General features: G+C 36.8%; 1 protein-coding gene and 1 pseudogene across 2 annotated transcripts; both read left to right on the top strand.

Annotated features, from left to right (window-relative positions):
• The first annotated feature begins 34,518 nt into the window (after positions 1–34,518).
• Positions 34,519–36,988, top strand: LOC123783233 (acyl-CoA-binding protein pseudogene; annotated as a pseudogene).
• Positions 36,989–82,950: 45,962 nt separating this feature from the next.
• Positions 82,951–143,607, top strand: SLC38A11 (solute carrier family 38 member 11). 2 transcript variants are annotated; one of them, XM_045783453.2, is made up of 12 exons: positions 82,951–83,145; positions 83,624–83,741; positions 85,960–86,034; positions 92,027–92,161; positions 93,101–93,166; positions 96,833–96,939; positions 98,944–99,023; positions 117,012–117,082; positions 118,168–118,329; positions 121,322–121,434; positions 124,001–124,132; positions 141,454–143,607. In XM_045783453.2, exons 1-12 carry the CDS (start codon positions 83,107–83,109, stop codon positions 141,745–141,747), a joined length of 1,392 nt encoding a protein of 463 aa, XP_045639409.1. In that variant the 5' UTR covers positions 82,951–83,106; the 3' UTR covers positions 141,748–143,607. The 2 variants fall into 2 exon arrangements, with proteins under 2 accessions (XP_045639409.1, XP_045639418.1); XM_045783462.2 differs by lacking the exons at positions 82,951–83,145; positions 83,624–83,741; positions 93,101–93,166 and having other exon boundaries at positions 85,974–86,034.
• Positions 143,608–144,179: the final 572 nt, after the last annotated feature.

Raw genomic sequence — 144,179 nt, 5'->3', positions numbered from 1 at the left:
CAAAGACTTCACAAATTATATTTATACCCAGAAACATACAGTATTATGCCATGGAGTTGTTATCAGATGTTAACATAGAAATTTTATCTTTCATCGTACCCTATTGTCACTAAGCAAGAAAACTAGATAATAAACCACTGCTTCACATTTATAGCAATGTCATTCTTGGCTTGACAGCATGTCTCCTGAAAAATGTCACTGTTAGTTCCTGTCTGGAGAGTGGATTTACTATTCCCTAGGTTCAGACACTTAATGCTCCATAACAACATCCTTATGACATTTTTGCAATCTTATTATTACGTGAATGGCAAGAGTAAGACCACCAGTAATAGGATGTATGGGAGAAAAATTAAGTAATTCGAGAAAGAGATCAGAAAAGGTGCAATTCTGTGTGATGCTTGGATTCTTCTTTAGAAAAATTTCAAACACAAATTTTCATCTGAGGCTTTTCTGGAGCAGAGCCCTTGGTGAGAATGCTGTTGGTAACTCTGCAATTTATTTTTAGTCTGAATTATAGATAACCCCTTTGTTCTGTTTACAACCCACACACTCATGAAACATTCCCTCTTTTCCTTACACAAGAATCAGTTGCTGCAGTGCTCTGGGAAGAGAGTCATATTGTCACTACCAGAAGCATGACTCATTTTGATAAGGAGACTGCAGCATTTCATCAAGATAGTGTTGCCATGGCAAATAGATAGTGTATCTAGTTCCATGTGAATCAGGGAGAATAGAATTAACACTTTAAGTGTATATGCAGTTATATTGATATAAATGCATGCATGCTAAGTCAAATACTACTGGAGTTATGTCTTCCTTCTCTAAGGGCCTTACAGGAAATGCTATCAAAACATTTTTTTTCTGGTTGTATGAGGAGTGTCAACTGTTTTCCAAAATGATAAAATAATAGTATTTTAAACATACATTTTCTTACTCCTTCTGCCAAGTAAAGAATATTTCTTACTAATGGTACTTTCACAGAAATGGGAAATGACATACCTTTAAATATTTTATGCTCCTTAAAAATTCCCCTGACTACATCACCTACTCTGTCTCAAATGTGTACTTACTGAAAGACCCTGAGGCTTTAGGCTAAACATTGTACTAATTTAAAAAGAGTTTTCCACTTTTTTCATGAATAAAAAAATGTTTATGAGAAAGCACTGATTAGATTTGTGCTCAAAAAGAACTGTATATTAATTATGAAAAGCTGGTATTGTATATAAGCTTAATGTTTCTTTGAGCTCATTGTAAGTATTAGCCCCTTCTCCCTTCATATCTACTTTCCCACAGGTACATCCACAGACACTGGGAATTGAATTTGGTTCCCTGGGAATGTTAAATAGATCTAACAATGACATAGTTCAGATTATCTACGGAAGTAACATGTGAAATAACAAAAGTAACTTTCTCCATTAAAAATATTGCTTTTAATGTAAATAAAATTGCTACATTTTGAAATTAAAGTTTGTCTCAAAAAAACAGTAATGTAGTCAGTTCTTGATTCATTGGGGTAATGGCTATAAGGGAGAGGTGGAATAAGAAGGTAGGTATAAAACCAAATCAGAGTTAAAATAAGAATAGATTTAACGTAAATATATTTGGTTAAAATGACATATATCATTTCAAAATGCATTTACAGCTCTATAAACATTACACCAAAAAGTAAAAATAACTTGGAAGTTTAAGTACACTCATTATCACAGAAATTATTTCCAAGATGGCCAAAAGCTTACTATCTTGTCACAAGTATTCTGTCATCATTTTTCACTTTTTAGCTATTTTTTCCCTTATGGGTCCCACTTTGGTCCCAGGTAAATTATCTTTCCTTAGCCCTTTCTCCAGAGCTTAATTCCCTCATCCTGACTCTGCAGTGTTTGTATCCCCAACAACACAAGCTCTCCTTTGCCTTCAACATGCATTCAGTTCCAGGGTCTCTCAAACACAGTATCAGCAGAGAGCAGGAGCTACTCAGCTGCTACTAATTTGGCCAGAGAATGACAAGTTTGTGCTGCAGTAGGCATAACATGGCATCTGTTGATCACTCTGTAGTCCCAAGTAACAGATATATCTTCAGTTGTTGATGATTTGGGGTCTTAATTTTTAATGATGCATCCCCAGATCATTGGACTTGAACCCTAAATAGTACATTCTATTAATTCATTCGTATGTTCGTTCAGCACTTACTGAAGTCCTATTACATGCCAATCACTGACTCCAATGAATTCATAGCTAAATAAGAGACCCACACATGAATATCAATCATTTTAGGTAATGTAGTTTGAATGTCACATTTAAGGGTTTTTTGGTTTTGGTTTTGGTTGCAGAATAATGGCAATCAATTTCAGAAGCAAAACAAGGTGGGGGAGAAATTGATTGGAAGCATAATGAAGTGGCTCATAAAATTTAAAAAATGTTGAACAAGCAAGCTTCAGAAAGTAAAGAAACCAGAATATCCCAGTAAGCAGCAGAAGTGTGTACATGTCCCTTTGCGTTGGCAGCCTCTGCCTCTCATAGTTCAAAATATCCCCATTTCCAGGAGAGAGATGCTAATTATCTTACTTGAGTGGACAAGGTCAGCTTGTACAAGCACAGCTGTTGAAAACTCATCTGGAGGACCTAGTTGTATCTGGGCATGATCCCTAAATGCAAATTAGCCACTTTAAGATCAGAGCTAGCCCTGGACAAAAATTAATACACACAGAAGAGCCACAAACAACTCAGCCTGGGAGTGGGGGCTGGGTACAGAGGAATTGGTTAATAAAACGACTGAGTTTAGAAACAACACTGGTTGAGTAGTAGTTTGCTAGATGGTTCATGACATAAAATTAAAAAAAAAAAAGCATTGAGAAAATGAAAAATATAGCACTTCTGAGAAAATTTGGTACATTTTATCTACATGGAAGAGTACTTGTTGGATAAGTTGGGAGATCCTTAGGATGAATCATCATTAGGATGGAAGGATTCTGAACACTATGAAGAAAGTGTAAATTATATTTGCACATCCTAGTGCATTTGCCCAGAATATACTTGAAAGAATCCTCAGATCCATCCTCTTGGCAAACTTCAGCTAATCTTTGAAAATCAGCTGGAAATCCTCACACTGTGTACTGGCTTCACAAATAAGCCATGTGCTATCTATATATATTATTCATTCTTACCTTTTACTGCACTTATCATGTTTTATTGTTATAATTTTGTTTATATGTTTATCAGAGTAAACTATAGATGTGTGAGAGGCCCAGCATCTAACTTAATTTCTTGTATACAGAGGTACTCACCTAAAATTTTCTATAAATGAGCTGAAGGCAAAGGGGAAATCAAAGGATTTTGAGCTGAGTCTGACAGAGTCAGATTTGTGGGATGTTCTGTGGTCATAGATTAGAGCAGGGTAAGACTAAAGACAAAAGAAGAGGTTAGTGGAAGAGCCTGCATAAAAATGCTGCGAGCTACAATGAATGCAATGGAGAAGGATGAATTGTGAATAAATCGTATTAGACCTTAAGAGGTAAAGAAATGCAGGCTTGAAGATGAGTTTCAGATTTCAGAGTTGGTGAGTGGATAAAAATGGCAGTAACAATGTTTAAGGTAGCAAATATAAGTAAGGGGGCATGTTGATGGGGAAAGCAATAGGTTCCATTTAGGAAATGTTATATGTGGGATATAACTGGGACATCCTACTAGATTCAAACCCAGACCAACTGGCTCCAGAGAGTGTGCTTATAACCCCTAAACTGTGCAGTTTAACTCCTAGGGATGTTGTGAACATTAAACGTGCTAACAGTTATAAAGGACTTAGTATAGAGTTAAGGAATTGCTTATTAAAAGTTTGCTGTCATTGATCTTAAGAGTGGGAGGCTGTAAATCTTCACCAAAAATATCAAGATTGTGTTTCCACTGCTCAAAGCCAGCTTTTGATGACTTTGATCAACAAAGGCCATGATGGGACTTCTTTAAAACCTGGCCCCAGCATACAGCTCAAAAATGCTTTCTCTTTTACCTTAAGTTAGATCCATCTTCAAGGACAATAAAAAAACTTATCAGGTCAGAAGGTGTGTCCAGAAAAAGAAACTCTAGAAATGATGAAGTTATTTTTATAAAACTTTTCCTTACATGATATTTCTATTATATTCTAGAAACAGGAGTATTAAGCATAAACATCCAAATATAAGATCTAGGAATGTGGCTTAACTAAAATTTTCAAACTTTTATGATCATTAGTTTGTACTGAGCTTCTATTTCACATTTATAAAATTCAACGATGAAAAATAAAATGACTCAGTCGGTCTTTCCTTCGAAGCAAGGCTTATGTGTTATTCATATTAGTAATCCTAGTGTTGGCACATGGCTATGACATAGTAGGTACTCAAAAATTTGTTTTTGAATTAAATCAATAGTATAAATTAAAATATTTTTGAAAAATCCTTTAAAAAGTATATTAGCTAGGTAATTTATTATGCCCTGCTTCTCACTGAAATTTTCTCTGAAAAGTATAGAAGTTCAAATAATTTAAACACATAATAACTAATAGTATAACTTTGGCCACCTGCTAAAAATTATCTAGTTAACAGGGGACTCAGGAAAATTCACGTCCTCCTGCCACTCTGTGGCGCTCACATAAGAATAAATAAAAACAGGCAAAGAAATACTAAAAACTAAGAAATGATAAACATAAGAGGCCATGTCAAGTTCGGTCTGACATTGATCACAGGAAGAAAGACATTTCTTTGATTTTGTTCTCTTCTTGCCTTACAGATATTAGTAAAAGAAAAAGATGGTTCATTAAACTGGGGGTGGCTATAAAGCACGGAGCTGAACGCTACAGCCTTCTGCAGGGTCATATAAGGAAATGAGTTCAAAGTCTACATTTTCAATTAATAGCTCTAGCAATTATTCATGAAACCTGAGTTCTGAACCACCTGAACCAAAGCAGACACCAAAAAGAAATAATCCATAAAATGTGATAAACAGGATTAATCCATTTTATCTAGCATAACAATTCTCCAAAAACATTTTTACTGACTTGCTAGCAATAGGAAAAAAAACTATTTAAATCATTGCTCCAAAACACTGCTGTACAGTCCTAGTGATAGAGTTTGTGCACTATGATGACCCAGATTTTCATATCTGCAAATCCTAACTACAAGCTTCTGAGTTTCTTCAAAATGCAATTAAAATTTTTAAAAAATGTGGAAATATGCCCTTTTGTTTTTCACTTTCTGCAAAACACTGTGGTATGAACAGTCTAATATCCAATGCACATTCATTTCACAATCTAAAATAGCTAAATGCAATTAACTCTAATATGTTTGGTGAAGTGTTTTCCCAAGAGAAACAAATATCATCCTACAGATTAAGGGATGTAAAATGAACCACCAACACAACACAGAAATATGCTGATTTGATTTTTTTTTAAGTTTAATGGCATTTTATTGCAATACTAATCCTTGCTCCTTTTATTACCTTTAAATATTTAACTGTCTCCCATCATGATCTCTCCAAGTTCTTCGAGCTTGGCCTCAGCACAGCTGGGCCACTCTTAAGAGCTCCCAGTTGTATAACTAATGAGTAAAGACCATGGGAACAATGATCTTGGGAGTATGTTGTGCTGCTGCATAAAGGAAATAGTCTCAGGCTCTCTAAGTACCTATTTCCCTTCCCGAGTACTTTCTGGACTATTATATAAGGAAGAAATTTAGGTTTAGAACATGGAGTTCAAAGGAATCCAGGCCAGGCTACCGTCTCCAAAAACCCTGCACTTCATATCTATTTGCCTACATGTATTTCTATCTTATGTCATCATCTCTCTACCCATAGAACTACTCTACCACCAGAGTTTCAATATTTGACACATTCTGGGACAATGCCTGTTATAAGACAGACAAGTATTAGGTAGATACTAAGGTAAATACATGGCCAGTGTCTAATGTGGAAAAGTCATGTAAAAAAAGTCACAATACTTTACAAGTTATAAATATAGCCTTTATTCTGTCCCAAAGGTATCCACCTATCTTCTCATCCTAGAAAAACAAAACAAAACAAAAAAAACTAACATCATCTATAAAGTCTTCCTCACAAAAGAAAAAAGAAAGTAAAAGTTCTCCCTAATCTAATGACCCATCTACCTTTCACCAAGATTTTAATCACTAAACCAAACACATTGATATTCATGGCTTTATTAATTCATCTCTTGGTTGTCTTGTTCTGTGTATACTTTTACTATGTAGGCTTTTGGGTCTTATTTCATAGTTGCTCACTGTGCATATGAGAAATATATAGCAGGACAGTTAAAAACAATTTCTGAAGCTTTCCTCTCTGGTTTGAAACCCAGATGAACCATTTACTAATTGTGTTCTCTTAGGAAAATGACTTAGCCTCTCCATGCCTCCACGCTCATCTGAAAGTTTGTATAATAGCAATTCCTACCTCATGAGGTTGTGTGTTAATTGTATTTTAGAAAACATTTTCTGTATTTCATGATACTTTAACATCTTGGGACCTTGTGGAACCAGGAGGGGACTGACTCTTCTAAGGTTAGCTAATTCTCTGAGAGCAAACAACTTGGCTAATTCTCTGAGAGCTTTGATATGCAAACCAGCAAATCACAAATCCATACCTCCACCCACCTCCTTTGATCAGGCTCCCGCAGTCTCGGGCACTATATGCCTGCCTTAGAACACCACAGGGCTGGGTCCTGAACAACTAGGAAATCACCCCTAGAGCCCAAAGCCTACAGAAAGTATTCAAACTCTCCAATCCTAAACCTGGTCAGTCTGTTTTACCTTGCCTTTCCCATTCCTTCTTGTGAAAACTGTGATAAATGCTGTTGTCCACGCTTTCCCTGCACCCCTCTGCCTCCTGACTGACCTTTGTACTGTCTCATATGGCCATGAGTGCCATTGTGCGCCCCCTCCTCCTGGGAACTGTAGGTAACCAGTTATCCTGTCAATGACAGTCATCTCATCTGTTGGCTTCACTATACCTGAATAATAATAAAACCCACATTTTAAGTCAGTTGTCACAAATATTCCATTATATATTATATTCATTGCATATAAACATCTTAGGACAGTGCCTCAAATTATAAACACTCAAATATCAACTATTTTGTTTGGTCTTATTTCTATAGAAGTACAAGCATATAGACATTAAATAGCCAGCACTTACTTTCATTTATTCAACTTACATTAACTCAATATTTCCTATTGCCAAAAACTATGTTAGGCATCGAGGCAAAACAGTGAACACACAGTATGGTCCTTATCCACATACTTACGATCTTGTTAACAAATGTAATACTCTATGCTGTTTCCTCTTGTTCCTTAGTAATAATTTCAACTATTGGCTTGATAGTCCATGCTTAAAATTTTTTTTCAAAGATCAAATCAACTTTAAGGATTATATCTTTCTAAATATTCTTCTTCACATTATTCTAAGTACAGTTTTCACAGTATTAATTTCTGTTATTCATCTTTACACCAGTCCTTTTCTCTTTTACCATTTGATGATGAGGAGAGGAACCTAGAACACTATGGTAAATGATGACCATTGGAAGTAGTTACATAATATCCTCCCATTCACATATCTCAGTCATTTGAAATTTCAAATGGCAGCATTATACCATTGATTCACAGCTAGTCATCAAATCCAAATAATTTTGAGCCCTTATTTTTGCATGGTCAGTCAGTCTCCATCTGTACAGTTTGCTTTTTGTTCTTAAATGTCTTTAACCAGCTCCTCCTATCTGGTTACCAACATGTTAAGTATACTTTAGGGTATCCGCCATGCCATTCCCAATGTCACTAAATCTCCTAAGCGACAGTCAGTCCTGCTGAGTAAGCCGCACACCCAGTAACCCTGACACCTCCATCCTCAGTTACGAAAACATGATGCAAGAGTAAGCAAATCAGAACCTTTCTCTTTTCTCTCCCTCTGTCTCACACATACAAAGACTACAGCAGATGATTCTGGGCAATAATGGTGTGTAGCCCCTAGACTGGTAACCATGTTCATTTATTCAAAAAGATTTACTGAGCACATAAAGCAACAAACAACACATGAGCTGTCCAAAAGCTCTCCTGCTGAAGGAGAGTGAGCATAAGCAAACAATTGCATGAGGAATTATTTCCAAATCTAGATAAGGCTTTCCTTTTATATGACCTTGCACAAAGGAGAAGACTAAGAAGGGATGTAAAAGGACTGGACACGGGATATGTTTTGCATTCATGCCTGTGTGTATTGAGGGAAGGACCTATAGAGAAGGGGTCCCTCAAAGAAGTAACTCCAAGCTGCAACTTAAAAAATAATTAGTTGGCCATGCAAAGGGGGAGGGAATAAACAGTTTAGGCAGAAGGCACCAGATGTGTAAAGCTCTGAGATAGGAAGGAGTTTGCAACACGAGTAAAATGGAAGATCAGAAGGCTGGACCCTGGTGAAGAATGGGAAGAGTACGGTGGACCAAGCCTTGAAGGCAGGCAGGGGTCAGATCATTACCAACCTGACAAGCTGTCCTAAGGAACTGGAACAACGTACAAATAAAATGAATCAGTAGAAAGAGAACAAGAAGAATGAAGCAAACTTAAGAGACCATGCGGCCCCTGAGCCATGCTCAGCTTCAGTTCTCTGCAACTACTCTCTCCTCTTCCAAATACCTTCCATGCTACCACTACTGTGATCTTTGTTAATACACATTTTTTTAAAGATTTTATTTATTTATCAGAGAGAGACAGAGAGCACAAGCAGGGGGAAGCAGCCGGCAGAGGGAGAAGCATGCTCCCCACTGAGCAAGGAGCCGGATACGGGACTCGATCCCAACACACTGGGATCATGACGTGAGCCAAAGGCAGATGCTTTACCAACGGAGCCACCCAGGCGTTCCTGTAAATACACATCTTATTTTACCACTTCCCTAAAAAGTCTAAAAAGTATGATGACTGTCCACGTCTTAAGAATATAGTCCCAGTATACGTTTTCTAGAATCATCGTCTGCCACTTCATCCCATATACCCTGCACTTTAGTCATACCAGGCTATTCATTGTTACTTTTTAAAAATGGCATTATATATCCTTGCTTTTGCTTATGCCCCTTCTCTTGTATGTCTTGTCTGCCTTAGAAATTATCTGCAAGGTTCAGATGGCATCTCATCTGTGTGGTCTTCCCAGACTATATTTTCTGTACTCCAATAGCATTATATCCATGTTATTTATATGAAATATAACATTTCAAGTTTTATTTGTGCATACTACCCTCAAACTATGAGTATTGTATGTGTATTTCATGTTGATTTTTCACAGTACCTAGTAACTAATGCATAGTATTCAAAATGCTTAATGAATGAATACAGATATTATCTTTTGGATAAAATCAAGACATTTTATTTCACTCCTAAACTGAGTTTTACATATAATTATGATTAATGTTTTTTTCCACTGAGTCATCCAGTCACTAGACATTAAGATGCAATAGAATAAAGAGACCTCTAAATTATATATTACAAATATATAATTTTACTAGTTAGAGATTTTTCTTACCTAAACTATATGACTACATTGAAACTATTTACATACTTAAAAAGATGAGATAATATATGAAAAATGTTAACTAATCCCTTTCTCTAAAGTAAGTGGTTGAAGGAAAGTAGTGAAGCAGAAGACAGGTAAGAGATAAAGAAAATCATTTCCCTTTCATATTTAAGTGACAGAAACAACAGAATATCCTAGGGATCTTTAAAGACAATAAAAAGCCACCTGCCCAAAATAATCTTAGGGAACTTCTACCAATGAGAAGTAAAATGAAATAAATAAACTTTAAGGGGTCCTAGCAGGCCTCTGATACTCAGATTATGATCCCTTACAGAAATCAAATACTGGGGCATCTGAGTGGCTCAGTTGATTAAACATCTGACTCTTGATTTTGGCCCAGGTCATGATCTCAGGGTCGTGGGATCAAGTCCCATGTCAAGCCCCATGATGAGCCCCATGTTGGGCTCCCCACTCAGCAGGAAGTGTGCTTCTCCTCTCCCTCTGCCCCCTTCCTACCTATCCCCCTCCCACTCATTCTCTCCTTCTCTCTCTCTTGCTGAAATAAATATATAAATCTTGGGGGAAAAAAGAAATCAAGTACCGTCAGAACCAGGAGACCTTATTCTGGACACAGTTCTTTTTTTTTTTTATAATAATATTTTTTTATTATATTATGTTAGTCACCATACAGTACATCCCTAGTTTTTGATGTAAAGTATAAACTGCTGAATCTTGGAATTCACCCATCTTTCTTGGACCATTTGTCTATTTGCTAAATAATGAACACAGATTACACAAAATTACTAGTAGTTCTTATATGGTCTATGATTGTACATCTCAAAGACAATATTTTTGTAAGACCCTAATATAAACTACTCTCCATTAAAATGTTAATAAAATTGACTGTAGGATATTTTGATATTGTCTTACATGTACGTACGATATTGTAAGACACTAATCCTTTTTAAAACTGACGTTCTTTGGCATCATCATTCCACACTCTGCTAATGCCCACTGGTTGTAACATAAACAAACACGATGGCACTTACAGTAGGCTCAGCCAAGCTGGTTCCCTAGAAATGGCCCCGTGAGCATTTGTGCCAGTATTAGAACTCTTTTTGCAGAATTCCAACAGCAAATTTTCTTTCCGGCTTAGCATCCTGCTGACCCAGTTTTCCACACAATACTGCCTGCAGCTCCGGACGGTCTGCTGAAATAATGATTGCACCTCTATCACCTTTCCCCTACTAGGTGAGGAGCTCCCTTTCTGTGAGGATTGCTGTTAATGAGAGGGAACGGTGTGCATATGTGCTCCCACTTCCCACAGCCGAGACCGACATCTTTGGTCGGTCTTTTACAGAGAACTATACCAGACTTCACAGTTCTCCTTAGCGGAGCCTTACATATAGCCACTAATAATCAATTAGGGTTGGAATCTGTGATGGAACTTGCCACCCCAGGCCAGATGGTCTCAACATCTACCTCCTACCTTTAATCTAAGATAACTGGAGAATGGATTTTAGAATCTATTCTAAAATCACTGAACAAGTTCAGAAATATGTAGAAAAAACTAAGCCTAATTTGAGCCGGTTCTCCTAGTTTCATTAAATGTGTATAATTAGAGGTTATAGGATATTACAAAATTTTTAAAAGGGCCATCTTCTTTTCATTTTATAACCCAGACTCAGTATGAGAGGAAGATCCAGTTGCTTTCATTTCTTTCTTTAATGATACTGTTATTGACTACATAACATGCAGGGTCCGTAGGTCTAAGGCCAAATGTCTAAAATTTAGAAATGGCTAAGGAAAAGCTTGGCAAGTTTCTGATATCCATTAGGATCACAGAACAAATATTTCTATGACCTAATAATTCTAGTTATCTGGGGTATAGACAATGATATAAAAATTTGAAAGCATTAAACTTAAGCTAGCACCATTTTGTATTTCTTGTTGTGATTAATAACCTCTTGGGCAAATACTGTTTTCAGACCAAAAAAAGGATGACCAAAGAATCAAGGTTTCTCTCTAGTCCAGAATAATTTATAAATATAAGCTACATATAAACCATTTATTTTTTTAAGATTTATTTATTTATTTTAGAGAGAGAAAGGGAGAGAGAGAATGAGTGTGGGAGAGACAGAGGGAGAGGAAGAGAAATCTCAAGCAGACTCCCCCAAGGGAGAAGTCCAACACGGGGCTGAATCCCAGGACCATGAGATCACGATCTGAGCCGAAATCAAGAGCCGGACGCTTATCTGAGCCACCCAGGGTCCCCAACGTATAAGCCATTTAAAAACAAGTGAGAAAAAAAAAAAAAGCCACAGGCTTTCCTAGCTGTATGCATTTTGGCTTGGTTTCTCTCAGCAAAGTGGTTGAATGAAACCTTACATATACACCAAGTTGTTGATCAATGGTATGGATAATCCCAAGTATGAGATAAACTAGTATCTTTTTACTTCATCATCTAACTACAATATCTGACTTCATAAAGAACTCATGGATTTGGAAAGTTTGAATGAGTATGTGAAATAAGAAAGATGAAAAACTATCGTCATCTTCTTGGCAGAGAAAAGAACCAATTTTGGGAGGTACCTATCTCTTCTTTAACTCATTCCAGCACCAGTCTAATGCTGAGCTGTCCGACATGGTAGTCACTAGCCATCTGTGGTGACTGAGTTTTTAAAATGTGGTGAGTACAAATTATGTGCTGGATTTAGAAGATACACACTGGATTTTGAAAGCTTATTACAAAAACAAATATAAATAATGGAAAACATTTACTGAACACTTAGGTTTTAAGATCATAAGCTACCTATTTGTCAGATCTTCTTAACAACCCTGTAATAGAGTGACCAGTGGTCCCGGTTTGTCTGCACTGAGGGGTTTTTAGGATGTGAACCTTCAGGTGCAAAAAACCTGAAAACATCCAGAGCAAAACAGGATGAGCTGGTCACCCTACTTATATATTAGATATCATTTGCCCCATTCTACAGATGAAAACAATTGAGGTTCAGAGAGTTTCAGTAATTTGTGCGAATTCACACTAATAAAAAGTGGCAGAGAAGAGATTCATGCTGTGCCTGGTCTGCATTACACAGTATAAAAAGTGTATTATACTCTCTTCCCATCAGAGAAGATTGTTATGTTGTTTTTATTCATTTCTCCAATTTACACATGTAAAATACATAATACAAAATCCGAAATAACAATAGCTAATGTCAGTGTCTGTTGATTTATTTACTTCTTATTAACTCTATGAGATAGGTCCTACTATTACTCCCATTTTACAGACAAGGAAACTAAAGCACAGATAGGTTAAACAACTTTCTCATATAATCAGATTTTTAGCAACAGGACTTAACCGAGACAGTCTGGCTTCAGCGTTGTTAAGCTGTGTTGTTAAGATGACCCTTCTGAACTACTAATATTGCAGGCACTTCAGATTTCCTGGTCCTGCAAAGGTACTGGAAGAGCTGGGGGAAGTATGGAGAAGGATTATGCTAACCTGGACTCCAGATCCACCTGTAAACAGCAAATTCCATGGGATTAATATATTCGGGGTCCACAAAGAGTAAGAGCTGGCCCCTAAATACTTTTCATGTAACATTGTCATTTCTGAATTCTTAATTTTGATTTGTCTTTTGGTTCACTGATGTATATTTTCCCTGTTATTTTTAAAAATACATGGGTGATAATATTTTCTGAGAATTTGCTTATGTAAAAATAAATTTTGCTGTCTTTATTCATAAAAGACTTGGTTTTATATAAAATTTTTGAATTAAATCTTTTTCTCCTCTGAGTTTTATAGAAAATTAGTACGAAGTTGGTTGTTTCATTATCTTCCTACCAATATACACATAGCAGAAGAGTCATTGGATGTCATCATTATTTTTCTTTTCTTTTTTTTATTTAAAATTAATTAATTAATATATAGTGTATTATTAGTTCCAGAGGTAGAGTTTAGTGATTCATCAGCTGCGTAGAACACCCAGTGCTCATTCCATCAAGTGCCCTCCTGAATGCCCATTGCCCAGTTGCCCCATCCCCCCTACAGCCCTCAGTTTGTTTCCTAGAGTTAAGAGTCTCATGGTTTGTCTCCTCTCTGATTTTGTCTTATTTTATTTTTCCATTCCTTCCCATATGTTCATCTGTTTTGTTTCTTAAATTCCACATATGAGTGAAATCATATGATATTTGTCTTTCATGATTTTCATTGTTACAAAGAAGCTGCTACTTATGACCTCAGTGTTTTTGAAGTATTTTGTAACTCCACTGGAATTTTTTTTAAAGTCTTACCAAAATGTGCCTACCTATAGATTTCTTTGTATGGATTTTTGTCTGAAACATAGAGAACCCTTTTAATGGCCATTATCAACCCAGGACATTTTTCAACAATTATCTTTTATGGGTGCTTCTGATCCAATTATTCTAGTCTCTAGAACATGTATAATCTTGAGATTGACTTTCCATTTTTGGCTTGTCAGATCTATTATTGCCCTCCTCATTTTTTTTACTATTTTGCCTTTTTCAGTACATTCTGAGAGAGTTACTCATTGTTCACATTACTAATTCAATTTTCTGCAGTGTCAAATCTGTCTTTTACTGTCTCCAGTGTGAATTTTAATCCAGATATTGAATTATCATCTCAGCTTGTATGTGTATATGCAAGGAGCCAGATGTGGGGCTCCATCCCAAGACCCTGAGATCATGACCTGAGCCAAAGGCAGACACTTAACTGACAGAGCCACCTGAGTGCCCCTTTTTCCTCTGAGTTTTTTCTTTACCAAGTAATTTTTCATAATTTCTAAGATGGATTTCCTTTTCTCTTCAGTTACTCAACACTGAGTAATTCATGCCTGTCTAGACTTTCAGCATTTATTGATAGAAAACATTTAGTGACGGCAAATGAGCAAATTAACCCTTGCCCCCACCCCTAGCTCTGTCCTAATACAATCTCTCTCTGTGATCCATGATGTTATGGCAAGTAAATAAACATGTTCTTAGGCCCACTCTCAGGATACTGTTAGCTTTTAATCTAGTGAGGTCCCTCTGCATTGAAGTGGAACTTTCCACTACCTCTCATGTTCACTAGCTCTCCCATCCTCTTCACAGTGGAGTCAGGACACTGCAGGTCACAGAAAGGACTCAAACCATGGCTCCGGCCATCCTCTCTACAAGACTTGACTTGAGCATGGTTGCTAGCCTGCAATATGAAATTGCCAGCAAATACTGTCCACAACCATTCTCCTCTTGCCTGATCTCCCTCCAACTGCCTTTACTCTGTATATGGGACTTGGGGAGAGATGAGAACAGTTTAGTACTGCCCTGGTTTTTGTGGTTTCAGACCCTCTATAAGTGAGTGCATCTGGAGGGAAGAAGTGACAAGGTGACCTCAAGAAGAAAAAAGAAATCCTTTTTCTATTCCCTTCAAGAAGATAAAATCATAGTAAAACATCATAAAATTAGCAGTCTATTTCCCGCACTTTAAAATCCCTTTTCACCGTTCTTCCGGTTACCGAAACTTCCTCTCAGATTTTGGCAACAGGTTAAGTTTTGGTTTCATATTGTGGTTGCATTGTGAGAATTCCTCTTCATTGGCACCTTCACAGGGACGGAGAGTCAGGAGCCTCTGCAGGGAGGACAAGCTAGAGAACTTTTCAACAAGAACAGCTTTAGTTCAGCCAAGAGTTTATGCCTTCTATATTTCAAGAGTTCATGGTATTAAATACAAAATATTTTTCATTTAACTTTCTTCATGATTTTTATTAGTCTTTGAAGTTCAGTCGAATAACAACTCACAATGCTTTTGATCTCTGATGTGGCTGCATAGTGACTCTTTGAACATGCTGGGCTAGATAATTTACATATCAACCTAAATAGCATCAAAGATTCATGAAGCATTTTTGAGTGTTGTACAGGCAGTTTATGTGGTTTTGACACCTCTGCTGAGTCACCTAACATGTAAATTGGGTTACCTGAAAATGAAAGTGGTGACACTTGGCCCTACTGCTGTGTTTAATAGGACAATCACATCAGAATAACTACCTTCTACATTAAAGTATTTTTTCCAACACTATTAAATTTGACCCAACCATGTTAAAGCAGTACTGTATGGACAGAGCCATCATAAGCAGACTTCAGGAGTCTATTTTGCATTGGCAGGAGATGATGTAACAGGACATTTCCATCTCTGCCATTACAAATAAAATATTTGCATTAGCAACATTACACATGCAGATTCCAAAACAAATTCAGTTTAAAGGTTCATCATAATTGGAGGCACTGTGTTATTAACTACTGTAATTTCCTGTAAATTCTCTATAATTCAGCCTAAATACTACTGCTAAAATACTGCACTTTTTCCTAATTCAGCTGTACCTATAGCACTGCCATCCTAATGATCCTCTGATGAAATCTCCTCTTCTTGAGGATATGTTTAAACATCTAATTCCTAGAATCAAGGTGCATGATTTAAAAATGTTTACTTTGTAATATCATTCATATGTAGTACCTCCCTCGTGAGACCAGACAGCATTTTCTCCAACTTCTCATTTCATCAACATGAAGTTTCCATGAATTGAGATCCCAGTACCTCAAACACAAATACCAAATAAATCATGATAATAAGTCTATGATAAAGGTTTTAATTCTATTTTCTTCTAATTAAATTGATTGGTATATAAATAGATTTTTTGTTTTTTGTTTTTTTAAAGAAAAGGAGCACAGAGAAAAGCTCATAGGTTAATCATGGTCAGTAGAGCTATAATATTTCTTTTTTTTTTTAAGATTTTATTTATTTATTTGACAGACAGCCAGCGAGAGAGGGAACACAAGCAGGGGGAGTGGGAGATGAAGAAGCAGGCTCCCAGCGGAGGGGCCTGATGTGGGGCTCGATCCCAGAACACCAGGATCACGCCCTGAGCCAAAGGCAGATGCTTAACGACTGAGCCACCCAGGCTATAATATTTCTAATAATAAATGGAACAAAAATTCAGGTGGTTTTTGTAGTATGCTTACTGATGCGTATCTATTGCCAAAAATATTAAGAACATCATAAATTCAGAATTCTCCTAGCTACGCTTTAGAAAATTGACAAATTTCATATGTATCACTACACTAAACTGCCTAGGAGACAGAAGAAATAAATTTTAAGCAACATATACAATGCAAATGTCTGAATTTAGTTCAAAGACCTACTTGTTTGGAGTGTTTTTCTGACTATATCTCTATTTGATATGTGGGATAAGTGTACCATTTAGAAAATCTGAAAAATAATGACAAAATGAAAAATAATATCACTTCAGGGAGATAATTACAGTACACACTCAAACTACGTATTATAATAGGTAAGACTATACAAAAAGTTCCCATTACAATAATGCACTTCTATTAATCACATATTTTATTTTATACATATATTGTCTGGATGCATAGATCTATCCCAGATATATGGATCTGAGGCTTTTAAATATTCTAGATGTTTTCCAGTGTTTGAAAGTCCTTTATATGATGAACCTATAATTTACACAGAGATGAAATGGATGACTCCTGTGTGTTTCTAAGTTTCAGACGAGCTTCCCACTCTTACCCTGTATGCTCCTTGCTTACCTACCTCTACTGCCCAGCTGGTGGGTTCTTGGAAAATAAAAGTTAATTTTAAAATTTACCTTAGCAGAGCATTATTGGAAAAAGAGATCTGCCAATAAATTCATAAAATATGTCCAAAGAAGTTTTGAGTTACTCACTAATATTTCAAATTGTATACTTCTCCTTTAATAGGTAATGTTTCCATTTTAAGACAACTGACAGCTTATGGAGAGGTCAAACATTAATTTCACATAGTATTTTGAGTTGAAGTGGCTCATTTTATCAGCAAATCAAGATTATTTTTCACCATTAGATAATAAGAAAGAAGCTATTTTATGGTTTATACAATTTTTATCATTATTGTATAAACATACCTTCTATAAAAATCTTATTCATATTTTCTTTTCAACATCTGCTTCTAGAATATGATCGAATTTTAATTTTTTGCCTTCATTCTACTAAGAAATTTTAGCAAAATATAGAATGTAAAAATGCTGAAGATAGTACAAGAGTATTACATTTTTGTATTATTCTCTGGATTTTTATTTTCTGAATTTCTAATGCTTTGACATCTTTCTGACACTGAAGGGACCGATCTTTGAGGGTTAGCTAATTCCTAGAGATAGCAAACAATTTGCTTGGGACATGCCTTTCATATGCAAACCAGCACATCCAGAGTCCACACCCAAACTACCTCCTCTACTGGTTTTCCGGTTCTGGGCCACTATCCCTCCCACCCTAGGGCCAGCGCCAGACAACTAAGGATATTCCCTATTCAGAGCCTGTTGAAGTCATTCACACTAACCCATCCTAAGCCTGCTTATTACCCTGTCTCACCTATTCCGTCCCATAGAAACTAAAAAAGGCTCTTGCCCATATTTTCCCCTGCTCCCTCTGCCCCAATTGACCCTCGGGGCTTCCCCATGTGCCTTCACCTCTTGGAAACTGAGTAATTGTCCTTTCAATGATGACTGTCTCCTGAACTATTGGCCTGGCCATACCTGAGTAATAATAAAACATGCACATTTTAAAACACATTTCACCTACATGTAAGAGTGTGTCTATAAAAATTCCTATTAGTTAAGAAGTTCATAATGTGAAATCTTGAAAGATCCTCAAGGGGTCAAACATTCCCCATCTTAATTCACTGCCATCAACAACTCTTAACATTATTTGTACTCCCTATCAAGACAGATGATTGTCACTCTGTAGACAGCATGTCCTTACTCTAATTCAGATCTGTACACTAGAGTTTCTCAACTAGTGTGAAGCAAACGGGTTATGGTCTGGGAAGGGATCCATCTCTTTACTCCTCGTGGCTCACAGATGGGGCCCAGAGTAGCTAGGACTCCTGTGCTGGTGACTTCTGGCTATCAACACCTGCCCAGGCTCTCCCAGTTTGCTATATAAATATTATCATTTTCTCTGTGTGTAGCATCTTGAAAAAACTGGAAGCACTACTTTAAACTAATAATCATTAAGGAGTTTGAACTGTGGGGTCCACTTCCAGGTGATCCCCAGGTAGATTTAAAATGTATTTTCCATTTTCATTTTAAAATATTGATCCACAATAATGTTTACTTACCAACACCAATGCCCAACCAGATTTTTTACATTAGACTTAAAATCTCTCAGGATGCCTTTCCACATACAAGATAAATTGAAACTACTTATCGTGGCCCAAAAGGCGCTTCACGGCACCATCCCAGTTTCTCTTTGCAGACACCTCTCAGCAAGCCCAGCATTTACTCTTTGCTTGACCTATACCAAACCCCTAACATTTCATAAACATACTATACATACTCTTTTTGTCTTTGCTGCTCCGTTTGCCTAAATGTTCTGCTCCTCTGTTGACCTGGCATTTTCCTATATATTTTTCAAGATTCAGTGTAAACAGAAGTATCACTACAAAGGCTTCTTGGCAACCACTTCCTCCGCCTTCCCTCCAGGTACACTTCCTCTCACTTCCTATCTCGCTATTCCTAGGAAGTTGGTTCACCTTCTCTGAGATCCCAGATAACTATGTAAAAACTTTTATTGTTGTACAAGTACACTGTATTAAAGGTATCAGTTTATAAACTTTTTGTGTCATGAGATACTCAGCTCCTTATAGGCCCGGAGTATGTGTAACCCACCTTTTTCTCAAAGTACATAGCAAATGATGGAGTAGTGGTTACTTCTAGTTTTATTTGCTTAGTACTCCCCTCCTTAAAATCAACTGTACCACCATATTCCTCCACCATTGCAGAACTCCTTTCTTTCATTTCTTTGCTTTCATAGCCACAGGATTTAGGTTTTGAGTACCTTTCCTGGGATATAAATATTAGTAAATTAGAACACTTCCCTTTCTGTCTAAACTAGGAAGATATGGTCCAGGAAGCTACTGAGAGTCATGGGTACAGACACAGACATAAAGATAGCATAAGCGGATGAAGCATGATCACAGAAGCAGAAATGAGAGAGGGAGACAAAGAGTCCTGGGGCACTGCAGACTCTGGTTTGGGGTTATTCAGGTCTACCATGAACAAAACTTTTTTTTTGTTCTTAAGTTGGTTCAACTGGAGTCTTATCATGACCCCAAAATGCTAACTAACAGAGAAAGAAAATCAATAAATGTGAGGTAGCTGACAGACGAAGGAGAGAGGGAAAGAAAATTAAAAAGTCAAATGTCATAGGAAATCCTTTCAACTTCACTCAACTCACTCAGTATGCAAGAGTTTTTCAAACTTCTCATCAGAATTATTAGTGTTGGGTGGCAATCATGTGCCAAATCTCCAGGATGAAATATAAAAATCTTTGTAATAAACACAAGAATCTACTAGGCAAATCATACAATAACAATTAGAAGAGAATTTTAAAACTCCTCGGTTTTAAGTTAAAACTTCTCTATTTATAAATTCAGAAATCTTCCAGAATAAAAAAAAAGACTAATATTATGTGGTTATGTTAATTTAGCTACTAATTTCCAAGTTTGTGACATCATTATGAGATAAGAATAAAAGCAAAGTGAAAATTTTGCTCTCTAAATTGACCAACAATTTAAAATATTGAAAGGTTAATATAAAAAGCTTTTAGAGTCTAATGGATATTTTGCAGTTTTGAAGACGATAATTATTCTATATTGATTTTTTTTTTAGAGCCTAGCAAACCATGTGTAGGATTTTCACCTATATACAAATATCACCAACCTGTCTACACTTCCTTTACAAAAATATACATTCTTTAAATATTGGCCCATCAAATAGACAACCCATTATTATATTTTATCATTATGGAATATGCACTAAGAGCGATATGCTCGGTGCTGCCTAGGAGCTGCAGATCCAAAGTCATTTTTCAAATGGAAATTAATTCAGCAATCTAGGGAAATACTACCACAAAACAATGCCTTACTGAATCTCATTAAATCAATTTGGAAAGGCATATGGGTGGAAAGGTAAAAATAAATCAACAAGATTGAAAAGGAAGTATATTGCTTTGTAACAAAGAGAGAGGAGGTATAGTATCTGGTTGCCAAGTAACAGGATTTCAAGTAGGAATTATTTGTTTTCCTTATAGAATAAGGCAATTTTGAAGATTAGAGCAAAATACTGTTTGCATATGGTTCAGTTTATACAAACTGCATTTCTCTCAACAAGATCTACTCCATCTTTCAAGAGGGAGATGAGCTTTCACTGAAGGAGCCATTGCCTAGCAACAAGATGCTAAGAAGGCGAGCTGAGCCCTCTCCAGAAAGAGCTCCCTCTCTCTCCGCACTGCACTGCAATGACCTCTAGCACAGACTGGTGCCCTTGAGAGAACCACCTTAACAACCAGAAAGCTACGGGAGAAGAGTTTTGCTAAGATCACTATGAGGTCTAAGCTTCTTCTTTGTTTTTAAGCAGATCACACAGCGCTCATGCATCTGTGCTTAGCACTACACAAAGCATTTTCACAGACATGCTTTTACTTCATTTAAGCCCCTGGCTCTCATCGGGATTGAGGCACACGACTAACTACCTGACTAATGACCGGCCTCAAGTCTAGCTGGTCTTACCTGACTGCCAAATGTTTGCTGAAAAGAACTGAATGAACGTCATCATCTTTGCTTTGGCCTCGAATGTTACACCCACCAGCCCCACCCTACCAGACGCAGGGTAACAAATCCTCTTTTAACCTCTTCACAGTGTGACTAGTCCTCTGTTCCTTTTACACTTTACTCCCACCTCCTTGGTAAAGATTTTAAGTACTTTTTTTTTTTTTAAATTGGGCCCTAATAAATACACAGTGCTAGGTGCTAGAGATAAAATTAGGAACAAGATATAGTCCCTGTGGGAGCTTCTAGGACTCCATGGGAGGAAATAGGAGAAGCAGTAGGGCAGGCTGCCTGAAGATAATACCTCCACTGTGAGACCTAAAGACCCTGCAGAAGCTAGTGGGGCAAAAAGGTGGGAGTGGCTGGAAAGTGAGGTGGAGCGGAGGTGGGGAAGAATTCAGCAGAGAGAACAAAGGCAACAGGAAATAGGGATCCTGAAGCCAGGGGAGTATGTTACCCTCTACCCTTATAGGGCAGTATTTGTAAATTTTTAGTTACGAGTCAGATTGACTCAATAACTTCTTATTGCAACCTAGCACACAACCAAAAACAGCTCACAAATCTATTGCAAAAGCTGTCGTATTTCACCAGTCTCTTATTCAAATTACATTTAATCAAAATATATGTCCACATGTTTCTAAACAGGGCACAGGGCTTGCTATGCACTCAAAATAATTATTCTTAAGGCTATAGGACAGTAGAATAGAGTATTTACTCGTAAATCTTTTGTCAAATTGTAAATACCAAAGAAAAATCAGGAAATGTATTCTGAGCCATCCTGGTACTGCCCTTGCAAATGTCTGTATTCACATGTACTTACGTACTCCTAGATGCACGTCTTATTTTTCTTTCAAAGGAGAAAAATAGGCATGCCAATTGGCTATGATTGTTTCAATAGATAAAACGTTTAATTTCTGAAGATGTGGTTCTGAAAACACTACGCCCAAAATTAGAGCTTCAGGCTTCTCTGATTTGCTCTTTAGAGCCGGGCGTCTCCTCTGCCTCTCTGCTGCCCCCATGTGAGTTGACAGAACACAGCAGCACAGTGAACGTGTGAGAACAAACCTGCCAAGCCACAGAACTTCAAGAAAAGAGGGATGACATGACAAGCACAAGCCTATCTCACAGATTCCAGGAATATGGATTTGTTGTGACTAAATCACTGTGCAGATGGGTTTCTATTGACTAATATTTTCAGGACTTGTTTCAAAGAGAGGAGAATTGTTCCAATATCTGAAGACAGCTCAAAATATATATTTAAATAATATGAAGAACAAGAAAGGAGGATTTAATTGGCTAATTAAGGCTCCAACTTGTACAATTATAGAACAATTACTGCTCAGCCAAAAACTAAACTTCACTGTTTTTTTTTTTTTCACCTTAGAAATGCTATACCATTCCTTGCTAGTGGAATGGTATACATCCAGGACTTCATCTAGCTTTCTTATCTTACTAAAGCTAACTATATGTATTTCCTATAAAAATAAGATATTTTTGGTAAGTTATATTACATACAAAATGTGAAAGAAAATTTTTATTTTGGGGCTAACTTTTCTAGAGTGCCCTTCAAATATGCCAATCCTCTCGTCTTTATTTCTATTCTGTGCCTTAGAGATTACAAGTATTCTTATACCTTCACATATCATTCCTCGGCAGATGGTTTGCAAATGGTTCCCTAGCTTCTCTTATATACTAAAAATTAACCTTTCAATGTTTCCCCCGTCTCAAATTAAAAGGATAATTTCTTCTGCTCCCAAACTTTCTTCCATACTAATTTTCCTATATTTGGGGTTTTCTTATCATCTTTCCAGTCTTAACACTCAAAAGGTATTTTTGAATCCCTTTCCCCTTTCCTCTGTATTAATTTTCAACCTGTCAATGCTAGGGACCCTGCCACAAGCCTGCTTTTCACTGGCTGGAGGTTCCTGGTGAAAAGTAGATACTTAATAAAGACTTTTATAGATGGATTTTTGATGGATGGATGGATTGATAAATGGATTGGGAGAAAAAGATATTAGACGATCATAATTTTGGGAAAAAAAGGCTGAAAGGGTAGGTATGCTCTTAACAGGGAGATGAAATCTAATTCAAGGTACAAAAGGGATAGGTTATCATGATGTGATTTTTAAGCTAATCTTTATAAGATAAGAAATTGTTAATAAAGTAAAAAGAAGGAGAAAAGCATTCCAGCCTGAATGGTCTGCTCTTAACCTCTGAGGCAGGAAGAAGCTTGACATCTTCAGATAATTGCGACACGCGCAGGGGAGAGAGGAGGGCAAATGGTGAAGTATCCAGAGTGGAGTGCTGGTTGAAGGTTTTTTTAATCCCCCTTTGGCGTATTGATAGCTTTTTTTAGCAGGTGAATCATACATTCATGCCAACTGCCTATTCCTCATTTGAGATTTGAAATCTGAGATTGAAACTGGGTCTTGCAGCACATGTGATCAGATTTTATCCTAAGAGCAAAGAAAACTGTGGAAGAGATTTAACCGGGGAAGTGACACATTCTGATTTGAGCTTATAAAATACACTAGAAACCTTTCATAACACAGTAAGTGTAGTCCAAAATTTTCACTGCCATGAAATGTGTTGTTTTTGTTAGGTTAATGAAGGGACCTGGATGAGCCTATTAGGACAGTAGTGGGAGTCCAGAAGTACGGTCCAAATTTCTCCAAGTCAGGGCCTGGGTCCCAGCCTCATTCAGCACCACCTTGTGGCAGCTGTGCCGTCGAGGTTAAACATTGGTAGGAATGATTCTGAGTTCTACAGCTGGGATTTCCAAGACAGTAGCAGTAATATCAAGAATCTCGTGTTTTGCTGACACCATGTAGGAAAACGGAACTGGGAGAAAATTGGAGGAGTGGAAGTTCCTCATCCACTACCCAGGATATGAGTTCCTGATATTTCCTCAATGGGCATTACCTTCCTTTCTTCGGGCCCCTCCACCAAAAGATGAGAACTTTGGCCTCCTGTTTGGAAGCGGGGGAAGGACAGAGAATAGCAACCAATCACAAATTGCATTATACCCAATTTTTCTTAATTATTGCTAGTTGTCATGGACTTTTATGGTAACATTCCAACTGTTATAAGGAAAACTGAATTATTGGTGGAAGAGAGATTATTTAGTTAGCTGATCAGTAGGAGGCAACCGCAAGAGCTCAAATGAGAGATGAAGGTTTCTTTTTCATTACTTTTTTTTTTTAAGTTATCTCTATGCCCAACGTGAGGCTCGAACTCATAACCCTGCAATTAAGAATTACATGTTCCACCTGCTGACCCAGCCAGGCACCCTGAGAGATGAAAGTTTCTTAAACTAAAGTGGCGGCTGCAGAAATGGAAGTAAGGAGGCACATTTGAGGTATTTAGGAAGCAGAATTAGCTGGCTCAGTGATTGATGGGATGTCAGGGAGTAGAGGAGGAAAGTGTCAAGAAAGACCTGTGATCACCCAGGTTTCTACCATGAAGCAGATAGTGGCGTAGTATACGGACATACTGGGGCAGAAACATTTTCAGGAAGAGATCACAAGTTCAGTTTTGAACATATCTTTGAAGTCCCCCGAGACACTGAAGTGGATCTGTTGCTTAGGCAAATGGCTCTGCATGTCTAGATCTCAGGCAAACGGTCTGACTAGAGGTGAAAAATTGGGACCTATTGCTGTGGAGATGGCAATTGAAGTGGTTGGAAAGAATATGACTGTGTAGGGAAACAAGGTAGATTTAAAAAGAAAAAAAAAAGGACTAGGACTAAAGAATGAGAAAAGTAGGGAGAATGTGTTGGTATAGAAGCCAGAAGAAGAAAATGTCTCAAGATGGGATGACTAGGAAACCAAGGTGAAGGCTGTTCGGAGGTCAAGCAAATCAAGACAGGAAATGATTTGACCCATCAATTTGGAGAGCAGGGTGACCTTAGCAAGGAGAGTTGCGTGGAAGAAGTCAGAATAAAAACCAACTGGAGTTATTGCTAATTTATTGAGAAATTTTAAAATGCAAAGAGGTATGTTTAATTTTATATGATTGAGGAGATATAAGAAGTTAGCCTAGATATTTCTTTGAAACAGTTTAGTAGTAAAGAAAAAAAGAGGCAGGGCCAGAGGTGAACAGAAATTTTCTTTGTAAGATGGGATAGATTTGAGAATATTGAGAGGAAGGTGCCAATAACGATGGAGGAAGTAATGACAGAGGATAGAGAAAAGATCCAAAATATAAGATTCTCAAGGAAGTGAGAATGAGTGGCATTGAGAATACAGGAGAGGTTGGCCTTTGATCAGAGGAGGAAGAGTTCTGTTGCCTAGGAGAGGAGGGGTGCAGATTCTGTGGTTGGAAGTTCCCACAGCCTGGGTTTACACTCTTTTGTTAACCTCCAAACTGGTCACCCTGCATTGGACCACTTTCTACTCCACAACATTCAGCACAGTTTGGCAAAGTCCATATCATAAAGAACTACTTCAATAAGGTCACTTCTCCACTTAAACATCTTCAACGACTACAAAGAAAGATACGGGAGAAGAAACACTGGATGCTAAGAGTTAAAAGCAGATCAATATAAAGGACTTGGCCTGAGCTCAGCTGTATATTCATGCAAATCTCTTCACTCCTCTGTCCCAGTTTTCCAAACTCCTTTTTTTTACACATCCTGGCTTCCCTGAGTTGTTGCCACTTACATCATGACAGATCATCAATGATCAAGGTTCAGTTCCTTTCTTATTTCCTCCACAACTTACACAGAAGACTCTCATAAGAAGCCCTGTAACACTCATTTGGTTCTTTTCATGTACTAATTTATACTGCAGTTGAGTTTCCCATGGCTTTACCCAAGTCTTCACAGACAGGCACCATTGGTGGTTATATCTAAGAAAAACCAACAGAGTAACTTTTGTATCACACACACACACACACACACACACACACACACACACACACACACACAGATCTGTAATATTTTGCAACAGTCATACAGAAAGGAAAACAGGAAACGAGAAAAGAGGTCTTCAAGAAGTCACTTCTGCTACTGCATCATGCTAAAACTCATAGTTGCCTTTCCACACGAATGTTCAAAGCATATTCTCAATGGAAATATGCTCAAAAGAAGCCACTTCAGAAAGTCAGAAAAATTAAGTCGAGTCTAGTGCCCTAAAAAATTGTTTAACTTTGAGCAAGTCATTTCCCCCTTTGGGTTGCAGGGTCCTCATTTGTACACAAAAGGAAATAGACAAAATAATCTCCCATTTTTCTTCTAGTTGTAACATTCTATAAATCCCTTTTTGAGAATGAGGCTGATTATGGGTGAATAGGCATTTTAAGATTACAGAGATAGCTACCACAGAGTGATGATCTTACAATTCATAGTCCTTTCTTTGCATTTACTATGGAAGGAAAAAAGTGCTGAGTGGTGTTTTCATTCTCTCTGAGCCACATCCTCATCCTTCCTAGGGAAAGCCAAGTACCACATTTAGAATATGAAGTGATTAAACCATAATACTCTTCAACTGCTTGCAATTTGAGGCAATGTTTGATGATGAATGATTACATAGATAGCCCCACGGTACCACCTACTATGAAAAATCTGCTCTTAGATCAGACTCTAAGCATCAAACTATTCCCATAAAGAAAAACAATTCAATGCCCTTATTGTTAAACAGCAAATAATGACTCTAGTAACAATAACAATTATTTCACCCTTGCAACTTAGAGCAATTTCTGTGTAAAATAATCAGCTAATATTTTACCGAATTTCTTGAAAAGAAGCAACACTTTCAAATAAAACAGATACATAAGCCTCAGTTTATTGATTACATGAGGAATGGACTCTTAAATGAATATACAGAGCTAAACCCTATTTGTCTGTTCACCAATAAACATGTAAACAAAGACTAAGATTAGGAATTGTGTAGTTAGAATTAAGGTCCTGTCTCAAAGAGCAATAACACCTGAAGGAGAAAGGTCATTCTTCCAGTGCTGTAGGCATAATAATGCCCTTCTAAAGATGTCCATATCGTAATTCCTGGAATCTGTGACTATGTTACCTTAAATGATAAGATGTGATTAAATTTAAAATTTTGAAATGAGGGGCACCTGGTTGGCTCAGTCAGTTAAGCATCTGCCTTCGGCTCAGTCATGATTCCAGGGTCTTGGGATTGAGCCCCACACTGGGCTCCCTGCTCAGTGGGGAGTCTGCTTCTCCCTCTGCCTCTGCTGCTCCCCCTGCCTGTGCTCTCTTTCTGTCTCTCTCTCTCTCTCTGTCAAATAAAGAAATAAAATCTTTAAAAAAATTTTTTTTGAAATGAAGAGATTATCCTGGTGTTTCCAACATATTCATATTGCCCTTGTAAGAGCAAAGCAGGAGGGTCAGAGTCAGGGAAGGCGTTGCACCAGTGGAACCAAACGTCAGAGTGATGTGGGCACATGAGACAATTATTTACCACAAACTGTTTTATTCTTCTTCTTCTGTATCAATTCTACACACACCTTTTAAAAGAGGTCAAGGAGCAAATGCAAAATTACGTGAATATATTTAGTATTACTTTTTAAATGGCTCTGAGAAGTTTTTTCATGGTTTACTTTTAGGTAAAATATTAGTTTCCTCTTGCTGCTATCACAAATTGCTCCAGACTTAGTGGATTGTAAATACAGCTAAAGATTTTCATGGAAGAGTCATAGTGTTTGTTACTGTGTACGTGTGTGTGTGCCTAAGTTAACTGTACAGAAAATACCTAAAGTTCTCACAAGTGTGGTTCAGTCCATCTCAACAAATTCTTTCATTGTTCTTATAATATCCTGAATTATAGCCTCCTCTAGATGTTGTTAAATATAGAAAAATCAGCCATTCATATCCACTTATCACCAATAAATTATATGCAATTTTCTTCTGAATAGAAATAATTCACAGCTACCAATTTCTGATGGGATCCCACATTGTGGTTGGTGCCGCTCATAGCTCTAGGAATTCAGAGACAAAGATGATGGCACTGCTAGTCTCAAGAAACTCAGGTCCCTCTACAGGAGGGGGCGATTTCAGTTGTTTTATAATTTTTTATCAGGCTAGTGTGTCAGAGTAATATTTCAAGCTATTTCTACTCAACAACAGGTAACATTTTATCTGCCTCAAAATATCCTATGTGCCATTGTTTCAATAATACAGGCCCACTTGGGCTATTTTATTTAGAGACATATTGTATCTTTGAATAAAAGATTACAGCTCCTAATAAAGATATAATCTTTATAGAGCATTAATTTTGAAAATGCTTCTTGACAGTGCATAACTTTCTTGCATGACTGGATATAGAACTCATGTGAAAGCCTCATTTAGTCTCCAAATACACAGTGGAAAATATTTTTTCTTTTTACTTTTTTCACTGAAACCACAAAATTAAGCATTGTTAAATGTTAGCTGCTGAGAAAGTCTATGTAACAAATCACCCAAAGATAGGAGGTCTCTCTCATTTCCATGGAGCCAAAGGTGTTAGGGAATCTAGGAATCTGTAGAAGAGCTTCAAGGAATTTGTTACCCCCTGGAAACTGCAAGCAATGGGGTGTGTGTGTCCCCATGCCCACATGTATTCTTTCAGTTATACGGTCAGTAAATGTCATCAGTGCTTAAAGGGGTCTATAAAGAGAAATACTGCCTCTCCATGGGCTAACTTCGGCAGGCAAAAGGTTAGATATTTGCAGTTTCCATTCTTACCCCAATTATACCACCCCCGTTATACCATGGTCAAATCATTGCATCTTTTATTGCTTCATATTTTTACTTCCGAAAACAGGACTAAAGCTGATTCCCTTCAGCCCCCATATTACTCAGGGCTCAACTCGGAGACATATGGAGGGAATAAATATCCAGACCTCACTCTCCTCTCCCTCTGACCTCATGCCAGACCTCTCAGCAGCTGAACTAACCGTAAGCCAAAGTGCAAAGTTGTTTGGTGGGTGATATGCTTCTCACAGCCTACCTTTGCACAGAAAAAGAAGTGTGGAGATGCATAGAGAGTAGGCCCCAGGGGGCGAGGCATGGTAAGTAAAAACAAGCTATCTGGCACATGCCCTCAGGTACGAAGTTTTAAAGTGACATGTACTAAAATGTGCCCTTTACACTTGCTCTTTCACCTCCTTCAGGTTCTTATCATATGTCACCTCTTTGGTGAGACCTCTCATCACCCTATTTGAAGTAGCAAGCTGCCTTATCCCTGCCTCTGACTCCCCATCCTCCAGCCCTGCTTGGAGTTTGACGGTAGCACTATCACCATTACATAGGCTGTGTACCTCACTTGGCTATTTTTTTTTTAATTTTTTTTTATTGTCAGCCTTTCCCCACTAAGCCATAAGCTCCAAGACAGGAGGAAATACTTTGTGTCTTACGACATTGGCTATCTTCAATGCCGGTATCAGCAATATCCTGTACTCAATAGATACTCAATATATACTTACTAAATAAATGAAGGAAAATGTAAATCAACTTTGGAAAGAAAATCCTTGTGCTGTGTTTTAAAATGGAAACAGGCTTATTAATAACAAAACTGTTTTTCTTGTTTCAAAATCACTACAAATGCCTACTGCTAGTTTTCACTAGCTGTACTCAATCTCCTAACTCGCTCCTTTTCCAAATTTCACTTTCTTTTTTTAATCAGCTCAGATAGACTTTTCTATGTAGTCTTTCCTGTTTTGTCAAAAGCGATTGCTGTGTCTGATGAGCTTCGGAGGAGTGTATCTCTATTCCTCGTAACTGTCTCCATAGTTATTTGCATGCATATCTTACCAGCAAAACTGCATTCCAAGTTCTTCAAAGGAAGGGGGTGTGATTTATGCAATGTCCATATTCTACAGCACTGAGCATAATCTGCTGCCTGTAATGTGTTGAAGAGCATTAGCCCTGGAGTCAGGGAACCTGCACTCAACTCTGGCCTCCGTGCTCGCCGCAACACGCTGCCATATAAGGTCTCTAAGCTATGCCATGGGTAGCTACAAGGGTTAAATAGGATGATAAATTTAAACTATTCGCCCATAAATGCTCAATAAAGCATACGCATCATTAGCTTAGTGTGTGTTCAGTGTCTGTTAAACAAACGAATGGTCACAGTAGGATATGGAAGAATGAATTATATTCGTACAAGATATAATCTTCCCATGGCCTTCTTTGGTGATGTATGGTGGGTCCTTTATGTGAACTAGAAAAGAAATCAGTGTCAAGAGTGCAGGCTCTTGAGTCTCATTGCTCAGGATCAAATCCATCTTTACTACCTACGTAAATACCTTGACCAGGTATTTAACTTGTCTACCTTTGAGTTTTCTCACTTGTGTAACCCACTGAGAATAGAGCCTGGAATTAGTAAGTGATCAATATCACTAATTATTATAGACACTAAAAGGGATACCACACTGAAAAAAAGGTTTTCTTTTAATCTGAAAGGCTGTTAGACATTCACAAATTTTATGAATTTACTTTGTATGCTAATAAATAAAGAGCTATAATTAATCGTTTTGAAGCCTCTCGTTGCCACGGTCTTTTCTTTTCAAGATAGGATTATACCATAGACATTTAAAAAGAAAATTACTTCAAAACAAGCAATGTTCCAAGGAGGTAAAATATAACTTCAAAAATCCTTTTATGTATTTGTTAAAAGTAGTCCTCAAAGCAGCTGTTATTAAAACTTTCTACATTCTATCATCCAACAGTGTTATTTCACAATCATTAATAATTAATCATAGGCCTCTGATTCATTCTTGTACACTCTAAAAATAGAATACCACGAATAGGCTTAGAACCTTAGCAACAGAATATTGAGTGTGCTATCAGCCTAACCTAGGTACCTACTCACATTTTGCAAACAGATCTGTCTCAGAATTGCTAAACTGGAAGGTATTTCGTGGCAAAATCGGACAACATGTTTTTCCTATTTGCAGTTATTTCAAACTCATCTCGCTAAAAGCCTCAACATTTCTTCCACTCTCTATTTGCCTGGCAGTAGAGAACAATGAGCTTGTGCTACCATCTTGAGACCCTGAACATGGTGCCCATCAGATATGAAGCCAACTAAATCAGTACCAATCTGGCCAGTCATCTGATGGAGTTACTGACGTCTACCATGTGACAGATATTTGAACGAGCTCTGATGAATGAGAAAATTAAATGAGAAAATGTCATTAATACTGGTAGCATCTAATCTTAAATTTTAATTTAACTTGTTCAATTAGCAGTGTAAAGCATTATTCTATATATTTTACAACTACGAGTTCATTTAACCTTCATAACAACGCCATGAGGAAACCAATGCAAAAGTTAAGCATGTCTCCAAGAGTCACACATCTAATAAATGGGAGATACAGAATTGAAACTCAGGCAGCCTGAGTCCTGAATCCAAGAAACCTAGGCCTTAAGCAATCCAACAAATCAGTAAACTACAGGTCTGGTTAATAAGTTTCTATATAGCTCTTGGCTTAACAGCAGGACGAATATGGGGATGGATTTGGTGTGTGTTTAATATGAGTCTATATGTGTTTCTTAACTTAGTTTCAAATATTCAACGCACCAAGTGATAGCCTATGTATGGATTTCACTAATATGAAAGAGTGCAAAGAGTTAAACAGAAAGGTGAGTATCATAGTCTGATACAAAGCAGCAGAGGCAAACTGAAAAGACTCAAAACTTTATAATAAGTAGTCCTGAGCTCACCTAAGAGTAGAAAAGAGCATTTCCTCTTTTTTTCCTCATGAAAAAGTAGTCACTCTTTCTCAGATAGATAGATGGATAGATAGATAGGTACATAGATACGTAGATAAACAGACAGATGACAGATAAAGAGATAGATAGATAGATAACAGACAGATAATCCTCACTTCCTCATGCCACCCAAATTTCTTTTCTGATCTTTTTATCTCCCTCAAATAAAATAACTTCAAGCCTGAGCTCATGAACATCTCTCTCTGGATATCTGCAGTGTCCAATATAGTAGCCATGAACCACACGTGGCTACATAAAGTAATTAAAATAGACAAGTTAAAAATTGAGTTCCACATTGACCACATGTGGCTAGTAGCCATCACTGGACAGCACAGATACAGGGCATGCTCACCACCATAAAAACTCCTGCTCTAGGGAAAGATGGGAGCCACTGCAGCCCCGTCCCCTTAAAGTGGTACTGATTTATTTTTTCTGATTTACTTTATTTTTGTGTCCTCACAGACCTAGACAATTAAGTTTAAGAAACCATCTACTATAAACATTGAAATTATTTGGCAACATTTACTTTATCAGATACTTAGTTCAGTCTGCCAACATTCTCTGATCAAAATCATTGGCGAGATTCCATGGATTTTTTTAAGTTGTTTTTTTTTTTTTCTTACATGACATCCTTCCAAGTAGCTAAAAGTAGAGAATTTAATATATGTAATTTTTTATTCAAAGAAAATACAATGCATCACTTATTGTTTGCTTTACCTAAAAGTTTCATCTAGTCTCATGCATTATTAGGAAAAAAAATCACCTTTACCATGTTGTCTATCCTGATATGTGGTCACCTCACTTTGTCTCTCAGAATTGTATCCAAAGCATGAAACAATTTCTGTATTTAATTTCCATAATATATCACTGGTAGACTGGCAACAATTAAGCCGCTGAGTTAGCAACTAATAAAATTTAGACATGATTATTTTACCATAAATATTAGAGTAGTTCCTCCATAACCTCTTTTGCTAAAGTAAAGTGAATTATAGCATCTATTAATACATTCCTCCATCAGATACTTAATTATCACTTATTATATGTCTGATAATGTATTAGGCGTGCCCTCAAAGTTCTTACAATATAATTCAACTCAAATGACTAAAATAAAAAAGTGGTATCTGTTGCCCTTTCAGTTCCCATCTGATGATGGTGACTGCCTAAATTCAAATCTCTGCTCACTTTCTCCAAAACCACATAGATCCAAAAAGGGAGCAAATAAAACCATCCATAACCCATGCCTACCACATGACTGGGAGACAGAGATTGTGACAGATTTCAACTTACATGTAGGGTATAAGCATCCAAAGCTGGAGAACCACTCCAGGGTCTGGGCCAGATAAAAAACAAGAAGATAGTGGGGTACAGCAGCAACAGAACCCACAAAGATATAACATCACTCCCAGGAGGAGAAAGTTCTACATGGGCTGGAGAAATGCCGGGAATAAAGATAAAACCTGCTAGATCAGAGCTCTGGTTCCTGGAGAACTGAAAGGAAGGGGCAGAAAAGTGCACAGGAGCAGAAGCAGCCATCCTGGAAAAAGTACAGCCTCTGGGGAAAAGGGAGGGCTCTTGGTGGGTGCATCTCTTGGAGGCTAGGTGGTAAAGGGAGCTGCAAGTATTGAAATTAAGGAAAACTAAAAAACCAAAGAGAGTCAGAATCAGAAGATACACCAACTTGCTTCTTCACAAAAAGGAAATTGTACTTCTCTGTCTAACAGAATAAGGCATTCTCAAACCAGAAATCTCAGCGAACCTCTCAAATATCTCACCTTTGCATGGGGAATCGAGGTGATGGAAAATAACTTTAAACATGTAACAATCCAGAGAATATAGTCCTCATGAGCCTTCCCTTAGGAATCTACTAAAGGGAGAGCTTCAGCCAGCTGGATATGAATTGAAAAACTTTAGCAAACGGACTTCTGGTGAGCACTGAAGATATTTAATATATATATTTAATTACAGATTTAAGACTGTAACAAAGGTGGGGCAAAAGATGAAAGAATAGTATGCACCTGTTAAATATTCTGACAGAATTAAAAAATATAGCTACCTAAATGGGAGGAAAAACAGGAAAAGGAAGGAAAAAAAATAAAACACATTTTCTGAATACTGTATAGTGATATCATCTTAAGCTGACAAATCAAATTTTAGGAGCCTAAATAAGGAATAAAGGGACTAAGGTAAAGGTAATAATTACAAAAAGTACAAATTTTCCTAAACCAAATTAAATACTCTGTCCACTCCAGACCCCTAAAAGAAAAATCTCTACTTTAAATACTTTAAATCTGTTACTTTAAATAAAAAAAAAGGAAACAGACCACATGGTGAAACATAGTAACTATAATAATATATACAGTAAATATTAAAAAATAATAACAGTTGGTTACTGATGTGACCAAACATATTAGTCATATCAATATATGTAAATGAGGTTAATTTACTTATTAAACAGATTTTCAGATTGATTCACAAAGTAAAAACCAACTCTATGCTACATACTATCAACACCCTTAAGGGGTTTAAAGAACATTAAAAATAAAGAGATGGACAAAGTTTTATCAGGCAAATTTATAAATAATAAAAATGCAGGGTTCCCTGGAATCCTTGCAACCCTGCCGGCATGTCTCAGGCTGAGTTTGACCAAGCTGCTGAGGATGCTAAGCCAGCAGGTGATGAGATGCCATTCACCTGCAGCCGCATGAACAAGCAACTGTGGGTTACGCAAACACAGAGCAGCCTGGGCTGCTGGAGCTCAAAGAAAAGGCCAAGTGGGATGCCTGGAATCAGCTGAAAGGGACTTCCAGGGAAGATGCCATGAAAGCTTACATCAACAAAGTAGAAGATCTAAAGAAAAAGTATGCGGGTGCCTGGGTGGCTCAGATGGTTGGGCATCTGCCTTCTGCTCAGGTCATGATCTCGGGGTCCTGGAATGGAGCCCTGTGTCGGGCTCCCTGCTCAGCTGAGAGTCTGCTTCTCCCTCTCCCCACCCCTGCTCGTTCTCTCTCTCTCTCTCTCTCAAATGAATAAATAAAATCTTAAAAAAAAAAAAAGAAAGGAAGAACAAAAAGTGTGGAATATAAGGGACTGGATTTGGCTGTCAGCAGTGCATTGCATCTAAACTGTTATAATGCCTTGTTCTAATACTGTGGATGACATGAAATAATGAAAATAACCTGTTAACCTAGATCTTGAAGACCATACAGGATATGGCTCTAACAGAGTAGGAACTGACATGGTTACTGACCTTCGCTGAGTAGTTTCTATCTGTAGATCAAAAGGGCATTTGTTACTTTAAATAAATAAATACATATGTAAATACATACATAAATGCAGGCTTAACATCTTGATATTGGACAAGGTATAAATCATCACGAAAAGCATTAAATGAAACAAGGAAAGGCATGTTAAAATAATAAAGGTCATAATTCATAACAAAAATAATATTCTTAAATAGCCATGAATACAACCACCACATTTATAAAACAGAAACTCCAGAGAATGCCAGTAGAAACAGTCAAAAACAAAATAGTATTATAAGACTTTAATGTATCATTCCCAGCCCAAGAAAATCAAGTGGACAAAAAACAAGGAAGGATATAAGATACTTCTCACATCATGAATAAAGTTGATCTTATGAATCTATATTGAATTTTACCACCAATAATAATTTACATAACTTCTTCTCAAAGGAATGGAACATTCACATAAATTGAGCATATATTATGTCACATAGAAATCCTCATTTTCATAATAGAGAAATAATTCAAATAGCATTCTCTGATCAGAGCACAATATTAATAGAAATTAACAAAAAATATCTAAACTGTCTTTTCCAGCTGAAAACATAAAACTTTCTACTGAACAACTCTTTGGTAAATGGAAAACACTACATTAAATTTCAGAATTTCTTTTGAAAATAATGATAATAAAAACAATGTATAGGATATAATTAAAGCTGTGATTCAAGAAATTCATAGCCTTAAGTACTTATTAATATCAATAAAAATGAAAAGATAAAAATAAATGAATTAAAATCCCAACCAGAAATCCTAGGAAAAAACAAACACACAAACATTGTAAAGCACAAGAAAGGAAATGGTGAAAATAAAGCAGAAATTAGTTATTAGAAAAATATTAGAATTAATAAGTTAAAAATGATGGTTCTTGGGGGTAGAAATCACTTGGTAACTTATTCAGGGATAAAAAGGGTAAAGGGGAAGGATAAATATACAAAATAAAAAATAATCACTGAAAGAGAAGGAATTAAAATACTGAAGAGACTATTTTATACAATGCTATACAAATAATACCAAGATGAATTAGTAATTTCCTAATAAGTTTAATTGATCAAAACTGATACCATTAAATAGAGGTGGCTTAAGTAGACTAATTTCCATAGGGAAAAAAAAAGAAAAATTATCCAAATCCTACTCCCTTAAAAAGGCAACAGGCCCAGATGGCTTCACAAGAGAATTCTACCAAACCTTCAAACACCAGATGATTCTAATTATGCTTGAATTATTCCAGAACACAGAAAAAGAAAGCATACTTCCCAACTTTTTTTATAAAGCAAGTAGAACATTGCTAATTAAACCTAATGAAGATGATACCAGAAAAGCACAGTTAAATCCCTCACGGCCTTGAACATGAGATTATTCTTTCCCAGCCCCAAGGCTTGGGGAAGGGTAAGTATGGAGAGCTCTGAGGTCGGCTGCCCACAAGCACCAGATGTCTACATTGCCCTTGCGTGTTCTGCTGGGGACACCTGAGCCAGCTTTCAGTTACCGCAGGCATCAGGCCTGACATTGCAAATCCTAAAGGAAATGAAGGGAGAAGTTTTTATTTTACAACCAAGTTGAGCTGCCTCCTGCCTCAGGCCAGAGCTACCATCCCACGTGAGTTCCAAACTGCTCCCTTTCCCCCATCCCTCAACTCAGGGCTTGCTCACAGTTTCCTCCGTTTTTCTCTCCCTTGTTCTTCCGAGTTGGATCTGGGAAGAGGGAGGGGAAGAGCCAGTAGACCTACAAGGTCCACCTCTTGGGTGGAACTGGAACTTGAGCAGAGAGAGGACATTTGACAAGTTTGACTAAAACTCAAGAGTTCTTGAAAGGGAGTGGTGGAAGATAAAGTTAGAAAGTTTTTTCAAAATTAGGAAGGTGGTGAATGACTTGATTTGGGCTTTAAACTAGATTTGGTAGATTCCCTGAAGGTTTTCCAGCAAAGGAAGACATTTATTAAAATCATGTTATAGGAAGATCAATCTAACGATAATCATTTAGGGGGATGTTGCACTATTCCAGAGTCCTTCCTAGTCAAAGTGCAGGCTTCAAGCCAACAGCAGTGGCATCACAGGGAACTTGCTACAGTGCGAACTCCCAGATTTAATGGAGTCAGAATCTGCGTTTTAATAAAATCTTCAGGAAATTTATGTGTACATTAAAATATGAGAAGCAGTGTCCTAGATGTCATAAAACACCACCTGAAAAAAGAAGGGGGAGATGCAGGAGAAATTGTACTTCAAAAAAATGGTTAAGATCAGAGAAGACAATCAGGTTTCAAGATTGGGTCATAGTTGAGGGTGTGAATCCTGGCCCCAAGAGCAAATTCATAATGACTTTGACTGTAGTTAATGGTTTACAGCTGCATCTCTGCTTATTTTCAAGATAATTTAAATTGTTAAATCATAGTAATATTTCAATTTGGAAAAAGATCAATAGAAATCCTGCTATTATTCCTTTAACTCTCGAAGATTTTACATAGCTTGTGTTTTTAATGAAGCTATCCATCTGATTTTCCATTTTCTCTCTTACATTCTGGTAGATTTAGAGTCTTCCCCCAAAGTTCCCTTTGTCACTAACCTGGGCATTTTTCCAAGCCCAAAGATAGTAGTGAAAATTATAGGCTCTTCCTACATGCTTTTCTTTTTTAAGCAACTAGAACTGGGTTCCATATTAGCAAGCCTCAATCTTTCCCTATTTGTAGAGTTTTTTTTTAAACCTCTCCTTTTTTTAAGCACCTCCACAGTCCTGATCAAAACAGAAAACCTTCAAAAGATGCTAAGTTCAATAGTGTGCAATTAAGGGTGTTGGTTTATATAGTTTCCATAATTTCTTACTGAATATGCATGCAATTTTATAAACCTCATAATAGAATTATAGAAATGTGAAAGCATCTTACACAGTCAAGAGCTGAAAAAGCTACTGATTAATACAGAATGCTGTCGATTTGGTTAATATGATATAAATAATACAGAAGTAACAATATAGAAATAGAAATAATAATCATGACGAAAGCTGAGTCCTTCGGTGTAACACAAATGTGCCCTCAGAATGTATTACCACCATGCTAAAGTTAAAATTAAGAAAATTTATTTGACCTCAGCAACATCCTGGTTCACTCTCAACAGCAAAAGAAAACTTACCTACAGACATGTTTAATAATTAAATATAAGATTATAAGATTATAAACTGAATAGTAATAGAAAAAACAGTTTTTAGAAGCATCTCGGTATTTTTAATACCCTTCAGAATACAGAAAAACTTCTTGCAACCTAATAATTCTTATGTTTTAATAATTACATATTCTCTTTTTTTGGAATTTTAACCTTGCTTTTAAATGTCTATCCTTTGTTTTTAATTCAATGTAGAAATCTTTAATAGGAAAGGTAATTCCTCCCTTAAAAACAAAACTACAATTAAAAGTTTCTTATGTTTCTTCCAGAATTCTTTTCTGTGTGGATACTGGTGTCTACATAAATATCTATTTTTTTTTCTCTGAAACTCACTACCACTTCCACACTCCTCTTAAGCCTCCAATATCTGCACCTCTTTTTTTTTTCCTCATTTTGTGTTCATGATCTACAACAAATAAATTTTCATATATCTCTCTGGTTAAAAACTTAATTTCCAATATTTCCAGTGTCAAAAAACTCAAAAATAGATGCATGGAAAGTGTTCAAAAACTCTGCTGGTCTCTGTAATTCATCTACATTTAATTTTATCACTTGTCTAGACAAAGTAGGATACACGAGGATACATGATCTCTTCTCCCTGAGAAACTGATGGGCACAAACTCTGTCTTTATCCCTTATTCATGAATTTTTCTCAAAAACGTCCTTGTGCACATTCTATTGGGATGCACTGCTTCAGCGCAATCATGAAGACTCTACATGGAATAGCTCACTTCCCTTACGCTGATTGCTCAGACTTTACAGTGCTTTTGGACTATGTTAATGTCTTTACTTCACAAAATTCTTTGCAGTAGGATATTAGAGAGATAGACAGTATCAATTCAAGTGTTTGTTATTAGAACTGCAATACTCTTACAGAATGATTGTGACTATACAGGAAACGGTTTTGAAATTACAGTTAAACAGTTGTTACCAGAATAGACTTTGCTCCTAAATTATGCAAAATAATTAACTTCATCATATAAAAATCTCAGTGGATTCCAGAAGTTTTAATTGGTCAAGGCAAAGAAAAAAATAAACGAGGCACATATTCTGGATGGGAGTCCTGGGACTTGCCTGTAGGGTAATTAATTTTCAATTAAACAGAAAGCAAAAGAAATGCTATTGAAATCCAACTGGGTGAATAGGGGAAAGGATTCAAAGTGTACATGTATGCTGACATATGCTATGATTTTAGAGAATGAGCCAATTATGGGTGGGTCATTTTTTATGATCAGTGATGTAGATATTTCATAAATAAATAACTTTTTATCAATCTCGGTGGAATGGATCTAAATAGGAGCCACTACCATCCTCTCTCTCATCCCAAATGAAGTATTAATCTCTACAACTCTGTGCTTATCATGAAATGTAGGTGGATGTACCCCCATATTCAAGCAACCTAAAACTTTCCCTTTAAGGTTAATATTCCTTTGTTCATTTTAAAGATTTTGTTTCTGTAAAGAAAATTATGGTGGTAATTGTCTTTATTTGGTTAGTTCTTATTCATGTTTCCTACAAAACTGCCTTGTGGAAATGGTCTGAGGCTTAGCGCTTTCTTAGGAAAAATAAACATGCCCCTTTCCAATTATGCCCTCCTTGTTTTTTTTAGGGCAGAATGAAATTTGAAAAAAATTTTAATTCTAGCAAACGTAATATCCCTTCACATTCTTTTTAGCACATTAACACAATTTATTAAAATAAATTGCATTTTGAATAAACAGAAGGGGGAATGAACCATGAGAGATTATGGACTCTGGGAAACAAACTGAGGGCTTCAGAGGGGAGGAGGGTGAGGGAATGGGATGGGCTGGTGATGGGTATTAAGGAGGGCACATATTGCATGGTGCACTGGGTGTTATACACAAGTAATGAATCATGGAACTTTACATAAAAAACTAGGGATGTACTGTATGGTGACTAACATAATAAAAAATTATTATAAAAAATAAATTGCATTTTAAAATCTTAAAATCAGATAATCTGCTTGTTATTTAAACTATTCCATACAACATAAAAAGATAGAAATTTCCTCCAAATTATTTTATGAAGATATGATAATCCAAATTTTAAAATCCTGATAAAATAGTTTTCAAATGTGTAGATAAATGTGTCTTATAAGTATGGATGCAAAATGATAAATGAAGCAATAACAAGTCAACTCTGCAGTGTGTTAAAAGACCAATATGATGATAAAGTAGAATTTCCAAGAGAAATAAAAGTATCGTTCATAATTGGAATATATAACAGCATATATAACAATATAAGCAAAAAAATATGAACTTCGGATTAGCAATAATTTAAAAAACAAAAAAAAGTAACCCCAGCGCTGGCAAGGATGCAGGGAAATAGATACTATTTACATCAAAGCTGAGAGTTTAAATTACCACAAAAATTTTAGGAAGAAATAATAAACTATCTATTAAAATTAAAACTTCACATACTTTTGAACCAGAAATCCTATTTTTAATGTAGTTGATCCAAAAAAAGCATCATCGTAGTGGCATTTCTATAATGATGTTTATTGTAGTCGTATTTATAGTGATACAAATAAAAACTGAACAATCAACCTTCTAACACTAGCCCAGTCAGAACAGATACCAGCCACCCATCTGTAAACATCTGTTGGAAACTGAAAATTATCAGCCCTTCCTAAAGCTTAAATATGCTGGCACACTATATCTTTCAAAGAATTCAAATATTTAAGGGGTGCCTGGGTGGCTCAGTTGGGTAAGCGTCTGCCTTTGGCTCAGGTCATGATCCCAGGGTCCTGGGATCTCTTCTGGCTCCCTGCTCAGAGGAGAGCCTACTTCTCCCTCCCTGCCACCCCGCACCCCCCCCCCACATACACCGTGCTTTCTCTCTCTCTCAAATAAATAAATAAAATTTTAAAAAAAGAATTCGAATATTTTACCTGAAAATCTTGCACCCCACTAAATCCAATATCCTAATGAATCACTTTTTTTTTGAATCACTTTTGACAAATGATTTGGTTGCCACTAAGAGCCTAGCTACTAATGGATATGGCATCATAATATTTATCTGACATAAATAATACTAATAGTAGAATTTAATTTACAAAACAAACTGTTTTTGCATATAAAACAAGAAATGTATACATCTACTCCACGGATTTTTATTAAGTGCCTCCTGCTTCTCAGGTAGGTACTTCCCTGCCCTCTGAGCGTGTTACAAAGCAGATTTGATCCTGGCTTTCGAGGAGTTCATGATCATGAGCAAGACAGACATCAATCAAGTAAACAAATAGGTGAGTGTGTACACAATTAGAAATTGTGAACAGGATGCCATGAAACAGAATAATGAGGAGGGGTTTCATTCTAGATTAGGTAGTCAGGAATGGCCTCTCTGGGAAAATGACATTTCATCTATTAGGGTTGAGAAGTCAGCCTTATAAAAGTAAGGAACAAGTCCTCCAGGCAAGTCAAGAAGTCTGTTATTTATTTATGAGACTGGCTTATTTTTTTAAATGAATCACAATGTCTAATTGGTACTTCGTTAGTGCTCAATATTTACTTACTGAATCCAACCATGGACGCATGCTATTCCATCTCTCTTAGCAAAGGGCTATGTGTTGAATTATGGTACAATGGAGCACGTAAGAAACACTAAAATATTTGGATAGTGAGTACCACATATTTATTTGTCACTAACACACTGATTATAAAATACCTAAGGCATGTGTACAAAAATTGACATAATAACACATATATACAATTAACCCTTTATATAGCCATGTCTTTGTGTCTTCCATCTTTTTTTTCCCCATGTCCGTAATAGTCAATGGTTAAACCTCCCCCACCATATCATCTCTAACTACATGGAATGATTCCCATCTGGGAGAAGGAGTTGTGAGGGTTCGTAGAGGTCTGAATCAGAATGAGCGAGGATCCTCTGAAGTTTGAAAAGTATTCCCCAGTTCTAGGGAGCGTATCCTTCTTCCCCTCCCTATTACAGAATAAATAACATGTTTTATGATCATTATCATGCCACTCAATTCAACAAGTAGAGCATTCACTGTGTATGTCCCACATGCTTAACACTATACCCAGCTCGGTGGGGAATCCCAAAGCATATTTATTCTCAGCTCACTACGAGCTGCGTTCTATGGCTCTTTGGAACCTGGCCTTCTGGTTGCATAATTCTAAGTCTTACCTTTCCTTAATTGAGCTCTTTTAACCATGCCTTCCTCTTAAATCTATCTTCTTCCTTACAGTCCTGGACACTTTGCTTTTCTGGCTTATTTTCCTCTCCTCACCCTACAAATAGTTTTCCCCAAAGTTTCATAATTGGTCATTTAATGTGGGCCATCCTAAACCCACTTCTACCATCGAGCTCAGATGGGTCCCAACTCCGTATCTCTGGCCCAGATCTCTCTCCATACTCCACATTCGGATCTCCTACACCCTCCTGACATGGCATGATGTCTTACAGACAGCTCATGATAAACCCAGACTCTCACTTGGCCCTGGATCTGTTTTTCTTCTTCCGTTTCCTGTACTCATAATGATTCCTTAAACCAATCAAGATTCTGGAAGTGATCTTAGTCTCTTCCCTCCTTTTCACCTTCCTTAGCCAATTGATCACTAGATCCCGACAGTTTTGCCCTCTTAATATCCCTCCATTCTTCTCTTTCTTTCCTTGGTTAGGCTCTTAGATCTTGCATGGAGAAATTCAATAGTAATTATTTAACTAGTCTCTGCCTTCCCGTTCACTCTCTCCACAAACCATTCAATGTATCCTCCAAAATTCCATCAAAACGTCTGTATTAGAATATCAAAGTACAGTATCAAGTTAATTGTAGTATGTAATGACAACAGTAAGAGGTTAAGAAAAATATATCCATTTTCCTTCCCATGGACTTCCTCTGAAAGCTTAGGTTTCTAAGCAACAATGTCACCTGAGATATCTCCCTTGTGAACTCTCCAGAAATTTTAACCAAGAAATTCCCATCATTAGGATTGGCTATTTGTAAGGGCAAAGGAAGTAGAGAAGAGGACAGTGTATCTAGTAATTTACAGGAAACCATACAGGTATATTTCAGGACTAGTTTCCCCCCTAGTGCCTTAATTTGGGTCCAGATAAAATGAGACACAAAACAGGAAAATTGGAATAGTGATATAGAGTGGCAAGCACAGACTGTAGGAATGGAACTTAGGGTTCTATATACCCAGACATAGGGTTTTCCCCAAATATACCCTTCAGGTCTGTGCTTGTCCTACTGGTATCACCTCCCACTTCATTTGATTCAGGAAGTTACCATTGAACATCTCTTCATGTCCTATCATGAGCACTGGAGGGTATGAAAGAGAAATGTAAAACACAGCCCCTGTCCTCAGAGGCTTACGTTTGAATTGTGTAGATAACACATGTAAACACCCATGAAAATATTCTAAATGAGAAGCTACAAAAATAAATGGTAACAGAAAGTAGGCAAAAGCAGGCGTGCCTGGGTGGCACAGTCATTAAGCGTCTGCCTTCAGGGCGTGATCCCAGAGTTCTGGGATGGAGCCCTGCATCAGGCTCCTCCTCTGGGAGCCTGCTTCTTCCTCTCCCACTCCCCCTGCCTGTGGTCCCTCTCTCGCTGGCTGTCTCTCTCTGTCAAATAAATAAATAAAATCTTAAAAAAAAAAAAAAAAAAAGAAAGTAGGCAAAAGCAGTAAGACGGACAGAGAAGAGGCTGGAGTAGGCAGGGTCCACAGGCAAGTCCTGATGAAAGGGAAATGGGGCCTATTGTTGCCAAAAGATTTTGTAATATACACACATTTGTGCGTGCAGCATGTTAGAAGTGCCCCCACCCCAGAAGGTGATAATAAAGGCCAGAAAAAAGTGCATAAAAAATGTACTTAAAAGCAAATCTGGGTCACATGGGTGGCTCAGTCGGTTAAGTGTCCGACTCCTGATTTTGGCTCAGGTCATGATCTCAGGGTCATGAGATTTAGTCCCACTTTGAGCATGGAGCCTGCTTAAGAATCTCTCTCTCGCTCTGCCCCATTCTCTGCGCTCTCTCTCTCTCTCTCTCTCTCTCTCTCTCTCTCAAAAAAAAAAAAAAAAAAAGCAAATCTTATGAGGGACTCTGTAAAGTGATACATTTAGATATTAAGTATCCTGAAAACTTCTCAACCATGAAGACAAACAGCTTGGTCAAATTCTCTGCCTAAGGGTTGGTGAGTTACATGGAATTATTTCTTCTGCTCTTTGAAGATCAGTCAGGGAATGGTGGGTTTCACTGCAAATATCTGAAGATTTTCCACACCCGCAAAGCCCTCCAGCTATAGCTCAGCATTTTGTACAGTTGGAGATCAAATCTTTAAAAAAAAGTAAAACACTGCCCTCTAGTGTCCAATGTATAAAACTGTGAAAATTTAGCATGTTCATGTGATTCAACAGCAGCCACCCCGGCCTAGGCTGATCTGTGTCCAATACTCAGGTTTTAAATGGGTTTGCAATTAAAAGGACTAGAGCAGCTTGATATGATACAAGTAAATCCTTCAAGAAATGAAATCCAGAATCAGACCAGATTACAGTGTTTCAAAATGGAACCTAAAACTCTAATTACCACCATGACTCTGCATATATGCAAATTTTTCCTCTAAGGCATTCAAAATTTGACTTAAAATCCAGAGGTCTTGATTTCTGATGCAACCCTTACTACCTAAAGAAAGCACGTTCGTTTAGACTAACTGTTCAGTAGGAAATTTATTAGAATCTACCTCTTCTTGCCCGCAGACACATGTGTTCTTTTCCTGCTCCGAATTCCAAGAAGACTCGATTCTACATTTGTTCAGGTCTTGTTTCCTGTTGGTAAGCAATATTTTTAGTCCTTTTGTGGCCCCTGGGATGGGCATGGCATTTAAAGTGTGCTTAATGTTTGAATGCATGAATGAATGAATAAATGGGAATTGAATAGTGAATAGACAGATGGATGTGTCATAGGTGGTAAAATAATCACCCTTATTTAAAGCAGAGAAAAAAAATACTATTCATTGTGCAAATACAAATACATCCACGAAGCTCGCTGCACTGGCTCAGAGGCCACAGCACACAACTAATAAAAAAATATCAGGAAAGCAGGAAAAGCTCCAAATTAAGCCTGGGAGTACTATTGTACTCTGTTGGCATCAGAAATTGACACTTCGGCTCTACATGCTCCTGGTGTAGGCCCTGTAAGGATTTCATAGACGCTTGAGCACAAAAACAAGAGAAAAGAAAACTTGAGAAAGTTGGAGCAGACTCTTCACCCCACTACCCTCAGGAAATGTTCTTCAGTGGACCTTAGAACTAAACACAAAAGTCAACGCTCCCTTGGAGCTGGGTAGAAATGTCATAAACAATGGCTCCTGTAGGCACCACAGAATCAATCAATCCTTGAGTTTGGTTCAGTCACTATTTCTGGTTTGGGTGCTCTGTGAATGCTGGCTGGAAATGGTCGGTGATGTTGGTGGTTAAGATGTAAAAACGCAATAATATTAGATGCCTGCCTGGTTCAGACTTTTTAAATGCTCCCTTCTTGCCCTTGAAGGAGCAAGCCAAGAAAATGTAAATGTATGCAGTAGGTATTTATAGTTGCCTAGAGACTTCGCCAAATAAGCTCCCACTTGTCCCCTCCAAGGGGAGCTGCTCGAAGCTCTCTCCTCTTCATTCCTATTCCTCTAAGTGGTATACCTTGACTCTTGTTTTCTGAAGAGCTCTTTTACAGGTACCTTGACTCAGTCATAACAGGATAGACTCTGGACAAATGTTTGTATCTACTTCTGCCTTCTAGGACCATAAGTGTGAAAAAGAAACTTAGCTCAGTGCTCTGTTTGGACACCCTAACAATTGGATGACAGGCCCACCTTTTGGCCAGGATTCCATTTCCCTAGAGAAGAGGAGGAAGTGGAAGAGGTAGAAACAAGAGGCAAAAATAAAGAAACTAAGGGAAAGTGGCCTACTTACACAGCACCTGCAAAACAAGCATCACACAGACATGTGTGTGGTTCTAACTGCCAAACTCTTCTCTAAAGGATGTTCGAGACCAGTGCCATTTTCTTGCCATGTACTAATTCCCTGACCTCTTTTTACCACAATACTCAGACCTCTCCCTCAAAGAACTCCGGTGGTTTCCTCAGTGAATACTAGGACCTGTTCTCAGTGTTATTCTCTTTGGCCTTTCTTCAACTTCTGACATCTCTGATATTTTAGATTACCCATTTCTAGAACGGTCTCCTTCTGATTTTCCTCCCAAGACTATCATTATTTAGTGGGAGTCCAAGCCACTTTCATTTTTTTTAAGAATCCAAATATTTTCGTATGTTTTAAATGTCTATTGTTACTATATTAAAACTTTAATACGTGCTCATAAAATACAGTGGTGTGATTTCACTTGGAGAACATGTCAAAAATCTAAACTTGAAACTACGTGTCACTGTGTGGACCCACAGTAGTAGGACACTGACAGGCTTTTCCTGCTTCTCTGCCTGACTCCTAGATCTCCTTCACTAACTCCTCTTCCTCTTCTTGCTGCAAGACTCAGTCTTCTGTCCCAACACCTTTTCACTTACTCTCCTTTGGCCTCCTGATCCTGCCGCCTAAGGCCAGTTGTCACTTTATACTAATGACTGCCCACCTAATTTCCCAAACCTACTCCAAGTCTGCTACCTCCAGTGTTCTACAGAACTCTACATCTTTCCATCTGCAAACCGAACACATCACCCTCTCTCTGGGTAGCAAACCAGCTTTCCTATTTCTCCCGTCTTAAATCTCATTTCAGCAGAGGCTGAGGGTTCCATATAGGCTAGTTGCAGAGAAGGTGCCCATCCTATTTGAGCTTTCAGAACTGGGTATGATGGTCTGAAACAAAGGTTAATCTGAAGGAGCTTGGCAGACCAACAAAGCTAGTTATAATGTGATGGATAATAAGCTGTTACACCATTCTAGCACAAGAAAGTCCTCAAAATAAAGGGCAGGCTCTGAGCTTTACACAGAAACTGGGGTATATGTAATGGGTAGACAGGAAGTTTTTAAGGTTGTTCAAACAGTTTAGACATTTCCTTCATGCCATAGATCTAAGTCTTATTCATTAGTTACATGCATATCATGGTAATAAGTTGAAAATATAATTTTTAAGTTACATTTAACTTTTCTTTATTCTTCCATAAATTATTCACTTTGTGGACTTTTGTAGGCAATTTTTTATCCCAGTATTGTAATGGTCTCTCAGGGATCTCTTTATGTTCTAAGATCATCCATAGCACCATATACAATCTGTCCTTCTATACATGGAACCAACCAGTATCGATCCATGGTATTGATGTCATTGATTCAACAAGTGGATAGCTTTTCTTAAACAAGTTATTACAGCCACCTGAGTGTTTTCATGAAAGACATGCCATGCATATTACAAGGAAGGAAATTATGGTAATTTGACAACTTCCCTGTAAAAAGCCCTCCTTAGCTTAGTCATTATGATTGCTTACATTCTGAGGTTTGAATTAATAGAAAAATGTGCTCCTTAAAGTCCTAACGAGTACCCCAAATGAAGTAAGATAATCATGATTAGACATCACCATTGGACCACAATTTATGTCCTAAGAAAAGTAATGAGACAGGTCAGAACTTCCCCATTTTAGAAGAGTCACCCGGTCTTACCGTTAGAAACCCAGCTGTAGGAAGTGGACGCTCTTTGTAATCTGCCCCAAAAGATGGAGTGTACTAAGCCACCGATGAGATAAGAATCCAGACTACTTAGATAATTGGTGACTCCTATCTTCACACAGGAGACAGAAGCAGGGCATGAAATGTCTGAGTAGAACACGATGTTGCATTTTGGAGATAAGGGGCAACTGAAACCCTTTGTAAAGTCTCTATCTCTCAGTGGACTGGAAATTCTTTTCCCTTGTAATAAAACAGATCTGAACCAGAGAAAAAAGTCATCTCAAATTTGGGCATTTCCCAGGGCACCTGGAGTGATGTTCCCTAGCTATGGAGGGCTACATCATCATCATCAGTTGCTGTATAATTAAAAGTACAACAAACTTTAAGTATGAGCAGGATGTAATTATGAAGGAGAATTTCCTTTTATATGTGACAAATTAGTATGTTCTATTTCAACCCCAAAGATAATTTATTTTTAAACTGTCCATTTTTTAATGCTCTGCATAAATCTTCCAGTAGTACAGAATTTCAAAAAATAAAGCATTGATTCTATTTACAAAGCAAATATACTACTATATTAAACATATATATTTAATATGTAGGAATATGAACTGAATGAAAATCAAATTTCACTTTTTAAAAGATTTTATTTATTTATTTACTTATTTGAGAGAGAGAGAGTAAGAGAGACTGAGATCACAAGCAGGGGAGAAGGGTAGAGGGAAAAGCAGACTCCCCCCTGAGCAGGGAGCCCAAAGCAGGACTCAATCCCAAGACCCTGGGATCATGACCTGAGCTGAAGGCAGACGCTTAACTGACTGAGTCACCCAGGTGTCCCTCAAATTTTACTTTTAGACAACAGATATTTTTCCAGGAGACTTATCAGGATTACAGAAAGAGTTAAGTGGCTGGATTCTTCTAGAAAATGGTGTTCTAGTCTAACAAAATTTCTATCAAGGAATTTTTGTTTTGCTTTTATTCTAACCTTACCAAATTTGCAACTCAATTTCCATCACAAATCAGAAGGAAGTTTTGGTGGATTTATCTTGCAGAAAGAAAACCGGTAAAAAGAAAATAGCATTATATAATGCATAATTTAACATTGGCCAGGAAATTCTGTAAATTCATTCTCATTTGTATTATATATTATCAGCTCTAATATGTTTTTCTTTACTGTTCTATTGTTTCTATTCTCAATATAACCTATTCCTACCAACATGTCCAGATCTCCACTAGCCAGCTTAAGATGGTGTCGTGACACTATCTTAAATTGCCATGTTATCCTCGTTGATCTCATCACAGGCAAACTTTCGCAAAGAAACTGAGACTTCACATGTTCTTCCTCAATTTCTACAGTTCCCTTAATCCCTGGTCTCCACTCTTACAATTCATTTGAAATTTGTGCAGAGCCCAACAATCTTTTCTCTACCTTCATCTCAGTCGGTTTTAATCAATATTTGACCCTATTAACGTCCTCCTCTTCCTTGACACTTTCTTTGCATTTTTTTTTTTTTGGCAGTTCTATTCTGGCAATCTCCTGCCTTTTTCTGATAGTAACCCAAATGTCCATCAATGGATGAATGGATAAATAAAATATGGAATATGCCTACAACAGAATATTACTCAGTCTTAAAAAGTAAGGAAATTCTGGCACATGCTACAACATGGATGAACCTGGAGGATGTTATACTGAGTGAAATAAGCCGGTCACAAAAAGACAAGTATTGTATAATTCCACTTATGTGGCTTACCCAGAGTAGTTAAACACATAAAGCCAGAAAACAGTGATGGTTGCTAGAGGCTGGTGGGAGGGAGAACTGGGGAGTTATTTTTTAAAGTGTATAGAATATCAATTTTGCAAGATGAAAAGAGTTCTGGAGATGGATAGTGGTGATGGTTGTACAACAATAAGAATGTATTTAATACCACTGAGCTATACACTTAAAAATAGTTAAGATGCTAAATTTTATGTTTTGTGTATTTTACCACAATAAAACAAATTGGGGGGGATTATTCTGGTGCCATATCACTCATTCCAGGACAAGTGTGTATCTTTCCTTCCCAATGCAATGTTTTCTCATAATACTACAAAGTACTCATCTTCTCAAACACCCACTCACACTGCATAATCCTGGTTATTTCAAATATAATCATTCCAGTGGTGAATGATAGTTTCAGTTAATTCCACCTGGATTGAAGGATGGCTTACCAAACCTTCAGATAACAAAAGAAAAGCAGCAAAATTCTAAATAACCTAGCTGGTGATCACTTGCCCACCTGGTGTTTATATTTACTCACCTCACTGACTAGCCATCTGTCTTTTGTCTAATGAACCTCAGCCTTGTTAATCCACCCAGCAGTAAATATGTTCACAGCCGGCTCTCGTCAAAAGGTGCTCCAGCTTTAACAAGGCAGTTTTTGCATTTGTACAGAGAAGTAGGAGTCCAGACCTAGGCTCTTAAGCCACTCTATTATATATGAATCATAAAAACATTTAAAAAATATAATTTATATTCTCAACAATATATTAATATTAGTTATAATTACATTACAAAGATTTGAGAATCAGTAAACCTTTTTAAAGAAAAATCTGAATCATTAAGATTAACTTCATAAGGGGGAAAATGTGTATATCAAATTTAGAAAGCAAGCAGCAACAATGAACAGTAAATTGAGTCCTTTAAAAGAAAAAGGATGTGGGTGGGGATTTGCAAAGTCAATTTGAGAAATTCTTTGAGAACTAAAAGGATAGAGAATGTGGTTGATAAAGAAGATAATAAAGAAGTTAAGAGCCTTGCTAGACTGCGGTACATCCATACTTGGGAATACTACTTAGCAAATAAAGGGAATGAGCTGTTAATACCTGCAACAATTCATATGGATCTCAAGGGCATTACGATGAATGAAATAAGCCAATCTCCAAAAGTCACATACTGTTTGAGTCCACTTATATAACAATCTCAAATTACAAAATTATATCAGTGGAGAACCAGTTAGTGGTTTCCAGGAGCTAGGGATGGTAAGGGGTCAGCGGCATGACTATAAGGAGAAGGAGATCTTTGTGTGGGTAGAATAGTTCTGTATCTTGATGGTGGTAGTGATTACACAAATCTATGCATGTGCCAGAATGGCACAGAACTATGCATACAGCCTGTACCAAATTCCTGGTTTGGTATTGTAATACAATTATATAAGAAATAACATCAGGGACATATGGATGAAGCACACAGGGCATTTCTCTTTACTATTTTTTTTTTAAAGATTGTATCTATGTATTTGACAGAGAGAGAGAGCACAAGCAGGGGGAGCAGCAGGCAGAGAGAAAGGAAGAAGCAGGCTCCCCACAGAGCAGGGCTCGATCCCATGACCCTGGGTTCATGACCTGAAGCTAAAGGCAGACGCTCAACTGACTGAGCCACCCAGGAGCCCCATCTCTGTACTATTTGTGCAATACACTGTGAATCTATAATAATTTCAAATAAAAAGTATTAAAAAAAAAAGACATGCTCACTAAATGGAAAAGATCCAATATGCACATAAAGAAGGAAGAAGAGGAAGAAAGTAATAATCAAGAAGGAATAGAAAAAAATATGCTAAGCCAAAGAAATATTTGTTTCTATTTTGAAATGGCCAATCAGGCAAAAATCAATGTAGTATATAGCCCACAACTACAAATATCTTTGAAATTTATGGCTTTCAAGGATAATAAAAAGTCATATAGGCAGAAACTACAAATAATATGCAAAAGGAAAAATAGTTGGAGTTAAAATTACACTTTCTTTTTATAATACTAAATTTTGGTAGTGACAAGAGTGATTTCCATGCAAATAGATTGAAAATGTGAAATTACTTCAAAAGCTTGTTTAAAATACATATTCCTGGACCTTATCTCCATAGATTCTGAAGCAGATGGCCCAAGAATCACATTATTTGAATAAGACTGGTCTACTGAATTTTGAAGAGAAAAGATTTATGGTGAAAAAATCTTAACCTAGCCAAACCTTTATTAAAGTGAAGGAATCAGAAAGTATAAATCTACATTGACCTTTTTTGGGGAAAAAGGTACTTATACCTGAAAAATACTACAACTGATGAAAGGAACACATAAAAACTATAAAATCTCAAGAGGTGATACGGTATTAAAAAATTGGTGATGTGTAATGCACCCACTAAAATTAGCATTAAATTTTAATCAGTAGTTTTTAACACAGCTACATTATACAATTAATCTATCAGAAATATTTCTTGGGGGGCGCCTGGGTGGCACAGCGGTTAAGCATCTGCCTTCGGCTCAGGGCGTGATCCCGGCGTTATGGGATCGAGCCCCACGTCAGGCTCCTCTGCTGTGAACCTGCTTCTTCCTCTCCCACTCCCCCTGCTTGTGTTCCCTCTCTCGCTGGCTGTCTCTATCTCTGTCTAATAAATAAATAAAATCTTAAAAAAATATATTTCTTGGGAAGGAAAATACACAATATAAAAAAAAGGAAGTCTTAATATCAAAGAATTTAAGTATGTCTAAATTAATTAATTAATACATGTTGGGAGGGAGGAGAAAAGGGAAAAGTAAATATTATGAATCTCATCTGATACAGGAGAATCAGTAGTAATCATATTTTTGTCATTAGTTTAAAATATATATAAGCATATATGTATATATATATATAGGGAACTAATGCAACATTGTATATCAATTATACTTCAATAAAAATTACATTTTGTATATTAATCTGTATATGTATTAAGTTATACATGTATATAATATGTACAGAATGTATATACAATATATGTATCTACAACTATGTATATATTAAAGCTAAACACTGCAGAACACAAATGAGACAAATGTACTGTACATTTTGCAAATATGTGTAGGAAAAGAACAACTAAAAGGAAAAAAGAAAATCTTCAATGATATATAATGCATAGGAGAGAAGAAAACAATAAATATAAACCAGAAATTATAAAATAAAATGGCAAAATGAGATCATACATCACTTTTTATGGTAAATGTAAATGACTTAAAAGGAAAATACCATCAGATTGGATCATAAGGGAAATCTAAGTCACTACTTCTTAAAAGAAGCATACACATAAACAAATCAACAAAGAAATGTTGGAAATATAAGGGTTCAGAAAGTTTCTCCAGTCAAAAAGGATATAAAAAAGTCAGAGAAGCAAAAAAGCAGAAATTAGAATCAAAGAATCATGTATGTGGCAAAAAAATATGAAATGGGATAAAATGATTATTATCCATAAAAGTTATAATGTACAATGAAAATACAACAATTATGAAAAACCCATATAGTGGAGAAATATATAAAATATGAACTACTAGGAAAAAAAGGAAAAATTCACTTAAATTTAACGTAACTCTTGGGGCACCTAGGTGGCTCAGTTAAGCATAAGGCTCTTGATTTCAGCTAAGGTCATGATATCAGGGTCCGGGCATCAAGTGCTGTGTAGGGCTCTGTGCTCAGTGGGGAATCTGCTTGAGGATTCTCTCCCTCTCCCTCTCCCTCTGTCCCTTCCCCTGCTCATGTGCACTCTCTTCCTCTCTCTCTCTCTCTAAACTAAATAAATAAATCTTAAAAAAAATTTTTTTTCAGGGGCACCTGAGTGGCTCAGTCTGTTAAGTGTCTGCCTTCGGCTTAGGTCATGATCCCAGGGCACTGGGATCAAGTCCTGCGTCAGGCTCCCTGCTCAGCCGGGAGCCTGCTTCTTTCTCTTCCTCTGCCCTGCTTGTGCGCGCTCTCTCTCTCTCTCTCTCAGTCTGTCTGTTTCATAAATAAATAAATAAATAAATAAATAAATAAATAAAATCTTTAAAATTTTTTTAACATAAGTCTTTAACAGGTATATGAAGGAGATGAAACAGAATTTCAGAAGAATTATAAAAATTGTAAGAATTATAAAATATCATTCACAGGCATGATTAAACTTTACATCATATAGAGAATACACACTTTTCTACAACATCCACAAAACAAATATTAAAATCGACTATCGGTTTTGATAAAGTAGCATTTTTACTCAACCACCCCAAAGGGTATATTCTTTCCATAACTAGTGTGCAACCTAGGATGTTAAGAAGTAATCAATATTCTCTAATTCTTAAAAATTCTTCGCCCTATGGACAGGCGTTATACCTAATTTAGTCACTGTCTCATAAGAGTGTTAGAGACATACAAATAAAACCTACATCAGCCTCTGTACACACTACCTCATTATACTAGGCTGAGTAAAGTCCTCCAAAATATGTTCCAATCCTAATTCCTGAACCTATAAATCACCCCGTATGGTGAAAGGAACTATGCAATTATGATAAAGGATCTTGACATGAGGAGATTATCCTGGATCGTCCAGGTAGGCCAAAAGTGCAATCACAAGGGTTCTTATAAGAGAAAGGCAGAAGGAAATTTCACCACAGAAGAGGAGAAAGCAATGTGACCATAGGGCAGAGACTGAAGTGGTGTGGCCACAAACCAAAGAATGACACAGCCACCAGAAGCCAGAATAAACAAGGAAAAAATTCTACCCTAGGGCCTCTGAAAGGAGCATGGCCCGGCTGACACCTTGATTTCAGTCCAGTGAATAATTTCAGCCTTTTGGCCTCTAGAATTGTGAGTGAATAAATCTGTATTATTTTAAGCCATCAGGTGTGTGTGTTTTAAACCACCTGCCATAGGAACTCGAACACTGACATTCTCAGTTTGCCCACGTAGTTCTCTCTCTGGGGGTATCAGCAATGGTACCGTTATTTTCCTTGTCAGCCAATCACCATGAATTTCTCCCCTTCTTACAACTACATCCAAAATGGGGGAGAGGGAGGAAAGAGAGTCAATTTTTATCTCATCTCCCTTTTGGGGAAATACATGAAAGAATGTCTCCACAAGAGAATTATAACCAGATACTATTTTAAAGTAAAATTCCCTCCGTTTGTATTCTTGTCCTTTCCTGATGTAACTGCTAGAAATGAAGAAAATATCTCAGCAATGGAAATAAAAGAGGTGTCAGAAGAGCACAATGCCTAAGCCAGGTCTTTAAAAAGAGATTCCTGGGGGCACCTGGGTGGCTCAGTTGGTTAAGCATCTCACTCTTGATCTCAGCTCAGGTCTTGATCTCAGGGTCTTGAGTTTAAGCCCTGCAAAAGAGATCTGTACATCCCTTTCTCTTACCAAAACTTAAAGTTGCTAATACATTTTTCACCATAATTTTATTTTAAATTAATACTCTTGGTGGAAAAGTAATGCATTTGATAAATGCAGAGGCTATGATAAAGTCATTTGTCCTAAGAACCACTCAGTTCTTCATTAAAGAGTTCTCTGACCTTGATTTACAGCAGGCCTTAACTTTCAGGAGATTCAACATGGCAGCTTCAATAAAAAAGTAGATCCTGTAAGTTCCTCAATATTTGACCTGAAGGACACTAAACATCTCTTTTGAGGCCAATGACCACTGTAGGAAGTAGATTGGACCTGTTCAGTTAATGTTTCCATGCTTATGTTTTTCTTCCTCAATTTTTAAAGCCCTTTCAACTGCTCTTGAGCAAATAGGAAGTAAACACTGTGGATTGTCATAGTCTATTGTCACGGAAGCATGGAAAGCACAGGTGGTCCACAGAGAATGGAGAGGCTAAGAGTTGCACAGGGAACCATAAAATACCTTGGATATTGGCAATAGCAGGAAGCCCTTATCATCCTGAAGCTGGAGGGACAATGGAAAACATGCAATTACTGGAATCAAGAGGCCAGGACAGCCCTATGGGAATTAGAAACTACTGTGCATCTGGATATAGTGGATGCTGGAGCCACAGAGGAGATAAAGCTGCTAGAGAAGCCATCCTAGGCTGAGGGGAGAAGAGAGTGTCTTGATTTCCCCCTCTCCCTTCCCGTGCCCTCTAGTCTCCCCAAATTGACTTAATCCTGCTAATACTAAGCCTGGAAAGGTCAGTCTGCGGGGGATTATCTGTACCCTCACAGCACAGCGCAGAGCAGGAGAGTAGCAAGGGACAGATCTGAGGGCAATCAGGCCCAGAACCAGCACACCCTCTGATAAAATGATTTTATAGTGTTAGATAATGTGAAATAGCAATTAATTCACCCTTTCCATTTTACACAGAGGAGATGAGGTCCTGAGAGATTAAACCATTAACCTAAATGCACACACGCAGCAAGCTCTTAGGTCCCAGCACACAGCGTGCTTTTATTAGGATCTACTATTTATTGCGAAACCATTCTCTGTTTAATTTAAGCCACATTAAGAAGCGCGTGGTAGCTGGGCCCATTTCATATTCATTCCCAGTGTACGGTTCAGATTTGGTGCCTGGAAAACACTCAAGAAAATGTATATCGAACTGATACACCCTGAAGGAGAAAACATAGCCCATAACTGATTTAAAGTAGCTTTAAGTAATTTCCAGTCAAATATGGGTCACTGAACATGTTAAACAAAGAAGATGGCTAAAACTATGTCTCGGAAGTGTTTTAAAAGAAAAAGCACACATTCTCACTGGCCTGGGATGGTTTACGCTCTCTACCATTCTACCATTCAAACTGAGGCAACGATATGACCTCTTTCAACAATCAGACTGTTCTTTCATTTGAAATCATTGATAAACAAGGCTTTCGGCAATGCAAGGCTGTACAGGTTGTATGGAAGAGATACACAAATAAAAAACTAATAAATAATTGATGCGGTCGGGTGTGGGAGGCGTTGCCTAGAGCATTTCCTCCACAGTCATGACTATGGAGCAGAAAAGGAAACACAGGAAAAATATACCCAAAGAGGGATATTTAAATAGCATGGTGGGCAGCTGGGGGAGCGATGACTAATCCTGCTGCTAGTAGTGGTTTAGAAACAAAAGACACAAGTTGGCTGGAGATCTTCTGTTTTCTTCTGTTACCATTCTTCTTTAAAGCTAATGCAGGAAGGGAGGGAGTAGGGGAAGGATAGTGGAGGGAGAGAAATCAGGGAAGGGTAGGCATTAGAGAGAATGCAAGCCCAAAACCCATGTCTTGTCTTTGCTAAACAGAATATACACGTTTAAAAGCTCATTTAGAAGGCAACCCAATGGGGGCATTTGGGTGGCTCAGTTGGTTAAGGGTCTACCTTCGGCTCAGGTCATGATCCCAAAGCCCCTTGTCTGGCTCCTGCCTTGTGGAGAGCCTGCTTCTCCCTTTGCCCCTCACACCTATTGTTGCTTGCTCTTTCTCTCAAATAAATAAATAAACTATTTTTAAAAAAGAAAAAGAAGGCAATCCAATGTAAGTGGAATTAATGAAACTTCTACATTACTTAAAATTTGAACATTAGCTCACTTCCCTTATCCATAAAAACTTAACACACATTGAACTAATATTATAACATCTGATGGAAGTCAAAGAAGCTACAGTTCAAACTTTAGGGGAAAAGAAACTATCAAATAATTTGAAGTGTAGAGAACCTGAAAGATGAAGAGAAAATGACTAAATAAATAGAAAGGGTTTCCTTAGGAATTTACAATTATTGGGGAATATTTTTCAGGAAGCTTCCTAGGAATGAGAGAAACTTTGACCCTCAGTCATCGGCCACCCAATCAACGGCTGCTAATTTAGGGGTGAGTGGAAAAGAAAAAAATGTATAAGAAAAACACTAAATTTTTTAACTGAACATTATTTTTCTAGGTATCTAAAATAAATGAAATTTTAAGTAGTTTACATGGTAAGTTTGTTTTTAACAATTTATGTCAGTGAATTTGTGTCAGAAGAATATACATAATGAGATTAAACAGAAGGAAATTAATATTAGACCTCAAGGTACAGTACAGAAGATGAGTAAGTTAGGGCAATTTCAGCTACATCAGAAAAACTTTCCCTTTCTTTTCTTATGAATAAGAATATAATTTTATAATCCTGTACCCAGGTAAATAGACAAAAAAAATCAGGAGAAAACATTCAAAATTTGCATAAAAATAGAATAAATTCAAGTAAAAAAAAAGCATGTTCATATTTCATTTGAGTGCTAACCAAAAGATAGTGGCATTTCTTAGAAGAAAGGTAATATTAAAATTTTAAATTGTAGAAGTCTATATTAGAATGATACATCATCATCATTGTAGTATTCTTGCCCAAATATTTTGTCTAAATGTAATCTTTAAGAAATAATCAGACAAGGGATGCCTGGGTGGCTCAGTTGGTTAAGCGGCTGCCTTTGGCTCAAGTCATGATCCCATGGTCCTGGGATCAAGTCCCACATCTGGCTCCTTGCACTGCAGGGAGCCTGCTTTTCCCTCTGCCTGCTGTTCTCCCTGCTTGTGCTCTCTCTCTCTGACGTACATAATAAAATACATAAATAAAATCTTAAAAAGAAAGAAAGAAAGAAAGAAAGAAAGAAAGAAAGAAAGAAAGAATCAGACAAAATCCAAATTAAGAATTATCTGTAAAAAGAATGACCCAGACTCTTTGTGAATATTAAAAAAGGTAGAGAAACTGACCCCGGCATGCCCCCTTGAATCCCTATGGTAGGACTGAATTTCCTTGGCTCTTGTGTGGGTGGGGCTAATCCTAGCCAATCAGTGATGAGTAAAAGTGACAGGCCACTTCTCCACCAGAATATTTCATTGCGGAGAAATCCACCAGTCTTCTGTCTTCCCCACAGTAGACCTGTAATTCTCTAGGTAGTAACTGCCCTATCAAATTAATTCCTGATTAGTTCCAATGTACCAGTTCTGAGCAACTAAAAGATATAATATTTATGAATATAGTATTTCAAAAGGAAAAGGAAAAGTTCTATTTTGTAGAAGGTATTAGTCCCTTTGTCAATCAAATGAAGGTAAATTATTCATTAGAATTTAACCTTAAGGAATCCAAGAACTAGAAGCTAATGGACAACATGTGACTAACAAATAAATTAGCTGAGCTTTATTCCAAGAGTTGCCACCAAGAACTGTGTAATTTTAGCCAGGTCATCCAAATGCCTTGAATTTTTTTCACATGTGGATAAGATTACTTTGGGACAACGAGGTCTAAAAGAAGGATCAAACCCTTGTAGTCTTTTCACCTAAAGTGCAAAATTACCATGTTACTTGGATTATTTATTTATACACCCACCTTGTTTCAAAGAGGATTTAAAGTAGATTCCATATTATTATTTTATTAACACATAAAAATCCCTGAGTAAATCCACGAGGATTATAGAGGTCTCCCCTATTATACTTCTCAAAGTATTGTAAGTATATTGTAGAATTTAGTCTCTCATGAATTTTATACAAACTGAAGTGAAAATCTCTTTTCTAGAATCCCACAATATTTAGAAAGCATAGCAACAAAGAAAGAGGAAGATCATAATTAGAGGAAGTAAGTGTGTGCTTGACTTCCAGCATGACAAGTTTTCTGATGCCCTGTTCTAAATATCAAAATAATTGCACTTACTCAAATGTAAAATAATCTCTGTAAATTAAAGATTATGATTTGGTTCATGTATCTTAGATTATTATAGAGTATGTGTGAATTAATGATATCTTTTTTACCAACTAGCAGAAAACATTTAATATCTGGTATGGTTTTAGCCTTCTAATGTATATGTATATGGATCTAAAATACAAAGACATCACTAACCTTACACTATAATTACATACAAAAGGTGATTAACTCTAGCCAAATACGTTTTCACAGCCTAATTTTCATTCCTCACAAACTAGATAAATATTTGAAAATTATTCTTTTTGTAAAATACAATTTCATAGGGTTTATTAACTAAAAATCTTTTATACTTATGGATTTTCAGAGGTCTTCATAGTATTAAATCATAAATTATTGTGGATTTCCCAATTGTTAAATGTTTCCTTTCATGAGGTATTTTGCAAATTTTAACCAAAAAATTGTATTGGATAGAGCATGGGCTTCAGAATTAGCCAAGCCTGGGCTTACCAGTGATGGAGTTCAGGACATACTACCCCAAAATATGGTGTCTTGGCATACTGAATATCGTAAACTGAAGGAGTATGAGAAAATGGCAGAAGCTGGAAGGTACTCGGATCTCCCCACCACCTCACCCTTCTTCCCTGAAACAGGTCATAAAACTCCCATGTGGAAGGTGCCCTCCCTGTACCAGGAAGAAGGAAGACATTCTTATCATAAGATGGGTAATTGGGGGCTAAGAAATCTGTACAATGAACCTAGTTAAACTAACTCTTCTCTTCCTAGTTACTTCCTTACCATTTGTGATGACTCCCATGTATGTAAAAATTCAGTAAAACATGTATGGTTTTCTCCTGTTAACCTGTCCTTGTCAGTTTAATTTTCAGAGCCAACCTGGGACCCTAGAGTCCAGGAAAACTTTTCCGTCTCCTACACCAGCTTAACTAAGCACATATTGTATAACCCTGGATAATTTATCTACTTAAAGAGCTTTGTCATCAGCATTTCTGCTTGGGGATGGTATTAACTACCTTTAAAAGATATTGTAAACAGTAAATGAGGCTATTCAATTGCATTCAATAAATGAACAACCCACACTGTGAAAAGTGCTCATGATTCAACAGTCAAGTTACATAGGTAAAGAGCCTACCAGAAATCAAGCACCTGCTAATTAAGACTTACTTCCCCTTTCCTCAACCCAAATTTCTAGTAAATGTAAAGAGAAACTGGCACACTGAAAGAAATTTTCTTCAACTAATATAAAACAGAATATTTGAAGATTTTCTCATTTATCTTAGTCTATCGCTTGTCCCACAACTATTTTCGTGACTAAGGATACCAAAACTAGACATTGTTTTTATCTCTAAATTTCAAGTCAGTTGTTAAGAGTTGTGATTAAACTACTCAAGTCAAGAATCTTGGAGGAATAATGAACACTGACTACAAATTAAACTGATTATCACATACTCTATCTGGTGATTTGAGAGTCCACTTCTCATTGTACACTGTAATTCAATGAGAAAATAGAGTACAAAACAAAACAAGTACTTAGGAATAAGAAAAATTCAGACTTCAAACAGGCTGTCAGTGTAATGTGCCATGTTAGAGATGAATAATAATTAAAATATGCCTCAAGCGCTCTTTCCCTCCCTCTTTTTTCTGTTAAAAATACTACAGAGGAGGGTTTTGGGTTTGTTTTTGTTTTTGTATAAACAATTCAATCAAAATGGCCAAATCAATGATGCTTACGGGAGTTTCCTGTTCTTGACATCTAAGCATTATTATAATGCTCTATTTCCTGTATTTCTTGCTTAAATAGAATCTTGCTTCAGGCAACTTTTTTATCTGAACTTCTGTGTGTAGAAACCAGGGACTCTTATTGAATTGTTTCTCACTGGCTACTTGATCTTAACAAAGCACTGAAATGGGACTGACGCCCTGGGTTGTGCAACAGGGTGCTCCAGCCTATCAGTTAGCTGCACACTGCACACACACAGCTCATCTGCGTCAGGGCTAAATGCAATTAGAGGACCCAGAGCTAATACACAGAACACTTCTCATTTAAGCAATTTACCTCTGAATTGGTTAACACTTCATTCTTTATAAAATAATAACAAAATAGGAAACAGAGATACTACCTAATATGTAGGTCTCCCAAACTAGTTCAAAGGTTCATTTTCTTCAATAAGTTACCTGGAACTTTCTCATGAAGGGAAATAAATGTTGAGTGATGATTACTTTTATCACAGAGCTAAAGTTTGCAATAATAAACAGAAAGAAATAACTGTAACAAAACAGTAACTGAATAAAACATAAATTCAATAAAATGATATGGAAAAATCAGTGTTTTAAATTTATCCAGATTCAAGTGTAAAAAGAATTAAATTGAGCATGAGAACATGTGGTTTCTAATCTTTGTTCTGCCACTAACTACCAATGTCACCTTGAGCAAGTTGCCTGGAATCATATTTGGTAAACCTGAGAATGAACAAGTTCTCTTTTAAATTCTTGAGAAATAGTTTTTGGCTCTCCCCTTTGACAACTTACTCAGTAACTCATAAATATGATGTAATTATTTAAACTTAACTCAAATCCTTCATGAGCTATATTTTCTGTATCTAATTTGTGGAAGTTCAGCAAATGTTCATTGACATTTATTGACATATCATAAATTCTTGTGGATTTCCCAATTGCTAAATGTCTCATTTCATGAGATATTTTATAAAAGTTTGTGATGGTGTATTGGACAGAGAATGAACTTTGAATGAGCCAAATCTGGCTCTATCAGCTTAACTACATACATTTGTATAATCTTGGATAGTTTATCTATTTAAACTGAAATAGTCCTTTTAATTCCCTTTTTAAAATTCTGGGTGTTTTGTATTGTGAGTACTGTAGCTGGGCAAGATATTTTAAAAGGTACTTCATAAAAGAAGGTATATGATGCTCAGTATCATAGTCATTAGTAAAATACAAATTAAAATCAAAATGAGCTACCACTTTATATCCACTAGATTGTCTAATATTTAAAAAGCTGTCAATATCAAATATTGGAAAGGATGTAGAGCACCTGAAACCCTCATGCATTGTTGGGGCGAGTAGAATGTTGCAGCATTCTATAAGGCTAAACATACATTTACCATATTACCCAAAATTACCAAGTGTTCACTAAGAATAAGCAACAGGACACACAAAGACTTGTCTATGAATGTTCACAGATAATCGTAATAGCTGAAAATGGGAAACAGCCCCAATAATACAAGCAAATCGATGAACAAATTATGCCCTATCAATTGAATGGAATACTCTTCAACAATAAAAATGAATGAATGAATAATACACTTATTGATATGGCTGTATCTCAAAATCATTCTCCTAAGTTAATGAAGCCAGGCACAACTAAACACGTATTATATGATTTCGTTTGCATGAAATTTTATTACCAGGAAAATCTCATCTGTAGCGACAGAAGGCAGATTAATGGTTGCTTGGACTTAGGGGTGGAGGAAGACTGGCTATAAAGATGCACAGGGAATTCACTGGGGTGATGGGAATATTCTATATCCTAATTGGCAAGATGGTTATAGGATGTATATCTTTTTCAAAACTCATAGAGCATACACTTCAAAAGTGGACCACCAGATTGCCAGGAGCTTCTGAGGGAGTAAACAACCTTTGAGGTAAAATGACCAGAACTTGAATTGAACTCCACCAGTGATGTCAGAGTTTTCAGAACCCATGTAATCAACTCACAAGAGAAAGAGAAAGTTTTCATCTTTAAGTCCAGAGAGCAGAAGCTTGCTTGAAATGACACCGGTCATGTATGAGTTTGAAAGAGGCCTTTCCCAGACTCTTAAGTGCCAGAGTTGTCCAATTCTGAGTGTAGCAAAATAAAGAGGGCAGAGAGATCAAGGAAGAGAGAAAAAGCCCACCAAGTGCTCCCACTGCCTCCCAGACCACAGATGCCCACCACTTCCATGGCAAGCTTTAATTACTGAATCAAGACTCTTAAAGGTCTATTACCTAGTTGTTATGGGAGCTGTTGGAAATGTCATTTGGCAACAGGGGAACATTTTCCACTGAATAAATGTTAAGGGGAGAAATAAGAAACAAAAATAAAGTTGTGTTTAATTACAGTGTCCTTGCTGTGCCAACGCAACTTCAAGACAAACAAGGTACCAGCACTAACCATCCCCAGCAACTCAACCTCTTTCTTGCTGGTCCCAATCAGATGGCCTAGAAAATCTTGAAGCTTCCACCACCTAAATCAATCAGTAATGACTGCCAACAGAGTCATTTCGTAAAAATGCAGGTGCTGGTGCTCTTTTCTTTGAAGTGTGTGTGGAGAGAGGGGTAGATTCTAAAAATTAAAATGATGAAGAGGGAGTCTTAAAACGAGAGAACAGAAACTGTGCACATGAATTAGGCTGTAGGTAGAAACTAATGGTCTTAAAACGAGTTAGCCTTTTACTTATTTCTTTGTGTTCAGTGAGAGGGACCTATGTTCTACTGAGAAATAGTAGACTCAACCCAAATCCCTCCAGAATGGAATCTAGTCTCTGGGGAAAAAAGAGGAAGAAAAGATGGAGGAAATTGTTTGAGACAAGATGAAAGAAAGAAAGAAAGAAAGAAAGAAAGAAAGAAAGAAAGAAAGAAAGAAAGAAAAAAAGGGAAGTAACAGATTTCTATCTGATGTGGATTTTACTTGAGCTGGCTGGCTGCTGACATGATGAGAGACGTTTTTAAATATTTGCACCACCCTCTGGTGTAGCCAAAGTGACCGCCTAGAAGGTCTGAGCTCCCCACAATATGGATCCCAGGACCCAAGCTTCCTAATTCTTTAAAGACCAGATCACTGGATCTTGCAAAATGAACTGTGAATCATTTAACTACTAAGGACGGTGTATCTCTGACTGTGAATATTTTTATAATCACTGAAACTACTGAAGGAGCTAAGTTGCAGCCTTCGAATCTTATCAGCTGACACATCACACACCAAAGAATTTCAGTAGTGTACCAGAAAAGTGACCAAAGATAACACGAACCAACACAGAATCTATCAGGATTGTGGAATAATAATGATTTCAGAGTCCGTTATGTTTTCCCTTTCATTTTTTACATTATTTTATAATTTACCTTTCCCCATAAATATTTGGGGAGTAAATAACAAGAGACATATAAAACAAGTATGTATAAGTCACATGATACTTAAAATAGAAAAATTTTCCAAAGATGTACAAATAAAAAAATACAGGTTTTTTTTCCCTTTAGCTGAATCAGTGGAGTTACGGTGCCCTGGTAACCACTGGCTATTTAAGTTAAAAGAAAAAAGTGTACGTGATCTAGTTTCACTCCCTCCAGCATGCAACATTGAGTTTGGAGTGTGTGTGTGGGGGGGGAGGTATGTATTAAGCTTATTAGATTGCTCTTATTTTTTTCCCAGAGTTACCCGAGGGGAAATTCTACAGGCTTTTACACAGGTTATTCTTCACACCAGAAAGTACTCAGAGTTTTATGATTACATTTTAAAACACATACACACATATACAAACACACACAGAGTGTCTTCTTATGGTTTATTTGCTCTAGTTGTTGCTACTATTCTACATTTCCAACCTAAGTCTAGGGTTTCCTCCTTTTAGATAATTTACATTTTTTAATGCAATATGTTTTATATTATTTAATTGCCATTTTTTCTGACTTTCGTAGCGAGGACATTTAAGGTCAGGCCAACGTCATGTAGGCAAAGACTCAACAAGGGCTTCACTGCCCTGTGCTTCCCACTACATCTGGGTCAGGTCCCAGCAAAGCAAGGGCGTGAGAACGTGGCTGCTGTCTGCTTTGCTACCTCCCTAGTCCTCAGGGAAATGCAGGTCATTTTGGACATGAGGTTGAAGAAGGCAGTAGTATTTAGAGCAAATACACATGGATTCTTATCATTCTTGCCCATACTATTTTAAAACTACTTTTTATAATAAGGCTGAGTTCCCCACTGACTGAGTGGCAAGAGGCCTCTTTGTTCACACTGAATTTTTCTAGAAAACATCTTACATATAGAGACTTGTGTTGAGAACAAGATAGGTTCAAAAAGCTGTGAGAAGAGAACACAGTTGGGGAAGGGAAAATGAAAGTGAAATGAACTGAAATTAAAAACAAATGTCTTTTTTTAAGAAGGGGGAAAGGAATCAAGTAAAAAACAATGCTTCCTTCATTCTTGCTTTCACTTCATTTTCCCACATGGCTTTTTATACAGAGAAGTCAGCCACCAATGAAAATGAAACCACTTATTACAACGTACTATTTTTAATTTCATGAAACACTCTCCATGCTTTATATTAAAAAAAATATTTTACATCTTTGCAATCAGAGCACCTTTTCTACTTTCTGTCTAGTAATACAACAGGGTACCTCCACAGCTAACAGGAGGAAAGTATGTAGTAAATGGCAACATTACAAACAAAAAAATAAGAAATAATAATAAAACTAACTGGAATCTACCTTATCTATTTCTAAACAACCTTTTTCTTATTTTACTTAGCTCAATAATACATGTTTCTGCCTTATTCTCCATAATAAAAATTGCCATAATCTCCTTTCATCTTACTTTCAGTGATCAAGGTCCAACTCGAGCCCTATATAGGGTGATGGAATTAGGGAGTTACAGATTCCAGAAGAAACTTAAAATTACTTAGTGTTTTTATATATACTGGTCATGGTTCAGGCCACTGCCCCAGGCCCACCTTTAGCTCAAACTGGTTTCCTCAACCTTATCAATGCTTGAAAGGGAAGCCATAGTTGCTGGTCCAATGGTCTGGCTATTGATTGGATGAGAGATTGGAACCTAACCCAAGGAGATCGCATCCCTCTGCTGGCAGCATCCCAAAGGGCTGTGCTCAAGAGCTGAAAGCATTTAGCTGAGTATGTCAGATTCACTTCCTCCAGAATTTGCACTGGAGAACTGAGTGCCTTGCTGGTCAGTTGCCAGAGAAGAATGGATAAATCCACAGAGAGAGGCCAAAATTCTGTGAAATAAAGATTAAGCTGGCCATGATAGAGAAAGCAAATATCCAGGGTTATCTGGAACCCTGCCAAGTTTTCTGGTCCCAGATCCAGTATATAAATTTTTCTAACAACTACCCAGCAAAGCACACCCAGCACTTTCCTATCCCTCATCATCCCCTACAACACTCATCCTTAGTCATGCCTACAGTTAAATATTTCCAGTAGAAATTACCACACAAGTTATCCCAATATATTTCCAGGTGATGAGATTCTAAAGCTATTTCTTATATTGAGTAAACCCTTAATCCCCTGTATCTTAGATTCTCCAACTTTTTAAGCTTCATGAAACCTTTCATCATTCTGATTCCGCCCTTCTGTAAAATGTTATAGTTTATCTGTACATTTTCCAAATTGTGGCTTCTGTAGCTGAAAATAATAGTCCATGGTGATGTAACCACCATAGATGGTCTGAACTACTACTTTCCTTGGTCTGTGTAAATATTTCATGTACTGTTGCCCAAGACTGCAATAGACTTTTTTCAATGACATTATTGAATCATTTCAACTTATTGTTAATTATAAGCTAACTTGTTTTGAAATGAGTTTCAGACAACCCACATGTTTCCACCTGATACACATGTAGTTCATCTTTTAGGTCTAAGGTTAGGATTTAGGTTGACATTTTAAATTTAAATCTTTGTTAGGCTAAACTTTTTCAGTTTCTGGTCTTCCATCAAATGTCCCTCACCACCAACCCCTTTGTGATCACTCAATCCTCTGAATTTCTTTAACAAATATATCTGTTTCACTCATTTGGTATATCACTTATACTACCTAATCAAGTTATCGTCTTTTAATGAAGGTTGGCTCCAAAGTACAGAGTTGATATACCTTGTTCTCACAACCTATAGTATACCGTACACAAAAAATTTTCTTGTAACTAATGATAACCAAGCAATGAGAAAAAAAGAGCATATCCAGTGGATCATACACTCTTTTTCTAGTCAGTACTTGTGAGCTTCCTGATGTGTGACTGAAGTGCTGCAGAGCAGCCTGATACGTTCTTTCCCGTCCTTATATAGGATGAGTGGACCAGCCTCTTGAAACATGAGTGGATAATATGTACCTTCAACTTTCAATATTTGGGATATACTTGGCATCTTTTAAAAATATTTCAAATAAACATTTGTGGGGTTTTTTTTTTTTTTTTGAAGACTGTATTTATTTGAGAGAGAGAGAAATAGCATGAGCAGGGGGAAGGGTCAAAGGAGAGGGACAATCAGACTCCGCACTGAGCATCGAGCCCAATACTGGGCTCAATCCCATGACCCTGAGATCGTGACCTGAGCAGAAATTAAGAGTCAGATGCTCAACTGGCTGAGCCACCCAGGCGCCCCTCTAATAAACATTTCTAAGACAGACAGTGCCTGTCACAAGTTGACAAGGTCTTTTGGCTTGAGTCTTCAATGCTTGAAGAGTCTCAGATTTAGACTTTAACTCTAAATGAAGTTATGCATACAATTACAGAGATACACTAAAGAGATTAAATCATGTCACTAAAACAATTTTAAACTCATGTCCCATTAAAACACCACTCCACTGTTACATGTTATGGATAAATATATTTTAATATATCCTACAATTACCATATGAACAGCAAAATGGTATTATACTGTATTGGGAGATTAAAATCAAAGTGTTAATTTGTTAAATGAAAACATTTAAAACTGTGTGACAACTGTGTGCCACTATTTTCTATAATTTCAATGTTGATTCAATATTCACACTGAATATCAATATCAATATTATTTTTAAATATTCTGATTGCAATAATAAATGGAGATGAGCCAGGCCTTTCTCAGTTTCTCAGAAGCCCTAGCAGCAAATGAGCATCATAATCTCATTGCTGAATGTTCTCCTGCTGGTCCTTATTTCCGGCCACATTAAACTTATTTTCACTTAACAGGGCTTTTTACTAGCTGATTCCTCTTGAGGTTGTTTCTTCTATTTGGGACATGTTTAATGAGCAGAGTAATTGTATGAATCACTGTGCTAGGTTCAGTGAAGAAAAAATAACATCATCAATAGAAGACTATAAATGTGATCCTTCCCCTCAAGTAGCTTCCCATTCCTACAGACAGCCCACAGTTATATATAGCATAAAGTAAAGGAATGGGAATCACATTTTAGGAATAAACAAAATTACCGAAGACCAGAAAGAAAAAAACATAGTCAGGTTAGAAGATGTGGAAAAGTTTGCCAGCCCCAGCTCTAGTCACAGAGTTCTTTTTGGTCCTTATACTCCCATTTCCTGATGTCAGTTCCACTTGCCATTCTTTATGACAAAGAGTATTTCTGGCACACATCACACACGAGAAGACGATATTCCAGCTAGGAGAGGATACAGTCACAGTTGTCCTAACGCTTCCCTTGCCAAGGTTCCACCCCACTCTGCTCCAGTTTTGCAAGTTCTGGAGCTGATAAATTAAGAGCACTATCTTGCCGAGTCTCTGTTCTTCCTAGTCAGCCTACCCAAGGGGTACACGATATCCTTTCTCCCAGTTTATTTCAACTCATCCAGAGCTTCAACAGGGCAAATGGAGCTTTATTAAAACCAAAGAAAAAGAAAGATCAAAATTGGTAAATGAGCTCTTACTTATTTTAGGGTAACCATCATCAATTACCTTTACTAAAACACTAAAGAGTACACAACACTCAGTTACTCAATTTCATTTCTTCAACCCTGTCACCTTAGGCATACTTGGGAATATTTATTACTGAGTGGTAAAAACCGGTGCTATCTGAGTATAAATCATAGCTCACTCACCTATTGTTTTGCATCATGTTCACACAATCGTGGGCATGAAGTGACTAAGTTGTAATAGCCACTAACCTCAGCTTCTGGAGCTTGGGGAATGGTTCTGATCTTACAAAGTAAAAATTATAAGCTGCAAACATGAAGGGTCAAATTTGAATTTGTATTCCCAGTAGAAATATGTTTTCCATAGAGACATAAAAGTGCATCCTGTCTCACATATGCAGAGAACACGGGTGGTAGGGAAGAAGATACTGAACGTCACCTCAAGTCAGAGTCAGAGCTGCAGTTTTTCTGGGTCAGTCCTCAGGTTAATAATCAAAGACCAATAACTCTCTGTGATAAGTGATGTAGACCCCAAAGCAAGACATAGGCAGCCAGTGCGGACCAGATACCTAAGTATCTAACAATAGGACCAACATGGGACACACAGAGGGAACACACATCATATTGACAGAGAGAGTATTCTCCTAACCATATCAGTCAAGGTTCTTAGCAGTTCATAGTGAGGCAAAGCTAAAATACTAGAATCTAATGACTTCTAGTTTATTATATATGAATATAATAAGAAACTATGCATTTATTAGTACAGAGTTTAAACACAATGAACCCTCTTATGATTTCCACAAGGGCCCCTGTTGAAGAACCTCTTTAGATGTTAATATATATAAACATCTGAATTGGATGAATCCTATTTGACCATTAGAGTCACAGTTTTTGTACCCATAGGAGGTGTGTTAATTAATAAGGATTAGATTTGTCCATATACAATAACAAATAACAGAAGTTTAAATAAGACTAAAGTTTATTTCCCTCTCACACTACCTGAACAATTCAGATCTGACAGATCCAGCAGGGACCCAGGCCCCTTTCTCTTCTTGCTCAGCCATCTTCACTACGTCCAACAGGTGGTTGTTCTAGGATAAACTCCAGCTTCAACCATCGTGTCTCTGCACTCCATCCAATAGGAAGGTGCAAAAGAGAGGTAAAAGTAGTACCCTTCTCTTTAAGGACATGCATTCTACCTATATCCTCCTGTTCAGAACTTAGCCACAACCAACTGCAAATAAAAATGTGAATTTTATTCCTCTTTCTAGGCAGCCATGATCCAGACAAAAATCAGAGGCTCTATCATGGTAGAAGAAGGGAGAACAGCTATTTAGAGCCAAATGGCAATTTGCACTACAGTAACCAAAACTCCCTCCAAATTATATGATTTGCCCTAACAAAGTTTTTTATTTTTAAAAAATATTGATTTATTTATTTTGAGAGAGAGAGAGAGAGAAAGAGCAAAAGCGGGAGGGGCAAGGGGAGAAGGAGAGAAAATCTCATGGTGACTCTGCACTCAGCCACTCAGCATGGAGCCCCAGGTGGGGCTCAATCTCTAGACCCTGAGATCACAACCTGAACTGAAACCAAGAGTGGAATGGTTAGCTGTTTGTGCCACCCCTAACAAAGTATTTTAAAATATCATTATGGATTGAATTGTGTCCCCCTAATAAGATATGTTGAGTCCTAATTTCACTATGGACTCAGAATGTGACTGGATTCAGTATCTCAGAATACAACTTTATTTGAAAATAGGGTCTCTGCAGGTGTAGTTATGACGAGGGCATTAGTGTGGGCCCTAATCCAATATGACTGATGTTCTTACAAAAAGGGGAACTTGGACAAAAACACAGACATGCACAGAGAGAAGAGTATGTGAAGGGACACAGAGAAAATGCCATGTGAAGATGAAATATTGGAGTAATGCATTTACAAGCCAAGGAATAGTAAAGATTGTTGGCAAACTACCTAGAATTAGGAAGAGGCAAGAAAGGATTCTTCCTTATAGTTTTCAGAGGGATCATGGCCCTGTTGATACCTTGATTTCAGACTGCTAGCTTACAGAACTGCGAGAATAAATTTACATTGGTTTAAGTCACCCAGTTTATGGTACTTTGTTAAAGCAGCCATAGGAAACCAGTACAAATAGGTTATCTCACTTAATCCCACAACTACTGCTATGAAAGAGGTACTGTTTTTCTTCTTCCCTTTGTACAAATAAAGAAATTAAGGCTCAAAAAGTTAAGCAATTTGCCAAGATCCCTTCAGCTTTGGTTCAAACCTAGGTTCTTCTGATTCCAGAGCCCAAACTCCTCCTCTGCTATACTAACCAAAGAACTAACAAAAAATTGTGGTTTTGGATCTTCCATCACATGTCAGCTTGGACATCACTAGTGAAAACTGTGAAGTGCTATGCAGATATTAAGGGGTTTTATTATCCCCCAGCTGCATTTTAGCATGATGTTATAACCCATCTTCCAAACTGGGACACTATTGAGAATGAAAAGGATGCTATTCATAAGTACACTGGAAAAAAGAAGCCTAAACCAGCACTGTCTTGGGTAAATCAGGGCTTATACTCACACTATTTTTTTTTATTTTATTTTAATAATGATTTTTTATTATATTATGTTAGTCACCATACAGTACATCCCCGGTTTTCGATGTAAGGCTCGATGATTCATTAGTTGTGTATAACACCCAGTGCACCATGCAATACGTGCCCTCCTTACTACCCATCACCGGTCTATCCCATTCCCCCACCCCCCTCCCCTCTGTAGCCTCACACTATTTTTAACTCATTCCTCAATGTCCCTCCTCCTGACTTTCAACCAGAAATGATAGCACAGTGACTTTACCTAATTCTAATAATTACAGTTAGAAAACATCAAAAAATACCTTAACTATGCAGTAATAATAACATGGCACCATAAAAATATTTCTTGATGATGGGCAATATACAGATCATAAAAGATAGTTATAAGAATGATTTTATAAGATGATTAATCCATAAAAAGAAAGAATACATCTTGATTATTTAGCCAAAAGTATCTGAGCAGTCCTTCCAAACCTCTAAAGACTGAACACTTTCATTTCTGGAAAGTTAAGAGAGAAAGAAAGGTCTCTCTTGTTTGAGACTCTGCATATTAAGACTCTAATTGTTACAGTAACTAAGCCAATAACCTAATATTGTGGAGAATATCAAGCATACGTTTTTACAAAAAACAAAATTGCCCCTCTTTCAGACTCCTTTTCAAGGTTAAGGAAAAAGGAACTTTCCCAGAGATGTGGATTGAAAGTTGTTATTTCTAGTCTCATCCAAACTTAAGCCTTAACAATGCGAGAAAAATCAGGTTAGCCATCAGAGCAAACTCTATAAATTTGGCCTTTTGCCAAGATAGAGCTTTCTCTGATTATTTCTAGGACAGCTAGGTGCTCTTGGAGGTCACCTACTCTGGACTGTAACCAAACAATAAAGTAATAATCCTACATGACAATAGTATACTATTATATAATTATATAATCTGATAAAAAGCACAAATTAAGGTTCTCTACATTACTGAAAGCCTGGCCCCCATGGCCTTTATCTGAGGCTAAGATGGACTCAGTAAAGCTGTTTATATGCAGGTAAATATGCACACATCAAACATTGTATAATCTGAGTAAACTGTAGGGTTCTAAAAACATTAACTGTGTTTACCTTTACATAGGAGGATTTCCAGTAGTTCTGCATTCTACTTTCTTCATGTTTTCTCACTGAGAATATAGTACTTTTGAAATTGTGTTAAAAAAATAATACTTTTGAAATTAGAAAAAAAGGTCTTTAAGAAAGATCATTAAAATATTCATAAAGAACTTCCAGTTTCTGGTCCAGCTGGAATAAACCACTCCATCCTAAAAACAAGTAAAAGCCTGACAAAACTGAAAAATCAACAACTCTTCTTAGATCCTTAAGAGAAGTGAGGTCACAGGGCAAACCACTGCCCCCAAAATTAGACAGACCAACAGACAAATACAGAGAATCACTAACTCCCACAGGAACCAGTGCCAAGGGAGGGAAACTTGAACTGTAATGGATGAATTGCTGGAGACTTAGCATTACATGCCTGAGAGGTAAGTCCAGGGGGACCCAATCATCAGGGGTCCCTACGCTTTTGTGAATTTTGCCTCCAGAAGCTCAACCAGGTTTTCACAATAAATACTAGAGAAAAATCTCCTCTTGTTTACTGTAAGAGGAGGGGAAAGGAATCCTCTTTAAATACTCCAGAGCATTCTGTTTTTAACAAGGTCCACCCTCAGGAAAAACTATTTAACCAGAACCTAGCCTGCTGTGGTTTTATCTGAGCCTAATGGACCTGGGGGAAGGAAAACAAAGAATTCTAGCCTCCTCTAACCATCCTATCGCACCTAAGGGGGCAGGGAGTACTGTGAAGCACATGTGGCATTCACAATCCAGAGGTACAGACTCACTAAAAGACAGAGACTTACTCATAGAATTATAGAATGCTTCCTCTCCACCCTCTCCAGTATCACATTACTAAAGGCCTATTTATAGCAGTTCTTTTTATTCAGTAAATCATGTCCAGCTATTAAGAAAAAAATAAGACATACCAAAAGACAAAAAACCACAGTCTGAAGAGACAGAGCTAGCATCAGAACCGGACTCTGATACAGGAGAGATGTTGAGATTCTCAAACAAGGAATTTAAAACAACTATAATTAAGATGCTGACAGTTCTAGTAGACAAAGTAGAAAGCATGCAAGAACCAATGGGCAATGTAAGCAGAGAAATTAAATCCTAAGAAAGAGCCAAAATGAAATGCTAGAGATAGAAAACACTGTGACAGAAATGAAGAATATCTTTAATGGGCTTATTAGTAGACCAGATGTGGCTGAGGACATAATCTTTGAGCTTGAGGGTATGTAAATAGAAGGGTCCAAAATTGAAAAGCTAACAGAAAAAAGACTGAAAACAAACAAACAAACAAACAAACAAACAAACAAAAACCCAGAACAGAATATCCAAAAACTGTGGGGACAACTAGGAAAGGTGTGACATATGTATATTAACAATACCAGGAGGAGAAGAAAAAGAGGAACAGAAGAAATCTGAAACAAGAATGACCGAGAATTTCCCCCAAATTAATATCAGAGATCAAACCACAGATCCAGCAAGCTCAGAAAGCACTGAGCAGGATAAATGAAAAAAAAAAAAAAAAATACACCTAGTAATATTATTTTCTTAAAAAAAAAAAAAGTCAGTGGGAAAAATACCTGGTCTATAGAGGAACAAAGATAAGAACCATACCCAACTTCTTTTCAGAAACTACAGAAGCAAGAAGAAAAGTAGAATGAAATCTTTAAAGTATAGAGGGGAAAAAAATCACCAACCTAGAATTCTGTGCCCTGCAAAGATATCCTTCAAAAGTGAAAGAGAAATACAAAATTGAGGGAGTCTGTTACCAGTAAACCTGCCTTGCAAGAAATATTAAAATGGATATTTTGGAGGGAAGAAAATGATATGGCAGAAACTTGGATCCACATAAACAAGAGAAGAACATTGGAGAAGAAGTAAGTGAAGGTAAAATAAAAAACTTATTTTTCTTATTCTTAATTGATCTAACAGATAACAGTTTGTTAAAATAAGAGCAACAATATATTCAATCAAATATGCTTCTATGTGTAATATACAGATGCACACTTATGTATAAATGAAGGAATGACAGAAATGATGCAAGGGATGGGAGAGAGGAATAGAATTTTTAAATTATTATAAGGTACTTGCACTACCTGTAAAGCAGTATAGTGTTTTTGAAAGTGGACTTGGATTAGGTGTAAAAGTATTTTGTAAACTCTACAGCAACCACTTAAAAAAGTAAAAAACAATTATAACTAATATGCTTAGGAAGGAGAGAAAATGGAATCATACAAGATGCTCAAATAAAACCATAAAACACAGAAAGAGTGTGGGAGACAAAAACAGGAACAAAGAGCAGGGGCAACAAAAAGAAAACAGTAAATAAATGTGATAGATATTAATCCAGCTATATCATTAATCACTTTGAAAGTCAGTGAAAAGACAGAGATTGCCAGAGTGGATCAAAAAACAAGACTCAGGGGGCGCCTGGGTGGCACAGCGGTTAAGCGTCTGCCTTCAGCTCAGGGCGTGATCCCGGCGTTATGGGATCGAGCCCCACATCAGGCTCCTCTGCTATGAGCCTGCTTCTTCCTCTCCCACTCCCCCTGCTTGTGTTCCCTCTCTCGCTGGCTGTCTCTATCTCTGTCGAATAAATAAATAAAATCTTTAAAAAAAAAAACAAGACTCAGGTATATTTTATATACAGGAAACCCATTTTAAATATGAATACATGTATAGATCAAAAGTAAATGAATGGAAATATGCTATGCTAACACTAATCAAAAGAAAGCAGGAGTAGCTATATTAATTTCAGACAGAGCAGACTTTAGAATAAAGAAAGTCATCAGGGATAGAAGAGTATTGCACAATGATAAAGGGGTCTCTTTTACAAGAAGTCATCCTTAACATGTATGTGCCTAATAATAGAACATTAAAACATGGGAGACAAAAATAGATAGATATACTATCTATTAGATAGATATACTATTTATCTAACAGTATGAATATATCTAATAAATAAATACACTACTGTAGTTGGAATTTTTAGCTGTATCAGATATGGATATATCCATCAGGCAAAAAACCAGTAAGGACATAGTTGAATTCAAAAATACAATCTATCAACTGGATATAGTTGACATCTATAGACTACTTCACCCAACAATAGCAGAATACATATTCCTCTCAAGCAGGGATGGAATATTCATCGAGATAGATGACATTCTGGGCCATACATACCTTAACTACTTTAAAAGAATAGAAATCATACAAGGTCTGTTTACAGACCAAAACAGAATTAAACTAGAAATCAATGACAGGAAAACAGCTAGAATATCCCAAATATTTGGAGATTAAACAACACAAAAGACTGAAAAAAATCAATAAGCCTATAGGTAAGCTAACTAAGAAAAGAGAGAAGGCACAAATTGGTAATTTCAGAAATGAAAGAGGGGACTATAAATCACTATAAATCCCATGGACATTAAACGGATAATAAATACTATGAACAACTCAATGCACATAAGTTTAATAACCTAAATGAGATGGACCAATTCCTTGAACTATACAACCTGCCAAAACTTACAGAAGAAACAGACAATGTGAATAGGCCTATATCTATTAAATACATTGAATCAATAATTAATAACCTTCCCAAACAGAAAGCACCAGGCCCAGATGGATTCACTGGTGAATTCTACCAAAGATTTAATGTAAAAATTATACCAGTTCTTTACAATCACTATCAGAAAATAGAATCAGAGGAACCACTTCCTAACTCATTCTATGAAGCCAGCACTGACCTAATACCAAAGACATTACTAGCAAAGAAAACTACAGACCAATATCTCTCAGGAACATAGATTCAAAAATCCCCAACAACATAATGAATCAATTTAATATTGTTCAATTAAGTATTATTCAAATTCAATTAAATTGAATCCAACAGTGTACAAAAAGAATTATACACCACAACCAAGTAGAATTTATCCCAGGTATGCCAGGCTAGTCCAAAATTCAGAAATCAATTAATGTAATCAATCACGTCAACAGGGTAAAGAAGAAAAAAAAATCACACGATGATATTGCTAGATGCAACAAACACAGTTGACAAAATCCAACACTTATTCATGGTAAAAATTATCAGAACACAGGAACGGGGGGAACTTCCTTAACTTGATAAAGAATATGTACAACAAAACTTCAGCAAACATCATGTTTGATAGTGAGAAATTCAAAGCTTTCCCACTAACAAGGCAAAAATATCCCCTCTCATCATTGCTTTTCAGCATCGTACTAGAAGTCCTAAATAATGCAAGCAAGACAGGAGAAGGAAATAAAAGGTGTACAGATTAGGAAGGAAAAAATAAAACTGTCTTTGTTCATGGATGATGTGATCATCTATGCAGAAAACTGGAAAGAATTGGGAATGAAAAATACCTGGAACTAATAAATGATTACAGCAAGATTTCAGGTTACAAGATTAATAAGCAAAGCCAATCATTTTTCTATAAACTAGCAAAGAACAAGTGTAACCTGAAATTCAAATGCACAATACATCACACCCAAGAAATTAGATACATAGGTATAAATACTTAGGACTGACACTACCTGTGTTCAAGATTTACTATAAAGTTATAGTCATAAAGACAGTGGGGAAATGGTGAAAGACTAGACAAACAGATCAGTGGAAGAGACGAGAGAACCCAGTAATAAACCCATATAATATAGTCAACTTATCTTTGACAAATGAGCAAAGACAATACAATGGAGTCCTTTCAACAAATGGTGCTAGAACAACAGGACATATACATGTAAAAAAAAAGGAAACCAAACACAAAACTTAACAAACTTAAAAAATTAATTTAAAATGGATCATTGATCTAAATGTTAAATACAAAATCATAAAAATCTGAGAAGATCACACCCAACATCTAGATGATCTTGGGTTTGGCAATGACTTTTTAGATACAACACCAAAGACACAACCCATAAAGGAACACTTGATAAATGGGACTTTATTAAAATTACAAATAACTGCTCTGCAAAAAAAAAAGGGGGGGGGAGAAGAAGAAGAAGGAGGCGAAGAAGAAGAAGAAGAAGGAGAAGGAGGAGGAGAAGGAGGAGAAGGAGAAGGAGAAGAAGGAGAAGAGGAGGCGGAGGAGGAGGAGGAGGAGGAGGAGGAGGAGGGGGGGGGAGGGAAGAAAAGAAAAACTGTCAAGAGAATGAGAAGAAAACCCATTGGCTGGGGGAATATATTTGCAAAAAGATATACCTGAGAAAGAACTGTTATCCAAAGTATACAAAAACTCTTAAAACTCAATAATGAAAACCAACCCAACCAGAAAGTGGCCAAAAACCTTAACAGATACCTCATCAAAGAAGATACACGGTGGCAAATAAGTACACAAAAAGATGCCCCATATTATATGTCACCAGGGAATGCAAATTAAAACAACAATGAAATACCAATACACATCTATTAGAACGGCCAAAATACAGAACTTTGACAACATCAAATTCAGACAAAGGATGTTCATTCATTTTACCTTTTAATGCAAATGGCACATCCATTTTGAGAGATAGTTTGATGATTTCTTAGAAAAGTAAACATACTCTTACATAGGATCCAGCAATTGCACTCCTTGGTATTCACCAAAGGAGTTAAAAACTTTTGTCTACACAAAAACCTACACACAGATGTTCATATCAGCATTATTCAACTTCCAGAACTTGGAAGCAACCAAGATGTTCTTCAGCAGGTGAATGGATAAACTGTGGTACATACAGACAATGAAATATTATTTAACACTAAGAAGAAATGAGCTATCAAGCCAAAAAAAGACACGGAGGAAACTTAAATGCATATTACTTAGTGCAAGCAGCCGATCTGAAAAGGCTATGTGTTGTATGATTCCAACTATATGACATTATGGAAGGCAACTCTGGTCGCCACTATACCACCAAAGCCCATATATATAATACTCTGGAAAAGACAAAACTATAAAGACATTAAAAATATCAGTTGTTCCAGGGATTAGGGGTCAGGGGGACAGGGAGAAAACAGCCAAGCACTGAGAATTTTTAGAGCAGTTAAAACTACTCTGTATGATACCGTAATGGTGGACAAATGGCATTACACATTTGTCCAAATCCACAGAATGTGTAACATCAACAGCAACCCTAATGTAAACTGTGGAGTACAGGTGATAATGATGTGTCAGTGTAGGTTCATCAATTATAACAAATATACCTCTCTCGTAGCGGATGTTAATAATGGGAGAAGCTATGCTTATGTAGGGTCGAGGAGTATAAGGGAAATCTCTGTACCTTACACTCAATTTTGCTGTAAACCTAAAACTGCTCAAAATAAAAATAAAACACATTCAATTTTTAAAGTATAAATAAAGACTAAACAGCAAAAAAAAAAGTATAGGAAATTCTATCTTAGTTATCTATCACTGTATAACAAATAGCCCCAAAACTAATGGTCTAAGGCAAAAATAAACATTATCTCACATTTTTGTGGGTCAGAAAGGAGAAGCTTGGTTGAACGGGCCTGGCTCAGGTTGCAGTTGGGATGCTGGCTGGGGCTGCAGTCATCTGAAGGCTTGCCTAGGGCTAAAGGACTCCCTTTCAATATATCTCACTCACATGGCATTGGCAGGAGGCTTCAGTTTCTTGCTATGAAGACCTTGAGTGCATTCATGACATTGCAGCTAGCTTCTACCAGAGTGAGTAATCTGAGAGAGAACAAGGCAGAAACCACAATGACTTTCATAACTTAGAATCAGAGGTTATACATGTAACTTCCATCATATGCAATTTATTAGAAGCAAGTCACTGAGTTCAGCCCTCATTCAAGGGAAGGGGAAAGAAGCTCCACTTCCTGAAGGAAGGAGCGTCAGAGAATTTGTAGACATATTTTAAGCTACCATAGAGCCCATATTCACAAAAAGAAAAAAATGCATACACATACACAAACATATATAATATATTGAAAAAAATCTTAAAGATAATTGAAAGTACAAATACAATCATTTAAAATTCTTTCTCCTTTTTACTTTGTTTTCTACTTTTTAGAGACAAATGTTTTTGGAATTAAAAAAAGAAAATTTTACAAGTTTTACAAATTTACAGTCCAAGATATTTGTGGTCAATATAGTGAAGCATTGATACTTAAATAGTCAACATGGACAGAACTGGTATCTTTATTTATTCTACTTATCCATGATTTTGATATTTCTTTCCATTTATTTAGACCTTGTAATTTTCTCTAAAGAGACTGTGCATATCTTTGGTTGAATTTATTCCTAAGTATTTGATATTCTCTGACACTATTAAAAATTAGTTTCTTTTTATTATAATATCTAGTTGTTGTTGCTGTAGAAAAATTAATATATTTTCAGGTAACTCTTGTATCTAGTTGACTCCCTAAAGTCTCTTATTACTTCTAATATTTTCCCTTTTAATATTTTATTTTGTTTTTTAATATAAACACTCTTACTATCTGAAAATGATGGTTTTATTTCTACCTTTCCAATCCTCATACCTCTAATTTCCTTTTCCTTTCTCATTGCTTAAGGCTACAGACTCCAACAACATGTTAAATAAAAGTCATGATCTGGGTATATTTGTTTCATTTCTTAATTAAATGAAAATGCTTCCAAAATTTCCCCATTAATGAAAATATCTGCTATAATTTATTAAAGGAAGTTGTCTTCTATTTCTAATTTACAAAAAGGCCTTTTTCAATTGTGAATTCAACATTATCAAACCTTTTTCTGTATTTAGTAAAATAATTATGTGGTTTTCTCTTATAATCTGTTAATGTGGGAAATTAAATTTATAGGTTTTTTAAGTTAAGCCACCCTTTCATACTTGAAGTTTACCCAACTTGGTCATGATATTGCTAACTTTTCATACACTGTGGGAATCAATTTGCTAATATTTTATTTGAAATCTTTGAGTCTATATTTTTTAGTAAAATAATGCTGGAATTTTCTTTCTTTTGATGCACTGTATCAGGACTAAGATTACTAATTTTGAGTATATCAAAATTATATATTTTGCATAATAAAAAATGCCATAAACAGTTTTAAAAGAAAGAAGCTGGGAGAAAATATGTGCAAAATATGTAACGGATATAAGTTGGCACCCTAAATATATAAATAACACTCACAAATCGATAAGAAAAAAGACTAACAACCAAAATCAAAAGGGCAAAGGATATAAAATGAAATTCACGAAGAGGACAACCTAAATATTTAATTAAATTCATCAAATATTATAAAAAGATTCTTAACTATAGATTGGGACAATATAAATGTATACACTAATTACCATTTTTAAAAACCCCTTAAGAACAACAAAACTTAAAAAAAAGGAAGTCCTGGTGTTGTAGACAAAGCAGAAAAACAGGAATTCTATCTCTGCTTGTGAAAGTGTTATTGGTACTACTAATTTGTAAAGGAATTTGGGAATATTTTGTGAAGTTTAAACATGCATGACTTATTTCCTAATAATTCTACTGCTAGAGAATCTGTCATTTAATATGCTCCAGAAGGGTGTAAAATTAAAACCTTAACAACCTTCTTTCAGTAGGAGGATGGCTAACTGAACTGTGAGAGAGAAAATGAATAAACTGTACCCACTTATATCTATACAATACATCTTGAAAACAGTATATTGGGTAAACAAACACTAATGCTGTTGGGAAAAATAACATGTACAATATGGGACCGTCTTTCATAAATCTTGAAAACATACAAATCAATTTCATATATTGTTTATGGCTATAAACGAATAAGTTAAAATATAAAGCATGGATAGAAAAGATATACACCAACTTCATGAATAGATGACTTCAGGGATGAAGAGAAAGGAATGGGGTTTCCATTGCAAGAGTAAATGCTTATTTTGCAGTAGAAGAAAATGTGACAAAATGTTAACATTTGTTGGGGCGTCTGGGTGGCTCAGTCAGTTGAGCCTCTGACTCTTGATTTCCGATCAGGTCATCATCTCTGGGTCCTGGGATCCAAACCCCGGAAGGGCTCTCTGCTCAGCATGGAGTCTGCTGGAGATTGTCTCCCTCTTCCCCCCTTGCTCAAGCGCTCACTCTCTCTCTCTAATAAATAAATTTTAAAAAATCTTTTTTAAAAATGTTAACATTTGTGGGGCACCTGGGTGACTCAGACAGTTAAGCATCAGCCTTAGGCTCAGGTCCTGATCCCCGGGTTCAGATGGATCCTGGAGGGGGCTCCGAGCTCAGCAGGGAGGCAGTTTTTCTCTCTCCCTCTGCCCTTCCACCCCCCCCCATGTTCTCTCTCTCTCTCTCTCTGAAAGAAATAAAATCTTTTTTATGTTACCATTTGTTAATTTGATATAGAGCTTATTTTATCATTCTCTTTAGCTTTTTTCATTTAAAAAAATGTTTCATAATTTAAAATAAAAGAACTTCTTTAATAAGTATTTGATAAGTACGGTATTCTATTACCACTCTTACTATCCTTGAAACCTTTCTGTATGTATTCTCTTTGTGATTGAATATTCCATAGGCCAGTTTCCTCATCTGTAATATAAGAAGGGTGAACAGGTGATCATTGAAGACTCTTTCTACCTCAGACACTCTAGGTGCCTTCCCTTTCCCATCCCCCTTACACTTCCCTCCTCCTTGCTTTTAAGATTCACTACCTGAATCCATCATCAATCCAGCTCCTTTTCCACTCTTTAAATCTCCTTTTCTGAAAAGTCATCAAGGAACATTTAACCAAAGCATGCTCAGTAATCAACTTTGCTAAAACTCTAGAAAAGATTTGGTTTGCTTGGTTTGCTTGCTTTGTTTTCCATTTAAAGTAAGAGTTCTATATTTTCATCTAGCATCTCTGACACAGAAGAGGTGTAGGAAGCAGGAGGAGGTGGTAATAGAAACGATACTCCAGGGGAGCCCCGGTCCTGCTGCGTTCTTACCTGGGTATCAGACTCCAGCCAAAGAGCAGCTAACTTTGGAATGGACTAAAATGAAAGCACCGTAATTCTTTTTACAATCTGGGCAGGGCAGGGCAGAGCAGGGTGGAACACACTGTAGTTTCCAACTGGAGGTGGGGTGGAAAAGGAGGGTGCAGGGAGAGAGGGCTGCCCAGATCAGAAACATCCTGTAGCATCCAGGCGTAGAAGGAAGGTGCATTGGCTGGGCAAGCTCCTGGAGGAAAGCGCTCCGGGCTGCTGCAGCCAAGTGAGCTCTGGGCTGCAGCCCGCTTCCCCGCGGATCTGAGGAGGTGGGGCCAGGGGCGACCGCGGGACCGCTCGCTCCCCTCTCCCGCCGCGCGCGGACTCCAGCTGTGCAAGGTCGCGGAGGAGGCTGGGCAGGCTTGTGTGGGATACCGAGGCCCTCGAGCCTTCCACGTGCTGAAGACTCTGAAACAGCCATGGGCTACCAGGCGCAGGGGCCCGTCATCCCGCCGCAGGTAAAGCTGGGACGCGGGGCAGCTTGTGAAGCCAGGTCCTTTCCAGTCGTTCACCCTGCAATAGAGAGCCGCACACTTCATCTGGGGTCTTGGTTTAGCACAGCGGAAAGTTCTCCAGGAGAAAAAGTTTTGCCTCCATCTGACTTTTTTTTTTTCTTGGCAGGCATTTTTCAGTATAAACCCTTTAATCTCACAAAATCCGAATCCTGTATTCTGGGATTCCACGCAGCAATCCTTGAACTTGGCGCAGCTGTAATTGGGACATTTTAGAATGGAGTTTGTTTACAATGCTCTGTTGAATTACCTGTTATTGTTACTCTTTATTGTATTATACTAATCATTATTTTCTTATCGTTACTGACATTACTAATTATTACTACTAATGTCGTGTTGGTGTCCTGCATTGAATATTTGTCTGACACTTTTCTAATTTTTTGACCTAGTGAATACTTAATTGCCATTTTATATATTAAAATAGAGCAATCTAGATGACAGAGAAACCCTCGTTTCTGAACATAAGCACAAAGGGAAAACTTACCGTCAGTTCACAGCTGTTTTTAATGTTGTCAACTCGATTATAGGATCTGGTATAATAGGTAAGTGCTGCTTTGTTTTGTTTTAAATTTTAAGTGAAAAGACGAAATTTAAAACTCTTACCATGTTGCTAGTCTTGATTATTTTTAAGGAAAAAAATCTTAAATAATAAAACTGGTAATTTTTTCCCCATAAAAACCTTCCTTTTTTTCCAATGTAACTATGTGCATCACAAGAGTGTCTTTTATGCTGAAGATGGGGTTGTGATTCAGAATTTTTCTTCATTTAAGAGCGTCCTTCATATCTGGTAGATTAAGGTGGAACTGAATATGGGATATGTTGAATTTATTTGTATAGGCTATACAGTCAATTGATAATGCTACCTAATACTTCTTCCATCTTCCTGAAGTGTGCACCATTACTTAAACCACCTTTCTATGACCTTCTAGAGTGTTAATCTCCAGATATTTGGAAATATTGAAGGTATATAAGTTTAATGTGAAAACAACAATCTTGTGAAAAATGAAATCATACAGTATTTCCTTACCTATCTAAACAGTTTTAATTTTAAGGTACGAACTTATTATAATACATTAATTTTAAGTATCATTTAATCAACAAGTAGATATTGGTTAAATCAGAATGCATAGATTTTTTTTAACAAAGGAGTCAAATAATCAGAATTGAAAAAATGAGAGGCTCATATTTTCCCAGTTTGAACCAAGGGGAAAATTCTGACAAAATAAAGTGTGTTGCCTTATAGTAATTAAGACAATTATTTTTTCAGTGCTGATTATTTTTTTAATATTTTATTTATTTATTTGAGAGAAAGAGAGAGCACAAGCAGGGGGAGCGGCAGGCAGAGGGTGTGGAGAAGCAGACTCCCTACTGAGCAGGGAACGTGATGCAGGGCTCCATCCCAGGACCCCTGGATCATGACCTGAGCTGAAGGCAGATGCTTAACCAACTGAGCCACCCAGGCGCCCCTAATTTTCCTTTTTTTTTTTTTTAATTTGAAAACATCCAATTTAAGAAAAAGCAAGGACAAAACAAAATCCTGCAATATGCATTGAAAATACTACTTTTTCCTGTAAAGTTCTGACATTTTAGTTACAGTCATCATTGAACATTTATCTTAATTGAGTTACTTTTTTCAACTTTTGCAAGCTGATGTGTTTCCTGATGTTACCTGTTTCCATATATAGGCAGTTCTTTTTAATGGCACATAAAATAAAGGTACGTGAGGTAAAGTAATCAAGTAGGGGCAAAGATTTGTTTGAAATTCTACCCCCATGAACTAGGGAGGTGTGGACAGCTCTACTAGGCAGAATTCCAGAGTTAATTCCTGAAGTGAACACTTTAAGCTGATTCATGTCAGCAACATTAAAAAGCATCTCTTAATTATGTTCAGCAGATATTTTAAGGGAAAATTTTCCAGAGAATAAAAATTCTGGGTGGATATATTTTAAATATGTTTTTTCTTAATATTTTATTGCCCATAATCTAAAATTGGCCATTTCCAAAAAAAATGCATAAGAAATACTTTTATATACCCCTTCAGCTTTATTAAAAAACACTTTTGGTGTGCCCTGGTGGCTCACTTGGTTAAGCATCTGCTTTCAGCTCAGATCATGGTCCCAGGGTCCTGGGATTGAGCCCCGGGTAGGGCACCCTGCTCAGCGGGGAGTCTGTTTCTCTGTCTCCCTCTGACCCTCCTCTGCTCCTGTTCTTGCTCTCTCTCTCTCAAATGAATAAATAAATCTTTTCTAAAAATACATAAATAGTAAAAAATTAAAAATTATTAAATAATAAAAAATACTTTTACCTTCTCATTTTTCTCTCCTGGTTACCCACTTTGATTCTAGAGTCAGTCTTTCCTCATATCCCATAATCCTTTTGTGCTCTTCTTACCCTCTCTGCTTTCCCAGCTAGCATGTAAGGGAAGCTTTAGGTTATTACTTTCCACATATTCAAGGTCATATTGCCTCCTCACCCTGAAGTGAACATTATTTGTGTGAACCGGCATCTGTTTTTCATTTGCCGCTTTCTTATTCTTATCCCATCACCTCATAAACTTGCTCTCTTGACATGTCCTTAGCTTGCATTTTATTCTGAAATAGTATTAATATGCTAACACTTGATTTGAATAGCCATAGGCACTGTTTACAACCATGTCCTATAAATATGTCAATTTACTTAGCTTGTTTTATACAGGAATTGGGGGAAAGCTTCTATATTCTTATATATTTTATTAATGTGATTAATTTTATATTTTTCCAGGATTGCCTTATTCAATGAAGCAAGCTGGCTTTCCTCTGGGAATATTGCTTTTATTCGGAGTTTCATATGTTACAGGTAAAATACTATGTAATTGCTTTTTCCTGCAACTTAAATCTTGCAATGATGACTACACACACACACACACACACACACACACACACACACACACACACTAATTGAATTTTCTAATTAAGGAGTGCATCAAATAATCCTAAAGAATTCAGACATTTATGTCTGAGAAGATTTACTTTTCCTGCTAATCCTCTGAACAGATTAGAAAAGCATTATATATCACCAAGCCTAAATCCTTTTCATGCGCCTTTTCCACTGTATGCAGGGAGTGGTAGATGAGGGAGTCATTTTAAAGGCTGATTAGGCTGAAAGAGACTGCTTTGAAAGTGTAGACATCAGACCTTCCTTTCCCACAAAAACCTTAAGCAGGTGCACATGAATGAGCAACCTTTTCTAGCTATTTTTGTGCAGGTAGAACTGAAAGATCTGGTGCTCAACCAGCAGGGCTCACCACCCACTCCCACCTCTCCCGTGCCTGCCCAGGCTCCCTGCCTGCCGCTCTCTTTCAGGGCAGCAATAACGTGCTTCTGTATCACTTCTCTTCTGCTTCCCCCTTTTCATGTAATGGGTTCACTCACACTCACGTTTTGCCTTTCTTCCATCTGAGTGCAGGTTTTACAACTCATAATCACCTCCTCTTCCTGCTGTTCTCATCCCTGCCCTGTCACCCCACCAGCTCACCTCATGACAATCACAGGGTCCTTCCTCTACCTTGGGATCACCGTGAAAAAGGCAGTGATCACAAACAGATACCACCTGCAGTGGCTGTTTTGAAGGTGGCCACTATGTGTGGTCTTAGATGCCCTTTTACCAAGGAATGCAAAACACCTCAGCCTTGATTTTTCAGTGTTGACCTGTCTCTCAGTGGCACCATGTTCCTGTGAGGTTATGATCCCCAGCCACCATTTCCCCACAGCCTTCAGCCAATAACTGACTGATAGGAAAGCAAAAGCTGTGCACCCGAGAGCACCCACACACCTGCCCCCCACACCCACACCCCCACCCCCACCCCCAACCGGAGAGACCAGTGCGTGTTGCAGGTGCAGCAAGTCTCCACCGGAGACCACCTCTGTGCTGAACTGTTTCCCCTGCCCTATCCTGTCACTCCCATTCTCTTGAAGAGCACTCCCTCAAAGTCCCTCGCCCGAGAATCTCTGACCCAGCTCTGCTTCCAGAGACCCTGACCGAGATGCCATGCCGTCAAAAAAAATCTCAGGTTTCTAAGACCCTCCTGTAACTGCCATTTCTCCCCCCTCAGGCTGAGGAAGAGAGAGTAAAGCATGCCATAGATACCAAAGTCAGGGCTGCAGAAGCACAGGACTGCCTTCCTCCCTCCTTTCTTCTCACCACCTGTTCTCCCCAAACCTAGGCTGCTTTGAGCTTCTACAGCTCTTACTTTGTGGCTTAAGACCCATAACATAGTAACGTGGGACCTGTAACATTGTGCTTATTCAGTGTTGCTGGTGTTTAAAAATTGCACTCCATTCATGAGAATATTCATCACACTAAAAAAATCCCATTCAAGGATTACACTTGTTTTTAATTTCCTGTTTCCCAGTCAGTCAGCACTGACAGATAATTAATTTCCACCCAGGCATAATAACCATGGCTTATTTAAGTACATTGTAAACATTTATGCACACTGTAAACCAGTAGATAGAAAAAAATTTAAAAATATATGTCACCTAAGAATTAAATACTTGAGGTGAATTAAGTCACATTATGCACAAATTAATCATAATGTGAATAACTTTCTCAACTAATGCTATGCATAAACTTAACAGCAATGCCTGTGAGCAGCCCTTTGCAAAGTCATATATTGCAAATTTATTAATCTGTAGAAATAGTTACTCTTGTTAGTTCAGTTGTATGATCAAAATCTTTAAATAATTTTGATGAATAAAGGATGACCACCCAGAAGCAAAAATGTATAGACTATGATTCACTTTATTTCTTAATTAGGCTTTTAAGAGAAAACTCTACAAGTAGGGTATTATACTGAATTTTTCTTTAAATTGACACTTAAATGGCACAATGGTTTTTCTTTATAATTATTCTTTTGTCTTTTTAAGGCCTCTAGTGAGATATGTCCAGCTCAGCAGGTAGTTTTTCTAAGTTCTGTTTTCATGTCTGTGAAATGTTGGGGAATAAGAACAAATTATTTACAACAAATGCTTTCTTTTAATTTGCTTTAAGATTTTCATATTTGTTGATTAGAGTGTAATAACTTTTATTGTCCAAACATACATACTGATTTAAAAGAAAATTTTTATGTTGAATGACATGGACTCATTCATGGATTTATCTAAAATTTCCATGCAATATATTTGAAGTTAGATCAAAATGTTATAGCGATTGATATTTCAGATTCCTAAAGCTCTTAAGATACATACTTATAGCTTGTATGTTACAAGTAGGGAAACACATTTATTACTGACTAAATTCTTGGCAAATTGTTAACTTTAAGCAATGTATTTTGAACTTCTATAAAAATCAGCATTCTCACCCCAAGCATACGGTTCTTCACCAAAACTTCACAACATCTATGAAACTGGTTACCTCCTCTCTGTGACTGAAGTCCTCATTCATTCTCTTCATTGGTCAATAAGTTGCTGTTGAGTTTTCCTGCCTTTAGCATCTGACCATTTCCTGATGAGTCTTCCATATTGCTGCAAAATTACCTTCATAAAACCTCAGTCTGGTCTCTCTCATGTCCCCAGTCAAGGCATTCCAAGACTGTATAATGACAATAGAAAAAAAAGTTATTGCATTCAAATTCCTTCATAGCTCAGGCACAATCTGAACTTTACATTTCATCTCCAATTAATCTAACTTCTTTCATATCGTCACCAACATTACCATGTGTAGAAGTTATGTTTTAGTCATTCTAGACTATTCCATTCCCTGTAGAATGTGCTTTCATGCTGCCTTCCCATGGATAGTCTCCCTGCTTGACATTCTTTTTCTTCTCTACTTGGTGAAATCCTGTATCCAAGGCCTATTCCTCTGTGAAGTTTTTCCTGGTTTTAAACAAAGGCAATATAACTAATTGCTATGTTCTTTGTGCTTACAGAGTATTTAAAAATATACTCATTAGGCCATTTATCACATTAAATTTAATCACATATGTAGACATCTAGCAATCCTGCTATATTGATTCATTCAACAAATATTTAGTGAGACTGCTGCCGCTGTATCAGTGAAGAACATTATTCCTGCCTGGAGGAATGAAGCTCACAATGTACTCTCAGGCAGACAAAAAACAGAATTATAATACTTTATGAAAAATACCATATTAGAAATATGGGCAAGATGATAGGGATACTGGAATTTAACCCAGTCTCAAAGGAGCAGGCATATTTTGGGGACAAATAGACACCTCCACTGACTGTTTATAAGTGAGCAAAGAAAATGGAAGGGTGTTCTAAGCAGATGGAAATGTGGAGATGCAAAATGGAACTGTGTGAGTGATTGCGTCTGCTTAAGCATAGGGTTGATGTTTGTAAGTGGAAAGGGAGGAAGTTAGAGGTTTGCAGAGGCATTTATGAAGGCTCCCATGTAATGATAATCATTACCACTTCCTGAGGACTGGCTTGATGCTGAGGGTAATGCAGCCACTGTACTTAATCCTGACTCCATGAAGTAGTTATTAGTGTTCCACTTTGATGGAGAAGGAAATTGAGACTTTAACAGGTTAAAATGACTTGCCCAAGGTCAGCACTTACTGGCAACAGAGTTGAAACTTTGAGTGCATGGACTTTGGAGTCAGACTACCAGGATCTGAGTCCCAACTCTTCCTTTCTAGCTCTGTGAAGTTCAGCGATTTGCTTAACCTTTTGTGCCTTGCTTTTCTCATCTATTAAAGGGGGAGTGGAGGGTAATAATTGCACCTACTTAGAGATGTTGAGAAGGTTAAATGAGTTAATATGCATAAAGCATTTAGGAAAAAGCTTGGCACACAAAAAGTGTTGTGAAAGTATCTGCTAGTATTTCTGCGGTTCTTCTCATTGTTATTATTATCAGACTCCAGATACAGTGCTTTTTCCACCTATAGAAAATAGCCAAAAGTAGCACAAGCTCTCATTCATTTAGTCTCCATAACATGCCAGGTATTGTGGTAGACATGTAAACATCATAATCCTCATAGACTCTTCTGTGAGGTTTGGTGTATTGTCTTACTTTACAGATGAGACTCAAGAAAGTGAAGTCTTCCACCCAATATCATATAACTAATAAATAATTTTTTCTGCCTCATGAAAAGGGTTTTTTTTTTTTTTTATCCAAAAGTATTAGAGGATTCCCCTGGAGGATTTTAAGCAGAAGACAAGATCAGATTTATGTTGTGGTCAAATCCACCTGGTAGAGCAGGGATGTCGAGAAAATCTTTGTAGGGTGGGAATGTTAAAATTGTTTTGAAAAGGGGCTAGATTGGTAGATGAGGGAACTATGAGGAGTTTTCACAGTAATCAGGTGAGAAATGATAAAACCCTAAAATAAAGTAGATTAGAGATTAGAAGTGAGGGGATTGAATAATTTATGATGCAATAGTTAATGGATTTGGTGACCAAAAGAATGTAGCAGGTGATGGGTAATGAGAAGTCTAGGGTAATGCTCAAATTTCTGTTGGTACTGTTCACAGTTTAGAGAAATATAGATGGAGAAGCGGGTTCCAGAACAAACATATAAATTAGAATTTGGATATTTAAAATCAAGATGTCTATGAGATTTCCAAGATAAAATGTTTATTAGATAGCTAGATATAGAGATCTGGAGTTTTGGAGGAGTCTGGGTTGAAGATACAATTTTAGGGATTAATGACATCTGTGTGAAAATTAAAGCAGCAGGCATGAATAAGATCACAGTTGGACAGTGAGAAAAAAGTCCAAGAATTCATGTTCTAAACCGAGTAAAAGAAATTGGTGAAAAACTATATATGATTAGTCAAAAAGGTAGGAGGAAATCCAAAAGAAATTGATGTCACAAAGGCCAGGGGAAGGTGATTGAAGAAGAGGAGAATAGTAAACAGAAAAAAACAAAAACAAAAAACCCTGCTACCAAAATAGCAAATTAGATTAAGATTTAGGAGGTATCCATTGGATTTATCCACTTGGAACTCATTGGTGAATTTGTTGCAAGAAGATTCAACGATGTGGGAGGGAATCGAGGTGGAAAGCACATTGCAATGATTTCTATTTTCTTCTTTGTATTTTAATGCATTTCCAAATTATTTAAAGGATAAAAAAAATCAACTGTGATGGAAGCATGAGCGAGAGAAGAGAAAAAACAAGAATCACACACTGTGCATAGCTGTGTACCCAGCACAACTTCAGTGTCGTTCATTAAGTGCTCAAAAAACATTTGAGTTAAGTGGGGAAAAAAAAAAGGAGAGAGTAACTCTTAATTATATAATTTCTGTATATTTGCGTCTTAAATTCCAACTCTAAAATGAGGGCTTAAATCTTTAAAATGTAATATAAAAAGATTCTTGGAGTTTTCTCTTAACCATAACTATAAATAAAGTTACTAGTTGTACTTTGTTATCAAACAAATGATCTGATTCTCCTCAATTTATTTTTTTCTGAATGTTTACACATCACTTTTCATTCTCAGTTTTCACACATTGAACGTCTATGAAATATCTGATTACCTACATTCTGCTGCTTGGAGAGTTGAGATGCTTCCTGTTAATAGTCGTTACAGTAGTTAGGAAAGTAAAAACTGATGCTTTCGCTCTAGTCTGCGTACCTTCTTCTGTCCAGTTCATTGCACAGATATGTTAAGTGTATTTGCATCTCAGTTGAAAAATATATAACTGGAAACAGAACTGTTTCATGAAAGGTAATGTTTTATGAAAAGAAACTAAGCCTTGCCAAGCCAACTGACTGTAGCATTAAATTAAACTCTTCATGGTTTCTCTTTCTTTAAGTCAAAATACAAAAAAAACTTTTATATTAAATGTAATCTGACATTTGCTTAACGGCTGTTTTTGCCACAGACTTTTCCCTTGTTTTATTGATAAAAGGAGGGGCCCTCTCTGGAACAGACACTTACCAATCTTTGGTCAATAAAACCTTTGGCTTTCCAGGATACCTCCTCCTCTCTATTCTTCAGTTTTTTTATCCTTTTATAGGTAAGTTGAATGTGAAAATGAAAAGCATAACTCTTTCATAAACTTACAACTATTTCTGAAGAAGGTTGTTTTAGTAGGAGATTAAAAGTGAATAGTTAAAACAATAGATTTCTTCCAAGGCTGAAATATGGTTTTTTTTGAAAACCTTAGGGTTTGTGGAAGCCATGTACAAGGCCAGCATGTAATTTAAAATTTGTACTGTAATGGTGAACATGTCCCCTAGCACTTCTTAGGTAAATTGTTAACATTCAGCAATGACCAAATTGACATCATTTTTTAAGTCAGTAATACAGAAGCTATTGGTCAAACCATTAGCTCCTTATGTCTCCATGGAAGGCTAAGAATGTATTTTCCCAAAATCTGACTTTTTCAAATGAGGGGATATTAGGGAGCCTTCACAATTTTCTATTATCGTTCCTCACTTTGAGCAATGCATGTGTTCCTGAAAACATATGCGGAAACTGAGCTTTAGTGAAAAAACAAATCACATTTTAAATGACAATGGAAACTCACTATTATTTAAAGTTGTTCTGGAAAGAATCAATTCATGAAGTGAAAATGTTTTTGTAATATAAATTGATATTCTCCCATATATTTGCTGTCTAGTTATTTTTGAAATTATACATATTTGTAATCACAATATATATTGAAAGAAGTAGGATTATGCTAATCGTTGGGAATAACTGATTACTTTCAAAATAGTTAACGGGTATTAAGGAGGGCACTTGTGATGGGCACCAGATGTTGTATGGAAGTGATGAATCACTAAACTCTAAACCTGAAACTAATATTACACTGTATGTTAAGTAACTGGAATTTTAATAAAAACTTGGAGAAAAAAATAAAAGTGCTAAATGCAAAAGGAAAAAAAAATCAAAATATTCAAGATGGAATATGCGATGGCTTCTTGGTGACTATATTGTTTTAATTATGTTTTAGCTATGATAAGTTACAACATAATAACTGGAGATACTTTGAGCAAAATTTTCCAGAGAATCCCAGGAGGTGAGTCAATGTATTTATTTTATGTATTATTCATAGTTGATGTGGGTCATAATAATTTATAAGCAAAATATTTGCAAGTGGAAGAATTGGATGACTTCAAGTATCTGGCAATATCCATGATCCATTCTGATCCTAAAGCACTAATCTACTTTTATAGATAATTTAGTTCTTATTTAGCTGTATAAAGGATATCATTATTATTCACATTCTTAAAATACTTTGTATTTTAAATCTTATGCTACATATCACCAACTCTATGTAGTAACATTTTTCATGTACTCTTTTTACTATGCCATTTCTAAAATAAGCAAGCTGACATTTTTTTCTCCATTATTTGTATTAAGGTATAATTTAATACAATAAAATTAGCCCTTTTTAATGTTTAATTGTGTAACATGTAGTTTGACAAATGCATACAGTCATCCATCCACAACCACAATCAAAATACAGAACAATTCCATCACCCACCTTTCAAAATTTTCCTTATTTCCCTGTGTAGTCAAACCCTCCCTCATCTACAGCTCCTGGCAACCACTGATCTGATTTCTCTCCCTAGTTTTGTTTTTCCCAGAATGACAAATAAATGGCATCACATAGCATGTAGCCTTTCAAGTCTGGCATCCTTCACTTAGTATAGTGCATTTGAGACTCACCCAAATGAATCAGTATCAGTAGTTTGCTTTTTTTTTTTTTTTAATTGCTGAGGAGTATTCCATCATATGAAGTACAACAGTTTATCTGTCCCTCAGTGGAGGGACATTTGGGTTGTTTCATTTGGCATGATTCTGAAAAACCATTATGAACATTTCAAGCAGACCTTTTCAACATGTGCCACAACCCCATTCCCTATTCAACCTTTCAGCATATTACGGCAATTTGAATAATTCAGAGATCATGAGTCTTTTTGTTTTGAAGAGTTTCTCACCTACTCTATAGTTATCATAGTTGAGAGTGATGCAAAAACACCTTTCCTCTTAGTGCAGAATCACTCCTTCTAGAGACATACAAACCAAAAAAAAAAAAAAAAAAAACCACCTTAAAACTAGAAATTGCACCTATTCCTTTCACAGAGTTTAGTGGAAATGGAAACCAGGGAGACTTGACCATTAAATAACAGACCCACTGCTTGCTTGCTGTGTGACCTTGAGAAGGTTAATGCCCTCTTTGAGTTTTAGTTTCTTCATCTCTAAATTCTAGAGTATCACCTGCTTCATAGAATTATTGTGTGAAACAACACAGGGAATATAGACAGTGCTTCGCATATAGTAGGCTCGCCCAACACTGTTAGCTCTTAGCAGCAGCTTCCGTTCTAGCCCCCAACTACAAATCATGTTTTCATAAACTGAGATCATGTGAGTGGATAGAATGCTAAGGAAAAATGCAAAGAATATAATGTCATATATAAAATATGACCTAATTATGTAAATTTTCTATTTTCATAAACAACTACGGAAAAAAACAAGAAAAAATATATCCAATGTAAACTGTGATTATCTTTTAATTGCAGGATTCATGAGATTTTTTTTTGTTTCCTTTGTTGTTTGGTTTTTCAAAGGATCATATGTTAATTTAGAAAAAATCTTTTTATCACTTTATTTTCACTTAAAATGCTTATTCAGGTATATTTTTGTGAGACGATCTCATCATTGGATCCTTATTTTATTTTATTTTATTTTAAAGATTTTATTTATTTATTTGACAGAGAGCGACAGCCAGCGAGAGAGGGAACACAGGCAGGGGGAGTGGGAGAGGAAGAAGCAGGCTCCCAGAGAAGGAGCCTGATGTGGGGCTCAATCCCAGAACACTGGGATCACGCCCTGAGCCAAAGGCAGACGCTTAACGACTGCACCACCCAGGCGCCCTGGAAATCTATGTTTTCTATCAAACATATTGGTAAAGCAAATGATTTGAAAGGGTAAACAGAAACAAATATACAAATTATTTAATTCAAGTTATACTTACCAAAAATATGTAAATAGTTGATTTCAAGGTTTCTGGAACTTGAACTTCCTATTTTAGTGTTTCGATTTGCAACTTTATGTTGATTGTTTAGTTATATCTGAGTTAAGCAAATATTCATGATTATTTTATTATAGTACGTACGTGTGTGTCACATTTATACCACTTCAAATCTGCATCTGGGAACTTCCCTGCAAGTTAGTGTATTAACTATATAAGAAAATAAGTCTCACTTACTTTTCCCGGTAATAGCTTGCTTGCTTGCTTGCTTGCTTTTTTTCTTTCTTTTTTTTTTTTTTTAACTCACTCACTTATTCTACAGACCTTAGACTTTGCAGAAATTTATGAACAAAGACATGGTACCAGTGGGGACATTTCAAAAACATAATCATATGATCTCTGAAGGAATTCAATATGAGCTAAAAAACGTAAGCAGTGGTATCTTCCTTGGAATAGATATATAGCTCCCAAAGTTAATACTGTGATTAGCACAGCCTTAAAAATATATAAATCATTATAAGTATCTTTTATTTTATGTTTACAACTTTTTAAAAAAGATTTTATGTATTTATTTGTCAGAGAGAGAGACAGAACAAGCAGGGGGAGCAGGAGACAGAGGGAGTAGCAGACTCCCCGCTGAACAGAGAGCCCAATGCAGGACTCAATCCCAGGACCCTGGGATCATGACCTGAGCCGAAGGCAGATGCTTAACCAACTGAGCCACCTAGGCGCCCCTTATGTTTACATCTTTTGCTTATATGTGATGATAGGCACACATGCACACACACACCCCCAACACACACACAATTATGTACTCATGTGACAACCAAGACTCTGTAGGGTATACTGGTTTCAGCAGAGCTTCCCGATTAGTTTTCTGTATTGCTTCTGTCTACTATACTTCAGGGAAACCTCTTCTTTCTCAACAAAAGTATAGAAATAGAATATTTTTATCTAAAACTTGAGTCTTTTTTTTTAAAGATTTTATTTATTTATTTGACAGAGAGAGAGACAGCAAGAGAGGGAACACAAGCAGGGGGAGTGGGAGAGGAAGAAGCAGGCTTCGCAGTGGAGCAAGGTGCCTGATGCGGGGCGCAATGCACGGCTCAATCCCAGGACCCTGGGATCATGCCCTGAGCCAAAGGCAGACGCTTAAAGACTGAGCCACCCAGGTGCCCCTAAAACTTGAGTCTGGAAATTTCAAGCTCTACTGTTCAAGTCTCTCTAGGATATAGAAGTTTAAAAAAAAAAAAAGCCTCAGAACATACCCTCTCCTGATATAGCTTACTTCCTATAGAAGGGATTTGCCATGAGAGGGTTTTGGACAGACTGACATCATGTTTTTAGCCTTGGGGAAGGATCTCTGTACCTTCTAGGTACAGAGTATGAAGGTATACTCTAAGGGGACAAAGGAAGGGTAGAAGCAGGAAAACTGATTAGGAGGCTATTAAAATAATTGGAATGCAAAATATTATAAGATTATTTGAACTATAGGTTCATCCTTAAGTTATTTTGTATTTACATTTTTGTGAATTATTTCTATTTTTACATGGTTTTATGGAATTTATTTACTCAAAATCTTTGTCATTTAGATAACATTTGAAGTTATTTAAGTCATTTTTGCACTTAAATATTTGACTGCTTACTTGTATTGCTGGTGTGTTAATTTATACCTATAAAGATTTTATAATATTTATTATGTTTTAGTTGACCCTGAAAACTTGCTTATTGGTCGCCACTTCATTATTGTGCTTTCCACGGCTGCCTTTACCCTGCCTTTGTCCTTGTATCGAGATATAGCGAAGCTTGGAAAGGTAACTTATATCTTAAAAAGGCTCAGAAATGCACTTTGTTACCTGCACTAATTTTGTCAAACTACTGTCTATGTGGCCAAGTTCTTAATTATAGTATTTATCTTAGTTTCTTTCTTACCTTTCTTTCTAAGGTAGATACTCTGATGTCAGACACCATACTTTTAATTTAGAAAATAAAAAGAACTATACTTACACCAAGTCTAATTTACTGAAAAAATGTTGTATCATTTTTTTTTATAGATAGTAGTTTAAACAATTTAAAGTTAGACTAAGTTTAAGACGTATGGATGAATCTCTTCACTGGCTCAAAAATTTTTTTTAAACTATAGTGTGTTTCATCCATTGAATTTAAATATCAATGTGTCATTGATTAATTCATGAAAATTTGGCCAGTGTATACGATTCTTATTGCTAAAGAAAGTGATGATGCATTTCTAATGAAACCAACCAAAAAATTATTCAAGTCACCATATAGGCTCGTCTGCATCGACTAGCCTTTATCTACCTGTATTTTTATTTCCTTACTCTCAAGGAGTGTTGGAGTGTTTGTATTTTACACAAAATACTTTTGGCATTATATTTACATTGTGCCAAGCATTCTGATGAAAAATTTTTAAAAAGAGTTATTTATATATTTTTATGTTCTAATTTGAAAAGTCCAACAGGCGAGTGAATTTTGCTTTTCACTGTGATGTTTCATGTGTATCCACAGTTATGGATCCTTCCTTAAGGATCCTGTTATGGATCCTATTTCCCAGAGTCCTTCCAGGTAAAGCTGAGAGTGGAGATGATGTTCCAAAGTATTCTGACCACTCTATCTTTGTTCCCTAACAGACTTGCAGAAATAATCATGAGTCTATCAAAAGCAGCTTTTTTGTGAATTATCTGAAATGGCTGAACAATTTTCCATTTCACGTGTTGTAGACATAAATGTTATCTTCTGAGAGCAGAAGGCCAGGCATTTATGAAAAGAAAGCTAATATTCTATCATATTATTAATACCTGAACATTTTTACCGGTGTCCCTTAAAAGTGTCATACTGTAATATTTAAATAAATCTCCCAGTGAGCAAACCCAGAGTAGTTAGGAGCCCTGATCTGGAGTTAGGGGGTTTGCATTTGAATTTTCCCTCTCTCATTTTTTAACCATGTGACCTTGGGAGTGTTACTTAAAAATCCCATCCTCGGGACTCATAACAGAACCTTCTTTCTAGTTAAAAACTAACAATCAGGGAAACAAGGTTAATGATAACTAAATGAAATAAAAGCAACTTTACATTATGTTTTTCTTATTAGAGAAAGAAGTCTAAAATGTGCTCATCCATTAAAAAATTAAGGACAGAAACACAGACCTAATAATGAGTGCACAGATCACATATACACACAGACCAGTTTATATTTTAACTAGCTGAAATAGTGACAGAATAGAAAGGAAAAAAAAAAAAAGACTTTCGAAACACAGACCAAAGGGCAAAATCAAATAGGAAAAATAGACTAACAGAGCTAGAGAACAGAAAGAAAAAAGGAGATGCACCCCAAAAATATGTGTGAGTGGGTGTGTGTGTGGGGGGGATCCTGTCTTGATAGGGAGAGGGTAAGGTAAAGACAGAAGCAGAAGAAGCAATTATAGATAGAAAAAAAGCACAAGTCAACACCAAAATAGGACTTGAAGAAAAAAGAAAACAACTTCCCTTTGACTTTTATAAACAAAAATCGCCAGTTTTGTATTCTATACAGTAAGCCACTAAAAAAATTAAAGCCATGTTGCAAGATTAGTCATAAATGATACTTGCCTTCCTATTTGGGGGAAAAAAATAATACTATGGTCTGATAAAAAGTTACATGCCTGAGATTATCAACAACAGTCTATAAGAAAAAACTACTATAGGATACTATAAACAAAAGCTGTATATATGTTTACTCATGTAAAAAGAGAAACACTTAATATTTTCAATATAGTAATCTCTCTTCCAAACTGACAATATCTTTACATTTTCTTTTGCAGATCTCTTTTCTTTCAACAGTTTTAACAACTCTGATTCTTGGAATTGTAATAGCAAGGGTAGTCTCATTGGGTCCATACATGTAAGTTTTGATGCTCTATTGGTTAGTCTTTAATTTATAGCCTTTGCATAAATACTTATATGACATATTGTAAATGCCAAAATATAAAGTAATCATGGTACCAGAAGCACCATTTATCTTCAGTATTTGACAAAATGAGAGAAGATAATTACATCTAAGTAGACAGGCATTTTTCATTGGGCTGCTGCATGGCTGATGAGATTAAACTGAGTTTACTCAGTTTACTTACTGGTCCTAAGAATTAGAATAAGGAAGAGATTTTGAATAGTTAGAAATAGGAACAAAGTAGAGCGCTCGGGAGTGAAAATGGTAAATGGCAGAAATTTTTATAACTACCCCAGAGATGGATTTGTTAACAAAGTTTCACCAACATAGGCTGAAATGAGAAGAATAAAGAATATAGTGGAAGTTTTCTCCATTACAGGATACATAATCACTTTGCAAACCACCCTTTATTCTCTACTAAGATTATATTCTTTGATTATTTTGTGTTAAAATGCATTGTCATTTGTGAACTGATGGTGATAGCTGTGAATGTTACCTGTGAGGGGGGGAAAGGAAAGGAAACCTGTTGAATAACTATCTGTGACAACGTGGTTCCCAAGGTAACTTCTTTTTTCTATTGGTTAATTGTTCTGCAAGATCACATCATTTTCAACTTCATGTGCTTATGTCTGGCTTTTTAGTCTACCAAGAAAGTTCCAAAAATTATGCCTCAAATTTATTTGGAAGGAATTATGAAACATCTTGTCTAATTATATTTGATCTAAACTTTACTTTGAAAAAAAACACCTATTTTTTTTAAAGGATTGAAATAAAAGAGAAAAACATAAATACCTATCGTGTTTATATTAATGTTCTCTTCAGCTAACTGAATCCCAGTTAGTAGTTGTATTAGCTTGGGCTGCCAGAACAAAATACTATAGGGGTCTTAAACAACAGAAGTTTATTTTCTCATAGTTCTGGAGGCCGCCAGCATGGTCAGGTTTTGGTAAGAGGTCTCTTCCTAGTTGCAAAAAGCTGCCTTCCTGCTGTGTCTTCTTCGCAAGGCAGACAGTGAGAGAGACAGCAAGCTCTCTCGGGTATCTCTACTTATAAGGACACTAATCCCATCAAGAATGCCCTGCCCTTAAGACCTCCTCTAACCCTAAATATCTCCCAAAGTCCCCATCTCCAGATACCATCACAAAGGGCCTCTAGCTTCAATATAGGGATTTTTGGAGGGGATGCAATTCAATCCTTAGCAACAGCAGTTTTGAAACGCACCCAGTTTCTTTCACTGTGGCCATTTATTCTCTCATTTAGTGAACGCTTACTGAATGCCTGTTGTTTCTAGCTATTTTGCTGCACCCTGAGAGAAAAAGAGCAGAGAAGCGTTAAGTCAGCACCTGTTGCAAGTTGTTCACAATCAAGTAGTGAACATTTTAAAAACAAAACAGAAGAAAAAGAAACAGCAGTGCAGTAGAAGTGCAAAACAGAAGCATTAGAGCAGGAGCAGCACCAAGGAAGAGAGTGCTCAAATAGTTCGTCTGAATCAGGAAGGGCTTCCTGGAGGAAAAAAAATACGATCTGGGTGTTTTGAAAGATGAATAGGAATTTTTTCAGATAGATGAAAGTGTAAAGGCATTCCCGGCCCAGAAAAGGTAAGGATAAAAGCACAAAAGCATATGCCAAATTCTACTCACATTTATTTAGTATCTACTGCATTGATACTGTATTCATCTCTGATTTTCAAAAGCTGAATTTATGCAACAAAAAGCTAATAAGTATATTGAACAGAATATAATACAATACAGTAATTGTTGGTTGATGTTTTTAATTGTGTAAGACAGAACTTTTTTTTTAAGACTTTATTTATTTGACAGAGAGAGAGAGAGCACAAGCAGGGGAAGCTGCAGAGGGAGAGGGAGAAGCAGGCTCCTTGCGGAGCAGGGAGCCCGATGCAGGGCTCCATCCCAGGACCCTGGGATCAGGACCTGAGCTGAAGGCAGACGCTTAACTAACTGAGCCGCTCAGGCGTCCCAAGACAGAACTTTTTAAATTGAGCTTTTATTATAAAAAGTGATTCTAGAGAATAAATTATTAGGTTATAATAGAAGGTCTTATAGATATGGCAAATATAGTACTGTGAGGCAATATTGAGGAAAAAACCCAACTAGCTAAAAGTTGGAGATTAATAAATTAATCATTAACTGAGCCCCAAGGGGACAGTTTAAAACAATGATTTTCAGCTCTAGCATCACGTTAGAATTACCTGAGTAGCTTTAAAAAATACTGATGCCAGGGCCCACCTGCAGAGATTCTGAGGGACTTGGTCTAAGAACCAATTCATTATTGAACAGCTGTGAGTCTGTGAGCAAGCATCTAGAACTCTTGGTTTCAAGAGATTAAAATCATAAGTACACATTTGAACTGACATATCATTTCTAAAAATAGACCATAGATTTTGTGTTATTTTAGGCACTGTTGTGCCATTATTTTTCATGATTCAGTCTTCACTTATTGTTTTGGTACCTTTTTTTATACAACATGTGTGTGAGATACTATTGTGAATACAAAGAGAAAATATCTCTGCTCTCAGGGGGCTCACCGTTCAGTGGGGAAGATAAAGCAGCAAAATGACTGTCATATAGGCAAGCGTATCTTGATAGAAAGGAAAGAGGAAGGAGAGGCCACTTCCTGGTGGCGCTACGTGAATTGATTTTATGGCCAAAGAGCTATTAATTTCTGTTGTAAACAATATGTGGCCTGTATCTTTCAAAACTTCCTCTAGCAGTGATATCAGACTTCTCTGAGCCTTTGAAATTTTTCTAATAACAGGGATTATTTACTTAACTCTTTCAATATTTAGATGTTAAAGAAGTGTGTATTTTTTTTTTTTAATGCTGTGCCGCTTTTTATTTCTGTTTGAATACTACGGCAAACAACTTCTGTTTGTCCAGATTTACAATCAGGCTAATCAAATCCCATGTTCAAGGGCTGGCATAATAGCTAGTCAGGCAGGCTTCTTTCTGAAATATGACAGCCACGAATGCTTATAATCCATAAAACATGAGAAATTCAATACTCCATGTGTGTTTTTCCTCATTTTTGGTTCAGAGGAATGATCAGAAAAGCTGTACTTTTTCATAGGGCTTTTAAAATGGTATTTGGAAAAGATCTTTAAACCCACTATCAGAAAAGAGGAAGGTCTGTAATGGCTACTGCTGTTGACCTTGTTACTATGGAAACATCTTTTTAGTAGTTGTGTTTTAAAAAATAAAACATACAATTCAATTTCCTTTTCCATAACTCATAAGGCTATAAATTCTGCTTTTTGATATGATTTCAAATATCTTATAGTCCAATGACTTTCAGTTCTCTTTGGAAATAATGTTCATTTTTATTGTATTTTCTAACCTTTTGCTTTCTTAAAATCTGAGGTGGCAAGGCAATTTAATTGCTTTCTAGAAAGTGTGCCAGTATCAAAATGCAATGACAGTTCCTCCTTTCTTTCGAACTACAATTGGGGGCATTGTCACTGAGAAAACCTTCATTCTGTGCCTCATTAATATTCCATTCTTTACACTCAGAATGGAAATGATAGCATGCAGTTCAAATTTACAATTATTTTTTCTTCATCTAACATCTCTCTTATAGCATTGTAATCGTTCATGTGGTATTCCAAACGTAATTCCAAAAAGTGTATCCATACTTTCAGCAGGCATTTATGCACATAAAATATGCTATCTCTAAGGATCTCAAGACGTATTAGTTTCTTTACCCTTTATCCATTTTAGTCCTGAAGTTCTACAGTATGATGCTATACATAAAGCAGATCTAGAGGGAATTAAAGAAAGGATCAGAAAAAAATAGGTAAGACAGAGGACTAGTCCATATTTGAAAAAGGGAATCATTAGTTCTGTCAAATACTAGCCATTGATTTTTTTATGATTAGATTATTGCCCCCTTTTTGTTGCAAAAGACAGCAACCATAGAACCCTAACTGCTTAAAGCAGAAGAAAATGTATTGTCTCACATAACTTTAAAGTTCATGGGTATTCCTGTATTGAGATTTGGTTGGGTTTAGGAGTTTAATCAATTAAATCAGACATGGTTTCTCCTTTTTCACTTCACTTTGCTTCCTGTTTTGGCTCCAGTTTCTGAAAGACTCTCCTCTCTAAGCCAAAAGATGGAACCCAAGCCCCCAGGAGATCTTGAAAAGTTGTAATTGATAATATAGAGCAATCCTTAAAGAGGAACTAGGATGCTTCTTCTTCCTTTTGAAAAAATAAGATCAAGTACAGAGAGTAAAATATGGTTACATTCTGAAGACCAATGAAGGGCATTTGATTGTTCATGCCCAGTAGACTCTGTTTTTTGAGGGATGAGATTATTATCTGAGATCGTGGTAGACAAAGGTATGTTCAGAACCTGAATATTTTAGTCGGTTATATTTGGAAATTTCGTCATAGGAAGTGAGATGGGATCTACACAAAGGAATAAAATAATCACACTATATGCTAAATTATCTTTGTCTTTTATCTGTTTTCTTGTGTATTTTATGCCTTTCAGACAATTGTAAGCTCCATAAGAACAAGGATCACATTTGCTTTTTCCGTATCATATACCCATTATTCAGCACAGCTCCTGCACAGAATTAGAATTGCAGCAAAAAACTGTCAAATGATCACTTGAATAAACCAATGGGCCCTTGGGCCTTCTGCTTTTGGTTGATTCAACTTGGAAATTAACTAACCATAATTTTGAAGTAATGAGACAATTTAAAAATTATCCTGGGACAATAAAAATTTCATGCAAAAGCATTCCCTGTCAAAGAAAATTTTCCTAAACCTACTTCCATGCTAGCAAAATTAGCTAACTCATTTGCTAAAATATCATTTGACTCCCAAGTTCTGCAACACTGTTAGAATTAGTGGTATATTTAACCAGACAGATTGCCTACATGAAGCAACAAATAGAACCATCATTTGGCTTAAGTCTACATGCAAATAGTAAAAAACAGCTGCAAGACAATATATTCTCAGAGAAGATTAGTCCAGTCACTACGTTAGTGGAGCTGGAGGAATAGTCTAGGCTACTCTGTGTTAAGAACTTGTTCCATTCATTATCAATTATTTTTATAAATGGCTGCCATAGTGAGGTTTGCCACCTGTCTGTTACTTCCAGCAAGAAGCCAGACTGGTCTGTGGTATAAATTCATAACCAGAGAACAAAAATAGAGTAGCTCGTTCTTTCAGTCAACAAGCATTTATGAAATATCTAGCTGATGCCAGTCACTCATCTAGGTATTCGGGCTATGAAGATGAAGAAAGCACAGTCCCTGACCTTAGATACCTATAGTTTATGGATGGGGAAAGTAGATAATTTGAAAGATAATTTCAATATAATAATTCATAGAATTATGGGAAAGTGCCTTGGAAACAGAGAAAGGGCCCTTAGCCCAACCTGGGCAGGCAGGTAATAATATTTCAAGATAAAAGAATATGTGATCTGCTGCTTGGAAAAGTGTACTAGTGTTAGTTGGATCCAAAAGGAAAGTGGAGAGAGGTTGGAAGCTATTGTTGGCGGAAATGTGTGAGGCTCAGACATGAAATATGTATAATGGCAGAAGCAGTTCAAGGTTCTAACACTGGGAGGGACCTAGAGAGGAGGGATACTGCCATTGGTTTGTGAGCAATCAAATGAAAATAAAATGCTTCCCTTGAGAATTTTCTCAAAAATTCTATTTTGCTTACATTACTCTTCAAATATATATTTTAGCACAGTTTTAATGACAGTCATGTCTCCATGTTACCTCATTTGAAAAACTACTGAAGATGGTACTTTCCTAATCCACTGATCCCCCATTCTCTCGTCACTACCACCTATGTAGCTTCTGTGTTTAAGAAGTAACTAGACCTTGGTGATTCTAAGCTGAAAGTTTGGAAAGACTGTGCAAAGAAATGATCATAGACAGGTTGGCAGAGACCAACAGGGGAAGTCAGCTACATGTATAGCGCTAAGGTATTTGATTTTGTTCTTTAGCCAATGGGGCATTGGAAGTTCTTTAGCAGGAGAGCAATTCTCTATATCAATGGACTCATTTTACAGCAGAGGAGAGGACAGATTGGAAGTGCAAAGGCTTGGAAGGAAGCTATCTATAGCAAGCATCCAGGCAAAAGACAACTGAACAGTATAAGCACAAGGCTGGTAGAAATGAAGAAGAGAAAGAAGAGGAAGGTGATGCCCAGGTGTCCAGCTTGGACAACCAGACTGTTGGATGGTCCAGAACTTACCATCAAAAGTAGAAAATGGGAGAGTGTCACTTTTTTTAGGATCTGGGGCTGTGAAGACCAATATAACACAGTCCCTTTCTGCAGGTCTCTTATAACTCACTGGGGGTGAGGTAGGGTGAATAAACACATAAAAGATAAACTCAATAAACTGTTTAATAGAATTATGAGCATGGTGCTATAGAAACACAGTGGAAGGACCTTAGCTTCTTTTAAGTTGTTAACTAGGAGAGGAAGCAGGTCTGGGAAAATCATAGTAAATGTTTAATATTTTAATATCTTGATTTTGAGTAAATCTTAGCGTGGGGAAGAAAACGAAGGAGAAGTCATTCAGTGTTTTGGAAATGCAAGTCGAGTTTAGGGAGAGTCTGGAAGACTGTACAGGAACAATGCATAAGGTGAAGAATGGTGTAACCCAAGGAGAACCCAGAAAAATAATTATCAGGAACTCACATCTGAAATTACATTTATTTTAATATAAATTCACATGGTATTTTAATTTAACAACATTTTGCGACAAACATAGTAGAGAACCAAACAACACTCATAATTCTAAGAAGTTTTCATTCCATTAAAAAGTGAAGTGTGCCCCCTCTCATCCACTCTCTGCCCTTTCAATTCCAACTCACAGAAACTGTTAACACCAAATTTTAAAGAGTTCACAGAGGAATTGGAACCAATAGTGAGAAAAAAGGAAAAAGTAGGTAACAGAATAAGAATCAAAAGTGGTTGGTGTCCCGAATGGAAAACAGGAAGTATTTGTCATGTTTATGGTGCCAAGTTGTACAAACTTTTTATATGATTCATGTGAAAAAACAAAACTATATTTTGGCAAAAAAAAAATCAGCATAATGTTTTATGTAAATTTTAATTCAAGATTAGCTTTATGTAAAATTTGTTTTTTTAAAAAAGAATCAGCTTTGACGTTTAGAGTGATTCCCTGGAAGAACTTTCCTGAACAGCTTTATATGTTCACATAAATCACAATTGTTTATAGGAGAGAATCAGAAGAAACATGAGCTGGGAGCGAAGAGGTGGCAGGGAGCTGTCAGTTGATGCCCAAGCTGGGGAAATGGGCAGACCTACGTACATCATTAATAGCTTGTGGTGTGACAGGAAATGGGGAGCCTTTGTGTGCCAGCCAGACCACTTAACTCTCGGATGTGTCTGGTTGAAGAGGTCAATATATAAGTCTTTCTTAACAAAAACGCAGGCTCTGCCGAGATTATATGATCCAGGAGGTGCCTATGTGTAGCCCAAAAGAGTTTGGGCAGGTACCACAGAGAGGTGGGCGTTTGATCCTCCTGACAGAGGTCTGACGTTCTGGGGATCAGAAGCAATCCCCTTGAAGCTTGTTTTCATAAATGTGTGAAGACGGGAGATATATTTGATAGGACCTGCTTCCTGCTGCTTTGCCTTATTACTACTCAGCTGTTGTGGAGATAAGGTGGAGTTTGCCTTTCAAAATAGGATGAAATGTCTGAATCCAAGAATCCAAACTGAAATAATTTTGCAAAGTGAATTGATCTCCCCTAAACCTCCCCACTCCCATCCACCTCCACACCCACGAAGGGTTTCTGAAAAGAATATAACTAGGCATCTGACCGGATTTTTTAGAGTAAGGGAAGCATTCTTTTGAAAGTAATTTACCATACAAGGCTGCAAATTGCTATAAGCCAGTTTCTATTTTTGTTCATAGTAAAATACATTAAAACAGTTGAAACATTGAGCCTTAAATGATCTAAAGTCTATAGTAAGCCTCTGTTATGTTGCTTTGATCTATTTGAAGTTTTGTAAGACATATCATAGGATCTTGCTTCTTCCCGATATTGCTTTATTTGGATTTATTTTTTCCCAAAAGAATACATTCGCATATTTTTACACAGTCAAATATTACAAATAACTTTTAATGAAATAGAGATGCCTCATATCAACTCCTTTTCTATTTCAGCTATGTCTTTGACATTTACATCTTTACTTCTGCTTAATATGCTTGTAACTATTACTTCTGGATTCTCACTCTTTTCTTACATAGTAGATGAAGATTTCTCTCTCTCAAATTATCTTTCTTTTTAAAAGTAAAACAAGATGAAACCAGAGAGGGAGACAAACCATAAGAGGCTCTTAATCTTAGGAAACAAACTGAGGGTTGCTGGAGGGAAAGGGGGTGGAGGGTGGGGGTAACTGGGTGATGGACATTGGGGAGGGTATGTGTTGTGATGAGCACTGGGTATTATATAAGACTGATGAATCACAGATCTGTACTCCTGAAACAAATAATACATTATATGTTAATTAACTGAATTCAAATTTTAAAAATACTATAATAGATAAATAAAATATAGAACATTAAAGAAAGAAAGAAAGAAAGAAAGAAAGAAAGAAAGAAAGAAAGAAAGAAAGAGGGGCACCTGGGTGGCACAGTGGTTAAGCATCTGCCTTCAGCTCAGGGCGTGATCCCAGCATTATGGGATCGAGCCCCACATCAGGCTCCTCCACTATGAGCCTGCTTCTTCCTCTCCCACTCCCCCTGCTTGTGTTCCCTCTCTCGCTGGCTATCTCTATCTCTGTCAAATAAATAAATAAAAATCTTTAAAAAGAAAGAAAGAAAGAAAGAAAGAAAGAAAGAAAGAAAGAAAGAAAGAAAGAAAGAAAGAAAGAAAAAAGAAATATATCTAAAGAAAAGATGAGTACAGGATGTCCACAGCATGGCCAACTAATCTTAATTTTTCTTCATGTACCAAAAAAAAAAAAAAGGTAAAAAAAAATTATGTTTCCTTTTGACCATGCCCTAATATGTGGAGATATAATACCATGTTCAAAATTAGTTGTATTTCTCTTTTGGTACACTTTTTTCCCTAGAATGAATACTTGCTTTTGATTGTGATTTTTTTTAAAGATTTTATTTATTTATTTATTTATTTATTTATTGATTGATTGATTGATTTGAAAGAGAGAAAGAGAGGAGAGGGCACAGCAGGGGGAGCAGCAGAGGGAAAGGGAGTAGCTGGACCCTGGGATCATGACCTGAGCCACCCAGGTGCCCCTTTGATTGTGTTTTAACCATGTTTAGCTGGATGTCCAGTTTAGGTTTTGTTTTTTTTTTTAAGACTTCGAGTTTTTTGAAGCAGTTTTAAGTTCACAGCAAATTTAAGAGGAAGGCACAGAGATTTTCTGTATACTCACTACCCACATGCATGCATAACCTCCCCCTTATCCATATCCCCCACCAGAGTGGTGCACTGGTTGCAGTTGATGGACCCAGATTAGTACATCATAATCATCAAGGTCTATAGTTTATAAAAGAGTTCACTTTTGTGTTGTACATCCTGTGGGTTTGTACTAATGTATAATGCTATGTGTCCATCATTATATTATCATGCAGAGTATTTTCGCTGCCCTAAAAATCCCCTGTGCTCCACCTAGTCACACCCTTCCCCCAACCTCCAACCCTAAGCAACAATTGATCTGTTTTCTGTCTCCATAGTTTTGCCTCTTCCAGAATGAAATATAGTTGGAATCCTACAGTGTGCATGTAGCCTTTTCAGAGTGGCTTCTTTCACTTAGCAATATGCATTTAAGATTTCTCCATGTCTTTTCATGGCTTAATAGTTCATTTCATCTTAGCACTGAATGATATTCCTAATATTCCATTGATTGGATGTACCACAGTCTATCTACTCACCTACTGAAGGACATCTTGGTTGCTTCCAAGATGTGGCCACTATGAATAAAGCTGCTGTTCAGGTTTTTGCGTGAACAGAGTTTTCAAATCCTTTAGTAAATAACAAGTTATGCAAGTGCTGGATTGTATGGTTAGAGTATGTTAGTTTTATAAGAAACCACGAAACTGTCTTCCAAAGCAGCTATATGATTTTGCATTCCCTCCAGTAATGAATGAGTCCCTTTTACGCCCCATCCTCATCCAGCATTTGGTGTTGTCAGTGTTCTGGATTTTGGCCATTCTGATAAGTGTGTAGTGGTATCTCAATATTGTTTTAATTTGCATTTCCTTGATGACATATGATATGGTGCAACTTTTCATACACTTATTTACCATCTGTATATATTCTCTGGTGAGGTATCTGTTAAGGTCTGTGGCCCATTTTTATGTGGATTGTTTGTGTTCTTACTGTTGAGTTTTAAGTGTTCCTTGTACGGTTTAGTAACAGTATTTCATGAGATGTGTCTTTTGCAATTATTTTCTCTTAGTTTAGCTTTTGATTTTGATCATTTTTGTTACTCCTTCCCCAAGTGCTCAAACATATCAGATAATCTACAAATATTATTTTTCTTGGAGGCCTCCCTCCCAGAGCCTTCCACCCCCTTGCTCCTTTCTGAATGGACTGACTTCCGTTTGCTGCCCCACTGTCATTCTATGCTTCCTTTTACCTCTTTTTTGTGTTAGATGCCTTATATCCAGGATCTCATGTCTTTAATTTTTCTTTATTTTCTCCATTTTCCCCAGCATTGCAACTATGACATGAATGGAGTAGACCTACTATACACATATACAGGTGGAGGATGATTAGAAAATTCTGTCTCAAAATGTATCCAATTACTGGATTATCTAATCCCCTTCTCTAGCTCTTAGTTTACAGCTGCTATTACACTCTTACTGGATTGAGAGATTAGGAAAGAAAAGAAAAAACAACTACCATGTGTACTGGCACTTAATTTAAAGCTTTGGGAAGAGATAGCTATGAAAAACAATGACTAAACTAAGATTTTATCTTGCTTTGCTGGGTATTTCTGCATTTCGCACCCAAAATTGGGAATTGATTATTTCTGCCTGTCCTTCTTGCATTCAGCAAAAGTTACTGTATCTTCTATATGGCAAAAATCATGAGAGAATATTTCCTATTGATCCAAAAACTATTAAACACACACACGCACTCACACACACATGCCTCAAGATTTTATATGTGTAAAGCCATTTCACCTTATTAAAACAAAATGCAGAACTTCCAAGTAATTCATGAGAGTGAAACTCTATAGTTTCCTGATCAGGTAGATAACCTCTGGCTGTCTCTAAGAAGGTAGTGCTAGGTGTTCAAGAAATGAACGTAAATGTCACTATACTTATATTTTATCAATGCCAATGATAAAATATAAATATATTCTTTCATAATCTTTCTCTGTGGTAAAAATACAAAAGGAAGAACTTTTATCTTAGCAATACTAACAGAACAAAACTCTTTCTATAATTTGAAATTGATATAACAAAAAACAATAAGAATAACCCTTAATTTGTGTATGTGTGCATGCTTGAGTGTATGTATAGATAGAAGTTTTAAAATGTAAAAGGTTAATTTTAAACTTTTTCTTTCTTTTAATTGATTAGTCTAAGATATTATCTGGTGATTGAATAATCAGGCAGTTTGCCTCTCTATTCATTTTAGATGTCAAATATCTTCAGGTTTAATGAGTGCCCTCTTTTATTGAAAAATTTAATTATCTTCCATTGGTATCCACACCACTGTAGCAAAATTTATCATATCAACACAGAGCTACAGCTCATCCAGGGAGACTGATGGCTGGGCTAAGGTATAAACCCTGGAGGGAGTTGCGCAGCTTCACGTACCCTGAGATTATCGAAAATGGCCTTATGCATCTGGAGGTTGCACCAATTTGACAGACCCAATTGTGCAGAAAATTGGTCTATGGGCTAGAACACTGAATATTTACTGTGAATATCCGAAGCATAAATGAATCATTTCATCTTTTCATCATTATCGACCAAATGACTGCCCATTTGGTAGCATGTATGTCTATTGTCAAGATTAATCATTCATTTATTTTCAGTAAAGTAGCTCATCTTCCTCAAGGTCCCTTCATTCTCGAAAAGAATATGAACACCATGATGAAGATCGCATTTGGTGTACTTGCAGATCCTTATAGCAGACTAAGACATGTATTGTTACTTTAATGATAACATAAGGAAAGGGAGACAGTGGAAGGAGGTCTCATCCAACACTGATTGTCCACTATAGAAGGCACTCATTCATTTTCTCATTTAACCCTATGTCAGATATGTAAATAGAATTATTAATATTGTTTCTGTTGAACAGAGAAAACTGAGACCAGTCTCATTAAGTAATCTGCCCCAAGGCACTCTGCTAGTATATCATAATGCTAAGATTTAAATCCAAGTCTCTCTGACCTCAAAACCTGGTTTTTTTTTCCCCATTACAGCTTTCTGTATCCCATATGGTTTGTCTTAGTTGTGAGAAAGATTGTCCTTCACAGAGGAAATTAAGTTCATTATTGTTTTCGTTGTCCTTTATTGATATTAACCACAGTTTGCTCTATAGGCAGCAAATAATCACAGTAAATAAAAGAAGCAGGTAGGAACCACATAGAGGTAAAAAACTAATCCATTCATCAGCAGGTAATAATAACACTTGCGGAAGAGACGCTATTGACCTCAGTGGACTAATTTCAGAACTATTGGCTTCCATTGCAAACTCTAGACACACACCAGTGAATGCAGTTCGTTTCAGTTCCTCAGGGAAATAAACTTCAACAGAAGCAATAGAAGAATCTAAAACAAAGAGGAATTGGAGAGTAGTTCTTATCTGGGGATTTCTTCTAGAAGAAAACTTGCCTCACTTTGTACAAAATAAGTATTCCAGAAGAGTTGTATGGTAATTAATGTTTGCGTTTGAATGATCATTTGAAAGCCATTCCCTGTTTATAGATAATTTAATGTGAATTAAAATTTAAAAAAAGAACTCAACCTATAATTTAACTATTTAATACAAATTAAATTTCATTTAGTTGATTCATATTTTATAGTATTTCAGTATGACTCATCTATGTCTTTTCTGCCAGGTCTCTATCCATAATAGCAATTTCAATTTTTTTCTCCCAGTTTATTGTTTTGGGTTTTTTTTCTTTTTTTTTGCCTTTTTTTTTTATTTTGTAGACTCTGTGATATCCATCGTTCTTTGTAAGTTAACAAAGTATTTTTTCTGTTTATTTTTATTCTCAGCTCCTCCATTCTTCTACTTGCCCTTCAGAAAATTCAAGTGGTAAACAATACTGAAATATACAGCATAAGCTACACTATAGGAAAAACAGAATTTTTAAGATTTTATTTATTTATTTGACAGAGCGAAAGAACACAAACGGGGGAGAGGCAGAAGGAGAGAAAGAAACAGGACCCCTGCTGAGCAGGGACCCGGACAAGGCGACTTGATCCCAGGGGCCTTGATTCCAGGACCTCAGGATCATGACCTGAGGTGAAGGCAGACACTTAACCGACTGAGCCACCTGGGCACCCCTACACTATCGGAAAAAATTAAACCTCTTAGGTAATTTCTTTAATTCTTTTAGACCATTAGAAAATAATTCGGTTTCCCAGGGTGCCGGAATGGCTCAGTTGGTTAAGCATCTGCCTTCGGCTCAGGTCATGATCTTGGAGTCAACCCCCACCCCCCCCCCCCGCCCCACCAAATTAGGCTCCCCACTCAGCAGGGAGTCTACTTCTCCCTAAGCCCCTCACCCAGCTCATACTCTTTCTCTGTCTCTCTCTCAAATAAATAAAACCCTTAAAAAAAAGTGAATTCACTTCTCTTACCCTAGACGTAATTATTATTCTTAAGTTGTTTTAAATTATTCCTATTTATGCTTTTATGCTTGTACTATGCATTTATGTGTTGACAACAATAGCTGGTATTGATTAGTATGTTTGTAAAATATACATAAATAACCACTATGGTAAAAAAAAAATGCACATTCCCTTCTATAACTCATGATTTTTCCTTTAGTATTGTATGCCATATATTTCCATTTTGATACAGTTAGCACTGACTGACGCTTTTAATTGCTCTTATGGCACATAATTTTATGTTTATGTCATGTTTTACTTATGGATTTATCTATCAATTGCTTGAAATTGAGGTCATTTCCAAAGTTTGGCTATTATCAACAATGCACTAGTGAACATCCTTATCAATATCTTTGTGTGCACGTGTGTACTTTCCCAGCGAGGATATACATGTAGAAATGTAATTGTTTGCTTACAAGCTTTGAGTACCTTCAACTTTACTAGACATTATCAAACTCTTCTCTTAAGTGTTTTACATTTACATAATAATAATTGCAAGTTGTCCTTTCCCAGCAATTTATCAATTTTGCTATTGTTGAATTAAATGTGAAGTGTCTTTTTGTATGGATTTCATTTGAGTTTCTCTGATTATAAAGGAAGGTAAGCAACTTACAGCAAATTATTGACCATTCTAATTTTCTTTACTGTCAATTGACTATTGGTCATTGCTTATTGGAATACCTTACATGCACAACAAATCTCATTTCCAAGTTTTTAGCTTATCTTTATATTTTAACTTTGTATATGGATTATTTTATTATACAAACATTATCAGGTTTATCAACACTTACTTTTATGTTGTTTTTATGGTTTTTTAAAAAAATATTTTCTCCTCGAATATCATATTTTATTCTTTGAATTTAAATATTAATTTGGGGGAGAATTGACATCTACATGATATTGAGTCCTCCTATTCATATATATGGATATGGTATGTCTCTCCATTTATATGTGTTTTCCCATACAATTATATCATGCCATTACAATTATGCATATCTTTTAAAATATGTAGTGTTTTTATTGCTGCTGCCGCCACTTAAAAAACATTTTAATTGGTTATTATTTATGTACCTCAACCATATTGATTTTCATGTATCAAATATATATTTCATATATCCAGTAACCTTGCTAAATACTCTTATTAATTCCAATAGCTTGTCAATAAATTCCCCTGAATTTTCTGTGTACAATTTCTATTGTGTTCAAATAATTTATCCATTTCCAATGATTAAGTATCTTACCGCTTCTTATTTTATTGCATTAGCTAGGAATTTCTGTGATATAGTCTGGAAGCAGTTATAGTAAACATCCTTATCTGGTTTCCAACTTTAACTGTAATATTTCTAAATTTTCACTTTTAAATGTGTCATTTGCTGGATTCTGGTAGATATTCCTATCAGATTAAGGAAGTTCTATTTTATTCATAGCTTGCTTAGCATGTTTTTCAAAGTAAATACTGGATTGTAGGCTCTTCTACATATTTTGAGAGCACATAAGCTTTTTTTCTCCATTAATCTGTTGATGAGATGAATTACATTAATAGATTTTTCTGTTATTGAACAACCCTTGCATTTATTTGAAAAACTCATCCTAGTCATGATTTTTTCTTATACACTGCTTGCTACATTTGATATTTCATTTTGTATTTCAGCATCAATAGTCTAAAATCAGAACAGTATACAACCTCATTTTCTCAATCATTATGGGTATCAAGTTTCCAGAAATCTCTAAATATGTCAAGGAACTTTCTCTCTCTCTCTCTCTCCCCCTCGTGTGTGTGTGTGTGTAGCTGGTTGATTCTGCAACTAATTCTAATTTCCAGCTATGCTATTAATATCAGAAAGCCATATTCAATGTCCCTTTCCCTAGATTTGGACGCACATGTTTTCCTATCTGCAACATCTTTTTTTATTATTTTCCATCTTATAAAATCAGCATCATTGGAGTGGCTGGGTGGTTCTGTTGGTTAAGAGTCCGACTTGATTTCAGCTCAGGTCATGATCTCAGGGTAGTGAGATGGAGCCCTGAGTTGAGCTCTGCGCTGGGCCTGGAACCTGCTTGAGACTCTCTCTCCCTCTTCCTCTGTCCCCCACCCCCACCCCACAAGCTCTCTCTCTCTCAAAAATAAAATAAATAAATAAATAAACAAATAGTAAAATCAGCATCACTAAGGCGAACACAAAAAATTCAAAATTATCTCTATGTACCAGTTCATACTCCATATTTCTAGGAATATATTCAATGCAACATATGGACCAGCAAAGAGTTTAAAAACTTGAATGGAGGAAGAAAAATGAAAATCAAACTCCTACTTTTCATTACTAATAAAAGAGCTAAAAGTAGGACACCACTGTAATCTGTACTTAAGAGGAAAATGAGTATTAATCATGTACAGATACCCTAACAGAGAAAGTAGATATTTTAAAACATATTAAAAAGCTTACGATCTTCCAAGTTTCTGTAATTTTTAGTGCTGCTTTTCTGAGTCATTTTTTAAATACTGTGGACAAAATCTTTTTCTGTGATAACCTTGGAATTTGACAGGTATGCTCTTATCAGTTAACATTCACTGCAGTAAGAATCGTGGAGGCAGCAGGTGGCAGCAGCTCCCACTCAAAAAACCAGGAATCACAGCAAGCCTCCTAACAGCCTGAGGCCTCCCTTGTAAGCTAGTTCATTCTTTTGTGCCTGTAACTGTTCAAATATGGAAGAAGGAAAAAAAGAAAAGAAAAGATACAATTCATTAATCCCACTAACTCTGACAAAGCAAATGAGACTTTTTTGTGTGTGTGTTTTCCACGGAGAATGAATAACAAACTTATGAAATAAGTAGGTTTACACCTGTTGCCTTTATGCTTTCTACCACCCTCCTTCCCCTTTTCCCCTCTTCTATCTTAATGTATTCTTTTGGATGTCACTCAAGCCTTTCCTTTTCAGGGAAGCTGGACATCTTTCAGCTGTTTCGCCTACTTTTTATTAAATGACAATGAATAATCATAATAAGCTGATAATATTAGATATTAGTGACCAGTTATTGAACGCTGACTATATGTAAGGCTCTCTTCCAGAAATCTTACATATTTTATCTCGTTTAATTTACACAGTAACTCAGTGGATTAGGTACTACTATTATTACTCTCATTTTATAGATATCAAAACTGAAGCATAGAAAAGGTTCATAACTTGCCTAAGGTCACACAGCTAAGAGATGGAGGGGCAGAAGACTAACACAGGCTGTCTGATCTCAGAACCTAGACTCTTCACTGTTATTCAGGGATATGTTAACTAGGGAGACCAAGCTCTGCCAATAGACAGGCTGGCAAGTATTTTAATTCCACTAAGAAATAGGATGCTTCAGGTAAAGTTCATATATTTCCAAAACGTCTTTGAGTAGTATTTCCACAGGGGGGAATTTGAGGTCACTGACAGTTCAGTGTGAAAGAGATACTGGGATGGACAGCAAATCTCAACTTCACTTATTATCTGTGGAAACTTGACGAGTTTTATCACCACCCAGAGATTAACTTTCCTAATGTATTAAATAGTGACAATAATACTTGAGTGTTACTGTGAAGATTGAGATATCAGAGGATAATTCCCAGAATATAGTGAAGTACATCCTCAATTAATATTAGTTCATGTCTACCTTCTTCAGTAAACTGTAGTGCCAACTATGCATTTCCCTGGGGTAGGATGAGCCTGGAGAATGAGTGAAAGGGGAATGAAGGAAGTATTGATTAACTGAGGAGGAACATTGCATTATTATTGTTTGTATCTCCCTCGATCAGTATCTTCAATGATGAGTGCATAACAAATGTTTGTTCTTAAATTGGTGAGTAAATAAAGTCATAAAATTAAGTAGTCAGTGGATATTTTAAATATGTAAAAATAAAGTCTTTCCAAGTATTTGACATGCATGATAGAGGACTGAGGTAACCATAACATGCATGTTCCTGGGAAATTATTTATAATTAAGGAAGATTAATGAGGGCCCCTTATTAATTTCTGATAGTTTTTATTGTGACACCATTTCTTGTTCTCTGACATGCTTAGGCTTGCATTTGTTTGAGCATTCATTAAATCACCTGATTTATCTTCTAGACCAAAAACAGAAGATGCTTGGGTATTTGCAAAGCCCAATGCCATTCAGGCTCTTGGTGTGATGTCATTTGGTGAGTATATGATTTCACAGGCCCTCTCTCAATATGGAGCCTTCTGTATAATGAAAAAATTTCATATTTGTGTCTGGAGAGCAGATGTCCAAAGTTTTAGACTTCCTATTAGCAGCATATGATCTAGTTTGTGCCAACATAAAATTAGGCTCAAACTTTTCTCACTCATCACTAAAATTTGATTTAATTTAGACAAGTCTCTTTTTCATGCAGAAAACTCATTACAGTCATCTTATTTTTTAACTTGAAATCTAGAAAGTGTTATGTGCTTATTCAAAACCTTGCACACAAAGTATTACAAATTGGCCAGATGTCTAAAGCTACTCTGTTATAACCCAGATTGGAAAGGAAGCCATGGACTGAAAATATAGTGTTGTTTAGATTTCCCTTAAGATTGGAAGGCCACTAGGAAATGGAAAGTGGGAGAGAAAGTTGGATAGGCCTGGTTTATATCGAGAGTGACACAAAGAAACCACATAAGCTTAACGAGATTGAAATTTCTCGTTCCTAAAGTTGTTAAAAAAAAGTTATTTTCTGACATAGCTAGTAAATTAATGTATTTGAACTACATTTCAGTAGCATTCCAAAGTTACACACATCTCTGAAATTTTAGAAGAAAAAAGAGAACCTTAGTGCTTGTGATGAAGCATAGTTGGAAGGCAGACAGTCAGGGACAAGGGGCCCCCGCCCTAAGAGAAAACCACCCTTAAAAGGATTTTACACTGCCCTGAAAGGAGCCCTCCACCCTTTCCCATGTGATAGATGACAAAAATCTGATTGGATGACAGGTGCAGGGAGAGTTAACCAGATTAAAACAGCCCTCCAACAAGCCCATAAAACCCCCTATAGATTTAGAAACTTTATGGCAACCCTCTCGGGGCCCCTCCCTCCTCGAGAGCTTTGTCCTATCACTTTGCTATCGCTCAATAATCCTTGCTTCGCTGCCCACCACTGTCTGGTCTACCTCTTCATTCTTCGGAGCCGTGTGACCAAGAACCACAGGCAGGCACCGAAGGAGAAGGAAATCCTGTAACACTTGCTTTAATGGTGCTCTTTTGTTTTTTTTTTTCTTTTTTGGATTGCAGCATTTATTTGTCACCATAACTGCTTCTTAGTTTATGGTTCTTTGGAAGACCCCACAGTAGCTAAGTGGTCCCGCATCATCCACGTGTCCACCTTGGCTTCTGTACTTATCAGTACTCTCTTCGCTACATGTGGATACCTGACCTTTACTGGCTTCACCCAAGGTAAAATGAGAGATTTGGTTCTCATCATGTTTTGTTATTCACATGGAGTGGCTCTGTCGCTTCTCATTCTGGGCACAATTATACCCAGTGTTCTATTTCAAAGTGTCACTAATTTCTTCTATCCGTTCTCTCTCTACCTTCCCACCTCTTGCTGTTTGTTTTCCCGATTTTCTCCCTTTTGAACTGCTAAACTTGTTTCTGTAGTTCATTCCCTCTCTTCTTCCATCTTTTCACTCGAAAGCGCTTGAAATCTGGCTTCCCTCCCCACTGCTCCACTGCCGCTTCACTTTCAGAAATACCAGCATCCTCCCACTCTTCAAAGTGAAAAATCTGAAGAATCTTGGTTCTGATTCTCATGCACCTCTGTGAATCACTAAGCAGTTCTGAACATTCTGTCTCTCCTCCCATAGGAGAAGGAGCACTACCATATCATCCTTTAACTCTGTTAATATTTTCTTTTTCCCTGAGTGATTGTTCTTTGCTTTCTCCTACCTTCTCTCCCCTTCTCCCCTGACCTTCCATTAACTGGCTCGGGCAAGTTGCCTTCTTTACTCTCAACAAATTCTCTAGAGATTGTCATTGTTTTAAACTCTAGTCCAGACCTTTCTTTTCATCTCCAGCCTCTTGCCTGCAGGACATTCCTGCTTATTTATCCCATTCTTGCCTTAAACACAAAACATCATCTTTCCCACAAAACTGGCCCCACGCCTCCTCCCCTTTTCCACCACCGCACCACCCCACACTGAATTTATTTCTTTTTTCCCCCTTCACCCAGGCCCAACAGCTGAATGGCTATCTCTTCTCCTTCCTTTGACCTGTGCACTCACTCCTCTGTGTAGTATAATACCCGGGGTAATCTGACAGCCCGCTAAATGCTATGATTCAAACATGTCACAGCTTTTGCAGGTCTATTATCTCATTTGACCTTGTAATAACCCTATGAAGGTAAGTGGAATAACTAGTTTTACCCCCTGCTTAAAACACAAAGAGGTGAAGGAACTTGCCCAAGCTGGCAGGTGACAAAGTAGAAAACAAGTCTCCTGACTTCCAGTTCAATTTTCTTTACATTCTCTCTTGCTGTCTACCCCAGTTTGGTCAAGTGCGACCCATTAAAAACTGTCTCTTATCCTCCAGCTCCTCTTCACTTAGTTTTCAGATGATACTAGGTACTCTTGGGTGTACTGTTTCAAACAGAGGTTACAGGTGACTATGATTATAGGCAGAGATTTCTCAAGAAAGAAAGAAAAAAGTAAAAACGGCTTCAAACAAAGTGTTACCAATGCCATCAAAAATATAATCTATGTATGTGCCATTAGAGCGTGGCAATGAAGTGACCGTGAAAGTCTTGATAAAAATTGTGTTTCAAAATATTGCCATGCATCACTATTGCTACATCATTTGCCAAGGTGAATGGCCTGTAGGCTCCAGTCTGTACAAAACCTTGGTTTTTAAATGCCTTCCCTGTGGAACATAAGCCCTTTTTCTTAGTCACACCTTCCTAGTGTTGTTATCAGTGGTAATTGCTTAGACATAATTAAATCTTTATATAACAAAGCTGACAGGTTGGTTTTGGTTTGGGCTTTTTGTTTTTGTTTTTTTTTAACCTAGCTATAATTCCCGAAAATGTACTTGGACTCAAGCTGGAATAAGGTGACATTGTTTCCTCAGGCCATTTCATTTTAGGCAAATCTGGTCTTACCTGTGCAAACTGCATGCTTCTTTTCTTTTCCCTTTTCGTAGATAAATTTCAGCTTGTGAGGCAGTAAAGAACTCGAGTTTGTTCTTGACATTCTCACTTTTTACTGAAGGTTAGTGAACAGGGACCTTCTGACCTCTTTTCTGAGTGATAGAACCTTTTTAGTCAACCTTGAAGCAGGTCTCTGCTTGGACTGCTTGTGGTTTAATCCCTTTCTGCCTAAAAGGGACCCTAGAAAGTAATGTACATTTTTTCCAATTGATAGGGGGAGGAGAGAAAAGTCATTAAAGTAAAGTCTTGGCAGAGGCGGGTCACTTACCTTTTTAATTAAAAAAAAAGGACTGAAGTATAGTTTTGTTTTCTTTTTAAACAGTGTGGTAGTGTGTGACTTTGATCTGATTTTTCTATTCAGTCTAACTGGGAAATGTGACCCAAATTTTAAAATGTAACCATGTTATATTTAGGAAATAAATTGGCCCAAATATTTTTTGTTTCAGTATTGGGAAATGACATGACTTCTGGGCCCTCATTAGATCCCTCTATTTCTTCATAGATGTCAGAGAAAATATAGTCTCTAAATAAGAATTGGTTCAAGGTGTGCATGGTCCATGTTTAGTTTGAAACTAATTAAAATATAATGCTTTTCCTCAGGAAAAAAACATATTTTCACAGCTTTAAGTCAATGCTCTTGCACTCGGGCTCATCAGATACCATGAAATGTGAATCCTCGCTGTGGCCCTGGGTCTGGGATTAAACCCTATAGCATGATATACAGGAAATTCAGCTCCCCAGATGCACTGGTCTACTCTTCCTTTCAGGATTGCCCTTGATCTAAGAATAACATTTCAAAAGGAAATCTGTTTATTTTAACAGACTTTTTTTTTTTTAATAACGAAGTCATTTATTTATCAGAAACAAAGACCAGAAACAAGTTTATAAAGCTAGTGCACAAGAATTTAGGGAGTTGATTCAGGTGTCAGAAGACAATGGATCAAAGTATTTTTCAGAAGCTGATACAAATTTAAGGCAGATCTACTCAAAACAAACAATGAGAGTAAGAGAAAAACTGTCACTGATGAATTCATCTTCAAGTGGAACATGTGTAAGTTTTTATATCGGTCAATAATTATATAGTTATTGCAAGCAAAAAACTTGTATTTAGACTTGGCAGTCTATTCTATTAATTAAATGGAGTTTACGGAGCGCCACTTATATAATAAATATCCAATATCTGATTTGTTAGATATTTCTCTCAAATATTCAGTTGAAATAAATCTATTTCATATTATTCTCTAGGAGACTTATTTGAAAACTATTGCAGAAATGATGATTTGGTAACATTCGGAAGATTCTGTTATGGAGTCACTGTCATTTTAACATACCCAATTGAATGCTTTGTGACTCGAGAGGTAAGCACAACTCCTTTCCAACATTTTACCTAGTCAATCCCTCTACTACATTTAATTTAGGAAGATTTGTAAGTAATTTAATTCTGCAAATTCACAAGTGCACGACAAGTCATATAATTTATAAAAGTTTCTTTTTCAACCAGCTTAAAGATACATTTATATTCAGATGTTTACAAGTCACTTTTTCAAAAGTTGGATTTGAAGATCATGTTTGGTGGTTTAGTTTATATTAGCATAAGTATAAATATTTATACAACTGCATTCCAAAATGAATGCCAGCCTTTAATAGAGCCAAACTAAGTTGTTTTTTCTTAAAAGCATTCTTACAAAGAAATTAAGTACTAAGTTTTAAAACACATTTTACAAAATCGTCCTTTTGCTAAGACGTTTTATACGTCAATGTGTAGTAAAGGCAACCAAAGTTGCCTTTAACAGATCTCGATCACTTTTGTTATTTTGAAAAAACTAAAATGTCTTATTGTCTTTGGAAAACGAAAATTCAATTTAAACACTAGTTTTACAGATATATTTCATTTATAGATTTGTACAAATATATTTATATTTTTACACCACGTAAAATAATAGAGGTAGTATATTACATATGTATGTATTTGTGAGGTATTTGTACCATATGTATGGATTTGTGAAGGACGATTAAGTGAAAAAGAACTCATTGTTTTTGTGTAAAGCTGGATAATACGGCTTGTCAGGAATCCCCTATACAGTCAGCAAAAAATCCACTGTAGCAGTCAGCAGAAAAACACGATCCTGCTCCACAGTGGTTCTTTTCAGCAATCACACTGAAAAGGGCTTAGTTTTAGGATCTATTCCTAGAGGCTGTTTACACAGTGCACCATGTGAATGCGTCTAATGTGTGAAGTGAAACGCCTACAGAGCTTGAAATACGCTAATCCGCTGGCTTCTAGAGGAAGACCTATGCTTACCTTATGCCAGTTTGGGGGGTAAGAAACTGCTCTGGGAAATGGAATAAGGAAATGTTCAGCACTATGTATATCCTTTACAATTAGCACTTGTCCTCGTTTACAAATGTGTCACTCACAGGCCAGTTCTCCACCTTGAGTATAAGGGAGAAGTAGAGTAAACTTAACTTGAGGAAGATTTTTGAAATCTAAGAACCCTTAAAAATTTTTGCTCTTGTTGGATGCAGGAAATGGTTTTATTTTAGCTTCTGCCCAGTACTTGGGTTCAAATCTGATCTGTGGATCAGTGGTGACAGATGGTACATTCTCATGTGGTTTCTGGTGAACTGCTTGTGGACCATCTGAGTCATTCCACCTGCACAGCTTATGTCTTTAGTCCTTAGAACTTGTTTCCTCTCTAGCTGCCGTGACAGAAAGATAGAACTAAATCAAGATCTCTGCCATGGCAACACATACTAGGCAGAGGAACCGCAAATATACTTCACTCATTCACTTCTTTTTTCTCTCCATTCTACACACACGTACACACACACACACACACACACACGCAGTTAGCATAAACACAGTCAGAGCCATCTCTACTCATAGGTAGAGTAATCAGCCACATACAAGAGTGCCAAAAATCCTGTCCGTACCTCTGATGAATATCTCTCACTAGTTTGCCATACTCAGTGATTTTTCTACTATTATAATCATATATTAGAAACTTCTATAAGAATGAATTTTAAATATTTGAAAAACATCACCAATTGTAAAACCATAAATGAGTAAACGTTATTAATATTCCTGGTAATTATTAGCAGGGTTATGGCAGTGTCCAGTCTGTGAGGAATGTTACTTATCTAGGAATATTAGATAGATAACAGCTTGGAGGGTTGGCTTCATTAAGGTCCTCCAGCATCTGACCTTCTACCATTTCCAACTCTTGCCTCAGGGTTCTCTTGTACAGAGTCAACCCTATTCAGATTGTCTCCTTCTTGTCTTCCACAGGTATCTTTCCTGTTCGTTCCTCTTTTGCTCTTTTCACACTGTTGCCTCAGTCTCTAATTCTGCTGTAAATACTACCCATGTTTCAAACCCTACCTCAAGCCAAGGTAGGACAAGGATATTTCAGGATTGCTATAAAGCTGATTACTCTAAGAAGGATGGATCTAAGTAACTAAAGCTCCTTCTAGTTCTAAATTCTATTTGATCTTTTTTATCCAGTCATAAATTGATTATTTGTTTTCTCTCCAATCTCTTCTCATTCAAATAATCTAAATAGCATCCATAGTTTCTGTTAGTGGCAACCTTGTTGGACTCAAATACTTTATAAGGTAACTTCCCAAGATCTTTCTTACACTTGAGAAATATGTTTTTTCGCACATAATATACCATGTTTTGGGTCTGTAATATAATCTACCACCTGCCTAATAATTAAGTGAAGAATACTTGTTATTGAAATGCGTGTTTGTCTATGTGTAAGTACTTTGGAAAAGACAGGACATTCATATGGCTTAAGATTTGATTGATTGCCTTACTGGTAGTGTTTTATATAGTCCTAAGTGCTATAATATGATATACTTTTTTAATAAGTCCTGCATGTCTCTGAGAATCCCTCTCTAAATAATGTGTTTATTTGACAGGTAATTGCCAATGTGTTTTTTGGTGGGAATCTTCCATTGGTCTTCCACATTATTATAACAGTGGTTATCATTATTGTAGCCATGGTTACATCATTGCTGATTGACTGCCTTGGAAAAGTTTTAGAACTCAATGTAAGTACATTTAAAGATTTACACGTTCCATTCTAAAAATCCCTTTAAAGATAATGTTTACATTTAATGAAGGATGTATTTTCCGTGACAAAGGTATCAGTTTCTGAATTGGAATGAAAATGTGTTTGTTATAATAAATATTACAATGATGATTTTGTGTACTTTATAAGACTATATACTTTTAGAGCAGTGGCTCTCCAATGGGGAAGATTTTGCCCCTCTTCACCCAGGGAACATTTTTGGTTGTCACAGGTGGATAGGTGGGTGCTACTGGCATCTATTGGGAAAGTCTGGGGATGCTGCTGAAGTCCCCACAATGCACAGGACAGCCCCCATCATAAAGAATTATCCAATCTAAAATGTTTTCAGTAGTGCTCAGGTTGAGACACCCTGGTTTGGAGCACTTTTTCATATTTTATTTTCTATAATACATAAATATTACTAAAAATAACTATTAGGTGGATCTGGAAGTTGCTGCATAAAAATAGGTCTAGAGGGATTCATTAAATATGTGTGAATGAAGAGAATTATATCCATACCCCACATTCACTTACCACAGCCCAAGTTCTTTTTCTTTAAAATATTTTGTTTCCCTTTCTAGACCTTTCCCTCATAATCTCTATTGCTCTCTCCCAAGTCTATGTCCTCATGATATCACATCTGAATTAATACTGGCTTTTTATTTCAACTAGCACATATATAAGTTCTGCTTCTAGTTTATCAAGACAATGCTTAAAAATCTCTACTTTCCTACCAGAGCAAGCATAAACTCTGTTGCCTCTATAATCTGACCCCACGCCTTCTATGGAAAGTTATTTACCATTTACTTTCCACCTTTAGCTCTAGTCAATCTTATTTTTGGCCAATGAGTAAGCTGTATTAATCCTTTCTTTTATCCTTTGGCTTATGTTTATTCTTTCGTAATTCTTATTTTCTTTTCATTTCTGTCCAAATCTTACAAAGATTTAAGGTCTAGTGCAACTTCTAACTCATTTATTTGTTGATCAAATATATATTATTACTATATAATTGAGATACAATGATGGGAAGAAATCAGAAAGGATCCATGCTTTCATGGAGAATACAATCTCACAAATAAACATGAAAAGTTCAGCTGCTATGTAAATCAAGAAGAAGAGAAAGAAAAGAGATGGATTCCCAAAAGGCATCTATGAGAAAAGATTAACAGGATTTGGTGACAAAGGGGGTTTGAGGGATACATCAAGAATGGCTCCTTGGTTCTACTTTGTGGAGCTGGGACAATGATGCCATCTGGTGAGAAATGAATAGAAATGGTTCTACCACTTTAGAGTCATTAATCTTCCTCTTCTACAATCCTTATGGAATTTCTACTCAGAATCCCACCACTCAGGATTTATTAATTATGCACCACAGGAAGGGCAGATTTTTACAGATGGGATCCCAAGTCATTAATTACTCACTCCATTGACAGTTGAGGGATAGGTGAAGATCTCATTGCCTGTGCCCAAGACACTACTCCCTCCAGAGGCCACCTGGATTTGAAGTTCCAGACAAAAGCAGATTCAGTCAGTAATTCATTCTTGGGGATGTTCTTGTAGCAGGGAATATGAAGACTAGGGAGTAGGCAGCATCCCCAAACCACTGAAGCCTGCGGAATTATCTATTCCACCAGCAATGGACAGAAAGCTCATAGGAGAGATGCATAAATATGAAAGGCAACTTTCACCTACTTCTCAGTTTTGCATAGACCAAAGGCTAGAAGGTTCATACAAAATCATGTCACATTCCAACCTTGATCTATGTAAGTGGATGACTGCTACCTAAATGCACTAGCTTGATTTATGTATTGTTATCATGTATCATGTACTGTTTGGACTGTCCATAAGCTTGCCTTCCCCATGAAAGAGTAAGTTCTTTGAAGATAAGAATGATATTTAGCTGCCTCTTCCATCCTCCACAGTATATGACATAGTGCTAAAAACACAGTGCTCAAATTACTGCATGGGCAATTGCCCCTTGGGACCACAGATCAGGAACTATGACTACAAATGTTCCTGGACATAAAAGACATCCTTTAGTGTAGCACCGGGATATTAAGTGTTACCAAAAATTGATGGCATTGACAGTGATAGCAATCTTTCATCTGTGCTGAGGTATGATCAACATAATGATTCATAGATTTGTTATTTCTTACTTTGTTAAATGTCTCATTTGAGTTCACATTTATTGCGTGTCTTTTTAATATTGTAGAATTTTGATATGAAAACTTTTTTATCAACTGTCTGATAGCTCATCACATGTTGATAGCCTAACAATTTTTATTCCCTTTCAGTTAAGCAAGCACATACATATTGCTTATTTTTTTGTAATGATATATTTTTGTAAATATTACCATAACTTTCTGTTAATTCCTTATCTCTCTGACACTTGCACAACAAAATTGTAAGTACTTAATTACATTAAATATTCCCTATTGTATTTATGTTAAAATTTTTGTGGTTAAGACAGAATTCTAGTATTATAGAATAATAAAGGAAGAATGTTGGGTGAGTGTCTGTTATAAAGTCAACATCTGAGCTGGTTGTGGAGGACTATTTTTAAAAATTTAAAACATGGGGCGCCTAGATGGCACAGCAGTTAAGCCTCTGCCTTCGGCTCAGGGCGTGATCCCAGTGTTATGGGATCGAGCCCCACATAGGGCTCCTCCGCTATGAGCCTGCTTCTTCCTCTCCCACTCCCCCTGCTTGTGTTCCCTCTCTTGCTGGCTGTTTCTATCTCTGTCAAATAAATAAATAAAATCTTTTAAAAAAAATTTAAAACATGATTCTATATCCTTAGATATTTTTAAAACCTGCTTATATAATATTCATTAAAAGACAATTAAAAAAGAGATTTAAAGTTGTCTGTTACAATCAAATAACCCAAAACAATTACACTAGGTTTAGAGAAGTGAGCCCATAATTATGAATGAAGGGGGAGAGATTACAACTAACACCAAGGAAATAGAAACAACCATTAGAAACTATTATCAACCACTATACACCAATAAATTAAACAACCTGGAAGAAATGGACGCCTTCCTGTAAACCTATAAACTACCAAGACTGAAACAGGAAGAAATTGATTATCTAAACAGACCAATTAATCGTGAAGAGATTGAAGTAGTGATCAAAAACCTCCCAAAAAACAAGAGTCCAGGGCCTGATGGGTTCCTTGGGGGAATTCTACCAAACATTCAAAGAAGAAATAATACCTGTTCTCCTGAAGCTGTTTCCAAAAATAGAAACAGAAGGAAAACTACCAAATTCATTTTATGAGGCCAGTATTACCTTGATCCCCAAACCAGGCAAAGACCCCATCAAAAAGGAGAATCACAGACCAATATCCCTGATGAATATGGATGCCAAAATTCTCAGCAAGATCCCAGCTAATAGGATCCAACAGTACATTAAAAGGACTATGCATCACAACCAAATGGGATTCATCCCTGGGATGCAAGGGTGGTTCAACATTCACAAATCAATCAGTGTGATAGATCACAATAAGTGAAGAGACAAGAACCATATGATCCTCTCAATTGATGCAGAAAAATCATTTGACAAAATACAGCATCCATTCCTGATTAAAACCCTTCAGAGTGTAGGGATAGAGGGTATATTCCTCAATTTCATAAAAAACCATCTATGAAAAGCCTACAGCGAATATCATTCTTAATGCAGAAAAGCTGAGAGCCTTTCCCTTAAGATCAGGAACACTACAAGGATGCCCACTCTCAACGTTATTGTTCAACATAGTACTAGAAGTCCTAGCAACAGCAATCGGACAACAAAAAAGAATAAAAGGTATTCAAATCAGCAAAAAAGTCAAACTCTTTCTCTTCGCAGATGACACGATACTTTACATGGAAAATCCAAAAGACTCCACCCCCAAATTACTAGAACTCATAGAAAAATTCAGTAATGTGGCAGGATGCAAAATCAATGCTCAGAAATCAGTTGCATTTCTATACACTAACAATGAGACTGAAGAAAGAGAAATTAGGGAATCGATTCCATTTACAATAGCGCCAAAAACCATAAGATATCTCCGAATAAACTTAACCAGAGAGGTAAAGGATCTATACTCTAGAAACTACAAAACACTGATAAAAAAAACATTGAAGAAGACACAAAAAGATGGAAAAACATTCCATGCTCTGGATCGGAAGAATAAACATAGTTAAAATGTCTGTGCTACCCAGAGCAATCTACACTTTCAATGCCATCCAGATCAAAATACTAATGACATTTTTCAAAGTACTGGAACAAACAATCCTAAAATTTGTGTGGAACCAGAAAAGATCCTGAATCACCAAGGAAATGTTGAAAAAGAAAAACAAAGGTGGGGGCATCACTTTGCCTGATTTCAAGCTATACTACAAAGTTGTGGTCACAAAGACAGCATGGTACTGGCACAAAAACAGACACATAGACCAATGGAACAGAATACAGACTCCAGAAATGGACCCTCGACTCTATGGTCAACTAATCTTTGATAAAGCAGGAAAATCATCCAGTGGAAAAAAAGATAGTATCTTCAATAAATGGTGCTGGGAAAACTGGACAGCTATATACAGAAGAATAAAACTTGACCACTCTCTCACACCATACACAAAGATAAACTCCAAATGGATAAAGACCTCGATGTGAGACAGGAATCCATCAAAATCCTGGAGGAGAACATAGGCAGCAACCTCTATGACATCAGCCACAGCAAGTTCTTTCGCGACACATCTCCAAAGGCAAGAGAAACAAAAGAAAAAATGAACTTGTGGGACTTCATCAAGATAAAAAGCTTCTGCACAGCCAAGGAAACATCAAAAAAACTAAGAGGCAGCCCACGAATGGGAGAAGATATTTGCAAATGACACTACAGATAAAAGGCTGGTATCCAAGATCTATAAAGAACTTCTCAAACTCAATATAAAAGAAACAAATAATCAAATCAAAAAATGGGCAGAAGATATGAACAGACACTTTTCCAATGAAGACATACAAATGGCTAACAGACACATGAAAAAATGTTCAATATCATTAGCCATCAGGGAAATTCAAATCAAAACCACACTAAGATACCACCTTATGCCAGTTAGAATGGCAAAAATGGACAAGGCAAGAAACAACAATTGCTGGAGAGGATGTGGAGAAAGGGGAATCCTCTTACACTGTTGGTGGGAATGCAAGTTGGTACAGCCACTTTGGAAAACAGTATAGAGGTCCCACAAATTTAAAAATTGAGCTACCCTATGACCCATCAATTGCACTACTTTTACCCCAAAGGTATTTACCCCAAAGATACAGACGTAGTGAAGAGAAGGGCCATATGCACCCCAATGTTCATAGCAGCATTGTCCACAATAGCTAGACTGTGGAAGGAGCCGAGATGCCCTTCAACAGGCGAATGGATAAAGAAGCTGTGGTCCATATATACAATGGAATATTACTCAGCCATCAGAAAAAAGATTACCCAACATTTGCATCAACATGGATGGGACTGGAGGAGATCACGCTAAGTGAAATAAGTCAACCAGAGAAAGACAATTACCATATGGTTTCACTCATTTGTGGAACATAAGGAATAGCAGGGAGTTCAGTAGGAGAAGGAAGGGAAGAATGAAGGGGGGGGTAAAAAGAAGGGGAAATGAACCACGAGAGACTATGGACTCTGGGAAACAAACTGAGGATTTTAGAGGGGAGGAGGGTGAGGGGATAGGCTAGCCCAGTGATGGGTATTAAGGAGGGCAAGTATTGCATGGAACACTGGGTGTTATATACAAACAATGAATCAGGGAGCACTACATCAAAAACTAATGATGTACTGTATGGTGACTAACATATCATAATAAAATAAAAAAAAAAGTGAGTCCATAACTATATGGTCAATTAATCATTGGCAAAGCAGAAAGAATATGCAACAGGAAAAGACAGTCTCTTCAACAAATGGTTTTGGGAAAACTGGATAACAACATGCAAAAGAATAAAACTGGACTTTCTTACACCCAACACAAAAATAAATTCAAAATGGATTAAAGACCGAAATGTGAGACTTGACACTATAAAAATCTTATGGGAGAACACAGGCAGCAGTAACCCATTTGACATCAGCCATAGCAACTTCTTGCTACATATGTCTCCTGAGGCAAGGGAAACAAAAGTAAAAATAACCTATTGGGACTACATCAAAATAAAAAGTTTCTGCACATAGATGAAAACAACCAACAACACTAAAAGGCAACCTATGGAATGAGAGAAGATATTTGCAAATGACATCTGATAAAGGGTCAATATCCAAAATATATAAAGAACTTAACAAACTCAACACCCCAAAAATGAATAATCCAATTAAAAAATGGGCAGAAGACATCCAGATGGCCAACGGACACATGAAAAGATGCTCAACATCACTCATCATCAGGAAAATACAAATCAAGACTACAATGAGATGTCACCTCACACCTATCAGAATGGCTAAAATTAACAACACAAGAAACAATAGATGTTGGCAAGAATGTGAAGAAAGGGGAATTCTATTGCACTGCTGGTGGGAATCCAAACTGGTGCACTCAATTTGGAAAACAGTGTGGAGTTTCCTCAAAAAGTTAAAAATAGAACTATCCTATGACCCAGCAATTGCACTACTAGTCATTTACCCAAAGAATACAAAAATACCAATTCAAATGTTTATAGCAGCATTCTCTACAATAACTAAATTATGTAAACAGCCTAAATGTCCATCGAGTGATGAATGCATAAAGAAGATGTGGCACACATACAAAATGGAATATTACTCTGTCTTAAAAAAGAATGAAATCTTGCCATTTGCAACAACATGAATGGAGCTAGAGAGTATTGTGCTAAGTGAAATAAGTCAGAGAAAGACAAATACCATATGATTTCACTCATATGTGGAATTTAGGAAACAAACAAGCAAAGGGGGAAAAAAGAGAGGGAGGCAAGCCAAGAAACAGACTCTTAACTATAGAGAACAAACTGATGGTTATGAGAGGGAAGGTAGGTGGGGGATGGGTTATGCAGGTGATGGGGATTAAGGAGAGCACCTGTGATAAGCACCAGGTATTGCATGGAAATGCTGAATCACTAAGGGCATTTTGTGAGAATGTAATAAAATACAGGATCTCCATTCTTTTACAGATCACCTGAGCGTATGTTTTTCCAATGAACAAAAGTCTTCTGGCATTCACAACAACATATTCAGGTCTTTACTCAACTCCCTTTGTGTGGACATTTGTCATGTTTAATACAGCAAGATGAGGCATCATTTCTCTCAGTAACTAATGTAGGCCGGATCATGTAACACGTTAGAAGTACTTAAAGCATGCTATGTTCCACTTCAGAATGACAGTATGAGCTAACATGTATTGCTTACTCTGTGCCAAGTGTTTTGCATGTGTTATCTTCCTTAATCTGTATTAGTTTTGCAGATGAAGAAACTGAGGCACAGAGTGATTAAATAGTTCAAACTAGCTGTAAGTGGCAGAATCAAGATTTGAACACAGGCTTTCAGCCCCTATAGCCCACATTTTTAATTATTATGCTAGCCTAAGGTTTCCTAAATAGAAGGCTTTAAATTATGTAAAATAAGTAGGTTCATTTCTCTATCCAATTTTTTAAATGTTTTTTTATTATATTATGTTAGTCACCATAAAATACATCCCTGGTTTTTGATGTAAAGTTCGATGATTCATTAGTTGCGTATCACACCCAGTGCACCATGCAATACGTGCCCTCCTTACTACCCATCACCAACCTATCCCATTCCTCCACCCCCCTCCCCTCTGAAGCCCTCAGTTTGTTTCTCAGAGTCCATAGTCTCTCATGCTTCATTCCCCCTTCTGATTACCCCCCTTTCTTTATCCCTTTCTTCCCCTACCGATCTTCCTAGTTCTTATGTTCCATAGATGAGAGAAATCATATGATAATTGTCTTTCTCTGCTTGACTTATTTCACTTAGCATTATCTCCTCCAGTGCCGTCCATGTCGCAACAAATGTTGAGAACTTGTTCTTTCTGATAGCTGAGTAATATTCCATTGTATATATGGACCACCAACTTCTTAATCCAGTCATCTGTTGAAGGGCATTTCGGTTCCTTCCACGATTTAGCTATTGTGGACAATGCTGCTATGAACATTGGGGTGCATATGGCCCTTCTCTTCACTACGTCTGTATCTTTGGGGTAAATACCCAATAGTGCAATGGCTGGGTCATAGGGTAGCTCAATTTTTAACTTTTTAAGGGACCTCCACACTGTTTTCCAGAGTGGCTGTACCAACTTGCATTCCCACCAACAGTGTAGGAGGGATCCCATTTCTCCACATCCTCTCCAGCAATTGTTGTTTCTTGCCTTGTCAATTTTTGCCATTCTAACTGGTATAAGGTGGTATCTTAGTGTGGTTTTGATTTGAATTTCCCTGATGGCTAATGATGTTGAACATTTTTTCATGTGTCTGTTAGCCATTTGTATGTCATCATTGGAAAAGTGTCTGTTCATATCTTCTGCCCATTTTATGATTTGTTTATTTGTTTCTCACGTATTGAGTTTGAGAAGTTCTTTGTAGATCTTGGATGCCAGTCTTTTATCTGTAGTGTCATTTGCAAATATCTTCTCCCGTTCCGTGGGCTGCCTCTTAGTTTTTTTGACTGTTTCCTTGCCTGTGCAGAAGCTTTTTATCTTGATGAAGTCACACAAGTTCATTTTATCTTTTGTTTCTCTTGCCTTTGGAGATGTGTCATGAAAAAGGTTGCATTGGCTGATGTCGTAGAGGTTGCTGCCTATGTTCTCCTCCAGGATTTTGATGGATTCCTGTCTCACATCAAGGTCTTTCATCCATTTGGAGTTTATCTTTGTGTATGGTGTGAGAGAGTGGTCAAGTTTCATTCTTTTGCATGTAGCTGTCCAATTTTCCCAGCACCATTTATTGAAGAGACTGTCTTTTTTCCACCAGATGTTTTTTCCTGCTTTATCAAAGATTAGTTGCCCAAAGAGCCAAGGGTCCATTTCTGGGTTCTCTATTCTGTTCCATTGGTCTATGTGTCTGTTTTTGTGCCAGTACCATGCTGTCTTTGTGATCACGGCTTTGTAGTACAGCTTGAAATCCGGCATTGTGATGCCCCCAGCTTGGTTTTTCCTTTTCAACAGTTCCTTGGCAATTTGGGGCCTTTTCTGGTTCCATACAAATTTAAGGACTATTTGTTCCAGTTCTTTGAAAAATGTCATCGGTATTTTGATCGGGATAGCATTGAAAGTGTAGATTGCTCTGGGTAGCATGGACATTTTAACTATGTTAATTCTTCCGATCCATGAGCATGGAATATTTTTCCATCTTTTTATGTCTTCCTCAATGTCTTTCAAGAGTGATTTATAGTTTCTAGAATATAGGTCCTTTACGTCTCTGGTTAAGTTAATTCCAAGGTAACGTATGGTTTTTGGTGTTATTGTAAATGGGATGGATTCCCTAATCTCTCTTTCTTCAGTCTCATTATTCGTGTATAGAAATGCAACTGATTTCTGAGCATTGATTTTGTATCCCGGCACATAACTGAATTGCTCTATAACTTCTAATAGTTTGGGAGTGGATTTCTCTTTGGGTTTTCCATATAGAGTATCATGTCATCTGCGAAGAGAGACAGTTTGACTTCTTCTTTGCCGATTTGGATACCTTTGATCCCTTTTTGTTGTCTGGTTGCTGTTGCAAGGACTTCTAGTACTATGTTGAATAGTAGTGGCGAGAGTGGGCATCCTTGTCGTGTTCCTGATCTTAAGGAGAAGGCTTCCAGCTTTTCCTCATTGAGAATGATATTTGCTGTAGGCTTTTCATAAATGGTTTTTATGAGATTGAGGAATGTACCCTCTATCCCTACACTCTGAAGGGTTTTAATCAGGAATGGATGCTGTATTTTGTCAAATGCTTTTTCTGCATCTATTGAGAGGATCATATGGTTCCTGAGTCTTTTCTTGTTGATATGATCTATCACGCTGATCGATGTGAATGTCGAACCATGCTTGCACCCCAGGTATGAATCCCACTTGATCATGATGGATAATCCTTTTAATGTACTGTTGGATTCTGTTAGCCAGGATCTTGTTGAGGATTTTGGCATCCATATTCATTAGGGAAATCAGTCTGTAATTCTCCTTTTTGATGGGGTTTTTGCCTGGTTTGGGGATCAAGGTAATATTGGCCTCATAGAATGAGTTTGGTAGCTTTCCTTCTGTTTCTATTTTTTGAAATGGCTTTAGGAGAATAGGTATTATTTCTTCTTTGAATGTTTGGTAGAATTCCCCAGGAAAACCGTCCGGGCCTGGAGTTTTGTTTTTTGGAAGGTTGTTTATCACTGACTCAATCTATTCATAATTAATTGGCCTGTTTAAAAAATCAGTTTCTTCCTGTTTCAGTCTTGGTAGTTTATAGGTTTCCAGGAAAGCTTCCATCTCTTCCAGATTGCTTAATTTATTGGCATAAAGCAGTTGATAAAAGTTTCTAATAATCCTTCCAATTTCATTGGTGTTGGTTATGACCTCTCCTTCTTCATTCATAATTTTATTAATTTGGGTCCTTTCTCTATTCTTTTGGATAAGTCTTGCCAGTGGTCTGTCAATTTTATTAATTCTCTCAAAGAACCAGCTTCTAGTCCTGTTGATCTGCTCTACTCTACTCCTGGTTTCTAATTCATTGATTTCTGCTCTAATCTTGTTCAACTGCTTCCTCGTGCAAGGATTAGGCCTGTCCCTCTGTTGCTGTTCCAGCTTCTTGAGGTGACACTATAAAAACTGCATTTTATATTTTTCTATTCTTTTGAGTGAGGCTTGGATGGCTATGTATTTCCCCCTTAGGACTGCCTTTGCAGTATCCCATAGGTTTTGGACCATTGTGTTTTCATTCTCATTGGTCTCCATAAATTTTTTAAATTGACTTTTGATTTCCTGGTTTATTGAATCATTCCTGAGCAGGATGGTTCTTAGTCTCCAAGTGTTTGAGTTTCTTCCAAATTTTTCCTGTGGTTGAGTTCCAATTTCAAAGAGTTGTGGTCTGAGAATATGCAGGGAATAATTTCAGTCTTTTGGTATTGGTTGAGACCTGTTTTGTGTCCCAGAACATGGTCTGTTCTTGAGAATGTTCCATGGGCATTAGAAGAGAATGAGTATTCTTTGGTTCTGGGTTGTAGTGTTCTATATATATATATATATCTATGAGTTCCAACTCGTTGAGTATGGCATTCAAAGCCCTTGTTTCTTTGTCGATTTTTTGCATGAGTGTTCTGTCTATTTCTGATAGTGGAGTGTTGAGGTCCCCTACTATTAATGTATTTTTATCTATATGTCTCTTTATTGTGGTTAAGAGTTGGCTTGTGTATCTTGCTGCTCCCCTGTTGGGGGCATATATATTTATAATTGTCATATCCACTTGTTGGATACATCCTTTAAGAATAATATAGTGCCCTTCTGTGTCTCTAACTATAGTCTTTAGTTTAAAATCCAATCTGTCCGATATTAGAATAGCTACCCCAGCTTACTTTTGAGGTCCACTGGTGTGAAAGATGGTATTCCATCCCTTTACTTTCAGTCTGAATGTATCTTTAGGTTCAAAATGAGTCTCTTGTAGATGGCAAATGGATGGGTCGTGTCTTTTTATCCAATCTGCAACCCTGTGGTGTTTTATGGGAGCATTTAGGCCATTTACATTGAGACTGATTATTAAGAGATATGATTTTAATGATGCCATGTTGTCAGTAAAGTCTTTGTTTCTATAGATTGTGACTTTCTGTTCTGTATCACTCTTGGGGCCTTTTTACCTTTATAGAACCCCCCTTAATATCTCCTGTAGGGCTGGTTTCATGGTTATGAAATTGGTCAATGACTGGCGATTCTGGAAGGTCTTTATTTCTCCATCAATTCTGAATGACAGCCTTGCTGGATAAAGGATCCTTGGCTGCATGTTTTTCTCTGAAAGAGCTTTAAAAATGTCCCCCCAACCCTTTCTCTTATTCCAGGTCTGTGTAGACAGGTCTGACGTAATTCTGATACCTTTGCCTTGGTACGTGAGAAATTTCTTTGCCCTGGCCGCTTTCAATACTGTATCCTTGGATCTAATATTTGAGAATTGCACTATGACGTGATGTGGCGTAGGTTTGTCATGGTTGAGCTTGGGAGGGGTCCTCTCTGCCTCTTGGACACGAATGTTTGCTTCCCTTGCTAGATTAGGGAAGTTTTCAGCTACAATTTGTTCAACTATCTCTTCTAGACCTCTGTTTTTCTCCACCCCTCGGGGATGCTGATGATTCTGACATTGGAACGTTTCATTGAGTCAGTAATCTCCCGTAACCTACATTCTTGGGCGTGGATTTTTTTAAGTCCAGATTCTATTTTAGCTTTGTCTTCTACTAACCCATCCTCCAATTCGCTGATACGTTCTTCTGCCTCATTCACCCTGGCCGTCAGAGCCTCTAGTTTTGACGGCATTTGGCTCACAGAATTTTTAATTTCTGCCAGATTCGTTCTCACTTCCACCCTTAGAGATTCTATATTCTCATAAACATTTTCATTAATACTTTTTTCAAGTCTACACATCACCTTGACCATTGTTATTCTGAATTCCATTTCTGATAATTTGGTTATATCCATATCCATTAGTTCTGTGGCAGAGGCCACAGACTCATTGTCTTTTCTTTGCTGGGGGGGATTTCTCCTTCTCGTCATTCTGATGAGGAGAGGGTGTGGGGTTGTCCAGAGCCCAAATTATTGACCGGGGACCCAGGCCGTGCGCCCTTGTTTTATAGGGATCTTAGGGATGTGGGCTTCTTGATTTTTCAGCCTGCCTTCTTGGGGAGGGGCCTGCCGCAACCCTGTTTGGGTAGAGTCTCCATGTCCCCTGTGAGGGGGGATGGGGAAGGGGACACCATGAGCCTGAGCCGGTATTTCCAGGCTTTTGTTCTCTGGCGGCTTTCCCTGGCAGTTTGCTGCGCCTCTTCCAAGAGTAAGAGCAGCAGTGGCCGAATCTCAGCCTCTGTCTCAGAACAGAGGGATCGTGGACCATTCTCCACTGATGTTCTGGCCACTTTAACTCTGTTTCTGTTGGTGCTGCTCAACCCTGCAGCGACCCGGGATGTGCGCCCCACACCCGGCGTCCCAGCCCTCACTTCCAGGGCCGGCATATCTCTGTCCTTTGTGTTTCTAACACCGCCAGCTGCCAGCGCCCCCCCCCCCCTGCCCCGCGCTCCGGAGCTCCCGGTCTCAGTCTGGTTCCAGTGAGCACACCAGAGCTCCGTTTCAGTCTGGTGGCACGCGCTCCCCGGCTCACGGTTTCAGTCTGCTCTCTCGCCCACCGGTGCCATCCGTGAGTCCACCTGCTCCCCCGTGCAGGTGGCTACCGCTTCCCGGCGCCCGAACGCGGTGGCACCCTCCCCCTTCCGTTTATCTTCCGATATCTGTGCGCAGTTTCACGGCTCCCCACCTCATACCTCAATACTCAGCGCTGGAGATGTTCATTTGTAGAGATCCAGATGTATCTTCTGCGTCTCAGGCTGATTCCGTGGATGTTCAGACTGTTCTGGTACCTATCCAACTCGACTCAGGGGACCGGCTGAAAAAGGGGTCCCTACTCCTCTACCATCTTAACTCCCTCCTCGCTCTCTATCCAATTTTTAAGTTAAAAACCTGTGGATTAAATTTACCTACAAGTGAGGTTAAGAGTAATCTATAATACATATGGTTAGACTTTAATAATGAGTTAAAATCAATACCAGGAGATGAAATAAGATGGAACTGAAAGTTCTTCATCTAAATTAATTTTTAGCTAATAGCTTTTATCTTAGTTAACAATTGTTGTACTCTAAGAATTCTTTTCTACTGTGGTGTCTGAATCACCACTAAGTAGAATAATGATCTTCACTAATGAGATGTGTAATAGAATCAGACCTTCAATTTGCAAAGTTAGGGAAATGCTGTTACTTACTATGACTAGAATAATACAGGATAAATTATTTGGATTTATATTAGTTAATAAAAAGCAAAACCTCATTTAGAGCTTAGTTTCCTTTTTATTTCATTGTTTTCATAGCAGTAGACAATGACATATTTTCCAAAGCAAATGCACCCTCAATTTTAAAGGATTCATTTTAGAAGCAAATAAAATAAACAGAAGCTCCATTCTTGGTATTAAGAATTCAGGATCTGGGCACTGGTGCTGCTATTAGAGAAAAAAGGCATCTACAGTAATTGGGCCCTATGGGTTTTTTACTCACAGTACAAAGAGAAAAGATGAAGCAGCTGGGGCCTGTGGCCAGAGTAACCAGCCCAACAAACACTGTGCACAGCTTAAAGTAGAAGGAAGCAAGCAAGCCAATTACCCATTGCAGCCCACATAGAGAGATACAGTCATCAGGGTGAGCAAGGCATAGTCCAAGCTGCCAAAGACCTCCTGAGTTAGCCAGAGTTTCTCTTTAAGGTATAGGAATACATTTCATGAATCCAAATTGATTACAAAGTAGAAACTTAGAAGAATGTATAAGCATTCTTTTGTTGAGTTTTTAGCTTCTTTGTATCCTTTGAGAGGTTTCTATTCTGGTAGGAGAATTCAGATAAGTTCCCAATTTGTTTTGCCAGTAAAAATCTTCAACACCTTCTGTTAATTCCTTACAGCAACTGCAGAATGCCGTGGCATCAATAGTGTTATTATCAAAAAGACAGTGCTGCCCTGCCTTTAAAATAAGGCTATATTTTATTTTCCCTTTAATGAAAACTTATGATATTTACATTCTGTCAAGCAATTCCAAAAACTGTTCCAAAGCCAGTGGTGTATTCTCACACAAGTCTATATTAAATCAAATAAGCAGGATGAATTTACAGAAAAAAGAACAGATGGAACTGCTGTATCATTCTACTGATGATCTCGGGTCCTAACAACAACCTCTAGCAAGACTGAGCTTTCAAATATTAAGAAAGTAACTGCTATCTAGACAAGATACTCAACTGGACTTCTTCCAGTACAAACATCAGCTATAGAGTTTTCCCACTAATTGCTACTTTCTCAACTCTTAAGAATTATAGCATAAACAGAACACCCATTGCTTTGGACTACCCAGCAAGTTAGGTTTGGAAGTGTCCCAAAATGCTGACTGATGACAGCTTCTTAGCAGCAGCTGGTGGCGTTTTTCATCCTGATAGCACTTTCAACACTCTGAAGTTCCAAATGAATTAGCTTGACATGTTTGTTCTTATAAAGAGAAGGGGCCCTATACATATACACACCCCCACACCCACATACACATATTTATATCTTAATTATTTTTTCATTGTTTTCAAAATTTTTTCGAAGAAAGCAAAGGATAATAATTATTATAAACACAGATGGAGTTCTACAGTATTTTTCTTAAAAGAACATTGTCAGTTTCAAGTGTTTCGAGACAGCTTAGGGAGTCCGTAATTCATTCAATTCTTGCCATATGAAAACTAATTCTTTATATCTGTCTACCTTTGTAGGTATTCATTCGTATGCAAGTACTATGAATGGCAAAATTACATTTTCTATATATTTAAATTAGAATACAGTTTGGCACCTCTTTTCTCATTCTTATATCTCTGGCTGTAGACATTTTCCATGAAGTATGGTCCCTCTTATTCTTCCCCAAATTTTTAGATAGTGTCTCAACAGTCATTTCATAACATATTCCAATCAACTGCCATTTCTCTGGACTTCTATTTTTGTAAAAGCTAAAAAAGTTATGTTTTTAGAATCATAGATGTAATAGTTCTGGTATGAGGATGGTACTGAGTATAACAGTACTTTTAGTAAATGATGATATTGAGAAAATATTTCTTTTAAAACTATTTTAAGGTATAATCTGTTTTTTACATCATCCAGATTCAAAATCAGTTTTCTGTGATTTTTCCCTGGCGAAATCTACCAAATAATGTGTCAAAAAAATTTTAAATCTTAGGTGATAGGTGTATAGAGTTTCATTATACTATTCTTTCTACTTTTCTATATATTTACATATTTCCATAATAACTTTTTCAAATATAGCAAAACATATATTTTATGGAAAGCTTGCTTTTAATTTTAAACCAATATCACATTTGCTATTGTCTATTTTTAAAAACTTGTGTTTTATGGCTTAAGAGAATGGCATTTGTTATACAATTATATCTAATATATTTTAATAGTATGTTATATTTTGTTTAATATATAATTAATGTTTAATATAATTTTAAAACTATATTGCCTAAAATGCATTAAATTTTAACATTATTTCATTTGCAAAGTGTCTAGTGCAAATTTAGCCTCCTCAAAGGAAAGTATCTTTTCTTTGAAGTCAGTAACTCTTGGTATTTTTTTTTACTTTTTAAAGATTTATTTATTTATTTGAGAGAGAGAGCACGCATGCACAATATGGTGTGAGTGGGGGGAGGGGCAGAGAGAGAGGGAGAGAGAATCTCAAGCAGATTCCCCACTGAGTGGAAAGACTGACATGGGGCTCCATCTCACAACCGTAAGATCACAACTTGAGCTGAAATCAAGAGTGGAGGCTTAACTGACTGAGCCACCAGGAATCCATCTTGGTATTTTTATAATAGACAACACTACTTCCAATAATTTTCAATCTGACATGCCCCCTCAGGTTGGATTTATCCATAAGCTAATGTAGGGGAGGGTGAATGAGTCATAGTCATTTAGTTCTGCTGTCAATTTTCTAGGGTAATTAACACGTTTAGTTTTACTTGAAGGAGGATTTAGAAATACTATTTCATGTTAAGTGCCCGCGGAGTGGGCACTTTCTTTTCTCTTACAGAGGGACACCTACTTTCACACCAACTCAAGAAAGAGGAAAGATAATATCCCCTGCACACCTCCCAGTAGTCAGTCCCCTCTTATACATAAATGACAAATAGACCGGTCACATTTGAACAGCATAGTAGTTACTCAGCAATTTGAAATAAGAATATAAGAAAATGCGATGTGCTGAAAATATGGGACATTTCAAGGTTTTGCCAGAAGTTGGTCTTCCCTTCTGCTTTATTTTCTAAATTATTATTTTCTGATCATTTTTTCTTGTCTGATACACTATTATTTTATTCTTCTCCTTTGTAAATATATCATCAGAAAGAGGAAAACCTATTCTTAAGTCTTTCTTGGGTTATTCTTCTTTCCCTTGGTTGATTCAACTAAACCTATTAAACTTTTAACATGTACAAAGACAAGTACGTTTTGAAAATGTATTTCAAAAACTGTCCAAAGAATGCTCCCTTTGGTAACATAGTGTTATTTCTTGTTTTCAATATACAGGGTGTGCTCTGTGCCGCTCCACTGATTTTTATCATTCCATCAGCATGCTATCTGAAACTATCTGAAGAACCAAGGACACACTCAGATAAGATTATGTCCTGTGTCATGCTTCCTGTCGGTGTCCTGGTGATGGTTGCTGGACTCGTCATGGCCATCGCAAATCCTCAAGACTGCACCCATGGGCAGGAAATGTTCTACTGCTTTCCTGACAATCTCTCCCTCACAAACATCTCAGTTTCTCATCTTCAATTGACAACACGATTTCCAGTTTTAAATAGCAGTATCTTTCAATGAGTTGACATATTTTCAAAGGTACATATGTTTTCAGAGACTTCTAAACCACATCATATTCACACACGTTTTAGTCTGTATATTATAAAACTATTATTTCTGCATTTATCAGATTTGGTTTTCTTTACTCTTTAGTCCAATATAAAAGATAAAGAGGAAAAGAAAATTGAATGTATTTTTTTGTTTTATTGCTTTATTTTAAACAAAATTCATGTTTTGTTTTAATGACTGTGCTGCCTTAATCTCAACTGCAGGAGGAAAAGTGAAGCCCTTGGCCCTTGCTGCCATCCTCTCAAAGCATTATTCTTTTATTCAATAGATGAGACAACATACTGCACTCCAAAATAAGTCGGTGATTGTGGGTTGGCATTTTGTGTATGTATCCTTTATGAGAAAAAATTTTTGTGTCTTTTAAAGTTTATGGAATCGAAGAGAAGGCAAACTGAAAACTATTAAAAGGAATAGATATCCCAAGAGCAAAGTGAAAGTCTCCATTACAATTTCAGCAGATCCCTTGTTTAGAGGGGAGTGAATCCCTGGAGAAGTGAGTAAAGTCCTTCCCATGTTAAGAAGCATAAATAATAGACTGTTCAGAGCAAGATGTGTGAGAAATCAAAATTACCTCTCAAATTTTGATCCTGTGGGAATACAATGGTAGTGCCATTAAATAAATTATAAAGCAGGGAGGAAAACCACAAGTTGTTCTCGGGCACAAGCCCAAGAGATCGGTTATGTGTCAACTTTGGACCTGTTGAATTTCAAGTACTGACAGGAGTATACAATCAGAAGCTGAACTTTGAGACTAGAAGCTTGCAAGAAGAATCAGGACCCCAGAAGAAGGGTTCTCACTCCTCTGGGATCCTCAGAGAGATTCTCGAGAGTGCTTGTTGGTTGGCTGGACTCTGTAGAAGCAGACACTCAGATGGAGTTTGGCATGCAGGTGTTTATTAAGGATCATCACTAATGGAAGAGAGGCAGAAAGCAGGATTGGGAGGGCAAGATGGAACTGCAAGGCAGGCCAACAAAGCCTCAGCCAAGTCCATGGAAGACTGGAACATATGTGGCCCATCAGAGTTGTCCCTGTTTGGGTGAAATAGCCAACTTTTATTATTGCTGCCTCCATCTGTCCTTGAATGTGGGTACCTGTGAAGGCCGAGCCCTTGGCAGCTCTTTGCAGCTGAACAAACCCTAAAGGAACTGAGAACTGGATGCTGTCTTCTGGTGGCTGGGGCACCACATGCTTCCTTATAGGGGAACTGGTAGGCACAGCTGTGTCCACCACAGCGGCACTCCGTTTTTAATGAGGATTTTTAAAATATCTTTTCATGAGGATTTCTTTCACATGACACTCTTAAAAATAACAAGAAAATTTGGGACCATCTGGACAGCTACCCTACATCAAATCACCCCCAATTTTCTCACCTTTTCATTTGTATTTCAAGTTGACAATTGATAGCACTGTATTAATTGTTGCCAAATAGAAAATATTGCAAGCAGAGTTAATACACACATGATGCATTTGTACAAATCACAGCAAAAGAAAAAGAAAAAAAAAACCCAGAGGAAGTGTATAAAGGATAGTTTCACAGTGGTTTGAGTAAAGAAGTGGTGAGAGCTGCGTCATCATGTGACTCATAGTAAGAAAGACCTGTTGAAAGCACGGAAAGCTGCACCTTAGGTGGAACCGTGCTCGGGCTCGGAGTGGGATTTTTTACTTCAATAAACATGATCCATGTGACTCAATTAGTTTAAATTCTACTGGCTATATAACTTTTCTGTATTTAATTTGTAGATTTGTTTTTTATAGATGTTTAAGAATCATAAGGTTAAGTGGTTTGTGCCTATTTTTAGATTGACACATGTTTTGGTAAAATGATAATAAAAATACTTTCATTCATAGTGAGGGAATGTAAGAAATTTTTGCAGCAGTCTATCCCTACATGACTCAAGACTGAGAAATACTGACCTACATAGTTATTAGATAAAATCACAAGAGATGAGAGTTCCAAGAATGTACAAAGAGAAGCACATCGAGGATAATGTAATTTAGCACTTAACCATCTATTATCTTGTAGTTTGGGTATTGCTTCAGACACCAAAAATTAAATTAACCTTGACTCTTCAAGTAGGTTAAAAAACAAAACAAAAACAACTCCTGGTAGGAACTGAGTATTGCATTAATGCCTAATAAACAGTTGTTCTTTTTTATTATTATTATTCCTAATCCACTTTAGAACAAAACTGCCTTACATGAATTACCAACATCTTTCAAATTATGATAGAATAAATCTTAGAAACTCACATCTATTTTGCAAGATCACTTGTCTGTCTCTTTATTTTGCCACCATGCAAAACTTCAAGAACCACCTCCCATCTATTTTCTGCCTCAATTTAATAAGAGATTTCTACTGAAATTCTTTCCCTCCCTGCCACTT

This window comes from Ursus americanus, chromosome 1 (genome assembly GCF_024610735.1).
Source record: "Ursus americanus isolate L20-20 chromosome 1, mUrsAme1.1.p, whole genome shotgun sequence".
Lineage (NCBI taxonomy): Eukaryota > Metazoa > Chordata > Mammalia > Carnivora > Ursidae > Ursus > Ursus americanus.
The sequence above is the reverse complement of the archived record's forward strand: the minus strand, read 5'-3'. Positions and strand labels throughout refer to the sequence as shown.

Coding starts and splice junctions, on each gene's coding strand:
- SLC38A11 (XM_045783453.2), top strand. CDS start 83,107: ATGGGCTACCAGGCGCAGGGGCCCGTCATCCCGCCGCAG. Junction 83,146..83,623: donor GGCCCGTCATCCCGCCGCAG/GTAAAGCTGGGA, acceptor ATATTAAAATAG/AGCAATCTAGATGACAGAGA. Junction 83,742..85,959: donor TATAGGATCTGGTATAATAG/GTAAGTGCTGCT, acceptor ATATTTTTCCAG/GATTGCCTTATTCAATGAAG.